This window comes from Phocoena phocoena, chromosome 7 (assembly GCF_963924675.1).
Source record: "Phocoena phocoena chromosome 7, mPhoPho1.1, whole genome shotgun sequence".
NCBI classification, from domain to species: Eukaryota; Metazoa; Chordata; class Mammalia; order Artiodactyla; family Phocoenidae; genus Phocoena; species Phocoena phocoena.
This window is the reverse complement of record NC_089225.1, coordinates 41,862,994-42,007,172: the sequence shown is the minus strand read 5'-3', so window position 1 is coordinate 42,007,172 and position 144,179 is coordinate 41,862,994. Positions and strand designations below refer to the sequence as shown.

The window sequence follows — 144,179 nt, the reverse complement described above, 5'->3', positions numbered from 1 at the left end:
ACCAAAGTGATTCAGTCATACATATACATAAACATTCTTTTTCATATTCTTTTCCATTACGGTTTATCACAGGATATTGAATATAGTTCCCTGTGCTATACAGTAGGACCTTGTTGTTTATTCATTCTCTATATAATGGTTTGCATCTGCTAATCCCAAACTCCCAATCCAACACTCCCCCATCCTCACCCCTGCTTGGAAACCACAAGCCTGTTCTCTATATCTGTGAGTCTCTTTCTGTTTCATAGATAAAGAACATGTGGTATATATATATATACAGTGGAATATGACATCACTTATATGTGGAATCTAAAATATGACACAAATTAAAGATTCTGCTCTTGAAAGTCAGTAGCATGAAAGCAGGAACTTCTAGTGTGGGTCAATCCTGAGGCATATAACTGTTTAGCACATGCAACCATAAATAAGAAACCCTATCTGGGTAGTAATTTGTATCTAGTTTTGTCTTGTTAACAGTAGGCAGGTAGAGTCCCTCTAATCAAAATATTTGTCTTAGCTGTAGTTCTCAAAGTGTGGTCCCCAGACCAGCAGAACCAGCATCACCTGGAAACTTCTTAGAAATGCAGATTTTCAGACCCCGCCTCACTGCTTCTGGATCAGAAACTCTGGAGGCAATCAAGCAATCTGTACTTCAACAAGCCCTCCAGGTGATCCTGACATTAGCGCAAATTAGGGACCCAAGGGGCCAGGTGGTGCTGCACTCAGACCAGACTGCTCATTAGAATCGCCTGGGTAACTTTTAACAAAATACCAATGCTGGAGCCCCCGAAACCAGACTGTGATGTAATTAGAGTGGTGTGGGGCCCTGGCATCAGAACTTTTTCTAAGTTCAGATAATTCCAATGATAGTCACAGTTGAGAACTGTCGCTTTAGAGCAATGTAAGAAGGAGCTCTTTAATTCAGGACTTTGTGATAAATTCAAAAATAATTTATTAAAACAATTTAATGTATTTTACTAGGATGTTAATTTAAGCATGCTTATATAGAATAACCCACAAATAACGTAAGATTTAAGAGGGGGGATCTTGTCTGGTTTTTATTTTTCACTATTGTTATCCTGAGCACCTGGGGCAGTGCTTGGCACATAGTAAGTGCTCAAGTAACTCTGTTGACTAATTGAATTAATCAATTAAAGACTGGAGTTCCAATAGGAACTTGCCTTTACACGGCACAAAGGAACCAGTAAGCGCTCTGAGCCAGAAGAATAGTATCTTTTTCTGGGGCTGGCGTGAGTTCATCTCCTTGTGGTTTTGCGGGTTCTCTGTGAATCCTCTTTGTTCTTGTCCCATGCTGATCTGTACCAGGATGTCACTGCTTTGTATCAGGATTCACATTACATTTGCAGGAACTGGTCTCTGCTTAGGCCCTTAGCCAGAACACCCACCGAGTCGAGTCTCATCACCCAGATGGTTAGAGGCGCGATACCGGCACTGGTTATGTTATCTCCCTTCTTTTCTCTGGGCTGGCTTCTCCACCTCCTCTCCCCCAGACCTCCACCTTTGGACAGGTGCTGCCACCTGGCCTGCCTATATTTTGATCTGCGCACTCTTCCCTGTTGGAGTTCCCTAGAGCTCACGGAGGGGTTCTCTTTGCTTGGTGGGCAAAACTTTCTGAGTGGGGTTTAAGCCAAAACTGGATTTCCCAGCAGGCAGAAACAGGTTCACCATGCTGCTGCTGCTGCTGCTCAAACCCCTGTGGCAATAGCACCTCCAGTGCGTGCCTGTTAAAGATTTCTTGTTCAATGTTGAGTAAGCCACATCACCTAAAAATGAAGTAGCAGATTTGTTTAGAAACTGCCTCTAATTCAGTAGGGCAAATTACTTCCCTGAAACATTTTTGATGGGAGTTCCATACTGGTTAGAGTAATCTAATTAAGATGTGTTGTTAATGCTGTTTTATTTACTGCTTAAGTTTTAAAAAAAACAAACAAAAACTGTAGAACCTCCCACTACCAGCAATTATTCTGAAGTCTTTTTTCCCCTCTTGTTTGCTGTAGCTTCCTTTTAGACTGAAGTTACCTGTGTCTCCAGATAGGAGGGAGGTCAAGATTTTGTACTTAATATTTTGCCCAGTTCTTACTGAAGTTTCACTAAAGCAAAGGGAGGCTGTTACTGAAGTTCATGGTGTTTCCAAACCATTTGCATTTGTATACTCATCTCTTAGAGTGCAATACACACATAAAAATTATCCAAAAATTCTCCATTTCTACATGAAAGCTTCTTGTCCCTTCAACTACACTCAGGTCCAGAGGCTTAAACAAAATCCTTTTCAGATTATTGTTAATGCTGTGCCTGATTCTGCAGCAGCTGCTGCTTTTGAACAGTATGATGCTTTTCCTCCCCCAAGAGGGGTGGAAAAGGCCTCCTCTGCCGCACTCTCAACCTTCGTCAACTCAAGGAGCATAAAACAGACTGAGAGAAGAACCTAGGATTCCTGTTTGGGAATTCAGTGCAGAGCTTAAAGACTATTGAGTTTTGCCACTTCCTGACATTGACTTTCATAGCAACAGTTTAATTTGGAGAAAAGCTGCTACCTCAAATGGCTGAAGGTATTTATGTGGAAAATTTTCCAAATGATTGACTTTACTGTGTTGCTATTTTCTTTCCCCATGAATATGTGAGTATTTGGCTTTCTCCCAGGAGTTTTTCTGCATCACTTCTCTTTAGGCAAAGACATTTTTCTATCCAGACTGGGAAAAGAAAGATGCACCAAGAGCTTCCCCCTTTACAGTGAATTATTATTTGAGTTTAAACGATAACATCTCTAAGAATGAAGAATTTGAGTGTGTCTGTTTCCTGAAATCTTCCCTTGGCCAATCTTCATGGTAGTCAGAGTCATCTTGATCATCACTTTGGAGCCAATGCAACTGTGATCAGCTTCCTCGAGCACTGCCCTGCCTCTCTCCTCCCCGTTGGCATCAGTCTTACTGAAGGGGTTGTCTCTGGTCCCTCTTACTTCCTTATCTCCCGCTAATTCTTCAGCCACCTCTCTAAAGCCGAGGTCGCCGATGGCTCCCTGTTATTTAATCCAATGATTATCTGATATTATAACTGATTTGTAGCATGTGATATTGCTGTTCCCATCTTCCTTTGCTTCTTTGCCACCATTTCTCCTCATTCTCTTAGTTTCCTCCTCTTCTGCCCCTTTCTTAAAGGTTGCTTCCTTGGGTTGTAGCAGAGTGGGGAAATTAAACTGATAATATCCCCCACCTTTTGAAAAGAAATTAAACTTCTAAATAAATGAATAAATATATATGTCTAGAATTGAAACTCTATGAGAGCCGGTTGTTTTGTTTTAATCAGCATGGATCACCCACCCTAGAACGGTGCTTGGCACAGAGTAGGCACCCAGCCAACGAATGAATGAATGATATAAAATTTATAAATACTGAAAATATATATAGAAAAGAAGGGAAAAAAGTTGTTTCCTTGGGAACCAATGCAAGGCCTGCCTCTCTTCTTACTCTACAGTCTCTTCCTGGCTGGTGCCATCTGTCCCTCGGACTCAATCCCATGCCATTGATAAAGATCCCCATCCACTTCTCCAGCCCAGATCTTATGACAGCAGATCTATGTCTAAACTGAACCTGATTCCTTCTCTTCCTGGTTTCTCTAAGTCCCCAGTTTTAGTGAGGGATGCCATTGTTCATCATGCAAGACAGAAACCTTAACTTCCTCTCCCCTCTTCCCATAAAAAACACTAACGATTCCTACTTATTCTATTTTCTACATAAATTTTAAATACATGTCTTCTCCCTAACTCCTACCAGCACCCCTCCCTCTGCCCTAATTCAGGAAACCATCAACTTGCATCTGGGTAATTCTCTCTGGTCTTGCTTCCTTGCAATCCATCTTCCATATTATAGGAGAGAGCTGTCTGATCCCATTGCCCTGATCAAAGCCCTCATGCTTGCAAAGCCCCCGCCGTCTGGCCTCTCTTGCCTCCCCAGCCTCAGCTCTTGGCACTCCTCACCTTACATTTTTCATTTTTGGTCATTCCAAATATATTTCAGTTCTTCAAAAGTACCGTGCTCTTCCACCTTCTGGGCCTTCATATTGCCATTTCTTTTTTTCTACCTAGAACATTCTTTCTATTCTCTCCCCATCTGGAGAATTCCTGCTCCCTTTTTAGATCTGAAATTCAGACCACTTCCTGTTGGATGCTCCCCTGAATGCCCCAAGTCTGGCAAAGGTACCTCTCCCATGACCTCTGCCCCATTGTCCCATCAGAGCAAGAGTCCCCCTGTGTCATAATTGCCTGGGTCTTTGTATCGGCATTATATGGTCACTTCTGTGAGGACAGGAGTGTGTCTCCTGTGTTGAAATCGTATCTCCAGTGCTTAGCACAGTGATGGATGCAGAGAGGTGCTCAAATTTTTGTTGAAGCAATGAGTGAGCCTCAAAGTAAAGCATGAGCCAACTTTCTTTATCACACAGCCTCAAATGCCTCACTCTGCAACCTCTTCCTCACTAGTCAAGCTCCTCCAAATAAAACAACTATTACTTTCCCACAAAGCAGCCAAAACTTCGCTGCAGACAAAGCAACCTATACATCCAGAGGAAGAGAAACTTTTCAAAAGTTCTGAGAATTAACATATGGTAATTGTCAAGTCCCAGGGTGTCTTTTAATTGAACCTTCACAGTAGTTCACTTAGCTTGTACTCAGTGCTTAAACTGAGTAGAACCTCATTAGGGAGGTTGTGTCATGCCTTAGTGAACCTGGAGGGAAAGAGAAATAGAGCTTTCCATGACAGGGAGGCGGCAAAGAAGGGGAGCAATCTGGTCTTCAGATTCTTTAATCCATGTAGCTGACTGTACTGACTCCTGAAATGGGAGATGATGGCGGAGAACAGCCACAGCCATCAAGTGAGGCTAGGATCTTCCTTCCAAACCCCATTCGGGGTTTTGTCCTCGAAAAGCATCTGCTGCCTGCTTCCCTTCTCTCCTTTCCCAGAGCACCTTCTTCAGTGCCAGCCTCAGGAGCAACCTGATTTTAAAGAGGGTTTCCTCCCCAGGAGCAAATCATTGAGGGAACCATGTAACTACCAGGTTCAGTCCTCCAGTGCTTTTCTTGGCCTCTCTGTCACTGCTCATCCACTTTCTCTGTTCTAGCCACCATGAACCCTTTCCTGCTCAGGGCTGTGATGAGGTGGGCAAGTGAGGCCCCCGGGGATGCAAAACTGAAGAAGTCGCCCACTCTTGGATGCCAGCGCTGCACGTGCAGGAGCCTGAATGCGAGTGCCTCCCTGGACTCACCCCCATTCCGGCTCCTGCTCTGTCCCACCTTGGCCACCGTGTCTCCTGGCCTCTGCAAATTCTAGTCCTCCAGACCCAGCTCAGACGCTGCCTCCTCTAAAGAGCTCTTGCTGAAGTTCACCAGTCTCTCTCACAGCCCAGCAAGTAGTCATCGCACCTTCCTCTGAATTCTCAGTAGACCTTATTTATACCTCTCTGAAGACACTGTATACCTTGTTTAGTTCTTGGGCTTGTCTGTGTCTCTGTTAAACTACAAACTGTTTAAGAACAGTCATTTTCTCAGTGTGCTTTCAATATCTAGCACAGGGTTTGGCACACATAAGTCAGTGAGGTGAGTGGGGTTGTCAGGAAGAGAGAAGAGCATAGTGGTTAGTTGCGTGGAGGCGAGAGGGTGAGGAGTAGGCATGGGCCCTGGGGCCAGTCTGCCTGGGTTTGACCTCAGGCTCTGCCATTTACTGGGTGTGAGAGCTTGGACAATTTACGTCACTTGTCTATGCCTCCATTTCTTTATCTTTAAAATGGGATCAATAGTGATACCCTAACGTGGGATCAATAGTGGTACCCCAACATGTGATGTCTAATTGAGCTAAAAGAGGTAAAGCCCTTAGCACAAGACTTGGTGCCTAGTGAACACCTCAGTAAATGTCGGGATTCAGAATAAAAAAGGGTCTAGCGAAGGGATATCCATGGAAAATGCAGGTGTGCGCGCTAAGGGTAAAGCACAGTTGTGACTGATGCCATAGAGGAAGTTAAATCTAAACCGTTAATGATAGAAGACAGAGGCAACGGCCATCTACTCCCTCGAGAACCCAGGTGCCTACTGTTTTTGAAAAGACAAATCTTATCTCTACAAAGAAGATGGTTAGGGAGGCTGCCTGAAAAGGCAGCCGAGGAGACCCAAATGAACCTGGGAGTATTAAAACAGATATTTAAATATGCCGTTTTAATATCTGCTCTTAAGGGGGATGGAAACAGAATGCTAAGGGAAAGTCATGTTTTTGCTGCCATCTACAGTCAAAGTGCAGTTTTCAAAGTTTCTTAATACACACACACACACACACACACACACACACACACACACACATAGTTATGAATAACAGTATAGAGTTTGGTTTAAAGTCTAGTAATTGAGATACTTTGGGCATATTATTCTAGTATTTTATTTACCAGTGTTTCTAAAATTATGTATATTTAATCAGTAATATAGCCTTTTTAACATCTCAAATTGTGTTAGAACTTATCAGAAGACGGCTGGAATAAGAGTGAGGCTTTTATCTGTCGGGTTGGATTAGCTGCAGCTGTGGCAGATGACATTTCATACAAAGATTTTAATGAAGAAAGAGATAGATTTGATTTTACCCCATGTTTTCCTGCCCCATGACCTGCAGTTCTATGATTGTTATTAGAATTATTATAAATTGTATTTTATACAAGCATCCTTTATTGTTTTGATATGAGAAATCAACCAAAAGCAAGTAAAAACAGTATGACAGTGATGTCACTTATGAGTTGCCTTCTGTCCCTATGCACCCATCCACGTAATCTCCATTATCATGATGTTTTCCTAACTTTCCTGTGCATTATTTTTAAAGGGTTAAATATAGACGAGAGTTATTGGAAAAGCGTTTGATGGAGAAAAAAGAAGTGACCCTTCAAGAAGCACTTGAAGAAGCAGAGAGAGAGAAGCGAATAGAAGCCCTGAGGAAACAGGTGCTTTTAATTTGGAAAATTTCATGGGTGGTTTAAAAAAATGTTTCTAAGTGCTCTTAATAACATTATTACTAGGGCTTAGTTCATGACATCTGCTATATAAAATGTAACTTTCCCAAATTGGGACACTGGTCTTCATTGCTGGGAGCAATTAGATTTATGTTGAACCATTTCCAGTTTCTTAGTGTATTAAAAGAATTTTATCAGCACCTTTAAAATAGCTCTCCCAAGATTTAAATGCATCCATATTACCTCTAGTTTATAAGCTGAATAGTATCCATGTACAGCAATGAAACTCTGCATCTAGCCGAAGGATTTTACTCTCCTTGAAAAAATGTGGTGGAGATTGAGCAAAATAATCCTCCCTAGGGTAGGAACCTCTGTTTGGAAACATCCCACAGTCAACAAACAGGTTAAAAACCACTTTATGAAAATACTGTTTTTGTGGAGAAATAAAAGTCTCCCATTGCTTTGGCTCGTAAAAGTAGGCAAAAGTTCCGAAGGTAGTAGTCGGCAAGAGCAAGAATTTAAGACCTTGGGAAATGTAATAAAATTGTTTTACTTGGTAATTTTTCATAGTTTTTAACCTGAAAGTGATTAGCTCAACTCACAAGCTCTAAAGTCTTCATTGACACCATTTCCCAGCTGATAGGAAATGACTGTCTGGTTTCTCTTCTCTGTCAGTGAAGGCAGTATAGAATCTTGGGTAAGAACTTGGCCTCTGGTGTCCTTCAAAACTGGTACAACCTGGTTCACTACTTACTGACAGAGAAAACTTAGGTCTTTTAACCTCCCTAAGCTTCATTTCTTCCTCTGAAAAATGGGAATCATAATAATAGTACCTACTTCACAAGTTTGTAGTAATGTGCATTCACATTACTCTTCTAAATGCTTTTAGCTTTTAGGTTTTACCTCATTTAATCTCTACCACAACCCTATGATGTAGGAATTATTATTATTCCTACTTCATAGAAAACTGAGGAGGCCCAGAGGGTCCCCAAAGTCACATAGCTAGTAAATGTCAAACTGGATTCAAACCAAGGAAGTCTAGTTAAAGGAAATATTTAGTAAAGAGGAAGTGTAAATGCATACAACTATTATATCATCTTTTATAAAATAGATTATAGAAATATATTCCTATACTTTGAATTTAAGTCCTGGTCATCTTAGATTCAACAAAATTTAAATTATTCAATCATTAGCAAATAGTGATATACCATGGTCTTCGGGAGACAAAACTTAATGTCACTCTTACTAAACACATTCTTGTTCAAAATACAATTTTGATAACTAGAGTCCATATGATTAGGATTCTTTCCATCTGTGAGCCCTTTGAAAGAGGAAATATCTGTGCCCGTTATCTGTAATCAGTGTTTAGAACTACAGTAAAAGACATTTTGGCTAGGAAACCTATAATAATTAAAGTATGTTCAACCCCCAGTTATGTCATTACAATTTCTAAATGGCATTAAAAATGCCATTTTCTTAATGCTAATTCTTGACTTTAGGAATTAACAGGCAGGTGTTATTAATGGTGCATATAATTTACAAAATTAGTGGCTTCTTTTCATTAGGATACAGGTTTGAACAATTTCAATTATCATAAAGGACAAGGGCATTTGGGTTGAAACGACTCTGCAGTTTTTCACTGGAAGGGGAAACAATGGTTTTTAACAGTCCCTGGAAATCTAGTTGCCTGGTACAATGAAAACTCACCCGTCTTGCTGAATAATGCCAACACACATGACTTTACCCATAAATGACATGCTCTAGATTCAGCTTAATCAGATTAAACTTTCTAGAAAGCTTCATGGGGTTGTTACCATGGCCGTAGATTGCTAGTGGTTAAAAATTAATGTTTTCTACTTTTGGTTACTTTCAAGGTGGTTGAATATGTGGGTTTTCTATATAAAATTTCCCTTGACTTTGGATGAAAAAGAAATTTTTATCTAAATTTAATCATAACTGTAATTATGTAATCTTTAATAAAATTTCTTAACTTTAATGGACATTATGTTGCCCAGAAGCATTTTGCTTGTATCTTGTTCCAAGTAGCCATGCTTTTTCTTCTTTTAGGTTGCTATTGTTGCTCAATTTGATCCTGTTAGAATGATGTCAGACACAGTGGCATCAAAAGCGAGGATGGGTATTGGAATCGAAGAAGAATTTATTCTTCAAAAGCCACTCTTCACATTGAATACATACAATGAACAGCAGGTAATTATGGAAATTAGCACAACTGATGCAAAAGCCGTGATGATAAGAATTGTAGAAGTGTGTGTTTTGGGTTACAAATTATTTTCAATATTTACATTTAAATACCATCCATATTAGCATAATTTTTATTCCTAAGTGAGAGCACATAATTACTGAATAATTCTTAATATAAAATAGTTGATAGGTGACCATAGAACAAAACACTTTATGTAAAAATGTTATGTCATTGAAAATTATTTTAATCTAAAAAATAATTTTATGAAATTTTAAAGTTTTGTTAATACTGTATTTTGTTTAAATATTTATCATATTCAGAATTTTTTAATGCATAACATAAATCCTATTAAAGAAACAACTAATGATACTGATAAGACAAAGCAGAGGGAAGCTTTCTGAAATTAAAATGAACAGAAAATAATGTATCAGAGCTAATGATGAAACATTTGCTGTGGGAAAAGGTATTAAGAGGTTATTTAACTGTTTCTAGGAACTTCTGAATCATTTTAATCTGTTTCTATAGCTGAGAAAAGATTTTTAAAAGTTTTTTTAGATGGATGGATGGAAGAGAAGGAGCCAGGACATATGAATGAATGGATATCACTGAAGTTAAGGGAGAAAGTAGTTGTTAACTTTACAAACCTAAGAAAAGCTAAATGCTTATTTAATTATTTAAAAAGCAGGAAACTTCATCCATTCACTCACTGACAAATAAATCGAGTGTGCCTCATTTATGCGCTGCATACTTTGCTAGGGAATAAAAAGATGAACAATTCACATATCAATTGGGCAAATATTTATGGAACATATACTGTATCTGGCACTGAGCCTGGTGCCAGGGCTGCATCCTGAGCAAGATAAACTTGTCCTGTGTGGAGGAAGTGAGCAGGGGAGTTGCGTTGGGAAGGAAAGTAGCACGCATGGGAATAACTCCACTAGGGTGAGATTGCCTCCGGCTAAGGGCTGCAGCGTCAAGAGGAAGGGAATGAACGGGCAGCCCTGAATGGGAAGTCAGAGAAATGGAAAAGGGGAAACTAAGCTCCATCTTAGTTGAGGAATTTTGGCAGCAGTGACAGAATTCATTCCAGATAATTTAAGTTAAAAACAAACAACAGCAAAACTGGATTGGGGGGAGGGGTGGGTGTAGGGAGAGGGATTAATTAGAAAATGCACGGGTATCTCCAGAAACCAAAGCAGGGAGGGCAGTTGGGCTTACAAAGAATTGAAGTCAGAAGCTGAAAAGCTTTCAGGTACCTGGGCTGAGGAAATAAGTGCTTCACCAAGCAGAAGAGGGTGACCCTTACCGGTATGTGTTCAGTGTAAGGTACGTGGTAAGGGTGGGTGCTGGGGGATGAGACTGGAGACATAAATTCCGGTCAGACTGTGAAAAGTATAGCAGATCTTACTTGCTAAGACTTTTGACCTTTATCCTGTGAGCAGATGTGAGACTTTGAAGCAGGTGAATTATATAATCAGCTTTATGTTATAGCAATGTGTCCTGAATGGAAAATTGGTGGAGGTGGAGTCAGGTCCTTTGAAGATGGTGGAGCCCTCATAGAAATGGCATGGAGTGAGGGGAGGGTGGCCTGGCAGGGGCATGGATGGCTCTGGCTGAGAAGAGGAGGGGGATAATGAGTGAGGGTGATTCTAAACTAGGCAGTGAGTGATATTGAGAAGAGCCTGCATTTTGGATTGAAATCCACATCCACTATTTACTGGCTGTGTGAACTTGTGTAAGCTATTAACATCTTTATGTCTTGTTTACTTCATCTGTAAAACAATTTGTAAGGTTCTTGTGAGGATTAGTATAATAAATGTCAATTGCCTAGAATATTATCTGGCACCTAGTAGTAATTCAGTAAATTATAATCATTAGGTGGTGCTGTCATTAATCATATAAGAATTCAGAAGGAAAAGCAGACTTAGGGAGAGAGCATTTATTTTGTTCATATCAGGTTTAGGTTGAAGATGTCTAATACACACTTACAGGAAACTGATGGGCTTCATCTGGGTAGGAGAATTGGGGAAATGGAGGTCAGTACGTGAGGGAGATCTTCATTTCACTTGATGCGTATTGAAAAAAACAGAATTATGAAAACATTTTAAAACTCACAGTTCTGGAGCTGGGGGGAAAAAAGATGAATCCTGGAGATAATGAGGATGTCAACAGCACACAGGTGGAGCATGAATCCTTCAAAGTGGATGAGAGTGACCAGGGAGACTCTTTTGGAGCAAAAGAGGAGAAACCTAGGTCTAAGGCTCAAATACGTTGCTTTTCAGACACAAATCTCAGTGTTATTCCTGACTTATATGCATCGTTGCCCCTAGTCCCTGTATTGATCAGTTGCCAAGTTCTATTGATTCTTCCCTCCATAGTGTTTTGGACAGTTCTCTCTTCCTTGCTACCAGCCAATTTTAGGCATTTATTATTTCATGTCTAGACAATTGTAGTCGATTCTGAAGCACTCTCCCTGCCTCCATCTCTTCTTTCTCTGCCACCTTAAATTTATCTTGAACTTGTAATCAGATGCATCTTCTTATGCAACAGCAATGATTATATTAGTTCCATGCTGAAAACAGAAACACAACCTCAGTAGCTCCCCAGACTCCTTGGCATAGCCTTCAAGCCTTTAAAATTCAAGTCCCAGTCTTAGAAGTGTCCTTTTTCAGTGTTCCCCAACGGTACCAAGTACTCTACCCAGATTACCCCAATCCCAACTTAACCTATTTCGTCTCTGATTTTGCATGTGCCTTTCTTTCTTGATCTCTCTTCCTCCCCCAGCCCCATCCCCAGCTTTATAGAAGAGTAAGTTGAACTTTAAAGTTAGCTCAAGTTGTCCTCCTTACCTGAGACCATCCTAGTCTCATTGGCACCAGGAGATGTCTCTCCGTATTCTACTACTCTTGGAGCATCTGTCACATGTTGCCACAGACTGTAGTTATCTGGGTACATTTTTTTACCTCTGTTAGTGTAAGAGCTCCTTGAAGGAGGGGTTGCTTTCAATGGCTTATTATCCCATCCTCTAGGGGGACTTCAAGTTCATGTAAAATGTTTCATTAGCTGAAAGCCATACGTGGCCACCTTCTTATCATTGCAAACAGTGTCTGTTGACATTAATATTCATAGAAGGAGGAATAATGTCCAATCAGCTATAAATGAAAAGGGAAATTGAACTACTCATATGTCTATACCCCTTAGAGTCAGATTGATGGAAGCATTTTCTAGTTCTGCTTGAAATAGAAATCTGGCCTTGGAAGAAAAGTTCTATTGATTTTGTTTTTCAAGTAGTGGCCATGTGTTTGAACTTAATTTACATATTCCCAAATGATGGAGAAATTAAAATGTCTGTTTAAAGACAGATTTACAAGGTTGTGGTTTAGGTTTATTTTAATCAATGGTTGTTTATATTTTATAATTACAGCTAACAATAAATAACAAATCAATGGTCGTACTGAAAGTAAGCTGCTTTTATCCCATCTTTTAATAATTTTAATGTTTTATTTTGACTAATCTAGTATACAATATTCTGTACATCTTGTGTTGGAAACCACTGATATACTGGAAAGTAATAATGTCAAAAGTTTGGATATTTTCAGTAAGTTCAGAATATAGTCACTGTATACACAGAATTTACTGTCATCTAGTCATCTATCCAGTAAAAACAAATTACACGGCTTGGGGAAATACAGAACTAAATGATAAATTTACTTCAATGAAATGCTATTTATTTAAATCATTTTATTTCTACAGATAATTTCTGACCCTAGACTTCGTTTTGAGTTAGCACTTCGAGAAGCTGGACTTCATAAAACATTTTATGCCAAGGAGATATTACCAAAAATCGGTCCTCAAAAGCCTCCAAGAAAGGATACAGAGTCTACTGTATTCAAAATCTAGAGTTCATCCTCAAATCATGTTATACATAAATAAGATTTTTCTTTGAATACATTTATATGGATAACAATACTACTTTCTAAAATTTTTTCAAATATCAGACATAGAAATCATAGCATCTGTTACAAACAACTTTTTCTTTTATGATTCTTAGACTTTTATGCACTATTTCCAATATCTTTGTTATGTTTAATAGTACTAAATTCTCCAAAGACTATGGAACTTAATTATGACACATATGGGACATATATTATCATTTAGTAAATTGAATTTTGGAGGTTGCATTATGCCATAAAAAGAGCTCAAAATAACCATTTGCAAAAATTACAGTTTATGTTGCTACTACCTACTAATGTTCATTTCTGCTTGTTATTTCAGAATTTGAGTTTTTTAATTTGGAAGTTTCATTATCATTAATACTTCTATTATTTCTCGATTATTATAAGAGGAGACTCAACCTTTCTCTAAATTTAGAAGCCAATTTGGTATACCATGTTTACTGCAAACCAATCATCCAAACAACTTCATTTTGCAAATTAACCTGTAAGAATAAATTAGAAATTAGAAATAGCATTTCAAGCATAAGGATATCTGTTTTGGCTTGGAAAAATGTATTTGTATGGTTGTTTGGAAGGAATGTTTTAAAATTCAGAATGCTATCAAAATTTCCATGTTATCTATTAAATATCTAGATGATTTTATAGAAAGGAAGTGTATCAAATAAAACTCTAGCCTAATTTTTTACTATTTCTAAACAATCACACAAATACAAGTAGCTGGTGATACACAGCAGGAGGTAGTGTCACTATTTTGAGAACCATGGAGTTGATACTTGTGGTTATGATGAAAATATTAGTTGAGGTTTGGGCAGCAGCCTAGATGCTGGCTATGCCCAGACTCAGACCTTATTAATTTTCTTTGTTTTTTAAAATAGTATTAATAATAGTTATCATTCATTGAGCACAAACTGTGCTCAGTACCCTATATGTACTTTACATATAATGTCTTACTTGACCATCATAACAACCTTATGAGATTGTCATCCGCATTTTACAGATAAGGAAATAGATTCAGGAAGGTAAAGTAATATGCCCTAGATCAGTTGTTTGTCAAACTGTGGGTCATTAAATCAATCTAGTGAGTCCTGACCAGTATTTTTTAAATGACGCAAAATAAAATAAATCTGAAATCCATGTGTGATTTGGGTTTCATCCCCTCTCAGTTCCACAAGAATTTCTCTTGTTTGGTTACCCTCTTTCTCTCCTATGTCTTCAAGTTCTCCTTCAGCATACATATACGCTCAAATAAATTCCACTTAAAAAATCGATTTCCATTAACCCCACATTTTCCCCTAGCCACCAGGCTATTTCTCTGCTCCTCTTCTTAAGTGAACGTCTTGAAAATGTTGCCTCTAGATATTTGGTTTCTTCTCACTTTCTAGTTACGGTCACTCGTTCTGAGCTAGCTTTGCCCTCACCCTCCACTGACACTGCTCTTAGCAAGGGCACCAGTGAACTCCATACTGACAAATTTGATGACCATTTTCAGTCTTCATCTTACTGACTTCATGGCAGCCTTTAACTCTGTTGACAACCACCCCATCTTGGAACATGTTCTTCTCTTGGCTTCTGTGACACCAGTCTGCTTTACCTCCTGTTTCTTTAGTCACTCCTCAGTCTTCTTGGCTGACGCCTCCATCTCCATTGATCTCTAAGTGATGGAGAGTTCTGGGATTAGACCTTCTAGCTGTCTTTCTTTACTGTTGAATCGCCCAAGGGAAGATCCTTAAACACTATATTTTAGTTTTAGTTATAAAATTATGTCTGAGTGTCTTTTAATCTATAGGCCTCCCCCTCCATCCTTGTTTTTTTCCCTTGAAATGTATTTGTTTGAAAAAACAAGTATATTTACATGTAGAATTTCTTATGTTGGATTTTTTTGATGGTGTCCTCCTGGTGTAGTTTAATATGTTCCTCTGTCCTGTGTTCTTTGTGTGTGCTATAAATTGGTAGTTGAACTTAGAAGCTATATTAGATTTAGGTTCTTTTTTTTTTTTTTCAAGACCACTTAATTTTACTGTTGTGTTCTGCCATCTGAGCTTTTTTTTTTAATGTTAGCTATTACTAATTCTTAATGCCTAGAGCCATTAATTAATTATAGATTACATGCTAGAAATTCTGTAATTCAATCATTCCTTCTTTATTAGTGGAAACCTTATATGAAGAAAAATTTCCCTCTTTGTTTGGTAGAGAAGATAAGAAATGTAAGCTAAGTGTTTGAGCCTTTTTTTTCCCATTAACTTATGAGGTTTGAAAATAATGAATTGGCTTTCTAATATCATCGAAAGGTGATCAGTTTTGTTGTATCTATGACTCTTTATGGAGTCATAGATTTAAAGGAATTTGATGTTTCAATCTGTTGAAGTATTATCCTTATTGCTGCTCAAATTATCTCCTCCTTGCCCAAAGGAAGTCTTTTCAGTTAGGCTCATGGGTTCTTTAAAGACAACTTAATAGACTTGATAACTTCCTTGCTATTCCAGTTATCTATTGCTTTTTAACAAAACTTAGTGGTTCAAAACTACATTTTTTTTTTTTTTACTATCTTTCATGGTTTCGTGGGTTGACTGGGCTTTGCTGTATGATTCTTGCTTGGAAGTTGTATTAACTTTATATCACTGTTGTAACAAATTACCACAAACTTAGTGGTTTGAACAATACAAATTTATTATTGTTCGGAAGGTTGGAAGTCTGATTTGGGTCTCACTGGGCTAAAATCAAGACGTCAACAGGGCTGCGTTCCCATCTGGAGACTCTAGTGGAAAATCTGTTTCTTTGCCTTTTCCAGCTCCTAGAGGCTGCTCACATTCCTTAGCGAAAATGTTAGAAATAGAATATATTACTCATTTACATTATCTCACATTTTATACACAACAAACAGTCTTAGAATAAAATACCAGTATGATAAAAACAAGAACAATAAAAAATTCTATGCACTTTCTATTCTTTTTCCTTTTGTTATAGTTGTACTTTATATTGTCAAAGATTATGTAAATATCATATTCTCTCTTAGCTTTAATTGAATCTTAGTTCTATAAGTAAATATGTATTTACTGATTGCCACCAATCTTTATATCAGTGTCTTTCTTCTCATTTTGGTTGTCTGTTTTCTAGAAAAATCTTCAGAAATTACTCATGGAAACAATATTTTCTGAATTCTTGAATGTTGATAACAGTTTGTCAGAGTTCTTTATAGTTGAAAGTCCGTTTTGCCTGAGTATCAGATACTTTATTTACATTTACTTTCCTTAGCATAAAATGTCAAAAGGCTGGTTATAATCCGATTTTAATTTCCCTGATGATCACTTGATCTTTTGCCTGATTGTACCAACGATATTTTTTTTCTAATCACATAGTAGTTTTTTTAAAATTATATATCTGTTTTTTTTTTTTTAACATCTTTATTGGGGTATAATTGCTTTACAATGGTGTGTTAGTTTCTGCTTTATAACAAAGTGAATCACACATAGTAGTTTTATGGACTTGATTTTTTTATTTTATTTTTTTTGCTGTACGCGGGCCTCTCACTGTTGTGGCCTCTACTGTTACGGAGCACAGGCTCCGGACGCGCAGGCTCAGCGGCCATGGCTCATGGGCCCAGCCGCTCCATGGCATGTGGGATCTTCCCGGACCGGGGCACGAATCTGTGTCCCCTGCATCAGCAGGCGAACTCTCAACCACTGTGCCACCAGGGAAACCCTATGGACTTGATCTTGATGTTGGCCATTCTGGGTCAGTATACCTTTCACAATATAAATTTAATTTTATTTCAGGATATTTTTAAAATTATAATTATTAGTATTATGCTCCCTTTTAATTTTTTCCCTAAGGACCTCTTTTATAGTATTATGCTATGTTGGATCTTCTTTGCTCGTAGTCTTTGTCACTTTCTCTTGAATCCCTTTGATCTCTTTATTTTTCCCAGGTTTTGAAAATCTTTTTGTATAGAATTTCATTCCTTTTTAAGGCTGAATAATATTCCACCGTATTTACATACCACTTTTTAAATTTTTTAATTTAATTTTATTTTTAAAATCATTTATTTATTTATTTTATTTTTGGCTGCATTGGGCCTTCATTGCTGTGCCCGGGCTTTCTCTAGTTGTGGCGAGCAGGGGCTACTCTTTGTTGCAGTGCATTTGCTTCTCATTGAGGTGGCTTCTCTTGTTGCAGAGCATGGGCTCTAGGCATGTGGGCTTCAGTAATTGTGGCTTGTGGGCTCAGTAGTTGTGGCTTGTGGGCTCTAGAGCACAGGCTCAGTAGTTGTGGTGCATGGGCCTAGCTGCTCTGCAGCATGTGGGATCCGCCTGGACCAGGGCTCGAACCTGTGTCCCCTGCACTGTCAGGTGGACTCTTAACCACTGCGCCACCAGGGAAACCCCTATATACCACTTTTTTTAAACCACGTTTTGTTCACATCTCAGTGAACATTTGGTGTGTTTCCACCTTTTGACTATCATGAATAAGGCTTGGGGTATAATAGTTGCATAGCTTTTATTTATTTATTTTAACTACAGGCATACCTCATTTTATTGTGCTTTGCTTTATAGTGCTTCACAGATATTGTGGTTTTTACAAGCTGCAGGTTTGTGGCAGCCCTGCATCGGGCGCTATTTTTACAACATTTGCTTACTTCGTGTTTCTGTTTCACATCTTGGTAATCCTTATAATATTTCAAAATTTTTTATTATTATATTATGGTGCTCTGTGTTCAGTGATCTTTGCTATTACTGTTGTAATTGTGTTGGCACCATGCTCATATAATACGGCAAACTTAATTGGTAAACATTGTGTGTGTTCTGACTGCTCCACCGACTTGCTGTTTCCCCATCTGTCTGCTTCTCCTTGGGCATCCCTATTCCAGGTGACACAACAATATTGAAATTAGGCCAGTTAATAACCCTTAGCCTCTAAACGTTCAAGTGAAAGAAGAGTCGCATATCTCTCACTTTAAATTAAAAACTGGAAGTGATTAAGCTTAGTGAGGAAGGCATGTCAAAAAGCCAAGATAGGCTGAAACCTAGGCCCCTTGTGCCAAACAGTTAGCCAAGTTGTGCTACATGATTCTGCATATTCAAAATGGAGACACAGCATGATCTGAGGGTGGCATTTTCCAGCCCTCTGACATCTGAGCAGGCCCAGTTTTAGGGTCATAGTTCCATCCAGTCCCCAGCCAGCTCACACTGGGCAGGAGCTGACTTCAAATTCCTATAAAACAACTGGGCTGTATGAAGCTAAGAAGGTATGCAGCTTAAGCGAGGAAAAGAGAAAGAAAGAAAAAAAATACTAAAGTGAACTCAATCAATGAAGACAGTTTAAAAGCAAAGGGGTTTTAACAAGGGGATCCCTTATCTGTTCTTCTGTAAGACAAGTTCAAGAATTTCTGTAGTTATCAACTTCTGTTAATTCTGTGGGGCACAGTTTCAGTGGCTACACTAAATAAGAGATTTTCAGTGTAGGTGAAATAGCCTTCTATTAGAAGAATATGCCTTCTAAGACTTTCATAGCTAGAGAGGACAAGTCAATACCTGGCTGACTCTCGTTAGGGGCTAATGCCTCTGGTGACTTTAAGTTGAAGCCAGTGCTCATTTACCATTTTGAAAATTCTAGGACCCTTGGGTTATGCTCAGTCTACTCTGTCTGTACTCTATAAATGGAACAGCAAAGCCTGGACAAACAGCACACCTGTTTACAACATGGTTTACTGAATATTGAAGCCCACTGGTGAGACTTACTGCTTAGGAAAAAAATGATTGCTTTCAAAATATTTCTGCTCATTGACAATGTCCCTGGGCACTTAAGAGTTCTGATGCAGATGTACGATGAGATTCATGTTGTTTTCACGCCTGCTAACACAACATCCATTTTGCAACTCATGGATTTTGTAAGCCTATAGCTGCCATAGATAGTGATTCCTCTGATGGATCTGGACAAAGTAAATTGAAAATCTTCTGGAAAGGATTCACCATTCTAGATGCCGTGAAGAACATTTGTGATTCATGGGAAGGAGTAGGGTTAGGAGTTTGGAGGAAGTTGATTCCAGCCTACATCGATGACTTTGAGGGGTTTAAGACTTCAGTAGTGTAAGTAACTGCAGATGTGGTGGAAATTGCAAGAAGACTAGAATTAGAAGTCGTACCTGAAGATGTATCTGAATCGCTGATAAAACTAACAGATGGAGAGTTGCTTGTTATGGATGAGCAAAGAAAGGGATTTCTTGAGATCGACTCTACTACTGGTAAAGATGCTATGAAGATTGTTGAAATGACGACAAAGGATTTAGAATATTACATAAACTTAGTTAATGAAGCAGCAGCCGGGTTTGAGCAGATTGACTCCCACTTTGAAAGAAGTTGTACTGTGAGTAAAATGCTATCAAACATCATTGCAGACTACAGAGAAATCTTTTGTGAAAGGAAGAGTTCAGTGATACAGCAAACGTCATTGTTGTCCTATTTTAAGAAATTGCCACAGTCACCCCAACCTTCAGCAACCACCACCCTGCTCAGTCATCAGCCATCATCATCGAAGCAAGACCCTCCACCAGCAAAAAGATTATGACTCGCTGAAGGCTCAGATGATGGTTAGCATGTTTTAGCAATGAAGTATTTTATAATTAAGGTACAAACATGTTTTGAACATAATGCTCTTGCATGCATAATAGACTGACTACTACAGTATAGTATAAACATAACTTTTATATACACTGGGAAACCAAAAATTTCGTGTTACTTGCTTTATTGCAATAGGTGCTTTATTGCGGTGTTCTGGAACCAAGCCTCCAATATCTCCGAGGTATGCCTGCATGTCGTATTTTTTCCAGCTAGCTCTGCCAGTGTGTCATCGTCATCATCATCATCTCCTCCTCCTCCTCTTCTCCCTCCTCCTTCTTCTTTTTAAAATTGAGGTATAATTGACATATAACATTCAATTAATTTCAGGTGTACAACGTGTTTTAATATTTGTATATATTATGAAATGATCACCGCAATAAGTCTAGTCAACATCTATTACCATACTTTTAGTATCTCGCTCTCAGAATAGGTGATGCAAGCAAAGGTGCACGGGACTAGCAGAGCTGCAGTGGGTCTTCAGGGAAGCAGTCTCCTAGTGAGGGTTGAGCATCTTCTCTGGCCCTCCCAGAAATTCTAGGAACTACCTAACACCCTTTAATTAATTGCTTTCCTATTTCAACTAGCTTAAGTGGGTTTTGCTGTTTGCTACTATGGATGCACTGATACACTGTTCTTTTTTCAGTTCCTCTAATGTACCAACCACAAAATTTCCTCTTTTTTCAGTCTCATGCCCTCTGTAGATAATCCCTCCATCTCAGTAGTCTGTCCTCCCAATTATCATTTTCTCTTTCTCCAAAAAGTAGGATAAAAAGAACATTTACATGGTGTTTTTGGGTTTTTTTTGAATGTCACATTAGTTGCTGACTGCTGTTTTCCAAAGCATTGTTTTCTACTCTATGAAAGGGCCTACTGAAAATTACTTTCTTCTTAAAAAGTTTAGCCCATTTTCTCATACCCAAAGTCCTATGTAGTATTTTTATTTTTAAAAATCATGAAGAGGGTGAGGCTTCCTACATCTGGCATATATTTAGTTATTCTTTATGGGGACTGCATTTTCTTGGGTTTTATTTTGCCCCCATTAACACAGCTTCATCATCTCCTTAGCTATGCTAGATTTTAAGTGTAGGACACAGAGGTAAAATATTGTCATTCTGAAGGTAAAAGACATTTTTAAGGAAACCTGGGAAAATTGGAGACCTTTTAAGACCAAGACTTTACCTAGAGAAGTTATGAGGAAAATCTAAGATACAGACTTTTAAAGATCTCAGTCAGATCCCAGAAATGATGAAGTTTGATCTAAGGAGAAAAAAAAGGTCTGAGAATTCTACTGTTTCTGACATCTGATCGAGTTGTTTTGGAAAAATCGTTGTATGATGGCTGATACATTTGAGGATGAACACTTGATAGATTACTGATGAGTGCTGGAGAGGTCCTGAGTGGGAAACTTTTCAGGAACTTAAACATTGAACATTTTGAAACACTGAGTATTTCACTTTGAGACTCAGTGTGGGACTGGATTATAATAATAGAATTCACAAACTCCATGACCCCTTATGGAATCAAGTCTCAATCATTAGGGAGGAGTGTGGCATCAAATCTGTCCTGTTCATATTTTAAAAATCTCTAGGAAGATGTTTTCCAACCCCTGCAGTAGTTCTTTTTTTATTCTAACAAGTGACTGTGTTCTTGTTCTTTGCTACCTTCCATAGTATTTGAGTCTGTTTTTTTACTGCTTAACCTGACTCAGGTTTGTTTATTTAAATTATTTAAATTCATGTTTCTAATGTCAATGTAGGCCTTACTAATATTACCAAATACCTTTTTTAAAATTTTTTGTCCCTTAGAGAATTTGTTATTTTATATGTGGGAATGTAATTTTGGGGAAAGAGTAGTTGCCTTATTTTCCTTCTACTTTGCACGTTTTCCTGGACATGTCAATATTACTTAGCACCACATATGCTTAATACTCCTAATATTTATAAACAATTCCAAAAACAATTTGCTTGCATTTCCTTACATTTTATAAATATTGTATTAATCTGAAATAATTACCTTCACATATATTTAAAACAAATGCTGCAAAAAAATTGTCCTGTTACTATTGACATATTATAAGCTTAGTGTGGGAAGATTATTAAAGGTAATATTTATTTTTAAACTTACTAAAATGAAATAAAACTTTACTTGGAAGTAAAAATAATTCACTTGCTAAAGAAAATCCAGCACAATGCAACTTGAAGTCCATGTGGATTGTGACTCTATTATCTGGAAAGAAAAGATCCAGATAACGTGAAGAAAATATTTTCTCATCCATGTTTCATATCAATATAACATTGTTACTTAAAATTGACTTAAAAGACCAGCAGAAGCCTCAGAGCTTCTTTATTTTTATGTTTCTAGACAATCTGCTTTTTTACCCTACTTCCTCTGTCCAAATCTATGGCTTAATTCAATTCAACAAATATTTACTGAAATTATGGCTTAAGAGAAAACAGAGTCTCTGCAGCCATTAAAAAGAATGAGGATTGTGGTGATGAGGATTGATGGTGAATATTCTATGAATATTCTAAAAACCATTGAATTATACACCTTAACTGGGTGAATTATATGGTGTGTGGATTATATCTCAGTAAAGCTGTTACAAAAATATAAAAGCAAGGAGAGTTACATGGACTAATATGAAAAGAGAACCAAGATATATTATATAGGTGAGGCATGGGGAGCAACAACAGAAAAATACATATAGAATGATCTCATTTCTGTAAAAAGAATAATGCACATTTCTGGAAGGATATATAAGAAACTATCAGCAACTGTTGCTTTTGAGTAATTGGAATAGGAAATTTTGATGGAGTGGTGGCCAGGGAAGTTTTGCTTTTTTCTTTATACGCTTTTTACACTGTTTTAATGTTTACCATGAGCCTGTATTACTTTTATAATAATGGTGTTTAAAGCTGGATTATTTTATAGGGTGCTATGTAGCAGATGCTGGGGAATGTAGGAGTTCTAGAACCTGCATAAACCATTCACTGTGATGGGCAACATCTAGCAGGGCTTCAAGGTGAATAGGGGTCAGTCAATAAATGCTTGTTGACTCAGTGAATGGATTGAACTATATGATTTTGCCTTTATATGGGATAGTCAACCAAGGAATAGTTATCTGTAGCTTCTCTGGATAGGATAAATATACATGGTAGAAAGACAAAGTTCAAAACCCCTTGTCTTCCTAAAGCATGCTCAGAATTTGACTGGGGAGATAAAACATCTCACGTATTTAGGAAAAAAATACAAGTAAAAGGCAGTAGATATGAGAGAACTACAGAGCAAGACACGTCGTATCCCGCTTGCTTCCCTAATGTCTGTGGTCCAACTCCTCAGCTTCTTGGGACATTGGAACAACTTATCTCTTCTCCATTCCTTCTCTGCTCTCCTTTTCCACCTTATGCACAGAGATAAGAAAGAGCTAAGAAGTGAAAGGAACAGAAAAGGTAGACAGGGTTGGATGGGTCCAAAGGACTGTGTCAAGGAGGAGAAAGAGTTTTACAGTAGACTTATGGCCTAGCATATAAGTTAAAACATGAAGTTGGGACGCCACTGCAAAGGACTTCTGTGGAGACCATGACCAAGACCACCCTCAGAAAACCTCTGAGGGGAAATGGAAAATCTCCTAGTCCTCTACACACATGTAGATAAAGGAAACTGTATAACCTGTGGTGCAGGCACAGAACAAACGATTGTAGAATATTATGCAACCAGAATATTGAGACCCAGAACTCAAACATCAGGCATGGATAATTACTCGAAGTGTCATGGTTTGTTGAGTGGCTTTACAAGGTAGCAGAAGTTGATATTGGGACCCTTCCAGTAGGGAAGAAAATAAATTTCTGTGAGTCCTTTTGTTCAGACCTGGCAGAATTTTCACTCCTGCAGGCTGCTGACCATCTGTCTGTCCCCATGTCCTTGGTCTGTCCCCATGACAAAGGAAATGATGCACCATTCGGGTATTTCCTTTGTGCTGTTTGTGTACCCACTGAGGCTTGATAAAGCTAGAAATTGGTACCTATTGGTATCTGCGAGTTTCACTTCTGTCATCCTCCAACCTAAGCCCATCCTTCTCTGACACAGGCCTATGGACCCTTGAATAACAACCCAAGGTGTTTGAACTTTATCATGTTGACAGTATAAATAGTTCATGCTTTATTGGATACAGAAACAAAGACAGTGCTTTTGGAAGGTTAATATGAGATCAGGGTACACGTTGGATGGAAGCAGAAAGAAGATTAAGATTGGGGGAACTCTTTATGGTTAGTTAGAATAAATCAGGTGTGAGATGATGTGAAAGTGGGCGTCAGTGGAGTCTGTGATTCTTATCACTTCAGGAGAAAAATTCAGCTCTGAATTCATTAATTCCTTTCCCTCTTGCAAAGTTCCTTTAGATGGGTAGGGGAACAGAGGAAGCCTTGAGCAAGTAGATATGCAAATTAAAATATGCATAACACTCCTGAGCACCAAGGTGTGATAACTGGGCTGGCTCTAGATTTTCTTTTCCTCTTGTCCAAACCAGGTATTTCTGAATCTCAAACAGTACTCTTACTGCTCTTCCAGAATCTGTGATCAATCCTGATCCCAAGCACAGGTGATAAGGAAGCCCCCCTCACTCCGCATCAAGCCCTTGAGGCTGCTTCTGTGGCCCACTTGTCGCTCCAGCACCCAGGGCCTGGTCTCTTGCACCTGTCATCTTGTCTGTGGCTACTTCCCTGTGCTTCCTTGGTGATGGTTTTTCTGCCTATAGTACTGTAGGACCTAGAGGTGGTGTTCTCTGACCAAAACCTGCAGCTGCTCTGATCCCTGCCTTCACACATCTCCTGTTACTAACCAGCTGCCTGGAGTTATGCCCCGTCCCATCCCAGCTTGAATCTCTCTTACTCTCTGTTCATTTCAGTTATTGGTTCTTCTACCATATCTGTCCTTCATTTTGAATGTGCCATACTCTCCATACTCATTTCCACATGCCAACTACGCTAGCTGGCACCAAAGACCACACCCAGTGAGCCAGCTTCCCAGTTGTCAGGCCTTTCTGTAGTTCCTTCCCTCCACATTGAATCTGGGTGGCATTGTGGCTTCTATAATATAACGGACAGAAGTGATGGCTGTGCCAGTTCTGGCCTAACCATTAGAAAAGGCTTGGCATCTTCTGCTTCTGTGTTCTCAGAAGCCAAGTTGCCTGTGAGAAGTCTGACTACCCTGATGAAAGATAGGCCACATGGAGAGCCCTGGAGGATGAGGAGCTCTGTAAAGAGACATGCTATGTGGTGGAGCACTAAAGCACCAGATACAGGAGGGAAGAAGTCATCTGGAACATTCCACTACAGTCAAGCCTCCAAATGACTCCAGCCCCAGCTACCATATGACTACAACCATATGAGAGACCCCCAGTGAGACCAGCAGAAAACCACCCATCTAAGCCCAGTTAACCCACGGAATTATGAGAAAGACAGTAAGTTTGTTGTGTAGAAGCAGATATCTGAATCAAAACCTTCAAGCAAGAGATCCTTGACTATATCCAGTCCTTTGCCTGAACTTCTAATAGTAGTTGGGTTGGCCAAAAAGTTCGTTTAGGTTTTTGTAACATCTTACGGAAAAACCCGAACAAACTTTTTGACCAACCCAATAGTAGTCAACAATTTTTTTTAAATGTATAACTGCGTCACCTTACTGTACAGCAGATATCAACACAACACTGTACAACAACTGTACTTCAACAGCAACAAAAAAACCCTAAAAAAAAACCCCTGTAACTATACATCTCAACCCTAGGTATATATATACACGTACCGGCAAATAAATGAGAAATAGGCTAGATATTAACAATTGTTGTTTTGGGGTAGTAGAACTCTGGGTGACTTTTTTTTTTCCTTCATCTATTTGTCTAACTGGCCCAAGTTTTCTTTAGTGAGGAAATCTATATAATGAAGGTATGGAATTTTAAATTATGTCACAATTGGGAGTAATTTAAGCAAAACTTGCCTAAGTGTACAGAGTGTGGTGGACTAGAAAATCTTTCAAAGTTCAGGTTGCTGTAAAAGGATTGGTTCTAGAACTTGGCATTAGATGGGTGGGTTAGCTCAGGAAGAAAGCATAAGAAGGGGATATGATGGTTGCACACAACCCTTACTGTCATTCAGTGGGTGGTATTTCCAGGTGTCATGTTGACCATAATCCCACGTGAGCTGGGGAACCCCGGTCTTCTTTTCTGCTCAGGGTTAAATATGCCGAGAGAGGGTGGTTCACACAAGTCACCCACAGAACACACCTGTGACTCTCGCAGCTGAATCCAAGTTTTCCTTTTCACCTTTCTGCCCACTTGGCTGGAGCCAGAGGGAAGGGAGGAGGAGGAACACAGGACACGGTCTGTGCTCTACAGCTGATCCACATCCCCTGATCATGCCTCCTGACAGCACACAAACGTCCTCACAGTAAACCTCTGGCAACTGATGATATTTCTTTTCCAAATAAGCTCATTGTTCATGGAAGAGACAGGCTTAAACTTGGGAACAATTATCATCTGTATAGCTCAGTATCATCTTTAACCCAAACTGAGAACTTCCGTGTTGGAATATGCAATGGAACACAGGATATCATCTCTGCTCTCATGGAATTCACAGTTTAGCTGCACTGCTGAGATATTTACATATGAAGAAATTACAATATAGGAAGATTATAGATACTAATTTTTTTAATAGATCTTTATCGGAGTATAATTACTTCACAACACTGTGCTAGTCTCTGTTGCACAACAAAGCGAATCAGCCATATGCACACACATGTCCTCATATCCCCTCCCTCTTGAGCCTCCCTCCCACCTTCCCTATCCCACCCCTCTAGGTCATCGCAAATCACTGAGCTGATTTCCCTGTGCTAGCTGTTGCTTCCCACCAGCCAACTATTTTACATTGTTTAGTTTCCCCAGCACCACTTATTGAAGAGGCTGTCTGTTCTCCATTGTATGTTCTTGCCTCCTTTCTCGGAAATTAGGTGCCCATATGTGCGTGGGTTTATTTCTGGGCATTCTATCTTGTACCGTTGATCTATATTTCTGTTTTTGTGCCAGTACCATACTGTCTTTTTTTTTTTTTTAACATCTTTATTGGAGTATAATTGCTTTACAGTGGTGTGTTAGTTTCTGCTTTATAACAAAGTGAATCAGTTATACATATACATATATCCCCATATCTCTTCCCTCTTCCATCTCCCTCCCTCCCACCCTCCCCATCCCACCCCTCTAGGTGGTCACAAAGCACCGAGCTGATCTCCCTGTGCTATGTGGCTGCTTCCCACTAGCTACCAGTTTTACATTTGGTAGTATATATATGTCCATGCCACTCTCTCACTTACTCCCAGCTTACCCTTCCCCCTCCCCATGTCCTCAAGTCCATTCTCTAGTAGATCTGCATCTTTATTCCCATCCTGCCCCTAGGTTCTTCATGACCACTTTTTTTTTTTTTTTAGATTCCATATATATGTGTTAGCATACAGTATTTGTTTTTCTCTTTCTGACTTACTTCACTCTGTATGGCAGACTCTAGGTCCGTCCACCTCACTACAAATAACTCAGTTTCGTTCCTTTTTATGACTGAGTAATATTCCATTGTATATATGTGCCACATCTTCTTTTTCCATTCATGTGTCGATGGGCACTAAGGTTGCTTCCATGTCCTGGCTATTGTAAATAGTGCTGCAGTGAACATTGTGGTACCTGACCCTTGTTGAATTATGGTTTTCTCAGGGTATATGCCCAGTAGTGGGATTGCTGGGTCATACGGTAGTTCTATTTGTAGTTTTTTAAGGAACCTCCATACTGTTCTCCATAGTGGCTGTATCAATTTACATTCCCACCAACAGTGCAAGAAGGTTCCCTTTTCTCAACACCCTCTCTCCAGCATCTATTGTTTGTAGATTTTTTGTTGATGGCCATTCTGACTGGTGTGAGATAATATCTCATTGTAGTTTTGATTTGCATTTCTCTAATGATGTTGAGCATTCTTTCATGTGTTTGTTGGCAATCTGTATATCTTCTTTGGAGAAATGTCTATTTAGGTCTTCTGCCCATTTTTGGATTGGTTTGGTTTTTTTTTGATATTGAGCTGCATGAGCTGCTTGTAAATTTTGGAGATTAATCCTTTGTCAGTTGCTTCATTTGCAAATATTTTCTCCCATTCTGAGGGTTGTCTTTTTGTCTTATTTATGTTTTCCTTTGCTGTGCAAAAGCTTTTTCGTTTCATTAAGTCCCATTTGTTTATTTTTGTATTTATTTCCATTTCTCTAGGAGGTGGGTCAAAAAGGATCTTGCTGTGATTTATGTCATAGAGTGTTTTTCCTATGTTTTCCTCTAAGAGTTTGATAATGTCTGGCCTTAAATTTAAGTCTTTAATCCATTTTGAGTTTATTTTTGTGTGTGGTGTTAGGGAGTATTCTAATTTCATTCCTTTACATGTAGCTGTCCAGTCTTCCCAGCACCACTTATTGAAGAGGCTGTCTTTTCTCCATTGTATATCCTTGCCTCCTTTGTCATTGATTAGTTGACCATATGTGTGTGGGTTTATCTCTGGGCTTTCTATCCTGTTCCATTGATCTATATTTCTGTTTTTGTGCCAGTACCATACTGTCTTGATTACTGTAGGTTTGTGGTATCATTTGAAGTCAGGGACCCTGATTCCTCCAACTCCATTTTTCTTTCTCAAGATGGCTTTGGCTATTTGGAGTCTTTTGTGTTTCCATACAAATTGTAAAGTTTTTTATTCTAGTACTGTGAAGAATGCCATTGGTAGTTTGATAGGGATTGCATTGAATCTGTAGATTTCTCTGGTAGTAGAGTCATTTTCACAATATTGATTCTTTCAATCCAAGAACATGGTATATTTCTCCATCTGTTTATGTCATCTTTGATTTCTTTCATCAGTGTTTTATAGTTTTCTGAGTACAAGTCTTTCGTCTCCTTAGGCAGGTTTATTCCTAGGTATTTTATTCTATTTGTTGCAATGGTAAATGGGAGTGTTTCCTTAATTTCTCTTTCTGATTTTTCATTGTTGGTATAAGAATGCCAGAGATTTCTGTGCATTAATTCTGTATCCTGCAAACTTACCACATTCACTGATTAGTTCTAGTAGTTTTCTGGTGGCATCTTTAGGATTTTCTATTTATGGTGTCATGTCATTGGCAAATAGTGACAGTGTTACTTCTTCTTCTCCAATTTGTACTCCTTTTATTTCTTTTTCTTCTCTGATTGCCGTGGCTAGGACTTCCATAAGAATGACGAGAGGGGACATCCATGTCCTGTTCCTGATCTTAGTGGAAATGCTTTCAGTTTTTCACCATTGAGTATGATGCTTGCTGTGAGTTTGTCATATATGGCCTTTATTATGTATTATGAGGTAGGTTCCCTCTGTGCCCATTTTCTGGAGAGTTTTTATCATAAATGGGTGTTGAATTTTGTCAAAAAGCTTTCTCTGCATCTATTGAGATGATCATATGGTTTTTATTCCTTAATTTGTTAATGTGGTGTATCACATTGATTGATTTGCGTATATTGAAGAATCTTTGCATCCCTGGAATAAACCCCACTTGATCATGGTGTATGATCCTTTTAATGTGCTGTTGAATTCTGTTTGCTAGTATTTTGTTCAGGATTTTTGTATCTATGTTCATCAGTGATATTGGTCTATAATTTTCTTTTTTGGTGATATCTTTTTCTGGTTTTGGTATAAGGTGATGGCAGCTTCATAGAATGAGCTTGGGAGTGCTTCTCCCTCTGCAATTTTTTGGAAGAGTTTGAGAATTTTCAGTGTTAGCTCTTCTCTGAATGTTTGATGGAATTCGCCTATGAAGCCATCTGGTCCTGAACTTTTGTTTGCTGGAGGATTTTAAATTACAGTTTCCATTTTATTACTTGTGATAGATCTGTTTATATTTTCTAATTCTTCCTGGTTCAGTCTTGGAAAGTTGTACCTTTCCAAGAATTTATCCATTTCTTCATGGTTGTCCATTTTATTGGCACATAGCTGTTTGTAGTAGTCTCTTATAATCCATTGTATTTTATTGATTTGCATCCTCTCCCTTTTTTTCTTGATGAGTCTGGCTAAGGGTTTATCAATTTTCTTTATCTCCTCAAGGAACTAGCTTTCAATTTTATTGATCTTTGCTATTGTTTTCTTCGTTTCTATTTCATTTATTTCTGCTTTCATCTTTATGATTTCTTTCCTTCTACTGACCTTGGGTTTTCTTTGTTCTTCTTTCTCTAGTTGTTTAAGTGTAGGGTTAGATTGTTTATTTGCGATTTTTCTTGTTTCTTGAGGTTTGACTATATTGCTATAAACTTTCCTCTTAGAACTGCTTTTGCTGTGTCCCATAGGTTTTCGGTCATCATGTTTTCATTGTCATTTGTTTCTATGCATTTTTAAAATTTCTTCTTTGATTTCTTCAGTGATCTCTTGGTTATTTAGTAGCGCACTGTTTAGCCTTCATGTATTTGTGTTTTTTACAGTTTTTTTCCTGTAACTGATTTCCAATCTCATAGTGTTGTGGTCAGAAAAGATGCTTTATACGATTTCAGTTTTCTTAAATTTTCCGAGGCTTGATTTGTGATCCAAGATGTGATCTATCCTGAAGAATGTTGCATGTGCACTTGAGAAGAAAGTGTGTTCTGCTACTTTTGGGTGGAATGTTCTATAAATATCAATGAGATCTTTCTGGTCTGTTGTGTCATTTAAAGCTTGTGTTTCCTTATTTATTTTCTGTTCGGATGATCTGTCCACTGGTGTAAGTAGGGTATTAAAGTCCCCTACTATTATTGTGTTACTGTCAACTTCTCCTTTCATTGTTGTTAGCATTTGCCTTATGTATTGAGTTGCTCCTATGTGAGGTGCATAAACATCTATAATTGTTATAACTTCTTCTTGGATTGATCCTTTGATGATTATGTAGTGTCCCTCCTTATCTCCTGTAACAGTCTTTATTTTAAAGTCTATTTTATCTGATACAAGTATTGCTACTCTGGCTTTCTTTTGATTTCCATTTGCATTGAATATCTTTTTCCATCCCTTCACTTTCAGTCTGTATGTGTCCCTAGGTCTGAAGTGGGTCTCTTGTAGACAGCGCATATATGGGTCTTGTTTTTGTATCTGTTCAGCCAGTCTGTCTCTTTTGGTTGGGCATTTAATCCATTTACATTTAAGGTAATTATCGATATGTATGTTCCTATTACCATTTTCTGAATTCTTTTGGGTTTGTTTTTGTGGGTCATTTTCTTCTCTTGTGTTTCCTGCTTAAAGAACTTTCTTTAGCATTTGTAGTAAAGCTGGTTTGGTGGTGCTGAATTCTCTTAGCTTCTGCTTGTCTGAAAAGCTTTTGACTTCATCGTATTTGAATGAGATCCTTGCTGAGTAGAGTAATCTTGGTTGTAGGTTTTTCTCTTTCATCAGTTTAAGTATATCCTGTCACTCCCTTCTTTTTTTAAAAAAATTTATTTTATTTTATTTTTTAAATTATTTTTGGCTGTGTTGGGTCTTTGTTGCTGCACGCGGGCTCTCTCTAGTTGCCGTGAATGGGGTATCCTCTTCATTCTGGTGTGCAGGCTTCTCATTGTGGTGGCTTCTCTTAACGTGGAGCACGGACTCTAGGTGCACAGGTTTCATTAGTTGTGGCTCATGGGCTCTAGAGTGCAGGCTCAGCAGTTGTGGTGCACGGGCCTAGCTGCTCCACGGCACGTGGGATCTTCCTGGACCAGGGCTCAAACCCATGTCCCCTGCATTGGCAGGTGGAATCTCAACCATTGTGCCACCAGGGAAGCCCCACCACTCCCTTCTTGCCTGCAGAGTTTCCACTGAAAAATCAGCTGATGACCTTATGGGGATTCCGTTGTATATTATTTTTTGTTTTTCCCTTGCTGCTTTTAATATTTTTGCTTTGAATTTAATTTTTGTTAGTTTGATTAATATGTGTCTTTGTGTGTTTTTCCTAGGATTTATCCTGTATGGGACTCTCTGTGCTTCCTGGACTTGGGTGACTGTTTCTTTTCCCATGTTAGGGAAGTTTTCAACTATAATCTCTTCAAATATTTTCTCAGACCCTCTCTTTTTCTCTTCTTCTTCTGGGACCCCTATAATTCGAATGTTGCTGCATTTAGTGTTTTCCCAGAGGTTCTTGAGATTGTCTTCAATTCTTTTCATTCTTTTCTCTTTATTCTGCTCCTTGGCAGTTATTTCCACCATTTTGTCTTCCAGCTCACTTATTCCTTCTTCTGCCACAGTTATCCTGTTACTGATTCCTTCTAGTGTATTTTTCATTTCAGTTATTTTATTTTTCATCTCCATTTATTTGTTCTTTCGTTCTTCTAGATCTTTGTTAAACATTTCTTGTATTTTCTCAATCACTGCCTCCATCCTATTTCTGAGATTCTGGATCTTGACTATCTTTACTATCACTTTAGTATCATTACTATCATTACTCTGAATTTTTTCAGGTAGATTGCCTATTTCCTCTTCATTTATTTAGTCTCGTAGGTTTTTACCTTGCTCCTTCATCTGTGACATATTTTTTTGCCATCTCATTTTTTTTTTTTAATGAGTCAGGATTGTATAAGACAGGATTTAATAAGACAGGATTGTGTTCCTGTCTTACTGGTTCTTTGGCCTGAGGCTTCCAGTACTGGGGTTTGTAGCTATTGAGTAGAACTGGGTCTTGGTGCTGAGATGAGGAACTCCGTGAGACCTCACTTCGATGAATATTCCCTAGGGTCTGAGGTTCTCTGTTAGTCCAGAGGTTCGGACACAGAGCTCCCACTGCAGGAGCTTCGTCCCGCCCCTGGGCTCATGATCCAAGATCCCACAAGCTGCCTGAGGTGACAAAAAATATATAAAATAAAGGAAAAAATAAAATTAGACTAGGAAACTGACAGATTTGTTAGAAAGAATATAAAAATAAAAATATAGATGAATCAACAACTGGAAGGTACATCAGTACCACAGTAGTAAAAAAGAGGAAGAGGGAAAAGAAAAAAAAAAGGAGGGGGGAAAGACCTTGGTTGTGGAGAGCAGGGCCTAAGCAAGGGTGAGGTTTGGGTGGTGGTCGGGGCCAATGCTCAGGACCCACAGGGCTGGAAAAGGCCCTAGGGGCTGTGGGGGATGGGACTTAGGCTCAAGGGACAAAAGGGGCCCAGTCGTGCCCCCCACCCCTGGTCTCGGAGGGCAGGGGACTTCACCTGGGAGCCCAGCAGGCTTCCTGGGCTTAAGTAGGCAGGGCAAATGCCCTCCTCTCCTCTCCTGCTCCTCCAGTCTGAGAGGGCCCCTCTCGCCTGCCTCTCCTGATCTCCCTGGCCTCCCTCCTATGCCCTCAAGAACCCACACAGCCTGGATGGGGCTTTGGAGGGGGGTTACCAGCCTGGGAGCTCAGGCGATCACCCTCTGCTCCTCTCCCGCTCTTCCCAGAGAGTTCCTCCTGCCTGCCTCTTCTGATCTCCCCAGCCTCAGGGGCACTGATCCTATCTGGCCTCCACTTCTCCTCCCCACTTAGTCCCCCTGCATCCTACTGGTTCACTTTGGGGTTCCTCCCATCTCCTTGGGTGTCAGAGTCCCTCACCAGCGGCCAGCACGTGCCCTAGTTGTGGGGAAAAACTAACGCTGCATCTTCCCACACTGCCATCTTGATTTCCATATATCAGTCAGCAACTGACTGCTAACTGCATACCAAGGGTATGTTATAGGTGCTTTGCATGTATGAAATAATTAGATATGCAACAACAACCCTGTGAGATATGCACTATTTTTAGCTGTGTTGTGTAATTGGGAAACTAAGGCACAAGAAGGTGACTTACCTTGCCCAATATTACACAGCTCATAAGAACCTAGATTTAAAAACCAGGTAACCTGGCTTCTGAGCCCTGAACTCTACTGCCTCCTAGTCTCAGGATTTGCCAGTCTGGCCATCCTCTGATGTCACAAATATCTAGAACTAGGCTGAGAATCTATAGGAAATGATGCGACATAGTCACAAGTCAGGCATGGGGACTCTTCTTTGGATTTTTACCTGGGTATGAACTCAAATGTATCATAATGGTGTGATTTAAGAAGTGCTGAAAAAGTCCCCTAGGAGCCCCCATTATCTAGAATAGATGCTAAGTTCCTTTCAATAGTTGAAGCACTTATGAAAATGTGAATCCTCCAGGAAGGCTATTCCCTTTAGCCATTGTTTCCAAGGTCTATTCCATAGAACTTTCTTTCCCAAGATCTATTCATGCACCAAATACTGTAGTCCCGGCTAGTGAGTCTAAAAATAAGGCCTCACTTCTTTTTTATATATAAATGGTTTTGCCATAACCACCATCCAGTATTTTTACCTGTTTCTCTTCTACACGTTTTCGGAAATGCCTGCATGTTACACAAATGCGTCCTGGTTGAAGCTCGTCATTGTAGACAGCCCTGTGGCTCCATCCACAGGTCCACTGCTCAGCAGATCATCTTTTGCCATCTCATATCTGGCTTCACTTAGGCAGTTGCTGTTCTTCCTTCAAGCTTTGCTCCAAGCACGCAAACAGAGAATTTCCGTAATTCCACACACTAATAGTCTGTAGCAGTTCACAAGACTTATTGAAGGCTTGGACACTAAAAGGGGATTATGATCAGAGAAATAAGGAATGAATATACTAGTTGTGATCAGAGACCAACTCTTCCACAGGTCTCCCACCAGCCACCATTCTCCTTGGCATTGTGTGCCATGATGTGGTAGTGGCCAGCCAGCCTACATCCAGGAGGGAACCTGTGTGCCTCCTCCACCTAGAGGCCAGCCTCCAACAATCTCAGTCCCCAAGGGATGAAACGATTCCACCCCTTTAGAGTCTTTCCAGGACTACTGATGGGGGTAAGGAAAGAGGGCTGTGGGGAGGTGATGCAGAGAAAAGTGAAAAATCCATCCCTTCCCAATGGGGTTGACTTGCCCCAAGTGCTCACAAAGTACCCATCAGAAGCTAGCACTCAGTGCCTTCTTCAATGAACTATTCATTATTGAACAACACTGTGTTGGGTACACCAAGAATTCACTGCACCAAACCCAACCTGTTACTTTCCAATCTCTTTTCCAGCATGCTGTGAACACTGGTCCAACCCCATACCTTCTGGTCATGGTTCAGTCACTGCCCCAAATCTCCTATAAGCAAATACCTAGGCAAGAACACACAGAGCACTCAGGAACAAGGACAATGTTCAGGCATAGGGTAGTCTAAATGTAGATTTAGAAGAAATAAAAAATAGTTCTTAGTGTTATCATTCTGCTAAAAAATAAATCCAAACACATTACTAAATGAAACTTAATATTTCAATTTGAAGCATCTACATTTAGTTGTTTCTACCGTATTCAGGTCTTCCAAAAAGAACGGTGATGTATGTATATTAAAAAAAAAAAAAAAACCCGCATGCTGTAATATTGTGCATTAAAAGTAGCAGAAAGCAAGCAAGCAAGCTGGGATTAGAGACAAACCACTCCAAACCCATGCAACTTTGTAGCCAGAACACTAACATCAACATAAATGTTACCTGGGGAATTAACTGGGACCACCCAGGAGACTACCATAGTGAACGAAAAAACCCCAGACACAGCAGGGAGGAAATGCTGCTAACACCTCATTTAGAGCACAGGTGGTAGGTGCTGAGAAATGCCCTTGGAAGTGGGCCTCTGAGCTGGCAGTCTGCTTTTGTGGTGGGCCTGGGAGGCAGCATGAGTTCAGGCCATGGCCGCCAAACTGAGTAACCCCAGCTACAGCAGGGCCGCAGGCTGCCAGCTCTCCTCATCCGTACCCTTTGCAAAGAGTCAGATTTTCTCTCACCCTGTCCTTTCACAGAGAGTGAAGTGGTTTCAAGTGTCCTATTTGTGGGGAGTCTCCATTTCACCTCCTTCACTGTGCACAGACTAAAGGCCTGGGCTTTGGTTTCTACACCTGACTCCATGCCTCCTCACTCTTGCCCCCTGGAACAGAGGTCAGCAAACTGTTCTTTAAAGGGCTGGATAGTAAGTATTTTCACCGTTGCCAGTCATATGATGTCTATCGAAACTGCTCAGTTCTGCTGTTGTAGTGCGAAAGGAGCCAGAGACAATACGTAAACACTGGGCCTGCCTGGGTTCCAATAAGACTTGACAAAAACAGGAAAGGCGATTTTGGCTCCCAGACTGTAGTTTTCTGACCCCTGACCCAGAGAAGCACCACTTTCTGTATTGTGTATTCATCTGCTTCTGGGATATGGGCTTACTCTTTGTGTTTTCTCTCTCTTAAGGATTTCCCCTTATTTCTTGTGAGCTTAATGAGATGTTTTAAAGTGTCTTTGTGTGATTTATCCAGATCTGGGTGTTTCAGGGTGGTAGAGGGAGTTTTGTAAAACCTAGTTCTCCATCCTGTTGGAAACAGAAGTCTGGTATGTCTTTTTCTATCTCTTTAATGTTAATCTTCAGTATTATGTTTTAGAAGTTCTCCCATAAATAGGATATAGCTGGATTTTGTTTTACTTTTCAATCTGATAGTCTCTGCCTTTTAACTGATGAGTAAATTAGTTTACATTCACTATGATTACTGGTATCTTTAAATTTATTTTAGTCACTCTATATTATATTTTCTATTTATCATGCTATTTCTAATCTTTCTTTTTCTTCCTCTTTCTTCCTTCTACAACATTAATCAAGGTTTCTTTATTCTATCGTTTCCCCTTCAGTTGTTTGGAAATTCAACATTTAACTACCGTTCTGTGGACAGTAGCCTTTATATTTTAAATATGCACAAGTAACTTAATAAAGTCTAGTGTCATTACAACCTCTACTCTCCTCCCAGTGATGGTGGGCCTGTAGGACCCTCCACTGATCACACTTCAGTTTTCCATTTTAATTTTATCTAGTTCTGGGTTTTAATCCCCCAAATTGCTATTTCAGTCAGTTTTTACCAATTTCATTTCTCACCATTGCTTCTTGCATTCTACACATTCTTCTGAGCTCATTTCCCCTCCGAAATACATCTTTCAATTAGTTGTTCTTGCACTTCCCTGGTGGCGCAGTGGTTGAGAGTCCGCCTGCCGATGCAGGGGACACGGGTTTGTGCCCCAGTCCGGGAAGATCCCACATGCCGCGGAGCGGCTAAGTCCATGAGCCATGGCCGCTGAGCCTGTACGTCTGGAGCCTGTGCTCCGCAATGGGAGAGGCCACAACAGTGAGAGGCCCACGTACCACAAAAAAAAAAAAAAAAAATTAGTTGTTCTTTCAGCAAGTATCTAAGTGTAGGGAATACTCTCCACCTTTGTTTTTTTTTTGTTTTTTACATCTTTATTGGAGTATAATTGCTTTACAATGGTGTGTTAGTTTCTGTTTTATAGCAAAGTGAATCAGTTATACATATACATATGTTCCCATATCTCTTACATCTCCCTCCATTCCACCCTCCCTATCCCACCCCTCTAGGTGGTCACAAAGCACCAAGCTGATCTCCCTGTGCTACGCGGCTGCTTCCCACTATCTCTTTGACATTTGGTAGTGTATATATGTCCATGCCACTCTCTCACTTTGTCACAGCTGACCCTTCCCCCTCCCCATATCCTCAAGTCCATTCTGTAGTAGGTCTGTGTCTTTATTCCTGTCTTACCCCTAGGTTCTTCATGACATTTTTTTTTGTTAAATTCCATATATATGTGTTAGCATACAGTATTTGTCTTTCTCTTTCTGACTTACTTCACTCTGTATGACAGACTCTAGGTCCATCCACCTCATTACAAATAGCTCAATTTCGTTTCTTTTTATGGCTGAGTAATATCCCATTGTATATATGTGCCACATCTTCTTTATCCATTCATCCAATGATGGACACTTAGGTTGTTTCCATCTGCTGGCTATTGTAAATAGAGCTGCAATGAACATTTTGGTACATGACTCTTTTTGAATTATGGTTTTCTCAGGGTATATGCCCAGTAGTGGGATTGCTGGGTCATATGGTAGTTCTATTTGTAGTTTTTTAAGGAACCTCCATACTGTTCTCCATAGTGGCTGTACCAATTCACATTCCCACCGGCAGTGCAAGAGTGTTCCCTTTTCTCCACACCCTCTCCAGCATTTACTGTTTCTAGATTTTTTGATGATGGCCATTTTCTGACTGGTGTGAGATGATATCTCATTGTAGTTTTGATTTGCATTTCTTTAATGATTAATGATCCACCAAGGAACTGTCAACAGCTGCCGGCTTTTCTCTGATACACCTGCTAGTGTTGGAGGGTCTCCTGCAGAGGCAGGAGATGCTGTGGCTCACCGAGGGGATAAGGACACTGGCAGCAGAAGCTCTGGGAAGTACTCCCTGGGGTGAGCCCTCCCAGAGTTCCACCTTTGTTTTTTAAAAAGTTTTTATTTTGGGCTTCCCTGGTGGCGCAGTGGTCGAGAGTCCGCCTGCCAATGCAGGGGACACAGGTTCGTGCCCTGGTCCAGGAGGATCCCACATGCCGCGGAGTGGTTGGGCCCATGAGCCATGGCTGCTGAGCCTGCGCATCTGGAGCCTGTGCTCCGCAACGGGAGAGGCCACAACAGTGAGAGGCCTGCATACCGCAAAAAAAAAAAAAAAAAAGTTTTTATTTTACTATTCATGCCTGAATAATATTCTACCTGGGTGTAAAATTCTGAGTTGACAATATTTTTCTTCATGACTCTAAAGATAAAATGTCCTAGATAATCTAGGATCTTTCAGATTCTGTGGCTGCTATTGAGATGTGTGTTATCAATCAAATTGTTCATTTGTAGAGAACCCCTCTCTTTCCTTTTTTGTTTACTTTTAACATTTTCTCTTAGTTTTCTTAGATAACTTTACTACAATATTCCCATGTGTGATTTGCCTTTATTTATATTGTGCTTCTCGAATATTTATGTCTTTTACCAATTCTGGAAATTTCTTAATCATTATGTTTTTGAATATTGTCTCTTTATTGTTCTGTGTACTCTTTCTTTCTAGAACTTCTTTTAGAAATTTATTAGATCTTCTCATTTTATTCTTACTCTTACTCTTATATTTTCCATATCTATTTCTGTGCTGTATTCTCAGTTGTTTTTTCAGTTCTATTTTAAAGTTCACTAATTCTTTCTTCAGCTGTGCCTAATCTTCTATTTAACTCATCCACTGAACTTTAACAATTACAAGTTTTTTCATTTTTGTAATTTTCCAATTTTGAAATGTTTTGAAATTTTACATTTTATTTGGAAGTAAAATCTGGTTCTTGGTTTAGTATAGTGGTTCAGACCATATATTCTGGTGCTATAGACTGAAAGTTGTGTTCCCCAAATTCATATGTTGAAATCCTAACCCCCAGTGTGATGGTATTGGGAGATGGGGCTTCTGGGAGGTGATTAGGTCATGAAGGTGTAGCCCAAATGAATCAGGTTAATGCCCTTGTAAAAGAGACCCCAGATAGTTCCCTTTCCCTTTTTGCCATGTGAGGTTACAATGAGAAGATGGCCATTTATGAACCAGGAAATGGCTTCTCGCCAGACACTGAATCTGCTGGCACTGAACTTGGTCTTTCCAGCCTCCAGACTGAGAGAACTAAATTTCTGTTGTTTATAAACCACTCAGTTTATGGTATTTTTGTTATAGCAGCCCAAATGGACTAAGACATTTGGAAAGAGAATGTTTTTGTACAAACTTCAGCTCTGTTTCTTATTAGACTTGTGACCTGGAGCAAGTTACTGAATCTCTCTGTGCTCCAGTTTTCTCATCTATAAACTGGTAAAATAATAATACCTCATAACACAATATAACAGTGTCGTTTGAGGATTAAATGAATTAGTATTTGCAAAGCATTTTTAAATTTAAATTGGAATCTATTTTATTTATTTATTTTTAAAATTTGTTTATATTTTTGACCATGCCCCGCAGCCTGCGGGATTTTAGTTCCCCAACCAGGGATCGAACCTGCGTCCTTGGCAGGAGGAAAGCCAGGAGTCCTAACCACTGGCCTGTCAGGAAATGTCCTTGCAAAGCATCTAGAAACGTGGTCAATGCTGTGCTATTATTATCATCATCAACATCATTCAAAGCAGTCTTGACTTTTTCCATTTCTCATTTCTGTGTTTCAATTACTTCTGTTACAGCTTTAATAATTTTAAAGATATTCTCTTTGGTAGTCACTTTCTATATCCCATCTAGTAACTCAAATTCTTGAATATAATCTTCCTGTATTTTATGACCATTTACTGTGCCTCACACAAAAATTGTTACGTACTTATTCTGTGACTTTTTATCATGAGCCTCATATTCAATGAGGCTGAATATTTTGTGAAAATGCCCTGCCACCTGTCTGTGTCTGTTGTACCATGTAGTTTTGCTTTTACTTATGCCAGGAGTGCCAGGGACATCTCTGTTCATAACCTAATTTTCTGTTTGTATTTTGAAATCGGGTTTCCTGGAATGAGATATAAATTTAAACTCCAACCCCAAGTAAGGATCAAGCATGGATTTTGTATCTCTCAGGGAATTACATGTTTCCCCCCACAGGTTGCCTAGACAGAGGCAGACAAGATTTACTAGGGTCTCCTCTGCAGGTGGGCAGATATTTTTCTCTTGAGTCTTAGTCCCAACACCTCACCGAAAATGTCTATGTAAACTTTAATTCCAAGCCTCCAGGCTGTCAGGTCACTACTCTGGCTTTAAGTTTCTTCCTTCCTGTTAGCATCTTTTGATTCTCTTCCAGAAATGTTTTATGCAGCGTTTGCAGGTGTTTCCAGTGCTTTGGGATATGTTAGCTCTCCATCTTGCAGAACCCTCAGTAGACTTCTTTCTTCTCACAACATTATTTCACAACTGTCTTCCTTCCTTACTAGTCCCCTTCCTTCTCAATATTTCATTTTTCATCTTATTATCTTCCCCCACTTCATACCAGTTTCTTTCCTTCCCTGGTAGTATATTTTGATCCTAGAGAGTCCCATATGTGCTATGACAACCTGAAAAGATAAATAGCCTTATTAAATGGTCTTTTACTGTCATTGAGATGCCAAAGTATTTATACCAAGGGCAATGCATAACTGCATTGCAAAACTGTTGCAGGCAGTTTTCATTTTAGCATCACAGACTTTGATCCTATAGGAATATTTCCTGATTTTGCTCTTCTTCTCTTCTCTCTACTGAGTGTTTTAGATTTCATCATTGTTTCTGATAGCTATTGATGTGTTAGTCATATTCTCTTACTGCATTCCTGACCCTGATAAACTGTGCTTTGAAAAATAACCTTGGTTAATTATACTATCTTGAGGAAGAGTGCCCAGACTGGCTGATACAAAGATTCAGGCCTCCTTGGTAGATATATTCCTATATTGAAGATGAGAATATTAGACAAAACAGTCTCTCTACTGGTAATCATAACCATACCCAGCTCCTTGCTCTGATTTCTCACTCACCAAGCAAGCTTCTTAGAGCCAATGTGACTCCTTCTGTAGAACACAGAAGCCCATGTAGATTGCCAACCAGCAGGCATGATTCCATCAGGCCATATCACATGAACTTTCTTTCCAAAAATTAGGAAATTAGAATTTGGTATTATAAAAACCACAATACAGACCTCATTGAGCTTTTACTTTTTTTTTTTTTTTTTTTTTTTTTTGCGGTACGCTGGCCTCTCACCGCTGTGGCCCCGCCCGCTGCGGAGCACAGGCTCCGGACACGCAGGCTCAGCAGCCATGGCTCACGGGCCCAGCCGCTCCGCGGCATGTGGGATCTTCCCAGACCGGGGCACGAACCCGTGTCCCCTGCATGGGCAGGCGGACTCTCAACCACTGCGCCACCAGGGAAGCCCGAGCTTTTACTTTTTATTGTAGTAAAATATACTTATCATAACATTTACCATTTTAACCTTCTTTTGAGTGTACAAATCAGTGGCATTAGATACATTCACATGGTTTTGTAACCATCACCACTATCCATCCCAAACTGAAACTCTGTACCCATTAAACAATAACTCTCCCTTCCTCTTTCCCTCAGCCCCTCATAACCACTTCTTTCTCTTTGAATTTGACTATCTAGATACAATAATTGTCCTTTTGTGTCTGCCTTATTTCACTTAGCATAATGTCCACAAGTTTCATTCATGTTGTAGCATGTGACAGGATTTCATTGAGCCTTTGCTTTTATTTTTAAATTTTATTTATTTATTTTTGTTTGGTTTACTCTAAAAAAATTTAAAAATTTTTAAAGGTTACTTTCCATTTACAGTTATTAAAAAACATTGGCTATATTTCCTGTGTTGTACAATACATCCTTGAGCCTATTTTATACTTAACAGTTTGTACCTCCCATTGCCCCACCCTTATATTGCACCTCCCCCCAACCACCAGTTTATTCTCTACATCTGTGAGTCGAGCCTTTACATATATCCTCTGGGAGATAGAAGATTCTTTATTAGCCACAAAGCCATAAGGAGTTTTATCTAAATAGATACTGAGATCACTGCTGACATCTCTCATTCATCAGCCCTTTAAATGCCACTCTCTCCCACAGCTACTGCTCTGGCTCTGTCATGTTTGAACTTTCCTTAGCCTTTTAGCAAAAGAAAGACTTTGGAAGCACATTATCTTCACATGAGAAGGGAATTTTTATTCTGAAGTACGTAAGCTGTTTAACTTATTAGGTGAAAATTTGAAGGCACAGACCTTCACAGTAGGGGAGCTGCCTAGTCTAACAAGAAAGCAATGTCTTTGACAGCCCCAGCTTATCTTTACTCCATCTCTGCCCTGTGAGATGTGCCCTCCTACTGTGAGAGGGAGCTACTCACGTCCTGGTCACCTACACCAGGTACAGTTTTTTGTTACCAGTAATTATCTCAGCCTTACTCCTCCTTCTTCCTCTTACCCCTTCAGACTGCCAATCAGTCCCGCTCTATGTGTTTCAGCCACTTCCCTTTGCCTGGGAATAAGGTCCAAACTCCTTACTCTGACTTTTAGGGCCTCACATAATAGAACCCCAAATCACCTTTCCAGATCCAGCAAAACAGGATTCTTTACTATTCTTATATATGTCCTGTATTGTCCTCCTTTGTCTTATTTCATGCTTTTTCCTTTGATGACAACACCCACTTTAGAGTTTCTTTCAAAATTATGGCCCTTAAATAAAGTTCATCTCAAATATCCACCTTGTCCAAGGAACCCTTTCAAATTTTTCCATCTCCATTCAATCATTTCTCCTGGTAAGTCCTTAGAACACTTTTATTTCCACCTCTCTTTTCAAGTCTATCAGATTATCCTTGAATTGTAGTTATCCACACATTTGCCTTAGTGCCTCAAACTTAGTAGGCTGGGAATTGTCTAAAGGAGGTGACTGTGTCTTGCTCTCCCACAGCACCTAGCACTGTGACTTGTGCAAAGTAGGTCCTTTATCAGTATATTTGTTCTATCATTTACATGTTAACTTAGAGCATGTCCATGGCACTGCAACCTTGAATCAATCATGGAACCAGTTCTAGAATAAGTGTGACCTCTGGAGACCAAGGGGAAGGAAGGAGAAGGTAGGACCAGGCAGTGTAGGAGGCAGATCTGGCTAGTAGATTCGTGTCCACTGCTGATTATTTACCCAAAGTAAGTGGGACATGGGTAACATTTTGTTTACCCCATCATTGGTTCCTGTTGGTTACAATGTCGGGAGGAAGTGCAAATGCAAAGGACCTTAAACTCAGATGAAGAAATAAAGCTGGGGCTTCCCTGGTGGCACAGTGGTTGGGAGTCTGCCTGCCGATGCAGGGGACGCGGGTTCGTGCCCCGGTCCGGGAGGATCCCACATGCCGCGGGGCGGCTGGGCCCGTGAGCCATGGCCACTGGGCCTGCGCGTCCGGAGCCTGTGCTCCACAGCAGGAGAGGCCACAGCAGTGAGAGGCCCGCGTACCGCACAAAAAAAAAAAAAAAAAAGAAAGTGATATGGAAGTGAAAAGAAGAATCCAGATTTTTAAGGATTTGTACTTCCTTTTTTAAGAGGAGAGAGCAAAATCAGATTACTCAGATGATTTCTGTAACTCTGAAATGTCCCCAGTGCTTCACAATGTTAATGATTAAGTTACTATAGAGAATAACAGATTTTCTAAGAAATTTTAGAAATTTAGAAAATAAATAGACACAATCTTAAATTACTACCTTCTGGAGGGTAATTTTTGACTAATCCTGTACAAACTAGATGATACCGGTTTCTAGATTGTTTGCCTGATGATTTTTTAAACTATGTTATATTTATAAAAATAATGTCCAAATCATATTTAAGGTTTCAGGGGAAAAGGTGATTTAATGGTGGGCTTTTATTCTCAAGTTAAAATTGCTATGCTCAGTTTTTAGAAAAATAAATGTTACGTTGATTCCAGACTGAGCAACACCTATTTAGGAGGAGTGAAAAAGCAAATAAGAAATGAGGAATGGGCTTCCCTGGTGGCGCAGTAGTTGAGAGTCCGCCTGCCGATGCAGGGGGCACGGGTTCGTGCCCCGGTCCGGGAAGATCCCACATGCCACAGAGCGGCTGGGCCCATGAGCCATGGCTGCTGAGCCTGCGCGTCTGGAGCCTGTGCTCCACAATGGGAGAGGCCACAACAGTGAGAGGCCCGCGTACCGATAAAAAAAAAAAAAATAAAGAAATGAGGAAAACCCTTGAGGAGTAAATAATGAAGCAGGTTGCAAATTATAAGTATTTTTAGTTCTTCATCTTAGGAGACATTGGGTGGTAGACCCCCACTGGCCAATATTTTAGAATTCTTCAGAAATAGAGAAAGTCCAGGAGGACTGAGGAAAGAAATGTTTATAGAGTTTCTTTATTTTTTAAAAAGGACAAAGACCCTAATAACTAAGGATTGCATTTACTTAAGCTCTGATCCTGAGATGAAGATTGTAGCTCAAACCCTCAAAAAATCTACTTATGGTATAGACATCTAGAGGCACACAGGATCCTGGAGAGGAACAGGGTGGCTTTATGAAACTCAGTATGTCAGACAATTTTAATTTCCTTCCATGACAGGGTGATGGAACATGTAGCTTGGAGGCAAGCAATAGAGGCCATTTATCTGTCTTTTACTGAAGCTTTCAATTCTATCATACATGGGATGCTCAGCAGCCAGCCAAGAAAGTGTAAGTTGAACACCCTGTTTTTCAAGCTGCAAGTCCTGGAGAGTTCCAGGAGAATTTTAAATACAAGCATACATTCTTGAATAGTGGGTTATATCTTTTTTTAAAGTGCTCTAGCAGTTAAGAAGAAAAATACTAACTTCTGTTTTGCAGTAAAAGAATTATCATTGAAAGATCTGCATATAGGATGACTTTAGCTTCTTACATTTTTCCGAATGGTTTTTTGTCCCCAGATGTATTTTGGAGGCTGTATTAATGGATCCCAGCAGGAACCAGATGGTACAATTAAACTGGGGAACTGAGAGAATTTCCTGAAAGGACTATCCACAAAGGGGTGGGCAGGATTTAGGGAACAACAAAGGGTGGTGTAGCTGGAACAGCTGTTACCAGCCCTGATGTGAGGGGTCTGGAAGGGAGCAATAACCAGAACCTAGAGGACAGCAGTATGACTAGGGCCATCCAGAGGGACTGTGGCCTGTGGTAGGGGACACAGGTATCCTGCCATGACTCAGCACAAGGAAAGTGTGCAAACCCATGAAATTATATGCAAACTCAGGGGTATACATGTGAATGTGCATTTTTCTGCTGAGCAGGTCCATAGATTTTTATCAACAGTCTCCAAAATGAATCCCAAATGTTAAGAGCTATGTTTTTAAAAGAAGGATATAAAATTTAAACTCACTTTGTTGTATTTCTGAAGTTGATAGTTTGTAGTCCTTGTTAAGTACCTACAGGGTGCAAAGCACTAAATAACATTCTATAACTGGATAAAAATGAACCAGGAGAAGTTATTGAGTGTATTTTGGACCAAAGATTGTGTTTTACTAAGATTGTGTTGTGTGTCAATGGTCTAGTGTGTTTGGGAGTGAAACATGGAGCAGAGGAACTGGTCTGGCTATAGCAAATTACACGTAGCAAATTACACTGAATAATATACACATGTTACTTGGAAAGGTTGGTCAACAGATAACATTTGGGCAAAATTAACTTGACAGGTAGTCAGCTATGTATTTGCTTTAACTGGTTGATTGATTGTGGTTTTGTTTGTTTTTTGGGTTTTGTTTATATATGTACACACACACACGTGTAATTCATATCGATGATATATGTGTTAGCTGTGGGTACCATAACAAAATAACAATGACTGAGTGGCTTAAACAACAGAAATTTATTTTCTCACAGTTCTGGAAGCTACAGGTCCCAGACCAAGATTCCAGCTGATTCCATATCGGTTGAGAGCTCTCTTCCTGGTTTGCAGATGGCAACCTTCTCACTGCATCCTCACATGGACTTTTCTCAGTACATGTGTACAGAGAGAGAAAGAGAGTGAGCTCTCTGGTGTCCCTTCTGATAAGGACACTAATTCTATCAGATCAGGGCTCCATCATGTGACCTCATTTAACCTAATTCCTTATAGACCCCTATCTCCAAATATAGCAACACTGAGGGTTAGATCTTCAACATAAGAATTTGGTGAGGGGAACACAAAAATTTAATCCATAACAATATATATAAATATATTAATATGTATAATTAATTCACTTTTACTGTGTCAGGCACTGTGCATGTTGCTGGAGATATAAAATGGTTAAGATATTGTTCCTCTTTTTGGTAAGAATGCTAAAAATCTACTCTTAGCAAATTTCAAGTGTACAGCACAGAGTTAAACTATAGTCACCGTACTGTACATCAGATCCTCAAAACTTATCATCTTATAACTAGAAATTTGTGCCGTTTGACCACTTAGACCAACATCTCCCCATTCCCTGCCCCCAGCCCTTGGTAACCACCATTCTACTCTCTGTTTCTATGAATCTGACTTTTTTTTTGGATTCCACATGTAAGTAATACCATATAGTATTTGTCTTTGTCTGGTTTATTTTACTTGGTATAATGCCCTCCAATTTCATCCATGTTGTCACAAATGGCAGGATTTCCTTTTTTATGGATAAATAATATTCCATTGTGTGTATCTATTTATCTATAGATAGATACAATGCATTGTGTGTATGTGTGTGTATATATATATATATATATATACACACACATACATACACATATATAACGCACACATATATATAACACATTTTCTTTATCCATTCATCAGTCAACAGACACTTATGTTGTTTCCATAGCTTGGCTATTGCATGAAAGGTAACTATGTGAGGTGATGGATGTGTTAATTAACTTGATTGTGGTTATCATTCCACAATGTGTATATATTATCAAGTCATCATATTGTACACTTGAAAATATATACATTTTAGCTGTCAACTATACCTCAGTTAGAGAAAAAAGATACTGTTCTTGTTGAGGAGTAAGAGTCAAGTAAAAGAGCTTGACCTTTATATAACTAGTCCAGTGGAAGCACCATTGAAAGACTTCTAGAAGTTCAGCTGGAGGAGTGCCTGCCAGATTCCCAGACTCTTCATTCTTTTAAATCAGTGCCTTTTGACCCAGGCTGCACATCACCAGGGGAAATTTTTTTAATAGGGTTTCCCAGTCCCACTTCCAGAGTTTCTCATTTAGCTGGTCTGAGATGGGGCCCCAAATGGTGGTTTTTGAAGGCTTCCCTGCTGACCCTAACGTGCAGCAGTGTTGAGAGCCACCTGGAGTAAAGGCACTGACACACACACACCCCTCCCCAACCCCACACCCCACACTCACCACTACACTACACTACACTCTGGCCTCTTGGAATCACGGCTAGTTGTTCTTCTTCTGATGATTAGTTCACATTTTGTCTTAGAGATGCTGTAAAATTTTTCTCTTTATGAAGCAGCTGCTAGGCAGCCCAGAACCAATTCAGCGCCTCCTGTCGGCCGGTGCATGGACTGTATGTGATGCATCTTGGTATTAGCTTCAGGCTTTGTGCCAATGATGCCCCTTCCCTTCCCTTTTCCTTTTTCTTTCCCACTTAGGTCTAATTTGTACTATCTTGATGTGCTTTTATTTATCTTTGTAAACTGTCTCTGATTCTTTTGGGGAAGAGGGAGAGATATGGATTTATAATGAATGAATGAACAAAGAAAAAACACACCAAAAATACATGCAACACCCATACACAGAAATCACCAGAAGAGTTTTTGCAAGCCTGTCTGTTTCTTGAATAGATTTCTAGGAGGGCGAGACTGAATGAGTGGAGAAGGTGGGGTTAGAGGTGAGGTGAAGAGCTGGCTCCCAGACTTAGCGCAGGAACAGGTGAGTAGTGACTGAATGCCTGCATCTGACAGCACTCCATGGCAGTCGAAGGGTAGAAGGAGGGCAGTCGAAGGGAGGCATGAGCCTCCCAAATGAAGACAAGCTGGGCAGCCATTATCCAAGTTCATGAGAAAGGACAAGTGTTCTCAGCATAGCCTACAAACGAGGACACATTGATACCTAACTAGTGCAACCCTAGTTCTAAGGGAACTAGATGTGATGCACTGAGGGGGAATTAAACTTGGAGACCTTCCTGAGGGAGGTGAATCTAGGGTTTGGTTTTGACAGAGGGGAAAGACATGTGCTATAGCAGAAAGCAAGAAGTTCTAGACATCACCATAACTCTACACTGATGGTACAGAGGACTTTCCACCCCGTAATATGAGATGTCCTGGAAGGGACAGCCAAGGAGAGCTGAGATGACAAGGGACTGAATAAGGAAAGGATAAGTCTCGTAAAGACTAGAGGCATTTTAGTGAGAGTTTATGAAGGAAATGTGTGAAGCGGATTCATTCTTCATTTAACAAACATTTACTGAGCACCTAGAATGAGACAGGCGCTGTTTGGGTGCTTGGGGTACAGCAGTAAATAAAACAAATGCAGTCTTTGTCCTCATGAGCCTTATAGCCTAGGCACATTAATTCTATAGACACAAATCATGACATAATTGTAAGCGGTGATGAGTAATTTAAGGAGGCTGCAGAGGGCGTTGTGGGAGGCTGTGGGTGGGGCTGGGAGGAAGCTGGCTTGAGGAGCAGGAGGGCTGTCCACTGGTGGACAGGTTGGAGAGCTATCTAGGAGAATCAACTCACAGGACTTGGCAATTGTTTGGATGTGGGAATGAGGAAGGCAGATTTGTCAAAGAGGTGTCCCAGGTTGCTGGCAGGTGCGTGCGCATACACACACCCTTCCACAGGAGCTGAGGGGAGGACTGACTGCAATTATTTCTTTCTTCTCTCTCTCATAACCTCTCCTCTTCTCTCAATAAAAAGGAAAATAAGATTTTCCAGGAACAGGTAAATAAAAGTTCATATTGAAGGCTTACGGAGAACAGTCTGAAGTAGTTTCCACCTGGTCTAAAAATGTATATGAAACACAGTGAAAACCACACTAATGACCTCAGTGTTATTCTACCTTACTTTTAGTTCTGATGCTGGTATTTGATGGTGAATTACTGGGATACTTTAAAAATTGCACTCCAAGCATATCTATTGCCAAAAACGTTCCCAAACTGATGCTCCTCTCAGGAGATTGTTTATTGTCTTTGATTACAAAGAGAAAAAAGAGGTCTCTCTCATGGTTGGAATTAAATTTTATTTGAGCCACAACAATATAAATATATGTACACAATGTTACATGCTATTCAAGATTGTAAGCTCTCCTCCACCCTTCCGCCATCCATGCTTCCCAACTCTTAAGTGTATCAGCCTTAGAAGAACCCCCCAAGAGGCGTCAACTCATACAGAGCGAGGTGTATTCCCTAAGTGACACCATGCCTGCCAGAGGGTCAAACTGAATAGGGGTACAGGTTGGGTGCAGGAAAGACCTGCTTCAAAGTCACACGAAAGGATGACTTTAACATCTTAAACGCAGGTCTGAATTCACTTGTTATTAATTCCTCAGCCTATGAAGTTAATATTGAAATGAAATTTTAAAAATACAGCCTTGGGCTTCCCTGGTGGCGCAGTGGTTGAGAGTCCGCCTGCTGATGCAGGGGACACGGGTTCGTGCCCGGGTCCGGGAAGATCCCACATGCCGCGGAGCGGCTGGGCCCGTGAGCCATGGCCGCTGAGCCTGCGCATCTGGAGCCTGTGCTCCGCAACGGGAGAGGCCACAACAGTGAGAGGCCCGCAAACCGCAAAAAAAAAAAAAAGAAAAAAGAAAAAAGAAAAGTACAGCCTCTTCAAAATGCATTTTCTTAAAAGAAAAAAAAATTGCTAGAAGGTGATTTAATCATTTGTGATTTCTGAAGAAAAATGAAGATCTTTCTTTGCATTTCCAAGGGTTTTCATTTGAAAATCAATGTGTGATCTAGAGTTGTTACTTTTTGTGATAAAATCACAAACATGGGCAAACCTAAGCCTCCAACCCTATTACGTGGTGCACTGAAATCCTGCAGGGGAAAAAAAAGAAGTATGGTCACATTTCCCTAAGCGTAGCTTTTTCATGTAGACCTACATTACACTGACACTTTTTTTCTGTAAATATTTTGAATATGCATGATCAATTTCTGTCACTTGTCCAACATCTAAAAGTGCCTGACAACGTTCTAACATGAATTTCTGGATTAGTTTCAGAAACAGAGTGACGGGTAACTGTATCCACAAGTGGTTGATCTATTTTGATGTGAACCTAATTAATGCTGCATATGAAACTCCAAATGTCACAGTACAGGAGTTTTACAGTTTTAATTATTAGACTGACTTAGCTAACTCATTCTAAAATGAAATTTGAATTTAATTTAATGTAAGTTATTAAACTTTTACAATAAATTCTTTTTTTAAGAGAAAGCGTTGTATAAAATCATTCAATTATGATTTTAGCATGTGGATGAGAACTATATAAAAATGCCACAAATAATATATGACTTCAACATTATGACTGGAACTACAAACTTGCAGGGAAGGATTGGGCTGGCCAGCTATGATGTCTGGTCACGAAGTCCAAGCCGCTGTTTGATGAATCTGGAGATTAGGAGCTGAGGCCGTTTCTGGTACTCCACCAGAACATCATGGGGAGAGTTGATCTGGTCGCATTCAAGTCTGTTGAGAAGTGTCACACAGACCACAGCAGCTAGAAGAGCAAATAAGACCATTACCAAACAAATGGGTTTATCTTTTGCATAGAAACATTAACCAGACACCCCCGTGTCCCTAGCACATGTACTTTGTGTTGCTTTCCCTTTACATAAATGCAATCTACTGAACCTTCCAGACTTCCGTATGAATTATAATTCATATTTCTGTGGACTCCCACCAAACACTCCACCTAAATAAGTTAATTGAAATAATTTTCAGCACTCTCCCTTCTCCTTTCCCCTATAATTGGCTACATTAAGGCTTAGAAAAGATTTGTGTTCAAGATAAGAATAAGGAGGGATCTTTGCCATCCAAGATACACAAACCTCCAGCTTTCTATCCCATTTCCAATTCTTAGAGCAGGCTTTTCTTTTTCTTTTTCTTTTTTTTAACATCTTTATTGGAGTATAACTGCTTTACAATGGTGTATTAGTTTCTGCTTTATAACAAAGTGAATCAGCTATACATATACATACATCCCCATATCCCCTCCCTCTGCGTCTCCCTCCCATCCTCCCTATCCCACCCCTCTAGGGGGTCACAAAGCACCAAGCTGATCTCTCTGTGCTATGCGGCTGCTTCCCACTAGCTATCTATTTTACATTTGGTAGTGTATATATGTCCATGCCACTCTCTCACTTCATCCCAGCTTACCCTTCCCCCTCCCCGTGTCCTCAAGCCCATTCTCTAGTCAAGCAGATTTTTCTTACTTCAGGATATAACTAGAGAGCTAGCCATTTTTTTCCTGAGATGACATTTTACTCCTTGGTGCAGTGTTTGAGTTTGCCTACTGGAGAGGGAAGTAAATAGAGAAGAGATATGGCCACTAACCTTGGGAAATAGCAATAAAGGCGAGTACTGACTCTTTTGAAATCTGAGGAAAAAAAATGAAATGATATGCTTAAATGAAATGATATGCATAAATGATATGCTTAAGAATCAGCTCCATGAAGGAGCACATTTATTAGCATTTAGTTTCTAAAGAATGAGGACAAAATCTTGTGATAGTTACAAAAGTAGGGGGAAAGAGCAAACATCTTTCTTTTAAAAAAAATGAAATTCTCATTTTTGAAAACACACCATAAAAGCGGTGTCTTTGGTTTGTTCCAGCAAGAACAAGAGAGAGACATTGGGTCCCCTGCAAATTCTTTATCATCAGTTTCACATGAAATCTTTGATCTCAAGGAATGTGGTTATACACGTTGAAATCAGTGACAACCACTTTGAATTGATAGCAGTGTCACAGTCTCTGTGTTCATCTGCATCACTTTAAAAGGATTTCAGTGGATCTGGGATTAGATGCAGCTACAGTCACAAGCTTTGAGGTCATGAAGATAAAGTTGGGTTTGAGTGTGATATTTATTTCTTTGACTTCTGCACTATCTCAGACTTCCGGATTTGAGAAGGCGAAATGGACTGTAATCATAATAGATGCTATCTTTTTTGTTTGGTTTAGCTCTTGCTATATGCTGGGTATTTATGATACCATTTAGACCTCATAGCTGTGCCATGAGCTAGCTCTTATTTTTATCCCCTTTGGACAAATGATGAAATGAGGGCTTAGGGAGGTAAAATGGCCCAGTAGGACACAGCTAGTAAATAACCAGTCAATTCCCAGCTTTATAAACTGCTGAGAAGACACTCTACCTCCCATCCCTCCTCCTCTGCACATGGCGAACCATAAGGCAGACAGATCAGTCAAACTGACCCTCCTGTTCAGTGAACTGAAAAGCAATTGAAAATATCCAACTTGAGCTGAGTCAAGTATTTTCATCACCTAGTACCCTGTTTATTCAAAACTCATTCAGGTGTAAAGCAAGTTGGCCCAACAGGTAAACAAGTAAATGGAAGAGCTAGAAACTTCCTCGGCTTTTCAAGTTAATGATCAGCAAGTCTGTGATGGCTGACATGAGCTGGTGGTAGCAGGGAAAAGATGAAAGTCCTTCTCTAATCCTTCACTTGGCAGAAGGATAAAAGGAAACACGTGCTCTGTACTTGTCAAGGAGCGGGAGCTGACTTGACTTAACATCTTCTCCGGCTATTTCAAGGGTGAGGCCAAAGAGGGACAAGAACAGGTCGTCGCGATCTCAGTGGTGTTTTCTTGATGCTAGAGGACCCATTAACAAGCAGCCTGTAATAATCTTGTCGTCTAAAATTACTATTTCCGCAAGCAATTAAAAGGGACTAATTTACCCAAAACAGTTTGTCAAAGTTAAGCCTGACAGCTTTGGTACCATAATCCTCAGGTTGGGCAGGGAGGATGGCTCCTGCAGAGAGGCATTCAGTGACCTAGCTGTCACCAAGGAGGTTGTCAGCTAACTGACCTCAGGCTGCAATGGGATGGGAACACACCAGTGTTAACGTGAAGCTCAATGTACCCTTGGCCACACCAGGAACTCCCAGTGATTCTAACTCTTTGATTGTTTTTGGTCCCTTTGCAAATCTGATGAAAGTTGTTAACTGCAACCTCTTTTCACAAAAATACACATATGCACATACACACAAAATATTGTATATAATTTCAAGGGTTTCAGGGCTCCTGAAGCCCACCCTGAATTATTAGAAATCTATGGTCCCCCATGGATCCCTGCGATTCAGAATCACCTCTGTGATTCAGAATGGAGTTCCAGGAAGGTTTTCCCATGAATTGTAGGCAAAGGCAGCAATGTGAGGCAGAAACTCCCTGTGCACAGCAGAACCAAACAGGGCTGGGTCTCAGAAAATGGCAAAGCAGCAAAGGTTGGCTTTGGAGTGTCCAGCCTGGCCCTTAGGACTGCCCCTCTCCCACCTCTCCCCGGCCCTTTACAGAGAGCCCTTCACTTCTCAAGGTTTGAGCTTTTTAGGCAGACCCCATCTTTATTCCTCAGGTGCCTGGTATATAAAACACAGAAACCTCAACAACCCCGAACCTTTGTACTTCCTCTGTCTCCTCTGAGACGTCTATCACAGGCTGTTGACTGCTAATCAAAAACCAAGTGGAGAAAATTTATATTCAAAGGATCTGATCAAAGCTAAGGAGCATAGGAACAAGTTGTTCATCTAGAATGGCATTTCTGAAAATGTGCTCCACTGGCCACTTGCGTCAGAACTAGAGCTTGTTAATAATGCAGATTTTTAGGCTTTATTACAGACATACAGAAAAAGGAGTGAGGAATAAGAAAGGGCAGTTAATCTGTACTTAAAACAAGAAACTCAGTTAAATTATTTGCACATTGATATTTGACAGCTATTGCGTTAAAGACTTTAAACTCTATCCTGAATTAAATCAAATTAAAGCAAATGTTCATACCTGCACCCTAGTACTTTAGGTTCCCAGAGAACCAAGATTTAGCATTAACTCTATCAAAAATTGTCCCATATCTTTTTTTTTTTTGTCCCATATCTTTTATAAAAGTATTACTAAAGACACTGTCGATGTAATATAGCTGATAATTTCACTTAAGTTTAACATTTGGATAACGTTTTTATGACAAACCTTAAATGCTTTCTTTATAAGATAATGAGAGCTGTGTAACTCAAAGTGTTTCCATTTTCAACTTGGCCTCTAGGAAACTCAGAACTAAATCTAAGTATTTAGATTTAGTATTGCCCTACCAGGTAGCTCTTTGATATTGAGAACTCCCCATCCACTCCCTTAAATACATGCCTCTTATTCTCTTTACCTTTGCTTAAATTATTTATACATTCATCTTTTATTGAAAGCTGCTGCTAATGCCTTTTAGAAAAAGGAGAAAGTATAAGTAATCTGTCGATAGATAAATATGATACTCTTTTATACCTATGGAATAGTGCCAGGAAAGGGGGTGAGGAGGCAGGAGATAACAGGGCTAGTCCATCTTCATTTTGATCTGGCTGTGTTTCCTTAGACAGGTCACTTTTTACTCTCTGGGTCTTATTTCATTCTCTGAGAAAGGAGCAGGTTGGACCTCAAAGGTCTTGCTCAGCTTCTGTGCCTCACATTATCTTGGTATGAGGACCATGCTGTCATCTCCAGGAGGTCCAGCTGCAAACTTGGGTACTTGTGCTTCTGCTGGGTGCTGGACCTCCAACCAGAGATGTGTCAGGATGGGCAGAGGATGTGCCTGCTGTGCTAGGGGCAGAGGCTCCAACAGGGAGAACCCAGGGAGCCCCACTGAGGTCACAGGTGGGAAGAGGCAGGTCACAGGTAATGCCAACACAAAAAAAGTTGAATCTGTGGCCCCAAATCATTCTCTAACATGTGAGTGTGTTCGTACAGGAAGGCAGGAGTAGGATAGAGGACAGGAGAGTAGAATTAAAATGAATCAAACAAAACTCTAGACACAGACCTTGATTTAAAATATGTAAAAACCAGCAAAGCAAGAAGAAACAGTTTTTTAAAATCCTGTCTTTATAAGCGTAATAAATGAATTACTTACCATTTATGCTTGATTTCCCAGACACACTGACTTATTTTCTTGGTAAAATAATAACTGTGCATACTACTGAATAAGTATCAGTGTAATGCTTTATTTGATTCCAACACTAACCATCTTGGTATGTGGTTAGCCCTTAGGGGGTTTGCTTTCTTTCTAAAGTAGCACAGCTAACTTTTAAAATAGAAAAACCTGCAGGGTTTTTTGTTTGTTTGGTTGGTTGGTTCCTCTGAATAGAGATCTGAACCTTGTGCATCCATGGGAGGCTGCTGGGAAGACTCAGCAGGGCATAGTGCAAAGGGACCTCAAGTCAGACAGAGCTCGGTTCCAATTCCAGTCCAGCTACTTCTTATTTACTGTGAGAACTTGGGAAAGTTATTTAACCTCTCTGAGCCACAGTATCTCTCAGGAGATACTGTGAGGGTGAAGAACTGCAATGGGTTGCCTTTTGCCTTTGTGTAATAATATTTCAAAACCCCAATTTTCCTCATTTTTGAGTTAAGAAACGGTCCAGTTCCAGACTGAGTATAATCTTTAATCCTTGTTGTAATATCTTCTTTACTTTATCAGTGATCATCCTGCAGTTCCCAGAGCCCAATAGCCTTCATTTCTGGGACCAGCAGAAGGATATAAAATGGAATTAAAGTCAGATTCTGCTCCCTTTCACTGAGCTGTAATATTATGAAGACTGAATACATTCCCAAAGTTCCCAGTATCTGTCAAAAGAAATAACACTGAATTCTTCCATTACCCTTAAAGAAAATCCACTGTGAGTGCTGCCAACAACTAAAGACAAAGATTTAAGTGAAACTAATCTTGGATAAATATTATGTTTCGTATATTGTCATGCAAGCAAGCTTGTGTCAAAAGGCAGCAGGCACTGTCTTTTAAAGATGGATAAAAATTGAACGTACTTATCACAAGTTCACAGTGCAAAAGGATTAACATCTTTAATCAGAATGTTAGGGGTTTAATTAAAGTAGATTTTGCTTTAAGAGAGGGACAGATATATGCATATTATAAAACCATAGGTGAATGCATTCATACAGCATTGTACAGTGGGTTTACCTTGTTCTGAAGGTTCAGCCTTTCAAGGTAGAATAATTTTGTGACGGCCACTATTTCCCTCACCCAAGTCCTTCTTAAAGCAACAATGGATTCCCACTATTATTTTTCAGGATAATGAGATCAGGATAACAGTAGTGACTTAGGGGTGTCCGTGGCCCCATTTCAAGCAGTTTGTCCACCTATCAAATATCAGGAGATCCAAGGGCTACAGCTATAGCAGAAGTATTGTATGAAACTTACAGCAAAGGGAGGCTTAACTTTAAGGCTTTGCCTCTTCCTAGTTGGACAATTATGTGGCACTCCGAAGTCCTTTAGAAAATTCCAAGCCATAAATGTAGCTGGGTAATGAAGGAACCAGTTGAATTTGTTATAGCCGTCTTCCACGGTCAGTAGGGGTTGAGTGGTCATTCTGTTCACTCATTTGTTCATTCATTTAGTAAATACTTATTGAATGCCCATAGGGCAGATATTATTCTAAGTGCTAGAGATATAGCAAAAAAAAATGACAAACAAGGTCCCTGTTCTCATGCTACTTATACTGTAATGGAGAAAGATGCTAAATACATACCTCCATGCATTAATACATGTAAAATAATATGTAAGTTAATATATAAAGAAAACAGAAATGTAGTCTGGTATAGTGGTAAATGTGATGCAGAGAAATGAAGTGGAATGAGTGAATGAGTGAGTAAGTAGAATGAATGTGGGTGAGTTTAGTTTAGGTAGTCATGCAAAACTTCTCTGATGAAGTGAGACTTAAGGTGAGATCTTATATTAATCATAAAGATAAGAAGTGGTAATCCATGTGGTCCCAGGTGAATGCAGAAAGATCTGTTTTTGCACCGGTCCGAAGTCAATGACTGACTCCTCTGAGTTAGGACAGTGAGCCTCTAGAAGACTCTTGTTTAAATAAAAAGTTGTTATTTATTAGCCATCATTGCCTTACTATGAAGTCAGATTGGTTATCCAGTCATCTGGTAGTATTAAAGGGACATAAAAAGACCATTAGAGAAGGCTGTCTGGAGAGACTGGGTGGAAAGGGCCATTGCTGACAGTGGGAGAGGGATTGAGGGGGAGGGGCATTAGGCCTGGGAGCCCTGAGCTTTCGGTGCCAGATGAAACACATTTTCCAGTGTCGCTTAGCATTGGTATATAACCTCCCTAATAAGTATGTTAAAACAGCTGCTTGTGAAGTCTCTCTCAGCCCTTCCCCAAAGCAAGCTTTTCTACCTCATACAGAGCTTTTCCAAGCTTCACTGCTTTTGCGGAAGGATATAATGAAGTGGGGATGAAAGATAGGAACATGGTAGCATCATATGCATGGGGTTTGGGTCTGTTTCCTTGGTGGTTGATCTTCCAGGTGTTGATCTTCCCGTACCAGGAGTGCACCTTTGGAAACGGTGGTGTCTGAGGTGGATAAAGAGTCCCTGTCACCATGAAGAAATTTGGACAGAAATACTCCCAAGAACTACAGAATTACAGAGTTACAGATACAACATTTAGTGTGCATGTTGGCAGCCCAGAAAGGGTCTGCTCAATGGAAAGGCTGCAGCAGTGGCCTGGAAGAGAGCTATTGGCAGGCTGAAATCAGCTACCAAGAGCTCCAATAGCAGCAGAAAAAGGGAAGTGCAGCATGGGGCAAGCTACAGAGGACAGAGTCCAGGAAGGTACCTGCAGCTGGCAGAGAAAGCAAGGTCACAAGGATTCATGGCAAGGACAAAAAAATCCCTCATAACAGAATAATGTCGCCGAAGCTTTGGCAACACCCTCAAAGAGAGAAAGACTAGGGTCTGGGGTTCACAAGCCTAGAACTCTCTGGCTGCCTCTTAAGAAAGAACTGATGCTCATCACTAAACTTACATCAGGGCAGCAGTTCGTGACGTGGCATTTTATGTTTGACTAAACTGGTTACTAAATTTTCCTCCATCTGCATATCAGGTGGAGCGATGACGCAAGTGACCGCTTGCTGTTTCCATAAGAAAGAAATGTGAGGAAACATTTCCTGGAGCAGAAATATCTGAATCCAGGTGTTCCTGCAGGTCATGTGCTGGTTAGGCTGCTGCTCAGGAAAGGGCAAGCTGCCCACCGCTGGGGCTCCCACTCCCACCAACTTGTGGAGAGAAAAGCAGATGCTATTGTTTACCTGAAAGGAGGTATTAATGATGACCTAAAGAGGACAAGGATGCACTTGCATCCTTTACTCATATGTTACAAGGATTTGTGTGTACATTCATTCTGAGATGAATTAATTAATCTCTTCTTGTGACCTATAACTCCTTTCTAAAATGTTACCGCATACATTTTGTTTGTAGTTTTGTATATTAAAATTGATTGACAATAAGGACAAGTATTAGAATTAAAGTTCCACTTGTGATCAAATAAGGCATTACTCGGCTGTAATTCTTTACTTCTTTGAAGATTTCTTTGGGGCTGGGACACTAGACTCTCCAGGTGTACTGCCAGTTGCACTGACGACTCTTCCTTAGTTTCTGCTGGATCTCCCTCACCTCCCTGACTTTTTCATCTGTTTCTACACTCAGGCACTTTGTCATCTCACTTGTTACATGGCTGTAAATGCCACCTATATGCTGTCAACTTCCAATTTTACTTCCCCAGTCCAAATTTCTCACCTAAACTCCAGATTCATAAATCCACCTGCTCACTTAGCCTCCATTTGATGTCTACTACAGTACCGCCAAATCCTCACCCAATTTTTTCTATCCCAGCTGTGATAACTCCATCCTTCCAGCTGTTCAGGCCAAAAACCTGGAAATCATTTTTCACTAGCATTTCGCTCCAAATTCCCATCAAATTGTCAACAAATCCTGTTGGATTTGCCTTCAAGATGTATCTAGCATATGACTACTTCTCACCTCCTCCACTGTTGTTGTACTGGTCTATCATCTCTCCCTAGTCTACTATATCAGCCCTCTTACTTCTCTCCCTGCTTCTGCCCTTAACCCCAGTAGGATCTTCCCAGATCAGCAGCCAGTGTGCTCCTGTTCAAACGCAAGCCAGATCCCGTCACCTCTCTATTCAAAGCAATGACTTCTCATATCTCTCAGAGTGAAAGTCACAGTTCTCATAGGGACCACACAGTCCATGCTCCCTCCATCTCCTACCCGCTCCACTGCTGTCACTCCCCTCCAGTCACACTGGTCTCCCTGTTTCTCCGTCACACTCTGAATGCTCCTGCCTGGTAACCTTAGGTTTGCATTTCCTGGACTTCTTTTTCCCAGACACCCACGTGGCATTTTCCTAAATGGCACCTTCTCTGTGTACCTTTCCCTATTTTAATGTATGGTTTCCCTCCCTACCTTGGCTGTCCCTGTGCCCTTTCCTTGCCTTATTTCTCACCATCATGCTCCTCAGCATCTAACATATTACCATATTATTATAGATTGCTCTCTGTTGTTGTTTGTCTCCCCCCTAGACTCCGCAAGGGCAGAGATTCTGTCTGTGTCATCCTCTGCTCTGTCCCTACTGCTTGGGTGCTCAGGCCACTGGTTGATGCACAGAAGTCCTTCTTTCTTTAGGAAGATAATAATTGAGACAAATCTTATCAGCCAAAGATTTGATTTAAAAATCAAGCTTCTTGTATTGTGCTATGCACTCAGTAGGTACACTATAAAACACGTTTGATAGGTGACATATTTTATGGGCTCTTTTCTGAAAAAAAAAAAAACTATGAATTCTAAAAAAAGTTGCTCCAACATTTTCTTAGACATCATTGTTCATATTTGGGGACTGCTTCCCACTCAAAAATAATATTTTAGATGGTGCCATTTTGCTTTAGGTCTGAGGCTTTCATAGCCAATTTAATAAAGAATATTTAATTAACTTTTCAGGTTTACCTCTTCCATCCATAAAACTTGAATTTTTTTTAACATCTTTATTGGAGTATAATTGCTTTACAATGGTGTGTTAGTTTCTGCTTTATAACAAAGTGAATCAGTTATACATATACATATGTTCCCATATCTCTTCCCTCTTGAGTCTCCCTCCCTCCCACCCTCCCTATCCCACCCCTCTAGGTGGTCACAAAGCACCGAGCTGATCTCCCTGTGCTATGCGGCTGCTTCCCACTAGCTATCTATTTTACGTTTGGTAGTGTATATATGTCCATGCCACTCTCTCACTTTGTCACAGCTTACCCTTCCCCCTCCCCATATCCTCAAGTCCATTCTCTAATAGGTCTGTGTCTTTATTCCTGTCTTACCCCTAGGTTCTTCATGGCATTTTTTTTTCTTAGATTCCATATATATGTGTTAGCATATGGTATTTGTCTTTCTCTTTCTGACTTACTTCACTCTGTATGACAGACTCTAGGTCCATCCACCTCACTACAAATAATTCAATTTCGTTTCTTTTTATGGCCGAGTAATATCCCATTGTATATATGTGCCACATCTTCTTTATCCATTCGTCTGTTGATGGACACTTAGGTTGCTTCCATGTCCTGGCTATTGTAAATAGAGCTGCAATGAACATTTTGGTACATGACTCTTTTTGAATTATGGTTTTCTCAGGGTATATGCCCAGTAGTGGGATTGCTGGGTCATATAGTAGTTCTATTTGTAGTTTTTTAAGGAACCTCCATTCTGTTCTCCATAGTGGCTGTATCGATTTACATTCCCACCAGCAGTGCAAGAGTGTTCCCTTTTCTCCACACCCTCTCCAGCATTTACTGTTTGTAGATTTTTTAATCTAGAGGATGACTATGAAAATAATTTAAAATCACAAAGAATAGTTATATTGATTAGTCCTTGTGAAAATTATGTTTTACTTCAGTAGTTTTTCTTGGTGTTGGTCAGAGATAAGTGGTTCTATTGGAATAATTTCGCCAAAAATAAAAATGCATGCCACACACATATTTGGTTTCTTAATGCCACTCTCCACCCAAAGGAAGCAGAGGTTCTTGGAGAAATGGCTGATCCCAGACCTGAGGCAAGGAAAGTGTAAGTGGTACCTAAGAATCCCGTTGTGCCTGAAAGCAAGAAAATTCTCTAGAGTTAAGAGAATTATGTCAGAAGGACAAAAGAGTGCACTAGAAGGGGCTCTTCCTGGCCACATTTGGGATAATTTGAGTATCAAAAAGAATAATGACAGAAACTGCTTATAACACACTGCTTTGAACAAAATCCACCAAACAATAACGACTTCCTGCCACCAAAAAGAAAAAAGAGAGAGAAGAGCGTGAGAAAGAAAGGCTCTTCTTAAAAGAATGCTAGCTAACAAACGTAGGAGGAATGATGGAATTAGAAAATCATCATTTGTATTCCATGCTAAAATCACTGGGAAAAAATGATTGGGTTACAGGATATTCGTTCACACAGTGCCAGATTATCATCCCAGAAGTTACTTGCTACTTTCAGAGAGAAAACATTAATTTTTCAGAGGAGGGAGATGGGCAGTTACCCCTTGAGCCAAGTGATCCAACTTGAAATTACTAACAGTGGAATATCTTCACATTACCTTTCCCTGATGTGGTGCAATGGAAAGTTTACATTACTATGAAGTGTTCTTACCACATAGCTGAATCTAATCAAGCCACTAGACTTTACTTCTGCTTTACAGGAAATAAAGTGAAATCCCACGATGACAAGTACAGACAAATCTAGAACATGGATGTTCTACAAGATAACTGCCTGAACTTTTCAAAAATTCCTCTGTCCTGGGGAAAAAAGAAAAGTAGGGAAACTATTCTAGATGTAAAAGTATAGAGATACAATAACTAAGCAATACAGTGTATAAAGTTAATTCAATATTAGATTAAAATAATCTTTAAAGATATTTTTAGGAAAATCAGAAAATTTAAAAATGGAATGGATGTTAAATGATGTTATGAAATGATTTTTACTTTTCTTAAATATTTTTTTTTTGGTTTGATAATTGTATTGTGGTCATTAGGAGGACATCCTTATTCTTAGGAAATGACGCTAAGTTACAAGAGTTAAGTGACATAATATTTATAATTTATATACAATGATTCAGGAGAAAAAAGCAAATAGGTGTGTTTGTGTACATGTGTGTATATATATGTATGTATATATATACACACACATACACAGTATTTTTTCAATTTTTCTCTATTATTGATTTTTTTTCACAATAAAAAAGTTGGGAAAAGCAAAAATGCATGTAAATTAACTCTAAAAACACACTACTCCACTGATGTTTTGTCCTTTGATGGACTATTTTAGGAATATTTTATTTGTGTCATGTCTCAGTAAATTCAGTTGTAGTGGAAAACAGCTTCCACTACCAGGATGAAGAAAGCAGAACAATCTATCAAGTCTTGGCTATGTAACCCACTAGCTGGTGACCTTGGGCAACTTAACTTTTGACCCTTGAGGCTTGGTTTCCTCATTTGCATAACAAATAATGTCCTGCCCACTCACAAGATATTATGAGATAACCGTGCATTCAACCCAAAGTAATATATAGCTGGATTTCTTTTTCTTCTCCTGGAGAGTGAAAATAACTTCGTGAAAGAGGAGTATTTGACCCTTAGGCATTCATGAAAGTCTTACCTTTTAGACCACAAAGTCTACACATGGCCGCAAACACCGTAGATTCCATTTCGATATTCCTGATGCCGGCATTATATGCTCTTTTCAAGTAATCTAACCCCTTTTCTCTGGAAAAGGAGCACAGCGCTCCATCTAGTCGACCCTGGCCTGAAAGAGAATGGAGAATGTTTACCGACTTGATGTCCCACGGTGGCTGTGGCATCACTAAGAGGCTTGCTGTCAGCGTGCTCTGTGGCTGACTCTAACTCATGGGCCTGCACCCCAGGTAGGATAAATCTGGCCATCTGAATCATCCTATCAAAGGACCTGGGGCAAGGCTGTGCGCAGCTCAAGAGTCTCACACAGGAATCTCCATGGCACTGAGCTCCCCCAGCTCTGGGGCAAGTGACCAATGAATGGCCGCAGCAGCCAGCACTGTGCCCAGAGACAGCAGGACCTGGAGGGTCTCTGGAAGATCTGCCCTTTGAGGAAAGTCTCAGGTTGCACCTGCGACTGGCAGCTGGCCCAGGGACAGGTGCTGGGGAAGAAGAAAAGGCTCCAAGCCCCAGTGATGATCCTAAGCTACTTGAGGATCAGGGTGGTGGTTTGGACATTGCAGCTCCATCTGTGCATCATGACCATGGTAACCATACACAGATGGTCGATTTGTCCGCCTTTTCCCTGCCACACACCTCAGGCTGCACGCCATTCTTTTGCGATCACATTTTCCCTTCTAGGCTGCTCTCGGTGTTTACTTAGCACTTGAATTCCATCTGTACCAACCAGTGGGGCCAGAAGGAGGTGGAGAAAAGCCTGATGCTGTTACTCCTCCTCCACCGTGGCTGCGCTGGGAACAGGCTTCACCGCATCCCACCCCCAAGGGCGTCCTCTTGAAGTAGGGAGGCCAGTAGACTCTGTCACCATCTATATTGCAAAATCCTCTTTTTTATTTTTTATTTTTTTGCGGTATGCGGGCCTCTCACTGTTGTGGCCTCTCCCGTTACGGAGCACAGGCCCCGGACGCGCAGGCTCAGCGGCCATGGCTCACGGGCCCAGCCACTCCGCGGCATGTGGGATCTTCCCGGACCGGGGCACAAACCCGTGCCCCCTGCAGTGGCGGGCGGACTCTCAACCACTGCGTGACGAGGGAAGCCCCTCTTTTTTCCCTTTCCTGTATCTTTCATGCTATTTCCATCCTTGCTGTCTGCTTCTGTTTGTGCCCTCCTTCTTAGGGCTGCCTGCCAACATCTCTAATGCAGTGCTATTTTAGCCGATTCAAACTCAGATGTCCCACAAGTTAAGCAGGTAATGTCAACGAGGTCTGCCTGTTGGAAGGGAGCAGCCTCACCTCACCTTCAGTGAATGTAGCCCCAGATGTGGGCCGAGGCTTGCCAGGGCTGCCATGAATAAATTATTTTATATTTTTAATGTTATGTTATTTCAAGAAGCCAAAAATCTGGATTTTCATATGAAATCTCCAGAAATTATAAATGTTGGCAAAATAATTCATATTCTAAAAAATACTGTGCAGCCCAAAGAAAACATTGACTCCAGTGGGTACCATTTGCAAGTTCTGGCTTAAACCCGTCAGTGACCCTCCCCAAGAAGGGGCCAGTGGCCTGAGACAAAGTCTCAACCCTATCACACCCAAAGTGGCCCCTATTTTATAACACATATGTGGTGACAACACCTTTACTAACCTGAAGTAATGTTTATAGATAATATATCTCCATATATAACTGTTTAGAATTCAATATAATAGTCTAGGTTTGATCCAAAGGGAAAAGAAAAGAAAAATAATTTAAAATGGGGTAATATGTAGTTTGATGAACATACTCAAATGTAGCTACACTGTAAGATTTCTAGAATGCTCTCCAAGGAATGGTACCAACCCTGGTTAGATTCTTTCTTGTGGAATGAGCAAGGTCTGTCCTGGAGGGCGTTTTCTCCTGGCTCCTCCCCGCTTGTGGCAAGAGCTGCTACTTGGGAGTCACCATCAATTTTGTTCCTAAGCTTGATTTGGGGGCATTTTACTCATGGCCAAGAGAAAAAAGAACTGCTGTGAGACTACCCCATCCCTTTGGGATTTCCTCCCCCAAATATCTCTTCCCATTTCCTGGTTCCCACTCTTTCCTGGGTACCAGATCCCTTCCAAGGTACAGGTGACTGAACCTCAAAATGGAAGAAGCATAGAAGCATATCCCCCTTTTCCGATTTAAATTAAAGGCATCAACAGAGATAAGATTTTGCTAACATCACAAATTGCATTTGAGTATCCAATTTGTTCTAGGAGGATTAAACCTACTCTGAAAATAAATTCATTATGTGTGTGTCTCCACCGCTTATTATGTCCTTACGTTCCTATGCTTTAGTAAGTTGAAAAGGCTGTTTCAGTTCCTTTTTTAATCCCCAGCTATGAATTTCTAAAGTGAAGTTTTTAATATAAATTGTGGGTTTGAATAACAAAGTATTGCTGGCAATTTTCTGCTGCTTTCACAGTTTATAAATTCTTCTCACCTTCATAAAAATCATAGGTACACATCGTATGTCCAATGAGGGTTGGGAAGTCAGGAATTTCTTTGCTACAGTTGAATAGTTCCTCAGCCAGTTCTTTGTCAAGTTCAGTACTTCTGGTGACAACATTGTCCAAGATTACCTGTTCAAACCGGGGCTTAAAAAAGGAGTCTACGGCTCTATCTGTTATTACAACGGACCCTGGTGCAATCCCTGCAGTGTGGGAATAAATAGGTGGTTACAGAAGAATGTCACTTAGGTTTACTTTTGACACATAGTATGTAATCTCTTCTGCCAACATTAATTAATGCTAGTTGCTAATGATTCTCCCCATTTTCATCTTTAAAATTATTTTCTTTTCCAAATGCAATTAAATAATAACATTCCGAACAGGCATTTACATTTGCTTTCTTTCCAGATTCACATTTACAATGTGATTGGGTTTAAATTTCAAGACAAACATGACTCTTGGACATGCAAATTAGTACTGGCCTTCAGGTTCAAATCTGAAAAAAGTAGGTCAGGAATAAACTAAATGAGCCTGCCAGAAAGTAGTTTTCATAAAGTGATGTGACTACTTGATATTTAATCTTCTCTGCAAATCCTTGATTACTATAATTTCTTTGTATCTCTGTCCTCTCTTCCTTTTGATTCTCATTACACCCATTCCCTCCTCCCCTCTCCCATCCCATGTAAATTAGGCCTCTTGGCTGACCTTCCATTGCTACAAAGTCTGGCTTGCTCCTGGGACTCAGGAACTCAAGTCTCAGGGACTTGAGAAACGATTTTCTGCCAACTGTTATTCCCCTGGCCTGGTGTGTTCCCTCATCCTCCCACACACACTTTCATCAGACCAAATTCAACTCATTCTTCTGGTGTCAGCTTAAGTCACTTCCTTCAAAAGATCTGAATCCACAGAGGGGGAAAAAATTAAAAGGCAACACAGATACATTACATTCAATTTTCCCAGGTCCAGCTTTTGACCTAGTTTTTGACCCGTTCTGATTCCTGTTTAGAGCCTGGATGAGGGGATATATATTGATAGGGCCCTAGACTCTCTCTCTGTCCTAATATTCATCATATTTTTTGTAATTACTCATTTGTTTGTCTATTGCCCTGATCAAACATAGGCTCTATGAAGGCAAGAGCAGTGTCTGTCCACTGTTGTCTCCCCAGTAGCATTGTGCCTATCACATTATAGGTATTCAATAAAAATTTGTTGAATGAGCGAATGTTTCCATAGGGATGCCATAGACAGAGATCTGCAAACTACAATCCATGGGCCAGATCCAGCCCATCTTTGTAAATAGAGCTTTATTGGAACACAGCCACATTCACTCATTTGCATATTTTCTATGATTGCTTCCACACTCTAATGGCAGAGTTAAGAAGTTGCAACAGAAACCATATGGCCTACAAAGCCTAAAATATTTACTGTCTGACCTTGTATAGAAAAAATTTACCAACCCCTACCATAGCACATAGCCATATCCTTCTGGGTTCTTAATAAATTCCAATATGGATCAACATGGGGTTAATTTAGAAGATCCAGCTAGAGCCCCAAGGTAGGCTCTGATGATAGAGCCTCGGTGAGTCAGATACTTTTTAAAGAAATCAAACAAGGACCTTCTTGAATTATTCACAGTGTCCTAAAAACAGGAAAGTGACTGAGAAGGAAGTTGAAAATGTGGAAATCAAAAGTGAAGTTATTCACATGACATCCTAATATTTAGATGTATTAGAGCATTTATATCCCAGTTAAAGTCTCTTAAAGGCCAAGACACTGTTTATTTGAGTACCTCATCATCATGAAGTTTTGTTGGCTCATCTAAAGAGTGGTAACATCAGCAAAAAAAACAAAAACAAAAACCCAACAAGCTACACCTCCTTCATCTCCAAATCAAAGTTTTTAAGACAAAACAAACACATCTTATTGATAAGCTAAGAGTTCTTAATGAGAACAGAACTTCAAAATGATGGATAATCCACAACAGCACATTGCTTTAATTTCCCACAATGCATAGACCTTCATTGTGCTACATGGGCTATATGTATCATGTTACCATCAAACAAAAGACCTAGAATCCATGACCATGAGCTGGATGGTCAGCAGGTTGCTTTGCCCACGCTGGACACTTGTTAATATCAAGGGGCAACCACAGCAGTCAGGGTGGTACATTGCATGGGCATGGGCTATGCAGACAGATCCTTGTATCCCACAACTCAAGAATTATGAGCAATCTTAATAACAGTGTTATCCATTTCATCCCCAAATGCATCATTCCCTACTGTTGCTTATTTGGGATAATATTGGATAAACAACAGTCCAGAAGGATGCCTGATCTAATAATGATTGCTAACATTCTCCTTCTCTTTCTGGAGGGACATCCACAGATGTCCTTCTTTAATCCATCTGTGAGGGCCTTGGCTGGACTTTATTCCTGTACCACAGCTGTGGAAAGGGCATGATATTTTTGAACATGTTTGTTTCTAGTGAAGCATGACTTAGCCACCTGTGTAATTCTAAGACCAAAATCTCAGCCTTTTTTTTTTTTATAATTCCCATTCAGTCCTGTCACTCTGTCAACCAAACATTTCCAGTTACAGTGCCCTGTCTGTATTTGCATTTGGTGACATAGTAGAATCATCCCCTCACAAGATCTGCTCCTGAAGAAGAGGTTGAAAAAGAAGAAGGTCTCCACAGAACTTTACCTCAGCCCAGGGTGGATGTATAAGCAAGGCTCCTGACTAGCTTCCTGACCAGCCAAGGAAGAAGGGAGGAGAGGAGGCTCTGAGAAAACCTTAGGAAGCATCACCCAACTCTTCCCTAAAAGCCTGGCCTGATCTCTTCTGCTGTGTTGGTGAGGAAAAGACCCAGACAAGAAAAGGGTAGTCACTGACATGAGCTAAAAGCAATATTTTCCTAAGAGCTATTGATGTCTGCTTACTTAGCTGATAAACAAGGCAAATCTTAGTGATTTATTTCTTTTACTTGAAAGCACTTATAAAATTCCTAAGCTTCAAAATCTATTCGAACCCTCAAAACTTACTCTTATCCTCAAAACATATTTCCTAGCAAGTTTCCACTCCTCCCTTTAAGAACACCTAAGTCCATCTGGGCAGTGGGATGTGGGATGTCTCACTCCAGGTTTCCATGCAGGGAAAAAGAGAAAGATTATATACACATACATTTCCTTAAATTTTTAAAATTTTCTTTAAATTTAAATTTCTCAATTGCCTCAAGCCCAGCCCCCTGACACTTTTTAGCCCATCTGGGTTTCTTCTGGGCTCTGAGTACGTTGGTGTATTACCACACCAATAGCTTACCCTGTATGGAACAACCACTTGGATTTAATAGTATATAAATCAATCCATCTCACCTATTCCCCCTGATGTACCAATTCTGATAATGGTAACGTCACAGCACCGGGCATGGTACAGTAATTTAATGAGTTCATGTAGCATAATAGAAATGGAGGGGATGCCCATGCCATGCTGTGGAGAGAAAAGGGAAAGTCATTGTACATCTTGCAGAATGATAACACACACAGGACATATTTACTTCCTTCATTACAAGTTAACAGCCCTCAGGTAGATTTACATAATCATTATGACTTTGCCATAGCTGAGGAAAACGTAAGTCAGCTCTAACCGACGCCCACATGACATGCTGATAGATGGGTCCATCTGTGACGATGAAAGAGAGACATCTCCCTGTCAGTTAAACTGAGTTCAGCCCTCATTGTCAAGAGCAGAAGGTGGGGGTGGCATGGTGTACTGGTGTGTCAGGGCAGTGCCATTTCTCAGTTCCCCACTGGGCTCTTCACAGTGAGTTTTGAAAAAGAGCTCTTTGCAAGATTGACTTGATTTTGAGGAAATATAGATTTGGCTACCATGTATTTTGCCCTTTTCCACTATACTAAGTGAAAGAGTAAATCCATCTCATTACTCTCATGTGTCCTTGTTCATTTGTTGATAATTCTGTTGAGCTCTGAAAGGCACAAGGGTAGAGATGTGGGTTACATCTACACCTAACAATTTGGAGCATATAATGGATACACATTCAGTATATAGATCATGACTGCAACTCTGGTCTTCCTCAGCATTTGGAAGAGTAGAATCAATGTCACAGAATAAGGGTCAACACAGGTTAGAGGATTTGGCCACTCCTGGTGGTTACAATATGTTCTAGTAACACTCCAGAAAGGTCCTCCATGCTGGAATCTGTAGTAGCTGGAGCTAAGTTTAGAATGGGTGTCTATTTCATTCCTAATATAACACGAGAGAGTCAAATGTGGTCTTCAGTATTCTACTCTTGGGCACAAAGACTTTGTGTGCAGAAAAGCACCAGGGGCATCTTGGCAGTTAGGTGATGGCTGACACTAATTCTTCATTAACAAATCTAGAAAACTATTACAGCCATGACCACAATATTTTCATCTGAGTTCCCTTCTTCTCACCATCAAGAATATTAAACTATGGAAACTTTGAACCTCTGGGTTTCCCATTTTTGGTTGCCATGGAACATGTTCTGACTTCCAAATGCATTGTAAGTCTCCTAGAGGCTATCAATCAAACCGATATTAGTTGTATGTCCAAGATTCAGTAACACAATAATACTGCGGGACTTTAACACCTCACTTACACCAATCGACATATCATCCAGACAGAAAATTAATAAGGCAACACAGATTTAAATGACACAATAGACCAGATAGATTTAATTGATATTTCTAGGACATTCCATCTGAAAACAGCAGATTACACTATCTTCTCAAGTGCACAGGTAACATTCTCCAGGATAGATCACATCTTGGGTCACAAATCAAGCCTCGGGAAATTTAAGAAAACTGAAATAATATCAAGCATCTTTTCCGACCACAACACTATGAGATTAGAAATAAATTACAGGGAAAGAAATGCAAAAAACACAAACACGTGGAAGCTAAACAATACGTTACTAAATAACCAAGAGATCACTGAAGAAATCAAAGAGGAAATCAAAAAATACCTAGAGACAAGTGACAATGAAAACACGACAGCCCAAAACCTATGGGGTGCAGTAAAAGCAGCCCTAAGAGGGAAGTTTATAGCAATACAATCCGACCTCAAGAGCCAAGAAAAATCACAAATAAATAATCTAACCTTACACCTGAAAGAACTAGAGAAAGAAAAAAAATAAAACCCAAAGTTAGCAGAGGGAAAGAAATCATAAAGGTCAGAGCAGAAATAAATGAAATAGAAACAAAGAAAACAATAGCAAAGATCAATAAAACTAAAAGCTAGGTCTTTGAGAAGATAAAATTGATAAACCTTTAGCTAGACTCATCAAGAAAAATAGGGAGATGACTTAAATCAATAAAGTTAGCAATGAAAAAGAAGTTAGAATGGACACCGCAGAAATACAAAGCATCATAAGATACTACTACAAGCAACTCTATGCCAATAAAATGGCATGGACAGAAACGGACAAATACTTAGAAAGGTGTAACATTCAAAGACTGAACCAGGAAGAAACAGAAAATATGAACAAACCAATCACAAGTAATCAAATTGAAACTGTGATGAAAAATCTTCCAACAAACAAAAGTCCAGGACCAGATGACTTCACAGGTGAATTCTATCAAACATTTAGAAAAGAGCTAACACCCATCTTTCTCAAACTCTTCCAAGAAATTGCAGAAGAAGGAACACTCCCAAACTCACTCTATGAGGCCACCATCACCCTGATTCCAAAACCAGACAAAGATACTATAAAAAAAGAAAGTTACAGACCAATATCACTGATGAATATAGATGCAAAAATCCTCAACAAAATACTAGCAAACAGAATCCAACAACACATTAAAAGGATCATACATCATGATCAAGTGGCATTTATCCCAGGGATGCAAGGATTCTTCAATATACAAAAAATCAATCAATGTGATACACCATATTAACAAATAGAAGAATAAAAACCATATGATCATCTCAATAGATGCAGAAAAAGCTTTTGACAACATTCAACACCCATTTATGATAAAAAAAACTCTCCAGAAAGTGGGCATAGAGGGAACCTACCTCAACATAATAAAGGTCATATATGACAAACCCACAGCAAACATCATTCTCAATGGTGAAAAACGGAAACCATTTCCTCTAAGATCAGGAAGAAGACAAGGATGTCCACTCTTGCCACTATTATTCAACATAGTTTTGGAAGTTCTAGCCATGGCAATCAGAGAAGAAACAGAAATAACAGGAATACAAATTGGAAAAGAAAAAGTAAAACTGTCACTGCTTGCAGATGACATGATACTGTACATAGATAATCCTCAATATGCCACCAGAAAACTACTAGAGCTAATCGATGAATTTCGTAAAGTTGCAGGATACAAAATTAATGCAAGAAATTTCTTGCATTCCTATGCATTAACAACAAAAGATCAGACAGAGAAATTAAGGAAACAATCTCATTCATCATTGCAACAAAAAGAATAAAATACCTAGAAATAAACTACCTAAGTAGGTAAAAGACCTGTACTCAGAAAACTGTAAGACACTGATGGAAGAAATCAAAGATGACACAAACAGATGGAGAGAGATACCATGTTCCTGGATTGGAAGATTCAATATTGTGAAAATGACTCTACTACCCAAAGCAATCTACAGATTCAATGCAATCCCTATCAAACTACCAATGGCACTTTTTACAGAACTAGAACAAAAAGTCTTAAAATTTATATGGAGACACAAAAGACCCCGAATAGCCAAAGCAATCTTGAGGGAAAAAAATGGTGCTGGAGGAATCAGACTCCCTGACTTCAGACTATACTACAAAGCTTCAGTAATCGAGACAGTATGGTACTGGCACAAAAACAGAAATATAGATCAATGGAACAGGATAGAAAGCCCAGAGATAAACCCACACACATATGGTCAACTAATCAATGACAAAGGAGGCAAGGATATACAATGGAGAAAAGACAGTCTCTTCAATAAGTGGTGCTGGAAAAACTGGACAGCTACATGTAAAAGAATGAAATTAGAACACTCCCTAACACCATACACAAAAATAAACTCCAACTGGATTAAAGACCTAAATATAAGACCAGACACCATAAACCTCTTAGTGGAAAACATAGGAAGAACACTCTTTGACATAAACCATAGCAAGATCTTTTTTGACCCACCTCCTAGAGTAATGGAAATAAAAATAAACAAATGGGCCCTAATGAAACTTAAAAGCTTTTGCAAAGCAAAGGAAACTATAAACAAGACGAAAAGACCACCCTCAGAATGGGGGAAAATATTTGCAAATGAATCAATGGACAAAGGATTAATCTCCAAAATATATAAACAGCTCATGCAGCTCAATATTAAAAAAACAAACCCAATCCAAAAATGGGCAGAAGATCTAAAGAGACATTTCTCCAAAGAAGACATGCAGAGAGCCAAGAGGCACATGAAAATCTGCTCAACATCACTAATTATTAGTGAAATGCAAATCAAAACTACAATGAGGTATCACCTCATACCGGTCAGAATGGCCATCATCAGAAAATCTACAAACAACAAATTCTGGAGAGGGTGTGGAGAAAAGGGAACCCTCTTGCACTGTTAGTGGGAATGTAAATTGATGCAGCCACTATGGAGAATAGCATGGAGGTTCCCTAAAAAACTAAAAATAGAATTACCATATGATCCAGCAATCCCACTACTGGGCATATACCCAGAGAAAACCATAATTCAAAAACAGTCATGTACCAATACGTTCATTGCAGCACTATTTACTATAGCCAGGTCATAGAAGCAACCTAAATGCCCATTGACAGATGAATGGATAAAGATGTGGTACATATATACAATGGGATATTAGCCATTAAAAGGAATGAAATTGGGTCATTTGTAGAGACGTGGATGGATCTAGAGACTGTCATACAGAGTGAACTATGTCAGAAAGAGAAAAACAACTATTGTATATTAATGCATTTATGTGGAATCTAGAAAAATGGTACAGATGAACCGGTTTGCAAGGCAGAAATAGAGACACAGATGTAGAGAACAAACGTATGGACACCAAGGGGGGAAAGCGGCCGGGGGTGGAGGTGGTGGTGGGATGAATTGGGAGATTGGGATTGACATATATACACTAATATGCGTAAAATAGATAACTAATAAGAGCCTGCTGTTTAAAAAAATAAAATTCAAAAAAAAAATGAACAATGCTAAAGGAAAAAAATAAGTAAAAATGATAAACCCCCCAATAAAGACAGCAATTAATCAGTTAAATAAAAGCAACTACAATATCAACAAAGAGAAACAAATAAAACTTATATTCTATCATCCATTGACAAAATAATACCAAAACATTAGAAAAAATGATCTGAATTGATACATGAAATACACACAAAACAGCTGTTATAGCAGACTATTTGAAGAATAGAGAAAATTTGAAGGAAACTCTAGAGAGTTACATACATACATACACACACACATGCATACAAGTATAGATGATAGATGGAAGGAAAAAGAAGGAAAAAGAGAATGAAAGAAAAGAAAGAAAGAAAGAAAAAGGAAGGAAGAGAAAGAGAGAAAGAAAGAAAGAAATCAGATAGATGGGTAGATACATACACAAAAGATGGAAACATGTATATCAGTAATTCTGAATATGGCTACAGTTCCTTATTTGCATTTTTCTGTATTTTTAAAGTTGATCAAAATTAAAAACATTACTTAATCAAAAAAAATGTATGTCCAAGATTAACAAGACTGGACTCTACCACTAATGAGTAAACTCTCTAAATCTCATTTCCTCAATTGTATATTAAGAAAATGAACCATTATTTAATCTATTAGGTTCCTCCTAAATCAGATATTTGATAGGTTTATGATTATCACTTAATATGTGGCATGGTGATAAAATGACAAATGGGCTTGTATGTTTCTGCTAGACTCTCTCTCTTTCTCTCTTTCTCTGTCTCTCTCTCTCTCTCACACACACACACATACACACACACCCCTCAGCAGCTGCTGGAGAGGAAGAATTTTCAAAGAAGTGGTCTCAACTGGAAATCCTCTTTTTGCCTAGTGAGGCTCATTTCTAATTGTCTGACCCCTCTGGACATGATGCATATTTCAGTTCTTTTTCCCTGATGGACAGCAGGATCAGTCTACTGCCGTTTTTATATCTTACTCTGAAGTTTTACTACTTGTTTATGATAGTTTCACATTTTTATAAATTTTACTTTTCTGTCCTTACCCATTTATTGTGCAAAAAAAAGGACAAAGAGTTGTAGTCTAAAAGTCAAGCAAAAGTTAGCAAGACAAAATGTGCCAAGATCTGGGGATACTCAGTTTCTTTCTAATGTAGCTTTCTGTAATTGTTGAATGAACAAATGAACAAATGGATTCTCCCATGTGAGCCCAAAGCAGGTTTCATGTATTTTGTCCCAGAGGGGAGACCAACTTGGCTGTCCCACCGGTGTTGCATAATTTTCCCTTCTTCAGTCTAGGCTTCCAGCCATGATCATCCATCTTTCCATCTCCACGTACTATAGAGCAATTGATAGATAGTTATTCCCCGGTGCGGGAGTCACATATAATCCAGCTCCTTAGAATTATCACATCTCTGCAGTGGATTCTTCCCTTGTCACCTGGCATGCTTAGCTGTGCCCCTTATGAGGGCTGCAGTGTACAGATATGTACAGACTCATAGCTATTATTTCAGAATACAGCCCTGTGGCAGAGAGACCCACTTGGAAGGCAAGCTGGGTGCACACGCATGTACATTCCGCTAAGTGTATGCTATCCTGAGTCCAAGAGGGAAACGGTCTCTGTGTTCCCTAAAATTGCAAGTCATTCCACTTTCATATTGTCTCAGGACACTGTGTGTCCAGAGCTGTTAACATATTCTAAATACAGGAGAGCAGTTTGCAAGAGCTCCATGGAAATGTATTAGCAGCTTTTCAGTGAGCTTATTACAGTGTTAAATGGCACAACTTGGGTAATCCTGAAAATTGGCCCCTGTGTACTAAAAGCCCAACATTCCCAAAGCTGGATAAAGGGTAGAGGAGAAAAAATTGCTGGTGGCTTATTAATCAGTTACAAACTAAAGAGAGGAAGTGTGCTTTGAGGGTTTTTTCTCCTAACTTGCATAGCTAAGTGGTAACTAATAAAGCAAACCAAAGTAGCACTGAATGTTATTTTCTGCCCCTAGGACTTTTTCCAACTATGAATGTCACACCTGGACACTTAATTTATTGTGTGAAAATGCAAAGCAGGAGGGGAAAAAGAACTGTATTTGGAAGTTCCCACTTTCTTTTGCTAGCTTGTGATGACTACGTGACGTGCAGCCATTGAGTACTTACACTGATAGAGAGCACGGGACCAATTTTGTACATACAATATCTGTCAGTCCCGGCGCAGATGTCCTTGACGTCTTCTTCACTGTCTTCCAATCTGAGCTCCTTGTGCATAAACAGTGCAAATGCTTTCATTCTGTTAGGGCTTCCACCAACGCAGACAAACTGTTAATAAAAATAAACAATAACCCGCCTTAGTAACTGGGATAAAAAGCAAGGGTCAGCTTTCAACTTTAATGTTTTTATTTTTCAATTATATTCTTAAGGGTATATGTAGATGTTATGGGTTATGTTCATGAGTTAACTAATTGGCATCATTAACCGGTAAATAGGCAACCAGAAACATAGTTTATGTACATAATTAGTAATGAAAAAGATAATCACAAAATCAAAATAAGTGTTGATTTTGTTCAGGTGGCTGTTTCCTGGTGTTTTTGTCATGGTGAACATCAAGAAGCATCTTAAGTGGACATAGGCAGCTTATTGTTGGGCATTAGCGGGCTATAGGCTTAATGTGTCAATTCCGAGGACATGGAAATACATAACATGAGAACTATAAGTTTAGATGTGTTTTCTGATTCCACATTCCCAATCATACGTTTTTATTATAAAATATACTATGTTAATTTAAAGCTTTAAAGAAAACACATCAAGACTTTCCAACTTCTCATTCAGAAGACATTTTCATGGAACAAGCCTTATCATTGTAGACTAGAAATCTCACTACGGTATTTCTTCATTTCCAACAATTTGGTTTCATTTTTCTCTTATTCACATTTTAACATCTCTGAAATTACAATATGGATTGTAGTCAAGGGTGTCAAATCTAATAAAATATGGTAATAAAATTGTCTGGTGGTTGCTTGTGCAATAGCCTCTTAGGGGTACATCAGTCCCAGGGATGGGAGAGGTGGATGTCAGAGAGAGGATGGACATGGCCTAAGAGCAGCGTGGATGAGCAGCCAGACTGGTGGGGACCAGGGCTCAGCAGTGGGGAGGAGGAGTGGCAGCAGATGTCAGAGACCCGAGGAAGCACAGCCCACAGAAAGGTGCCAGGTGCAAAGTCATTCTGGAATCTGAGCTGAGCAGTGAGGTGCACAGAGTCTGAAGAGGCTCCAAGTCAGAGAGATAAGGCAACACAATGGTTTAAGGACTAACCTTTGAGGTTAAAGAAGCCTGGCTTTGCACCCCAACCCTGTATCTGATTAAGTAGTTTGTTGAGTGTTATACATGTAATCTCTACGTGCCTCAGATTATCACCTCCAAAATAGAAACAAACAAAAAAACCGTAGTATCCTTCAGAGGGTTTTTGTGAGGATAAGATGGGATTGAACATGATGGGGGACAAAGCCAGGCACTTTCTGAGTGGTCAACAAATGGCAACTTCCGTTTTTCATATCATAGAGCAATTTCCTGGCCCTGCTTTTGAGCTTGCTTATTTGTGTCTGTATTTTTGGAATTTAGTGCAAATGAAACTAGTTCAAATCCAGTAAGGAAAAGGCAGCTGGTAGTGCCTGACTGATGTGGGCAGCATTAGGCAGAGCTTCAGAAGGATTGCCAGTGAGGCCCCTCACAAGGATAAAGAGTATCTGCCTAAGGAAATAACTAATTTGAGGTTGTAGAATTAGGTGCCCGATTCACAATTTACTGTGAGTATTGGGTGGTCTCATTACATGATGCATTTTGTTTCCATTTAGCAATAATTCCTATGCCACCCTCATTCTCGATTGTGGGATGTAATTATCCTTTTATCCAGGCCCTCTGCCTCTCTTCTACCCTCATTATTATCTTTTCTGTGTCTTCTTATGAGTTTCTCTGTTGGGGCCTAAAGTTGGTAATGAACTGCTATGAAAGTTAGCCATCAAGGCTGAGTAGCAAAGAGGATAAGACCATGGTCTAAGGTAAGTTTTTAAATTAGCATTGATTATTTGTGAAATATTCCCCTCTGTTCGTATGGATAGTTAAGACTTGGCTCAAGATCCAAGTACAAGGAGGTCATTTTTTGTTGTTGTTGTTTCCTTTTTACAAAATACAGTAGTTTGAAAATAACCTCAGTGTGTGGTGCCAGTAAATGTAAATTACAACTATTCAGATTGACCATAAAACCAAAACAGATGTTGGAATAGCTTGTGGTTTGAATTCTTCTTTGAACTGTAGATATTGCTGTAATCAACAGGAATTTCTGAATGTTTCTGGAAACATAAAGATGACAAGTGTAGACAAAAGCGTTTTTGTTCTTGAGGACTTACTTCTAAATCAGACTTACTAAATATCACCTATTGACACAATTTTCAGTCTGGCTGCTTTGACGAGGAGTAAAATATGGCTGAAGACCACCAACCAACAATGACTTTAAGTGACACTTTCTGTGATTTATGTCCCCCCCAAAAAATTATCATTTGTCCTGGTTTTATCAAAGAAGATAGAAATGTCTTGGGAAGGAGTCTGAAGCATTACAAAACTATGTTAAGGACTTTGCCTAAAGACTGCCAGAATGAACTCACTTTCAAATATGCCTAGTGTCTTGAAAGACTTAGCTTTGCCATGTTGTATTTACCTGGTCCTACTGCAGTATATGTATTTTGTCTGTTAATAAAGGAGTATAGAGACTTAAAATACATATTACATAGTATTGTAAGATAATGCTTTTCCATGTTACTTGAAATTTCTAGGGAGAGATTGGAGGGTACCAGTTAGTGATCTTATAAAAGATATATTTGGAGGTTGAATTTGAGTAGATAACTTCTAAAGATACTCCACTATATTTTTCAACTGATTGATTCAAGTCTATATGACAAAAGACATTAGCTGTTTACCAAAAACTGTTCCCCCTTCTTTCTGGGCACACTACTAAACTCAACTTCCCAGCCTCCTCTTCAGGTAGATGAGACCATATGCCTGAGTTCCAGCTACTAGAATGTGAACAGAAATGGTGTCACTTCCAGTTCTAACACATAGAAATCTCCCATTGGTGATCCTATAGATTGTCTTCTGTTTGTCTGCTGAATGGGTGCTGACACCCAGTGAAACTTTGCAAGGCACTCCTTGAAGATGACAGAGCAACAAGATAGAAGGAGCCTGGGTCCCTAATCACCAGTTGGAAGAAAGCCACTGATTGACCAGGAGCACCCACTTGGTACTCAGTGTGAGTGAGAAACAAACTTATGTTGTGTTAAGCCACTGATATTTTGAAGTAGCAACTAACAAAACCTTTTAAGTACAGTAAGTAAGAAAATGAATAAAATAGGAATGGTTGTCAGAATCGTTAAGATTTAAAATTTTACACACCCGGAGTTCTCCTTTTCTTTGAAGATAGTGCTATTAATAATGATTATCATCTCTGTGAAGACAAGGCTGAGTTTTCAGGTACTGATGGATTATGTCCTCTCTTATTAGCTAGAATTGCTACCCTGGGATTTAAGGGAGTCGAGAAATTGAACCTAGCATGTTCTTATTCAAAGATAAGAACGTAACTGGAAGGAGGCAAGTTTCTGAGAAGAGCATCTATAAATATAAGTCAGGCTTTACCTGTTGCCTCTGAAGAATAGGCTAAACAGCCAATTCTGATCATTTGGAACTACGTTACCTGCTCCCCAATCTACACCCGCCCCCACACACACACACTTTTGCCTCCTATCCATCAAAATGGCCCAATCAATAGAGCTGTTCTCTGGTAGAAAAAAATGGGTTCTAAACCAGAGCATGCCTTTTTATCCAAAAGAGAATCTATTGAAATGGTCCACAGCCAGGTGGATTATGAGCTTATAAGGTTGGATAGTGGTTATGATGAAGTATGAGAATAAGTGCTGATAAAAATCTAGGCAAGTAGAGGAGAGACAGATACCTAGATATGTAAATAAAAGATCACTTTCTATCTCAAAAACATCAGTCTATTTAGTTATTAATTAGATGTTCATGTTAGTTTATTGATTATGATAGGTCATTTAATTAATCAGAATTATCCTTATGTAAGCGTCCTGGAAAAGTCATTGTGAAGCATGAACCTCAAACCCAACATTTGAATTCAGGTAAAGTCCAGTTAATGAGTATCAAAGACAGCCTTGATCAATTTACTCTTGGAGCATAAACATCAGAAACAGCAGTAGGAAAAGATGAAAAGATGAAGCAAAAGATTGAGGGAGGCCATGAAAGAGCAAAGAGCCACTGACTGCAGAGGAGTAGGGAAATGGGCGGGTCACATCAGATCAGCCCACACCATCACACCTGTGCCCTAGGAAAGATGGGAGGGGGAGGGAGCAATGTAGCCCCTACTGTTAATTAATATCATAGACTTATTTCTTCTCCCCACCCCGCCACCCTTCCTTCCTTCTCCTCCTCCTCCTTCTTTGTCTAGCTAACCGCCTCCTCCTATTCCTCCCCTTTCTTCAATGCCCCCTGTCAATTAATGGACTATTCTCAGTTATGATGACTCAAAAAGCCCAGCTAGTGCAGTGGGCAAGAACCCTGGAAATTGGACTTAGAAGAATTTGGTCCAAGTCCTAGCTCTGCCACTATATGGTGTAATTTGTTAACCACCTTTGACCACTCTGAATTCAATTTCCTTGTTTTATGGAGGAAATGAATATCTGCTACACCCACCTAAAAGAGGGAATGTGAAGATTTGAGGTAGTGGGTCTGAGAGCTTTTATTTTTGTTCTTGTAATTGCTAAAGGAGTGAATAAAAGTCAGATGAAACTGCACAATTCTCTAGCGGTGGGACTGTGATTAGGTGTAGGCCTTTTAGAAAACAAAAAAAAATTTTTTAAGTTCATTCCCTTTGACCATTTCTGTAAATCTTAATAGACTTAAATGTAAAAAAAATTATAGGTACAAAAATATCCATTTGAGTGTGTTTATGATAGAAAATACTTCAACATTAAAGTCAATAGTAGACTATGTAATGTATGGCAGAGGCACTTGGCATCCATAAACCATGTGTTTCAAAGAGAACATTATAATATGGGGAAATGTTAATGACATAAAGTTAAGTGAAAAACACAGACTGTAAAGTTATGTAATTCCAACTATTTAAAAATCTATTTGTTAAAAAGAACTGAAAGAAAAGAAAATAGGTTGATGGCATCATTGTTTAGCTGGTAGGGGTTTTTTTAGACGTGTTTTTAAAAATCATTGTTCTAGATTGGTTCAAGATGACAGAGTAGAAGGACATGCACTCACTCCCTCTTGCAAGAGCACTGGAATCACAAGTAACTGCTGAACAATCATTGACAGGAAGACACTGGAACTCACCAGAAGAGATACCCCACATCCAAAGAAAAAGGAGAAGCCACAATAAGATGGCAGGAGGGGTGCAATCACAATAAACTCAAATCCCATAACCACTAGGTGGGTGACTCACAAACTAGAGAACAATTATACCACAGAAGTCCACTCACTGGAGTGAAGGTTCTAAGCCCCACATCAGGCTTCCCAACCTGGGGGTCCAGCAATGGGAGGAGGAATTCCCAGAGAATCAGACTTTGAAGGCTAGTGGGATTTGACTGTAGGACTTTGACAGGACTGGGGGAAACAGAGACTCCACTCTTAGAGGGTACACACAAAGTAGTGTGCACATCAAGACCCAGAGGGAAGGAACAGTGACCCCATAGGAGACTGAACCAGACCTACCTGCTAGTGTAGAGGGTCTCCTGCAGAGGTGGGAGGTGGCTCTGGCTCACTGTGGGGACAAGGACACTGGAAGCAGAAGTTCTGGGAAGTACTTCTTGGCATGAGCCCTCCCGGCATCCACCATTAGCCCCACCAAACAGCCTATAGCCTCCAGTGCTGGGCTGCTTCAGGCCAAACAACCAACAGGGAGGGAACTCAGCCCCACCCATCAGCAGACAAGCAGATTAAAGTTGTACTGAACACTGCCCACCAGAGCAACACCCAGCTCTGCCCACCACCAGTGCTTCCCATCAGGAAGCTTGCACAGGCCTCTTAGATAGCCTCATCCACCAGAGGACAGACAGCAGAAGGAAGAAGAAATACAATCCTGCAGCCTGTGGAACGAAAACCACATTCACAGAATGATAGACAAAATGAAAAGGCAGAGGACTATGTATCAGATGAAGGAAAATGATAAAACCCCAGAAAAACAACTAAATGAAGTGGAGATAGGCAACCTTCCAGAAAAAGAATTCAGAATAATGATAGTGAAGATGATCCAGGACCTTGGAAAAAGAATGGAGGCAAGGATCGAGAAGATGCAAGAAATGCTTAACAAAAACCTAGAAGAATTAAAGAACAAACAAACAGAGATGAACAATACAATAACTTAAATGAAAAATACACTAGAAGGAATCAATAGCAGAATAATTGAGAAGTGACCTGGAAGACAGAGTGGTGGAATTCACTGCTGCAGAACAGAATAAAGAAAAAAGAATGAAAAGAAATGAAGACAGCCTAAGAGACCTCTGGGACAACATTAAACACACCAACATTCACATTATAGGGGTCCCAGAAGGAGAAGAGAGAGAGAAGGGACCCAAGAAAATGTTTGAAGAGATTATAGTCGAAAACTTCCCTACCATGGGAAAGGAAATAGCCACCCAAGTCCAGGAAGTGAAGAGAGTCCCAGGCAGGATAAACCCAAGGAGAAACATGCCAAGACACATAGTAATCAAACTGACAAAAATTAAAGACAAAGAAAAATTATTAAAAGCAACAAGGGAAAAATGACAAATAACATATAAAGGAACTCCCATAAGATTAACAGCTGATTTCTCAGCAGAAATTCTACAAGCCAGAAGGGAGTGGCATGATATATTTAAAGTGATGAAAGGAGAGAACCTACAACCAACATTACTCTACCCAGCAAGGATCTCATTCAGATTTGACGGAGAAATCAAAAGCTTTACAGACAAGCAAAAGCTAAGAGAATTCAGCACCACTGAACCAGCTCTACAACAAATGCTAAAGGAACTTCTCTAAGTGGGAAACACAAGAGAAGAAAAGGACCTACAAAAACAAACCCAAAACAATTAATAAAATGGTAATAGGAACATACATATCGATAATTAACTTAAATGTCACTGGATTAAATGCTCCAACCAAAAGACACAGGCTCGCTGAATGGATACAAAAACAAGACCCATATATATGCTGTCTACAGACAACCACTTCAGACCTAAGGACACATACAGACTGAAAGTGAGGGGATGGAAAAAGATATTCCATGCAAATGGAAATCAAAAGAAAGCTGGGGCTTCCCTGGTGGCGCAGTGGTTGAGAGTCCGCCTGACGATGCAGGGGATGCAGGTTCGTGCCCCAGTCTGGGAGGATCCCACGTGCCGCGGAGCGGCTAGGCCCGTGAGCCATGACTGCTGGGCCTGCATGTCCGGAGCCTGTGCTCTGCAACAGGAGAGACCACAACAGCGAGAGGCCTGCGTACCGCAAAAAAAAAAAAAAAGAAAGCTGGAGTAGCAATACTCATATCAGATAAAGTAGACTTTAAAATAAAGAATGTTGCAAGAGACAAGGGAGGACACTACATAATGATCAAGGGATCAATCCAAGAAGAAGATATAACATTTATAAATATATATGCACCCAACATAGGAGCACGTCAATACATAAGGCAAATGCTAACAGCTGTAAAAGAGGAAATCAACAGTAACACAATAATAGTGGGGCACTTTAACACCTCACTTACACCAATGGACATATCATGCAGACAGAAAATTAATAAGCATGGACTTGAGGACACGGGGAGGGGGAAGGGTAAGCTGGGACGAAGTGAGAGAGGGGCATTGACATATATACACTACCAAGTGTAAAATAGATAGCTAGTGGGAAGCAGCCACATAGCACAGGAGATCAGCTCAGTGCTTTGTGACCCCCTAGAGGGGTGGGATAGGGAGGGTGGGAGGGAGACGCAAGAGGGAGAGGATATGGGGATATATGTGTACGTATAGCTGATTCACTGTTATACAGCAGAAACTAACACAACATTGTGAGGCAATTATACTCCAATAAAGATGTTAAAAAAAAGAAAATAAGGAAACAGAGGCTTTAAAAGACACAAAAGACCAGATTGATTTAATTGATAATTATCAGACATTCCATCCCAAAAGAGCAGATTACACTTTCTTCTCAAGTGCACAGGTAACATTCTCCAGGATAGATCACATCTTGGGTCACAAATCAAGCCTCGGGAAATTTAAGAAAACTGAAATAATATCAAACATCTTTTCCGACCACAATACTATGAGATTAGAAATAAATTACAGGGAAAGAAACGTAAAAAACACAAGCACATGGAAGCTAAACAATACGTTACTAAATAACCAAGAGATCACTGAAGAAATCAAAGAGGAAATCAAAAAATACCTAGAGACAAGTGACAGTGCAAACACGGCGACCCAAAACGTATGGGGTGCAGCAAAAGCAGTCCTAAGAGAGAAGTTTATGGCAATACAATCCTACCTCAAGAAACAAGAAAAATTGCAAATAAATAATCTAACCTAACATCTAAAGGAACTAGAGAAAGAAGAACAAACAAAACCCAAAGTTAGTAGATGGAAAGAAATCATAAAGGTCAAAGCAGAAATAAATGAAGTAGAAACAAAGAAAACAATAGCAAAGATCAATAAAACTAAAAGCTGGTTCTTTGAGAAGATAAACAAAATTGATAAACCTTTAGCTAGACTCATCAAGAAAAATAGGAAGACTTAAATCAATAAAGTTAGCAATGAAAAAGAAGTTACAACGGACACCGCAGAAATACAAAGCATCATAAGAGACTACTACAAGCAACTCTATGCCAATAAAATGGACAACCTGGAAGAAATGGACAAATTCTTAGGAAGGTATAACCTTCCAAGACTGAACCAGGAAGAAACAGAAAATATGAACAAACCAATCACAAGTAATCAAATTGAAACTGTGATGAAAAATCTTCCAACAAACAAAAGTCCAGGACCAGATGACTTCACAGGTGAATTCTATCAAACATTTAGAAAAGAGCTAACACCCATCTTTCTCAAACTCTTCCAAAAAATTGCAGAGGAAGGAATACTCCCAAACTCATTCTACGAGGCCACCATCACCCTGATTCCAAAACCAGACAAAGATACTATAAAAAAAAGAAAGTTACAGACCAATATCACTGATGAATAAAGATGCAAAAATCCTCAACAAAATGCTAGCAAACGGAATCCAACAACACACTAAAAGGATCATGCAGCATGATCAAGTGGGATTTATACCAGGGATGCAAGGATTCTTCAATATACAAAAAATCAATCAGTGTGATACACCATATTAACAAATTGGAGAATTAAAAACCATATGATCATCTCAGTAGATGCAGAAAAAGCTTTTGACAACATTCAACACCCATTTATGATAAAGACTCTCCAGAAAGAGGGCATAGAGGGAACCTACCTCAACACAATAAAGGCCATATACGACAAACCCACAGCAAACATCATTCTCAATGGTGAAAAGCTGAAAGCATTTCCTCTACGATCAGGAACAAGACAAGGATGTCCACTCTTGCCACTGTTATTCAGCATAGGTTTGGAAGTCCTAGCCATGGCAATCAGAGAAGAAAAAGAAATAAAAGGAATACAAATTGGAAAAGAAGTAAAACTGTCAGTGTTTGCAGATGACATGATACTGTACATAGATAATCCTAAGGATGCCACCAGAAAACTACTAGAGGTAATTGATGAACTTGGTAAAGTTGCAGGATACAAAATTAATGCACAGAAGGACTTCTCTGGTGGTGCAGTGGTTAAGAATCTGCCTGCCAATGCAGGGGACATGGGTTCAAGCCCTGATCCAGGAAGATCCCACATGCCGCGGAGCAATTAAGCCCATGTACCACAAATACTGAGCATGCGCTCTAGAGCCTGCAAGCCACAACTACTGAACCCGCATGCCACAACTAGTGAAGCCCACGTGCCTCGAGCCCGTGCTCTGCAACAAGAGAAGCCACCACGATGAGAAGCCCACCCCCCACAGCAAAGAGTAACCCCCACTCGCCACAGCTAGAGAAACCCCATGCAAAGCAACGAAGACCCCATCGTAGCCAAATAAATAAATAAATAAATAAAAATTAATGCACAGAAATCTCTTGCATTCCTATACACTAACAACAAAAGTTCAGACAGAGAAATTAAGGAAACAATCCCATTCACCATTGCAACAAAAAGAATAAAATACCTAGGGAAACAAAAGACCTGTATGCAGGAAACTATAAGACACTAATGAAAGAAATTAAAGATGATACAAACAGATAGAGAGATATACCATGTTCTTGGATTGGAAGAATCAATATTGTGAAAATGACTATACTACCAAAAGCAATCTACAGATTCAGTGCAATCCCTATCAAATTACCAATGGCATTTTTTACAGAACTAGAACAAAAAAATCTTAAAATCTGTGTGGAGACACAAAGACCCCATATAGCCAAAGTAATCTTGAGGGAAAAAAACGGAGCTGGAGGAATCAGACTCCCTGATTTCAGACTATACTACAAAGGTTCAGTAATCAAGACAATATGGTACTGGCACAAAAACAGAAATATAGATCAATGGAACAGGATAGAAAGCCCAGAGATAAACCCACGCACCTATGGTCAACTAATCAATGACAAAGGAGGCAAGGATATACAATGGAGAAAAGACAGTCTCTTCAATAAGTGGTGCTGGGAAAACTGGACAGCTTCATGTAAAAGAATGAAATTAGAACACTCTCTAACACCATACACAAAAATAAACTCAAAATGAATTAAAGACCTAAATGTAAGACTGGACACTATAAAACTCTTAGAGGAAAACATAGGAAGAACACTCTTTGACATAAATCACAGCAAGATCTTTTTTGATCCACCTCCTAGAGTAATGGAAATAAAAACAAAAATAAACAAATGGGACGTAATGAAACTTAAAAGCTTTTGCACAGCAAAGGAAACCATAAACAAGATGAAAAGACAATCCTCAGAATGGTAGAAAATATTTGCCGACAAATCAGTGGACAAAGGATTAATCTCCAAAATATATAAACAGCTCATGCAGCTCAATATTAAAAAAAAGAAACAACCTAATCCACAAATGGGCAGAAGACCTAAAGAGACATTTCTCCAAAGAAGACATACAGATGGCCAAGAGGCACATGAAAATCTGCTCAACATAACTAATTATTAGAGAAATGCAAATCAAAACTACAATGAGGTTATCAACTCACACTAGTTAGAATGGGCATCATCAGAAAATCTACAAACAGCAAATACTGGAGAGGGTGTGGAGAAGGGAACCCTCTTGCCCTGTTGGTGGGAATGTAAATTGATACAGCCACTATGGAGAACAGTGTGGAGGTTCCTTAAAAAACTAAAAACTAGAATTACCATATGACCCAGCAATCCCACTACTGGGCATATATCCAGAGAAAGCCATAATTCAAAAAGACACATGCACCCCAATGTTCATTGTAGCACTATTTACAATAGTCACGTCATGGAAGCAACCTAAATGCCCATTGACAGACGAATGGATAAAGAAGATGTGGTACATATGTACAATGGAATGTTACTCAGCCATAAAAAGGAACAAAATTGGGTCATTTGTAGAGATATGGATGGATCTAGAGACTGTCATACAGAGTGAAGTAAGTCAGAAAGAGAAAAACAAATATCGTATATTAACACATATATGTGGAATCTAGAAAAATGGTACAGATGAACCAGTTTGCAAGGCAGAAATAGAGACACAGATGTAGAGAACAAACGTATGGACACCAAGGGGGGACAGCTGGGGTCGGGGGGGGGTGGTGGTGGTGGGATGAATTGGGAGGTTGAGATTGACATATATACACTAATATATATAAAATAGGTAACTAATAAGAACCTGCTGTATTAAATTTAATTTAAAAAATAAAAATCTTTGTTCTTATTTATATTTTCCCAATTTTAAATAATGAACATGAGTCATTTTTATAATTAGCATATATATTAAGATAAATAATACTGACATAAAATTTTCCTAGTAGCATTCCAGAAACAATGATTTCATAATATTTTTTATGAAATAACAAAAATCTTAATAATATGAAATATCGAATAATGGTTGTTTTCAAGAAGTGGTATAAGATAGTATTTTTAGTTTTGTTGAGTTATTTCATGATTTGATAAAATGAGAATTAGTGAGGTTCATCTATAATTGAAGATGTTAAATAGTGAACTGAATCGTAATGAATTCTGAACACCCAGCAGTATTGTCAGTAAAATTGTATTTATCTTTAGGGACCAGAAGAGTCAAATAACCATGTTTGCATTAGATTTAGTTTGGGAACCTTTATATCTTATTAAGGTGGAAATGACTGTTCATGATGTACACATTCTAAATTGTTTCAGAGAACGAGCACAGCTTTTGTTCCTATTGGGACCTCTGACATTTCTCTAGCCAAAGGTGTAAAGTTTATCTTAGGAAAATAAGGAGAAATATCACCAGAGGAAACTCAATTGTTTTTCCTAAAGTTAGAAATACTTTTACCTTTACATCCCCAAACATTTCTGGTAGGTTGTGTGTTTTCGTTCCTAAATCCAAGTGATAGAGAACATCTTCATCCATAGAGTCCAGGTAAGGATTTTTAACATGAACAAAACCTTTTCTGAAAAAAATAATACAAAGAAGGTGTAAAAGAATTTGGAGGGATACCACACGAAAGGGAAATATCAGTCTACACCTATGATAACCACTAGCCCAAATATTGGACAAAAACCTTCATTTAGGATTAATTGATTTGTAAGGAAGCAATGTGGTATAATAATGAATAAAAATGGCTAATATTTGTTGTGCACTTACTATGTACCAGGCATAGCGTTAAGCATGAAAATTTTACAGTGTCGTGAAAACTGCATATAATAAACACATTACCTCATTTAATCCCATGACCATTCTATTAGGTAAGTAATACTAATAATTCATAAGAAGCCAAGGCTTACAGAAGTTGAGAAACTTGTGCAAGATTACACAACCAGTAGATTACAGAACAGTCATTTCTACCCAATTCTGTCCAGCCCTGGTGGCTATTTTCTTTCTTCGAAAGAGAGGCTGTGTAACATAAGCTACTGGGCTCTGGAATCAGACTGCCTGGATTCCCCTGCCAGTTCAACTATATATATACTAATTGTGCAACCTTGGGTATATTATTTTATCCTTGTTGTTTGGCTTCCTCATCTGTAAGATTGGTATAGTGAAAATAATAACTGCTTTGCAAGATTGCCTAAGGCCTGAATGAGATAATGTTTGTAACACAGCTGATGTACAGTGAACATAGAATAACTAACTCTCATTCTTATACTTCCCAACGTGGAGGACCTGACAGGTACTAGCTTTAGAAAGACTGACATGAAAAAGTAGAGTGTGGCAAAGAATGCAATGTGTTCATCAAACCCCAATCCTTTTTCCTCCTGGGCACATTGCTAGACCACATTCCCAGCTTCTCTTGCAGTAAAGTGAGGTCATATGACTGAGTTCTGGCCATTGGAATGTGGGTGGAAGTGATGTGTCTACTTCTAGGCCTGGCTCCCAAAAAACTAGTATCTCCCTCAAATTTGTTTCTCTTCCTCTCTCTCTCAATGGATGTGCAGAGTAGACACCAGTCCTTTACTCCGTCAGCCTGTTTTGGATTGAGCAAGAAGCCACTGACATTTTAAGCAGTATTAGCCTGCTGACCAATAAGAGGTTCTTTGTTAACATACTATGAAATGATCTTTTTTCATTAGAAGATCTAAATGAGAAGTAAGTGAAGCAGGATGATGGGGTCAAAACAGAAAGCTGAGTAGGATCCTGGAGAGACTGAATGTAGGTATAATAGAAAAAGGAAGAATAAACAGGCACAGAGTTCTAAAGCAACAGGATTTAGAGCTTATAAAAAAGAAATGCTCAAGAAAAAGCATGAAGGAAAAGAAGTGAGACTAAAGAGCTTGGAGAAAGGGGAAGTGATCAAGTCAAAGACCTAATTTTAGTAATCATGCAAAACCATAAGAGTACAAAATTATTGTAATAAGGAAAGTAAGACTTAAAAACAGAAGGTAAGGTAAGAAAGAGGACACTTCAAAGTAGAAACTCTATTTTCCAGCAGCCTCCTTCCACCAGATGCCCAGAAGAGAATGTGGAGATATTACTAAGAAGCCAATGGAAAGACAAGCTTACCAGAAAGAAAGGACTACAACTAGAAGGCCTTAAAGCCATTCTTTTTCAAAAAATTCATTTTATTGTAGTATAGTTGATTTACAATGTTGTGTTAATTTCTGCTGTACAGCAAGGTAATTCATTTATACATATACATACATTCTTTTTCATATTCTTTTCCATTATGGTTTATCCCGGGATCCTGAATATAGTTCCCTGTGCTGTACAGTAGGACCTTGTTGTTTATCCATTCTATATATACTAGTTTGCATCTGCTAATCCCAAACTCATAATCCATCCCTCCCCCGTCCCCTCTCCCCATTGGCAACCACAAATCTGTTCTTTATGTCTGTGAGTCTGTTTCTGTTTCGTAGATAAGTTCATTTGTGTCATATTTTAGATTCCACATATAAGTGGTATCATATGGTAGTTGTCTTAAAGCCATTCTTGATGTCAGCCCATCACTCCATTACCCAGCACAGTTCAGTGGTTATCCGTTCGCTCCCACTCATCTTGGATGTGACATCCCAGTACCACCCTGGCCGTATCAGCCATTCTGGTGATGCCGTGGCTGCCAGCCTTCCTGCCCTTTTCCCCTACTGCATGAACACTGCCTCACACCACAGTGGATCCAGCCATCTTTACCAAGAACCATCTGGAACTTCTCTGCTCTACGGTCCTCCCATTTCCCTCCAAATACCTTAAAACATCTTAACAAAAACCTTGTATGTTTCTGTATCTCCAATGGTCCTCAACCTGACTGTGCATTAAGATCACCAAGGGGTTTCGAAGAAAACACTGTTGCTCAGGCCCCAATTAATTTAGACTCTGAAATTATTTTTTAAATCTTCCTGGATGATCTGATGTGCAGCCAAAGTTAAGAACCCCTGCTTTAGGCCTTTGTTCCTGAAACATCCTTCTCCTTGCCCTCAGTTTTTCACCTATTAGTATCCTACTCATTCTTCAAGGTCAAATTCAAATATCACCTCCTCTGTGAAGGCTTTTCCAAGTATCTTTCCTCTCTGGTCAGTATGAATTCCCCCCCACTGTGCTCCTAAAGCATTTATTTGGCATTTCATATGTTAATTTTCTGCCTTCCCAGAAAGATTTTGAATTCCCTCATGCAAGCTGTCTCATGTATCTTTTAAAATTCCTAAATATTTAAAAATTTTATTTGTTAAATTAACTGTTCAGGAAGTAGAACAGTAATACTATTAATTTCAAAAACATTTAGGACAACAGATTCTTAATTAGTTAGTGGATCATAGCTGGTTTCAAAAAGAAAGCATTCCATGATGCACTTTCCTACATCAGAAAAAGCATCAAAGCCTCAAAGCAGAAGGACACCTTCTTTCTTCTCTTGCTGAGGGGCAAGAAAATATTTACCCACTGTCCCTTGCTAGACAAAGTGTGGTCAATGAACCAGGAGCGTCAGCAGCATCGCCTGGACAGCTTGTTAGAAATGCAAAATCTCAGTCCCTACCCTAGACATACTGAATTACAATCTGAATTTTGACTAACTCTTACGTGATTCCCATGCACATTAAAGTTTGAGAAACACTGCCATACACTTTATCTTCCAGTTTCTATTATGCTTTCAGTTTTACTCTCCCAAAACTGCTTTCACTATCTGGTGAGTTTTCCTTTGGATTCCCAGCTGAATCTATGAATCATCACTCTATGAAAGAGTGTCATTCATCTACTCCAGTGAGTCAAACTCTTAACTACATATCAGAGTCACCCGTGGTGCTTAGTACTGATACCTGGGCCCAACTCCTAGAAATTCTGATTCAGTTGGTCGAGGAGTTCTGGGACTTTGTATTTTTTAAATCACTGATCTACTCCACCTCTCCTATCTTCAAGAAGAAATTCTCAGACTGGGATAACCATTCATTATATTCTCTTGTGTTAATTATAATACTCCTCTTAATTCATTCTTTAGTTTTCTTTGATGTCTGTCCCAATGTCTAATGATCTCTTGGTCCAAAAATTGGGGCAGGGAGACATCTATAGAAGATTTTTATTCCATTAGGCTCATCAAGAAGCACTTCTAAGATGATCACTCTGTCAGTGGCCAAAGGAAGGACCAATTTGGGGTATCATGCCAAATTTAACCCAGTATGAATCAGACAATTGCAATACTTCAATCTTTCCAAGATACATAATTTTTATTAAATAGACTTGCATTTACTGTTTTCTCCTCTATCTTGTTTTTCAGTTTTTCCCAAAAACATAAGCCAAAGATGCAGTTGGGAATAAAGTCTTTTAGCAAACTATGACATGCTACATAGCATGGTCAGTATTAAATATTGGTAACCAAAGTAAAGTGCTGGGTGAGCAGTCTTTCCATTTTACCATTACCTTCATTTTCATAATGTTTCCCTTTCCCTCTCCTTGGCTTCCCTGAAGAAATGAACACAGTGGGAGGCTACCTCTGTTTGGAATGGGTATGTGGAGCATTTTGTGAAATGCTGTCCTGATGGAGCCTTTAAGCCAGACATTTAGAAGGAACTTACAAAAATTCCTTAAGCCTCATGAAGATTAATGCTCTATTATGTTCTGTGAACCTGGGGCAGGAATTGGAGCTAAATTTGCAGACAGCTTTGGCAGATTTATGTCTACCCCTGAGATGAATAACCTACACGGTATTTTAGAAGTGCATTCTATGTAAAGTCCACCACAAAGCACGTGAAATCACTTCATAATAAGCTGCAACACAGTTACATCTCCCTTAGACACTGGGAGGCCCCTTTAATTATTTCTCACATACAGCCCACGGTCCTGGGATTAAAGACTGAACTCCAGGCTGAATTCCAGGCTGAACTGTGAATTCGTTCATTCATGCATGTTTTGTGTGACTTGTTTTGCCCCACTTTCTTTTTTCTTTAATTGAGATGTGATTGACATATTGCCCCACTTTTTTTTTTTTTTTGCGGTACGCAGGCCTCTCACTGTTGTGGCCTCTCCCGTTAAGGAGCATAGGCTCCGGACGCGCAGGCCCAGCAGCCATGGCTCATGGGCCCAGCCGCTCCACGACATGTGGGATCTTCTCGGACCGGGGCACGAACCCGTGTTCCCTGCATCGGCAGGCGGACTCTCAACCACTGGGCCACCAGGGAAGCCCTGCCTCACTTTCTTAGATGAGCTAACCCCTTCCAAGAACTGAGAACTGAAAATGCCATTGAGAAGAAAATTGGCATTGTTTTTATTTCATTTTGTATTCTGAACTGTGTTCCAACTATATGATCTCTAAACTTAAGAAACTTACATAACTGTAGAAATCCATCTTCTGAATATTTAATATAAAATCCAAAGAACCTCCCATTTCATCAAAACCAATAAAAGATCAAAATTACTCACCCAACATATGTATTCCTCTCAGATCTCATGGATGTATTGGAAGCAGGAAAACTCGAAGTCATACTTTGTATTATGAGGATAGTCACTCTTAAGTTGATATCAGGAAAGAAAAATATTGTGATTTACTATTAAATTATAGATCAAATTATGGTAGAATGACAATTTAGAATGCCACTCTCCCTTAAAACTTGTTTTCTTCCGAAATTGCTAATGGAACTTTTCCCTTAGCATTCTAAACTCCCTCACTAATTCAAAAATATTCTCCCTGACATGGCCTTTTAAACTACAGCCCAGCTCTCAGAGCAACACTTCCCCAAGAAGATAGGTTCCCTTTGAAGGTGTGGCATCCTACCTCTTTAATAGGATAGGTTGGTTAGCTTGTTAACTGTTGACCAACACACCTTTCCCTTACATCTGGCCTTGGTCCAGCATGGGTCTGGGGTAACACACAGACTTATTTACTTTTAGACAACTGTATATGGTTGCAAGTCCTCCATTGATTTCCGTAACAAATCCACCAGGTTGTCTCAGAATGTGTCCAGTACACGTGAGAACTTTCAGTTCCCAAACATTTCATTTTCTCACCTCATCCTACCTCTCATCAACTTGTTTTCATTCTTTGTGATCACAAGTGAGAAAAACACACAAAGTCAGGACCTCAGAACACTCCTTCATCTGAACTTTGCCCATTCAAATTCACACAGAAGTTCTGATAATTAAACAAAGCCTGTTTCCCAGGACCTCTTTATTTAGCTAAACCTGAGGCTGCCTGTAAAATCCAATGAAGCAGCTGTCCGAAGTCAACACAGGTAGAATAACAAAATATAGACTAGTGTTTTCAGAAAACAGGGTACCTCTGTTAAGAAATCCATGAATTTACTATGTTTGCTGCTGCTTCTCACTTTATACTTCTGGGGACAGAAAATCTAAAAGACTTTAGAGGAACTTTATCCTGTTTCCCTTTTGGCTCAGCTCTGATGGCAATCAGCTGAAGTTCTATGATGGTGAGAGCATTAGGAATATTAGTCTCATGACTTTCAAGCACATCAGAGCTTAAAATGTCCATAAATGCCCAAACAGCAGCAGATACAAGGCATTTCATAACGTGCATGGATTTCTCTGTAAGAATGTGTGTAACAGTGAAGAATCAAATGCCCATATCTTACTAGGGAGCTCCATCTTAAGAAATACTCCTCTTCCTGGTGATAGTCGTTGTAGACAGACCCCTCGAATTCCATGCTGGCCTCCTTTGGTCCATCGTGGTCAGCTAGCAAAGTTTACAGGTTGAGAAGGAAAGAGAATAAGTAGGGAACCAGTGTAGCAGCCTAAATCTTGCCACTGCCACCACCAAATGGACATTTGTCACTTTGCCCTAGGCATCCAAAAATCGCCAAGGAAACTGATCTTGGTGAAGGTAATGACAACTTTGAGGCAAAATGAGCCTGCACATGTGTGTTGCTTGTAACTTGGGATGGTAGTTCCTGTTTGTAGTTTATAATAATACATATTTTCTCTGACCTCATGACCCACCTCAGAGCGGTGTACCTGCTGCTCTTTCCCAACGCCCACTGAGAGTTTTCAGACTCAGCATGCCCACTTACCACTGCTGGGGCCTTCCCACTTGTATTTGGTATTCCATGCTCTATCTCTCAATTTATTGTTGGGTATAATGAGGACGAACCCCACCCAATTCCAGTCTGGCATTTACCTCTGGATCTGACAGGTGAAAATATTAGCTAATTAGATAAGTGCTAGATGATTAATTACTCCAGCAAATTAATTAGACTAATTAACCTGTTGGTTTCCAATACAAAGTCTGTCAGCCAATGATCTTTTTTTTTTAATTGAAGTATAGTTGATTTACAATGTTGTGTTAGTTTCTGGTGTACAGTAAAGCAATTCAGTTACACATATATATGTATATATTTATATTCTTTCTCATATTCTCTTGGGTTATGGTTTATTACAAGGTTCCTTGTGCTGTACAGTAAGACTTTGTTGTCTATCTATTTTATATACAGTAGTTTGTATCCGCTAATCCCAAACTCCTAATTTATCCTTTCCCACCCCCTTTCTGCTGGGATAACCGTAAGTTTGTTTTCTGTGTCTGTCAGCCAATGATCTTCATCACTGACAGTGCCAGGTAATGCCAGCAAAGATTTATGGACCCCATATAACAGCTCCCCAGGACTTTATGTAAGTGGTCATCATCTGGGTGAAATGCAGAATAGTCTTGTACAATCTATGAAAGCAGAGTATTAATTCATGTTTTCTGAGTAGTCTTCTTTTTCCTAGTTTTCAGTCTTTTTAAGACTCAATCCTACTCTTATGATAGATTGTTCCTCGATAATTTTTTTTAATTATCCATATTGCAAAAGGCTAGTCACCTGAACAGAATGGGAAAAGTTTTCATTTTTAGAAAGCATGCACAAGGCAAACTCACGCCATCACTGGGCATTTTGTGAACAAAGGGCACGTGCCAGGAAGAGCCCATGACTCAGCAGCACAGCTTTGAGATTAGCAGAGGCTGTATCAATTCCACCAGATCCATGCTCCACAGTGTCTGGCCTGGGGCAAAACATTTCACTTCCCACTGTCGTCCTCCATTGTGCCAGCAATTTCTTATTCTCGCTCTCATGAATATTTTCTCTCTGCTTTAATTTTGCCCCTGAACCTCTAATGTTGGAGAAGAGAAATCAGAATCCTGGCGTGCAACTGGGTAGCATTTGGCTGTCTCCCCAGTTGACACATTTTCTGCTGAATCTGTGCTGTTTACTCATGTAGACTTAGGACCATACCCTCCCCCTAAAACAGTGCTCCTATCACGCTGGGGAGGGACATAACTAGGAATTTGGGGCTCTTAGAACCTTGCTGTAAAGCCTGGGTATCTACCGAGTATCAGACACTGAGCCAAATTCTTTTTTTCTTTTTTTTAATAGATTATTTATTCATTCATCCATTCATTTATTTATTTTTGGCTGTGTCAGGTTTTTGTTGCTGCAAGCGGGGGTACTCTTTGTTGCAGTGTATGGGCTTCTCATTGTGGTGGCTTCTTGTTGCGGAGCACGGACTCTAGGCGCGCAGGCTTCAGTAGTTGTGGCTCGCAGGCTCTAGAGCTCAGTCTCAGTAGTTGTGGTGCAGGGACTTAGTTGCTCCGCGGCATGTGGGATCTTCCCGGACCAGGGCTCTAACCCATGTCCCCTGCATTGGCAGGCAGATTCTTAACCACTGTGCCACCAGGGAAGTCCCCACTGAGCCAAATTCTGAGAACACAAAGAGGATGAAATGGATGGGTGTCTTCCCTAAAGGAATTTACACTCTAGTGGGGAAGAGAGAGGGGTGGTAAATATGACGGGTGCTTTGAGAACTCAAAGGAGAGGTCCTGAATCCAGGCCGGAGGAAGGCGGGGTGGGGCGTTTCTAGGAGGATGTGATGCCTAGGCTGAGTCCTGAAGAAAGATGAGGTCCCCAAAAATATTGCTGAAGGTGGAGGTGGGGTGAATATGAGAAGCCTGTGCTCCCTGCCCATGGAACAGTGTGCAAAATGCACAGAAGTGACAGAAAAAGCATCACATTGAGAGATTAGTAACACTGTGTGGCTTTACTTCTGTGTATTTGCACCAGAACATCTCAGACAGGGCCTTTGGTGGCTTTCAGTTTTTGAGATTCTGGTATTTTGAAAAATAGAGAAAGGCCAAAACAGACTTACAGTAATTGTAATATATTTTAAATGTTGACATTGAATGAACTGGCATCTTAACTCTTTTAATAAATGATAGTCAAGTTGTGCTATTCACAAGATATTGCAGAGCTATTAAAACATTTCTTAATTCATCGCACACTATAAGTTTAATGGAACACAGTTTAAGAGTACCTTATGTTCTTCCCTTTCTTTCAGTGTAATCAGTGAATTATGGGTATATGCATATAAAGTCTAATTTTAGACCGAAGGCCCCCCTGGACCCACGGGGCTGGGCCTGCCTCCCAGAGGCCATGCTGTGGTGCCCTGTTCCTTCCTCCCAGACAGTCCCTTCTGCCGTGGCCCAGAATCTCTGCTCTTAGGGAGCCTCTCCACGAGGTACCCATTGAAGATCACATCCATCCACCTGAGGCTGCAGCAAGCACCCTCGCCCAAGAAACAATCTCACATACACACACACACACACACACACACAAACACACACACACACACACACACCAGCACCAACCTCACAGCCTGGTGGAGATAGGGGTGAGAATTCACAGCAAAGTCCCCACATGCACTCCCTTCTTTTTTCCCTCTTTCTGTGCAGGTCTCTCAGGGTGGGGATGGGGTAACAAAGAGTCCCTACCTCTGCCACAGCAGACCCCCAGCTCCACCATATGGCCCATATAGCACCATCGATGGCTTGAAAGAGCTCAAGAATGACTTGTTATCCATTCAGATGCTAAGCAGTTTTCTTCTTTTATTCATTCAGCAAATATTTACTGAGTATACACTCTGCTCCAAGAAGTCTAGGAAGTGCTGGAGATAACGGTGTGAGTAGGACAGTTCTGGCTTCTGTGATTTCTTCCACTCCAAGAAGTCTAGGAAGTGCTGGAGATGAGATAACGGTGTGAGTAGGACAGTTCTGGCTTCTGTGATTTCTTCCACTCCAAGAAGTCTAGGAAGTGCTGGAGATGAGATAACGGTGTGAGTAGGACAGTTCTGGCTTCTGTGATTTCTTCCACTCCAAGAAGTCTAGGAAGTGCTGGAGATAACGGTGTGAGTAGGACAGTTCTGGCTTCTGTGATTTCTTCCACTCCAAGAAGTCTAGGAAGTGCTGGAGATAACGGTGTGAGTAGGACAGTTCTGGCTTCTGTGATTTCTTCCACAAACAGATTGACATTCCATGAATAGAGAAGATGCAAGTCATCACCTGTCTCATACTACCTTTCGATAGTTTGTAACACATGTATTAAGTGTATCTGCATCATTCTGTTCTTTAGACCTAATAACTAAAACTTACTGAATCTTTGGCTCTTTCCTTAGGTGTTTACTTTCTTTTTTTTCGGTACGCAGGCCTCTCACTGTTGTGGCCTCTCCCGTTGCGGAGCACAGGCTCCGGACGCGCAGGCTCACGGGCCCAGCTGCTCCGCGGCATGTGGGATCTTCCCGGACCGGGGCACGAACCCGCATCCCCTGCATTGGCAGGCGGACTCCCAACCACTGCACCACCAGGGAAGCCCATGTGTTTACTTTCTAATACATAGATTGTAATTGCCTCAAATCTTTTTTGGAAGAAAGGAGGTATTAAAAAACACACAACTGTTTCCTTTATAGTGTAGATGTGTTGCCGCTTGATATTTTCACACATATATGCAAAGAAAATGTACCTTATTTTCTATTAGCCATGCAGTCTTTCTCACGGTGCCCACTGTCCTAGAAGCTGGGGCAGAAGGTAGTGATTTTAAACTTGCCAGTCAACGGCGTCTTCACATCTTTGGTTACATCGTCTCATTTATATGACCTGTTCTGTTTGAGAGGCACGCTCTGTCTTTTCGATTTCCTGCCCCTGTCCACTGCTCCTATGTGAAATGACGCCTACTGAATGGAGTGGGTGGGAGGGACTTACTGGATTTCTTGGCAGTGAGGAAGAGGAGGGCTCCCGGAGCCATGAGCTCAGTTCCTTGTCCTTTGGCAGGTGGCAGGTCAGGCAGTCTCCACTGTGTCCTTGTGAGGAATCTGTAGCTACTTGGGTTGGTCTGTGAGTCCCTGAATGAGGCCACTGAGATGCAGCCAGTCCCATCTCATGCTAATGGAACATCATGCAGTCATCTCTGATGTCTGTGGCCTACTATTTGTCTCCAACCCCAAAGCCCCCTTCCCTTGTGGCCTCTCTGTTCAGGCCTCTGGCCTCTGACGGCCCACTAGCATCCAAGAACTTCTATGTCCCTCGAGAGAGACTCAAGAACTTTCAGGACCCTGCCTGCCAGACCTAGGCTTGGGGAGCCACTGGTGTCTCTGGCTGTCTCTCCCGATTCTTCTCTCCCCACCATGGCTGCATTAATTCCCTCACCCCATGGTGGATGTGGGCCCAGGCTGAATGCGGAACTTCTCCTAGAGACTTGCAACCTCCCCTAGGCAACATCAAAGGATGCAGGCCTCTGGCTCCGATGTTCTCAGGCTGACCTGTGCTTAGTTGGATATTTATATAGTACTCTCTCCCTTGAATTTCATCCCCACGGGTGGATGGTCACCAAGGACCCTTGTCTAACCTTCTTGCCCCACTTCTCCTACCCGCTCATTCCCATAACTAGAAAGTAATGTCCTCTTCGGACCTTTTCTCCCTGTCTGATGTGAAATACCCCTGTATACTGAATTGCCCCTGACTTGTAGCAATCTCCGTGTTCAAGATTAGCAGACCTAGTTTTCAGTATGTTAATAGAAACATAAACATTTTTCAAATCCTTGTTTTTTTTCACATTGCCTGACTAGGGACTCAAAACTCCTATTCAAAGCATCAGAATTCCCTACTCCATAGATGAACAACAAGGTCCTACTGTATAGCACAGGGAACTATATTCAATATTTGTAATAAACTATAATGGAAGAGAATCTGAAAAAGAATATATATTCATATATATGTGTATATAACTGAATCACTTTGCTGTATGCCAGAAACTAACACATTGTAAATCTACTATACTTCAATTTAAAAAATGAAAAAAAAAACAAAACAAAACAGAATTTCCAACTCCCATCCCCTGGCAGATAGGTAGGAAAATGGACTATGAAAATGGCCATGTACAAAAAAGGAAAAAGGAGCTTAGTAATATGTTTCAAAAGTACTATCTCCATTATGATTTTTTTTTTTTTTTCTTTTTGCGGTACGCAGGCCTCTCACTGTTGTGGCCTCTCCGGTCGCGGAGCACAGGCTCCGCGGCATGTGGGATCTTCCCGGACCGGAGCGCAAACCCGTGTCCCCTGCATCGGCAGGCAAGTCCTTCAAATGGAAAGGACTTAACTTACAACTGCCCTGCTTGCTTTGGTGGCCTTTCTTACTGGGAATACAACTCCCACAGTGTGATGAAAGCTTACATTTCCTGTTCCCCAATGGCTGATCTTAAAACCAACACCAGTGCCTCAGTGATTTAATAGCCACTCTGAGAAGCCAGCAAAGGTCAGCAGTACACCCCGAGTGGCTTGATCAACAGAGGCGCTTAAGACTGAAACCACTTGACTTCTGAATATACTTGACTTCAATTTTTAGAATGTTTTTGTTCTTAATGATGTTAGAGAAAAGGAAACGTGAGACAGAATACCAAACAAAATTCAAGAAAAGCTCTTTTATTGGAAATGAAGCATGATAGTTTGAATCAATAGCAGACAGGAATAAAGTTTAAATGCTTTCTCTAAGTTCAAAATAATCACTCTTGACTCAGAATGGAAATCTGAGGACAAGGAAAAATAATGCAAAGAATAAGAAGCAGAATGTCTGTAACAATAGTGATTAATTCAGCATTATGCCAGGCCAGACTCTGGACTATCTCTTTCAGTCCTCACAACAAGCCTCTGAAATGGGTCTTATTATTTTTCCAATTTTCAGATGAGGCAGTTGAAGCCCAGAGAGGTTAAATGAGGTGCCTAAGATCCTACAATAAGTAACCTGAGACTGGAATTCACACCTAGGTCTGCCCAACTACAGAGCTGTGAAAACTCTTTCTATTTCACCAGTTTTTAAATTTTGGTGTCCTTTAAAGAAGACAAGCGTCCAAGGAGAATGGCATCAACAAGAGAAGGGAATTTGATGTGCATCTTAAAGGTGGTGTAGGACTGGGATGTGAAGAGCATCTCTGCAATACCTTACCGTGCTGGTCTGAAGGGTTGTTGATTTCATGCATTTCCGGGAAAGGAAGGCATAGCTAAGCCATAGCTGGTGTGAGCTCTGTGGAAAACGCTGAAGTGAAATAGCCCTAGTAAAATGGTAGCCCAGTCCTAACGCAGATTTTAAAAATCATCTCACTGCCAAAATTTAAGTTGACCTTTAAAATGTGCCTCAAACACACTTTAACTTACAGTTTAGCTCATCTCAGGCTTACTACTTCCCATGGTTTTACCCCCAAAGCTGAGTCCAGTTCAACACCCTGCCTGCAGCAAGTTCTGTCTGCTCCTGAGCTGTCCCTGAAAAGGGAATTAAAAGGCACAGAGCTGAGAGACTCCTAATCATTCCAATGACTTTGGACCTTGGAGATTAAAGCCCGTGTTTGTTTCTCAGCACCAGGTGAAAGTGCCCCAAGTGGAAGGTGAAGAATATTTTAAATCAGACTCGCACTTGGAAGGAAGCTCTGTGAGTTTGACAAACCTCACAACATGAGAGGGGGGCTATTTTCCTTGGAACAAAAGGAAGGTTCAGTTCTAACCTCTCACAAAAAACCAAGGTTATTACTGCTGCAGCCCAAAAGGGCTCAGATGGGAAAATAATGCTAATACTTCATGGAGGTGGTGAATTCTAGGCCCAGAAAGTCATGAAATGTCAAAGCTGCCTGATTCTGATTTGGGGTTAGCTGAGGCACAGAGAGCGGCATGTTTTATGGCGCTCTGCTAACACTACTAGTTGTAATACGTTGAGTTAAACATTAATTATCTTGCTGAAGAGGTAGGAAGTCTTGAGTACATAATCATGACTACAGTTAAATTTCTATTAATGCCTCACCTTAGGAATGTCATGACTTTCCAAAAGTGTGATTCCTTTGAACACTTCACCTTAGCTTTGCATTTCATTCTCTGCTGTGATGATTGTTGGTGCTTCTCTGAATATTTTATGTTAATATTCTTTACATTTTAAATTATGAAATATTTCAAACATATAAAAATGTGCAGTTGTAACAGATGACTGTGAAGTTGCCACACACATTTTACAATTTCTAACATTTTGCCATATTTAATACAAAAAAAAATTTTTTTTTTAAATGAATCCATTAGGGCTTCCCTGGTGGCGCAGTGGTTGAGAGTCTGCCTGCCAATACAGGGGACACGGGTTCGTGTCCCGGTCTGGGAAGATCCCACATGCTGCGGAGCGGCTGGGCCCGTGAGCCATGGCCACTGAGCCTGCGCGTCCGGAGCCTGTGCTCCGCAACGGGAGAGGCCACAACAGTGAGAGGCCCACGTACAGCAAAAAAAAAAAAAAAAAAGAAAATGAATCCATTAAAACCCTCTTCTTTCTCCTTGGATTACTTTTGCTTTCTCCCCAGTGGTAACCACTACTCTGAGGTTGATGGATATCTTCCTAGGGCACGTTTCGTAACTTCTACTTGTAAGTGTATATATGTATATATGTGTGTGTATATATATATATATATATATATATGTGCTATACATGCACAGCACGGGCAGATTCAAGGTATATACATAAAACCTGCTCATGTAGTTATAATGTACTTATAAATACATACTTTAAGGTATATATATATATATATATATATATATGGCGAGAGAGAGAGAGACAGGAGAATACCATATATATTCTTTGCAGTTTCCTTTTTATAGGTTGCCTTATACCTTACATTTTTAGGTTGCTTCCAGTTTTTCCCAGTGAGCATCCTTATATATATATATATATCCTTGTGTATGCAATGAGAGTTTCTCTAACGTCTGGACATATATTTGCACGTATTCAATTTTACTAGGTATTATTACACTGCCTTACAAGGTACCAGGTTATACGTATGCCAACAGTGTATAACATGCCTTATTTTCCCATATCCTTGGCAATAAATCTTGTGTTATTAGCTGTTTAATTCTTTTGACAACGTGATGGTCATAAAATGGTATCTCTTTGCTTCATTTTACATTTCCCTGATTATTAGGAAGGTCAAGCATTTTTTGAGTTAAATACATTTACAAATATTTTGATTACTGATGTATTTTTATTCATTTCTTCTATCTTATTTTGTGTTTCTAATTATATAGAGAGATGTAGAGAGCACTTCTTTTCACTTCTTTCCTGCCTTCTATAGAATGATTAGGTTCTCTGTAGACTCCATATCCCTCTGTTGATTTTGAAGTTATATATACTATTTCTGTTCTTCTAATAGTTACCCTTACATTTTAACAAGCATGCTTGACTTAACAAAATTTATGGTTAATTAATGCCTTGACTCTTCTCCCGAATAACACAAGAAACTTGGAATCTTTAACTCTAGCTATTACTTCATGTTTTCCATGTGAAGCAGCTTAATCTACCCTGTTTTCAGGTCCCCCCACCCCCATTAGTCATTATTATGGCTATTGTGGTATTTTCAGTTAATAATAATTTCCATTATCCACATCTGCCAATGTCTTTGATCATTGTTGCTTCTCATATCTTACTCCTTCCTTCTGTGTTTAATTTCTTTCTTTCTAAAGCACATTATGTAATAGTTCTTCAGCATGGGCTTTTGTCTGAAAAATGCCTTTATTTTGCCCTCATTTTGCAGTGATTTTTTAGTATGGTATAGGATTCCAGATTGATGGTTATTTTCCCTCAGTCCCCACAGGATATTAGTTCATTGTCTTATGGTACCTGTTGTTGCTGATGAAGAGTTTGCTTTCATTTACTTATTTATTAGAGTAAGTAATCTGTCTGTTCTTCCTTGTGGCTTTGAAATTTTCTCTTCATATTCTCAAGTTTGCATTTAGGTGTGAGTTTAAAAAATATAAAATTCTTCTCAGGGCTCGTCGTGCTTCCAAATTATGAGAAAATAGGTCTGTTATAAACTCAGGAAAATTCCCACTATTTCTTCCTTGGATATATTGTCTTCTCTGGCACTCCTGTTAGATATATGCCAGGCCATGTCAGTCTGTCCTCCTAATGTCTTAACTTTTTCATATTATCCTATTTCTTTGCTTCTCTGCTACAAACTGAGAAATTTTCTCAAGCTTTTCTTCTTCACTCATTCTCTTTTTAGGTGTGTTTAACCTGCTGTTTCATTCATCTGCAATCTATTGCAGTAACATCTTAAATTCTTCACATCTCCCTGTATCCATACCCTATTCCACATACCTATGCAATGCAATGTCCTCTCACCATGAATGGGAGTGCCTGTCCCCACTCTTGACTCTGGGCTTAATCATTTCACTGTTTTGATCAAGAAAACGAGGCAGAAGTGACAGCGTGTCGGTTGTTTGTGCCCTCGCCCTATCATTGTCATAAGAACATGCTCACTAGTCTGCTGGAGGATGAGAAACATGTAAAACGGAGCCCGGTCACCCCTGTCACCCCAACTGAAGACAGCTTAGATCAGCCAATAGCCAGCTGACCACGCCCCCATAAGTGAGCAAGCCCAGCCAAGGGCAGCAGAGTCACCTAGCCCCAGCTGACCCTAGGAATGTAACGAACAAATGCCTGTTGTTGCACAACTCTCAAGTCCAGGGCAATAACATTACTCTGGCAATAGATAACTGATACACCACCCACTGGGGTTCTTTTCAATGAATGTTTTTCACTTGTAGATATTCTAATTGTTACTTTTTCAAATTTGCCTATTCTTTGTAATTCCTATTGTTTCTATATGTTTCTATTCTGTCTTTTGTCTACTTAATCATTTTAAACATAACCATTTTATAACTTCTTTCAGACTGTTAAATTATCTCAAGTTCTTGGGGTGCTCATCTTTCTGTTTGTTGTGTCCACTGATTTCTCTCATAACGGATTGTTTCCTCATTTTATGTATAATTTTAACTTTTGAGCCCATTTTTTTTTTCCTATGTGTGTTCAGTATAGATAGATTTAGGAAAGTGTTCCAAGGCAGTGGTCTTGTATTTGCTTCTGCTGGGAGCTCCAAGTGTATCCCCAGTCCAGGACCAGATTTACATTAATTTCATGTCCTGAGGATTTCAGCACCAGGTGGCTAGCATAAATTGTTTTTCTATGACCACACATCATACTTTGTTTCAGTTTCTCACTGGAAACTTTTCCTATTCATATCTGCTGACAGAGACAAACTTCCTTTACGTTTCAAGACTGGTCATCTGAACCTTTAATCCTCTTTCATTGAAGGTACAGAATTGCCAAGGTCCCAGCCTAATGCAAGAGTTTCAGGTCCAAGTTCCACCTCCTATGGGTCAGGACAATATGTGTGTGTGTGTCCCATAAAACCCCAGCACCTTGGCATGAGGGTCTACTCCAAGGTAGATCTTCACTGGGCCACGATGACATCAGCTTGTGAGCTGATACTCTTCATTTCTGAAAATCAGGATTAGCTTTGTTCCTTAAAGTTCACCCAATATTGACTTTTACACAGTATTCCTTTTTATTTACTGTAGGAGAAATGTCCGTGTTGCTCAGTTTTCCATGTTGCTTGCACATGCCTTGTTTAGTAAGCACAGACAATTGCTTGTAAAAATTAGACAGAGAATATTTTTGAACTGACCCAGTCCTCAGGCAAAAGAAAAACATGGTTCATTGCAAAGAATATGGCTTAGTTAACAAACTGAAGAATAAAAACCATATGATCATCTCAATAGATGCAGAAAAAGCTTTTGACAAAATTCAACACCCATTTATGATAAAAACTCTCCAGAAAGTGGGCATAGAGGGAACCTACATCAACATAATAAAGGCCATGTACGACAAACCCACAGCAAACATCATTCTCAATGGCGAAAAACTGAAAGTATTTACTCTAAGATCAGGAACAAGACAAGGATGTCCACACTCACCACTATTATTCAACATAGGTTTGGAAGTCCTAGCCACGGCAATCAGAGAAGAAAAAGAAATAAAAGGAATACAAATTGTAAAAGAAGAAGTAAAACTGTCACTGTTTGCAAATGCCATGATACTATACATAGAGAGTCCTAAAGATGCCACTAGAAAACTACTAGAGCTAATCAATGAATGTGGTAAAGTTGCAGGATACAAAGTTAATGCACAAAAACCTCTTGCATTCCTATACACTAATGATGAAAAATCTGAAAGAGAAATTAAGGAAACACTCCCATTTACCATGGAAACCCAAAGAATAGAATACCTAGGAATAAACCTACCTAGGGAAACAAAAGACCTGTATGAAGAAAACTATAAGACAGTGATGAAAGAAATTAAAGACGATACAAACAGATGGAGAGCTATACCATGTTCTTGGATCAGAAGAATCAATATTGTGAAAATGGCTGTACTACCCAAAGCAGCCTAGAGATTCAATGCAATCCCTCTCAAATTACCAGTGGCATTTTTTACAGAACTAGAACAAAAAATCTTAAAATTTGTATGGAGGCACAAAACACCCCGAATAGCCAAGGTAGTCCTGAGGGAAAAAAATGGAGCTGGAGGAGTCAGACTCCCTGACTTCAGACTATACTACAAAGCTTCAGTAATCAAGACAATATGGTACTGGCAAAAAAACAGAAACATAGATCAATGGAACAGGATAGAAAGCCCAGAGATAAACCCACGCGCCTATGGTCAACTAATCTATGACAAAGGAGGCAAGGATATACAGTGGAGAAAAGACAGTCTCTTCAATAAGTGGTGCTGGGAAAACTGGACAGCTACGTGTAAAAGTATGAAATTAGAACACTCCCTAACACCATACACAAAAATAAGCTCAAAATGGATTAAAGACCTAAATGTAAGGCCAGACACTTTCAAACTCTTAGAGGAAAACATAGCCAGAACACTTTATGACATAAATCACAGCAAGATCCTTTTTGACCCACCTCCTAGAGAAATGGAAATAAAAATAAACAAATGGGACCTAATGAAACTTAAAAGCTTTTGCACAGCAAAGGAAACCATAAACAAGACCAAAAGACAACCCTCAGAATGGGAGAAAATATTTGCAAATGAAGCAACTGACAAAGGATTAATCTCCAAGATTTATAAGCAGCTCATGCAGCTCAATAACGAAAAAACAACCCAATCCAAAAATGGGCAGAAGACCTAAATAGACATTTCTCCAAAGAAGATATACAGATTGCCAACAAACACATGAAAGAATGCTCAACATCACTAATCATCAGAGAAATGCAAATCAAAACTACATTGAGGTATCACCTCACACTGTTCAGAATGGCCATCATCAGAAAATCTAGAAACAATAAATGCTGGAGAGGGTGTGGAGAAAAGGGAACCCTCTTGCACTGTTGGTGAGAATGTAAATTGATACAGCCACTATGGAGAACAGTATGGAGGTTCATTAAAAAACTAAAAATAGAACTACCATACGACCCAGCAATCCCACTACTGGGCATATACCCTGAGAAAACCAAAATTCAAAAAGAGTCATGTACCAAAATGTTCATTGCAGCACTCTTTACAATAGCCAGGTCATGGAAACAACCTAAGTGTCCATCATCGGATGAATGGATAAAGAAGATGTGGCACGTATATACAATGGAATATTACTCAGCCATAAAAAGGAATGAAATTGGGTCATTTGTAGAGACGTGGCTGGATCTAAAGACTGTCATACAGAGTGAAGTAAGTCAGAAAGAGAAAAATAAATATCATATATTAATGCATATATGTGGAACCTAGAAAAATGGTACAGATGAACCGGTTTGCAGGGCAGAAATAGAGACACAGATGTAGAGAACAAACATATGGACACCGAGGGGGGGAAGTGGGGGGCGGGGTGGTGGTGTGATGCACTGGGAGATTGGGATTGACATATATACACTAATTTGTATAAAATAGGTAACTAATAAGAACCTGCTGTATAAAAAAATAAAGACAATTCAAATATTCAAAAAAAACCCAAAGAATATGGCTCAGGACAAAAGTTTTTGTTTTCTTTTTTTAAATAGCCTTTATTTTTGTTAAGCACTCAAAATAGCCTCTATCTCTTTTAAGTACTAAAGAATTGACATAAGCAGGTTTTGGACTTATGATAATGTTTTTCCAAGCATCTCTCATAACTCTGTTATATTCTGTGATTTGCTTTATGAGAATATGTCTATTCCTTTTTTTCCTAGTAACACTTGATTCCTATTCTCTAACTCATTTGAGTTGCAACAACACAGCAAATCAACCTTTAGAATAGGACAGAGGCATGACACACCACATTTTTTTTTTTTTTTTTTTTTTTTTGCGTTACGCGGGCCTCTCAATGTTGTGGCCTCTCCCGTTGCAGAGCACAGGCTCCGGACGCGCAGGCTCAGCGGCCAAGGCTCACGGGCCCAGCCGCTCCGCGGCATGTGGGATCCTCCCAGACCGGGGCACGAACCCGTGTCCCCTGCATCGGCAGGCGGACTCTCAACCACTGCGCCACCAGGGAAGCCCCACACCACATTTTTAATAGTAAATTTTATTTGAAAAAAAATTTTAAATGCCTTTAAATGAATACTTTTTAAATGCCATAATGTGTGGTTTTCTAACAAATAACCTGGGTTACTGGGCATCTCCCCTCTCTTTTAGGCAGAGCCTGATCTTTCTCCTTTCTTAGGGTGAAGGAAGGGACTGGGGGACAAGTATATTTTATATATATGAGTGTATATCTGTATATCTGTTAATCCCAAACTTCCAATTTATCCTTTCCCCTCCTTCCCCCTTGGTAACCATAAATTTGTTTTCTATGTCTGAGTCTACTACTGTTCTGTAAATAAGTTCATTTGTATCATTTTTTGGATTCCACATATAAGTCATATCATATGATATTTGTCTTTCTCTGTCTGACTTACTTTACTCAGTAGGATAATTTCTAGGTCCATCCATGTACCTGCAAATGGCATTATTTCATTCTTTTTTATGGCTGAGTAATGTTCCATTTTGTGTGTGTGTGTGTGTGTGTGTGTGTGTGTGTGTATGTATATATATTGTGTGTGTATATAGATATGTATGTATATATATACCACATCTTTTTAAGCAAATTGTTTGTTGATAGGCACTTGGGTTATTTCCATGTATTGGCTATTGTAAATAATGCTGCTATGAAACTAGGGTGCATGTATCTTTTCAAATTAGAGTTTTAATTGTTTCTGGATATGTACCCAGGAACAGGATTGCTGGATCATATGGTAACTCTATTTTTAGTTTTTCAAGGAATCTCTGTACTTTTCTCCACAGTGGCTGCACCAGTTTGCATTCCTACCAACAGTGCAGGAGGGTTCCTTTTTCTCCACACCCACTCCAGCATTTATTATTTGTAGACATTTTGATGATGGCTGTTCTGACTGGTGTGAGGTGATACCTCATTGTAGTTTTGATTTGCATTTCTCTAATAATTAGCAATGTTGAGCATCTTTTCATGTGCTTTTTGGCCATCTATGTCTTCATTGGAGAAGTGTCTATTTAGATCTTCTGCCCAATTTCTTTTTATTTATTTATTTATTTATTTATTTTTGGCTGTGTTGGGTCTTCATTGCTGCACGCGGGCTTTCTCTAGTTGCAGCGAGCAGGAGCTACTCTTCGTTGCAGTGCGCAGGCTTCCCATTGCGGTGGCTTCTCTTATTGTGGAGCATGGGCCTTAGAGTGCATGAGCTTCAGTAGCTGTGGCTCATGGGCTCTAGAACTCAGGCTCAGTAGTTGTGGCACACAGGCTTAGTTGCTCTGCAGCATGTGGGATCTTCCTGGACCAGGGCTAGAACCCATGTCCCCTGCATTGGCAGGTGGATCCTTAACCACTGTGCAACCAGGGAAGTCCCTTCTGCCCATAGTTTGCAAATATTTTCTCCATTCTGTAGGTTGTCTTTTCATTTTGTTTATTGTTTCCCTTGCTGTGCAAAGGCTTTTAAGTTTAATTAGGTCCCACTTGTTTAATTTTGCTTATGTTTCCATTACTCTGGGAGACAGATCCAAAAAAATTTTTCCTGCAATTTATGTCAAAGAGTGTTCTGCCTAAGTTTTCCTCTAGGAGTTTTACAGTATCTGGTCTTACATTTAGGTCCTTAATCCATTTGGAGTTTATTTTTGTGCATGGTGTTAGAGAATGTTCTAATTTCATTCTTTCACATATTGCTGTCTAGTTTTCCCAGCACCACTTATTGAAGAGATTGCTTTTCTCCACTGTATATTCTTTCCTCCTTTGTCACAGATTAATTGACCATAAGTATGTGGGTTTATTTCTGGGCTTTCTATCCTGTTCCATTGGTCTATGTGTCTGTTTTTTGTGCAGGTACTATACTGTTTTGATTACTGTAGCTTTGTAGTATAGTCTGAAGTCAGGGAGAATGATTTCTCCAGCGCTGTTCTTCATTCTCAAGATTGTTTTGGTTATTTGGGGCTTTTGTGTTTCCATACACATTTTAAAACATTTTTTCCCGTCCTGTGAAAAATGCTATTGGTAATTTGATAGAGATTACAATGAATATGTAGATTGCCCTGGGTAGTATGGCCATTTTAACAATATTTATTCTTCCAATCCAAGAACACAGTATATCTTTCCATCTGTTTGTGTCATCTTCAATTACTTTCATCAGCATCTTATAGTTTTTGGAGTATAGGACTTTTGCCTCCTTAAGTAGGTTTAGTCCTAGGTATTTTATTCTTTTTGATGCAATGGTAAATGAGATTGTTTCCCTAATTTCTCTTTCTGCTATTTCACTGTTAGTGTACAGTAATGCAACACATTTCTCCATATTAATTTTTTATACTACAACTTTACCAAATTCATTGATGAGCTCTAATAGTTTTCTGGTGGTGTCTTTGGGATTTTCTATGTAGAGTATCATGTCATCTACAAACAATGAGAGTTTTACTTCTTCCTTTCCTATTTGGATTGCTTTTATTTGTTTTTCTTCTCTGATTGCTATCACTAGGACTTCCAAAACTATGCTGAATAAAATTGGTGAGAGTGGGTGTTCTTGTCTTTTTCCTGATCTTAGAGGGAATGCTTTCAACTTTTTACTGTTGAGTATGATGTTGTTGTTATAAATGTGTATAAATTTTAAAGTTATTCACATTAAATGAAATTTAAATTTGGTTCCTTAGTCACATTAGCCACATTTCCAGTGCTCAGTAACAGTATGTGACTGATGGCTACTGTATTGAAAGGCAAATAAGAAACACTTCCATCATAGCAGAAAGTTCTATTGGACAGCAGTGGTCTGGAGCAGTGAGCAACAAACTTTTTCTCTAAAGAGCCAGATAGTAAATATTTTTGGAGTTGAGAACCAGTTCCCTTCACAACTACTCAGTACTGTATTTGTAGCATGAAAGCAGCCATAGTCCATGTGTAAATAAGCAGGCATGGCCATGTTCCAATAAAACTTTATTTACAAAAAACAGACTTTTGCCTAAGGGCTGGATCTTCTGGCCTAGAAGATCTGAAGATTCCCACATGCTTCAGTGTAGGGACAGGAGCCACTGAAAGATTTGGACTAGTGGAGTCCCAGGATAGGACCAAATTACCTGATTTTGCACCCAAAACAGTGCAGGTCCAGGTGCACTTTAGCAGACCCAACCTACCAAGGACCAGACTTAGCATTGAAGAACAGCACACAAACTTGCACACACAGAGTCAAGGCCATCTTGAGAAGGAGCAGGGAGAGAGGGAAGAAACCCACAAGACCAACCTCAAATAAGCCAAATGATGTAAAAGAGACTGTTTAAGTGGAACAGTGATACCATTTGTTGGCAAATGTAAATGTCATCACCCACTGTCCCAAACCCACCACCTCAGTCTACACTGAAGGAATAGGGTGAAACTCAGGAGGAACTTTAGATCAATTCTAGAAAACAAATAAGCCATAATTTCTTTGCATCTCTGAGTTAGAGTAAATAAAAGGTTAATACTGCTACACAATATTTTCTCACATGCACATGAAACTTAGGAAAGAAAATCTTTGCACTCTTTCTAGGAGCTCTGGTTTGAGCTAATTCATCTCTACAGCCCCTCCAGGGCTTCCCTGTGACTGATGATCTGCACTGAGGCATTGCGTGAAGAGAACACGGGCCTCGGAGAGAGAGAACCTGGGCTCCAGCTGTGCAGCTTCTGCTGAACCTCTTAACCATTCTAGGCCTCAGTGACCTCATCTGCCACACAGGAATGTGAATCAAATGATTCCTAAGTTCTTATGCAGCTCAGATAACAGTTTATGATTCATCTAAAAGACATTTGGCTGGGGTTGTAGCCTGTGATTATAATTAACATGGTGAACAAGGTCACGTGTTAATGAGTAAAGTCTTAGCTTTATTAGTAAGTTTCTATCAGTTCACTGAAACGTTCTGACATTTTATATTTGGTTGATTGTGGGATCATCTTATCATTCAAACTGTATTAGTCTGCTTGGGTGGCCATAACAAAATACCAAACGCCAGGTGGCTTAAACAACAGACGTTTATTTCCTCACAGTTCTGGAGGCTAGAAGTCTGAGATCAGGGTACCAGCATGGTCAGTTCCTGATGAGGACCCTCTTCCTGGTTGCAGATGGCCACCTTCTTGCTGTGTCCTCACATGGCAGAGAGAAATACACAGAGAGAAAGAGAGCTGTCTGGTGTCTCCTCTTATAAGGGCACTTACATCATGAGGTCCCATGCTTATAACCTCATCTAAACCTAATTACCTCCAAAGGCTCCATGTCCAAACACCATCACACTGGAGATTATAGCTTCAACATATGAACTTGGCAGAGGGACTCAATTCAGTCCATAGCACAAACCTTGAAATTACTTTACACTTGGATGCTGAGTTCTTGGAATTTTGCTCTCTGGTTATGTACAAAACCAAAGGAGATGCTCTTCTCATCAGTAGGAAACTTTTGAGGAAGAAGTATCAAATTGAGTCTCACATTTTCTGAGGTTCAAAGCAGAGGTAGGATATGGAAATGACTGCCTTGGTTATCAGCTATTGTGATAGCTAATATTTACTGGGTAGCTTATTTCCACGAAGCACTCTTCAAAGTGTATTATATGAACCATCTCATTTCACCCTACAGCAACCTTATTAGACCTACGTAGAGATGAAGACACTAATATGTGGAAAGCCTAAGGAACTTACATAAGGTCCCATAGCTAATATGAGACTGAGTCTGGATATGAAACCCCACAGACGAGTTCCAGAGCCTGTCCTCCTAATCACCGTGCTCTACAGCCTCAGGCTGGACACAGATTATGGGGAGAGTCCACATACACACACACACACAACCCACAGATGTGCTTGAACAAATTAACATATTAATGCCTATAAGCTATTTATACTTTATGATGGACTTTAATCAACTCAGCAAAATGCTTTTTCTTAACATCTGGCTAAGATCAGAATTTCAGGATATGGGAGTTTTGATGAGTGGTGAAGAGAAAGAAGCTATTATGGTTTGGGGCAGTTGAGGGATGAGAGGCCTGGAAAGAAGGCTGAATTTAGGAGCCATGAACTACTAGGGTATGAGACAAAGATTTAAGTGCTTGAAGAGAGGAAAAGGGTGGGAGAGAAAAAGGAGACCATAATGAGGAGGAGAGTATAGAAAGCTGGGTGCTCACTCTCCAGAGTTCTGTGTGCCAGACACTGTTCTCAGGACATTACAAAGGTATTCTCTAATTTATCCCCACAATAATCTTTGGAAGTAGATTTTACTACTTCCATTTTGTAGCTATTGAATCCTGGGGATATTAAAAACACACCTAAAGTAACATACCTGGTAAATAGACAAACTTTGAACTAAAAAAATCTGTTCTCTGTGTACAGCCTTCCTAGGACATGGTTCATTTACTTCTGCCCTTTGGCCCAACATAGCCAACATCAGCCACTAAAACCTATCTTTGTGCCATCAAAGTGTTGAAGATTGGTCTTGCCTTGCCATCCAGATGTGATATATGGCTTATGTTAAAATGTGACTTCACATGGGGCAACACTCAGGAGAGGCTCAAAAAGTTCAGTGGTCCAGTTCAGTGACAATGGATAAATAGCCAGTTATCCTAACCATCATTTCAAATAGCCTCATAAGCAAAAGGCTGGTAGGCATTCATGTCCAATATGAAGGTGGCTGAGAGTACCAGCTGGATTTGCTGATGGTCAAGTTCACTAAATGGCTAGAGGTAGGAAACAAAGTCTGTAAGTGCAGAGTTTCCTTACCATGTGTTTTCCCATCTTGCTTGGCTTTTTGAAGGGGTCTAAGATCTTACAAGACCCTGAAGTTACAACCAGGTGGATAGTTGTTTTTTGGGGTGGGACAGGAATGGAACACTGCTATCTTTAATCAATTATGGAGGATCTCCTCCATGACTGATAATCAGCAGCTCAGCTAATAGCAAGGTCATTTGCTTTGATGCCTCTTGGTTGACATTGGGACCCTCAGTCCTTGTCCTCTTCACTTATGTCCCTCTACTCATCTCTCTCCTCCTTAACCTCTCTAAACTCTAATCAGGAACTCTTTGCTTAGCCTGGGCAGTTCCCTTCCTCCCTTTTTCATGGGTTTTGTGCCTACAACTCTCTTCTCACTCTCAGCTTTCATTCACTCCCCTTATCCAAAACCCTTTTCATTGCCCAAATATTGGTTTCTAATACCATTCTCCAATAAAAGTAACCAGGGCTCCTTGGAGAATTGACTGATCCTGGGGCAGAAATATACAAAATGAGCCTGGCACATCTTATCTTGTAGTGCCAGAAAATAAGGGAATGCTTAAAAATTTTTGATTGGATTATGTCAAAGGGACACAGGAGTCAACTAAAAGAGTTCCCAATGGCAAAGCTGAAGCAATTTGAGAAACAAAATAAAGTAGTATTGAATTATGATACAAATTAGAAAATAAATATCCATGAGTCCATACTGATATAAATAAATGATTGAATAAATTAATGAATGGCAAGAAGAGACAAATCTCCCATGCAGATAAATTTCAAATAATTTATGTATATACTCCACACTAAAGGAGCAGGAGCATAACTCCCCACTCCTTAGTGGCTGTGCTTAGTGACTTCCTTCCAAAATGTACAGTATGGAAAGGGGAAGAAAGATCAACTTTCCAGTGGAGAAACCTGCTAAACACGACCTCAGCCAGGTGATCAAGGTGAACGTCAACAGTGATAAATCATGCTGATAGTATGCACCCTGGATATTATGCGATGACAGTATCTCTTTACCTCTGTGGATTTTCTACTATGAGTAACACATTATTCTGGTCTTATCATGAGCAAAACATCAGACACATTTCAACAGTGAGGCATCTTACAAAATACCTGACCAGTATTCATCAAAACTCTCAAGGTCATTGAAACCAAGGAAAGTTGAAGAAACTGTCACGGCCAAGAGGAGCCTAAGGAGACTCAATGACTAAACATAATGTGGTATCTTGGATGAAATCTGTTATGGGTTGAATTGTGTCCCCCCAAGAAAAGATATGTTGAAGTCCTAATCCCCAGTATCTTAGAATGTGACTATATTTGGAAATAGGGTCATTGCAATGTAATTAGTTAAGATGAGCACATACTGGAGTAGGGTATGTCCCTAATCCAATACTACTGGCATCCATATAAGAAGATGGCCATATGAAGAGAGAGACACAGGAGAAGGCCACTTGATGACAAAGGCAAGGGTTGGAGTATGCAGCTGCAAGTCAAGGAACATCAAAATTGCCAGAAAACCACTAGAAGCTAGGAAGAGGCAGGGAAGAATTCCTCTTCAGGTTTTAGAGGGAGCATGGCCCTGCTGACACCTTGATTTCAGACTTCTAGCCTCCAGAACTGTGAGACAATAAATTTCTGCTATTTCAAGCCACCCAGTTTGTGGAATTTTCTCATGGCAGCCTTGTGGAACTAATACAGTATCCTGGAACAGAAAAAAAAAAAAGGACAGTAGGTTAAAAACTAAGTCTGAATAAACTGTTAATTATTAGTTAATGTATTGATATTGGTTCATTAATTCTAACAAATATACCATACTATTGTAAGAAGGAGAAACTGATTGTGGATATATGGATTCTCTGTACTATCTTCTCAATTATTCAACAATGGAAAATGTTGAATAATGTCATATAATGGCAGTGTAAAACTCTAAAAATAAAGTATAACTTTAAAAAATCCTTTTCATATTTCAGCAATTGTTGAAATAAGTCCTCTTAATTCCTCCAAGCTTTGGTTTTGAAATCATCTGCTTCTATGCTGTTTGTATCAACTGCTTTCTAATTTTAAAGAATCAGAGATGGCCCCACAGAAAGCTATCTTAAAGGCATCATGCTCCCGAGTTAGTCTTATCTCCTTCTTCTTCTCTCCCCATCCCCAACTGAGGTCTAGTTATCCATCCACCCCTTCATTCTGTGCCAGGACAGGTGCCAGGAACATGGGGTGCCCTTGCCATCCAGGGAAGAAGACAGATACCACAAACATAATCACACAAATAAATGTCACATTGCCCTGTGAGCTTTTAAACTGGGATCATTAACTGTGAGGACAATGTAAATTTTGACATGGGCAGGGAGCTTGCCAGAGAAAGAAACCAACATAGGGGACAGCAGAGGATAGGTCCTGGGACATTATTAGACCCTCAGGAGTTGGTTATGCCTGAACTCACTGCTCTCCTTTGACTTAATAGATATATGGTCATTAAATACCCATTTTAACTTAAAATCACAGCTTTCGTAGGTTCTGTAAAAGAGAAATTCATAGTTTATTAGAGCATTTTTAGAGGGATATCACTTAGTCACGGAAGTCAAGGAAGACAGCTTTGAGGGTGTAAAATCTGAGCTGAGATTTGAAGAATGTGTATTAACTAGGCAAAGAACGAGGGGGTAGGGACTTCCCTGATGGTGCCGTGGTTAAGAATCCACCTGCCAACGCAGGGGACACGGGTTCAATCCCTGGTCCGGGAAGATCCCACGTGCCGTGGAGCAACTAAGCCCGTGCGCCACAACTACTGAGCCCACGCACCACAACTACCAAAGCCCGCTTGCTCTAGGGCCCGTGTGCCACAACAAGAGAAGCCACCACAATGAGAAGCACACTCACGACAACGAAGAGTAGCTCCTGCTCACCACAACTAGAGATTGCCCGCGCACAGCAACAAAGACCCAACACAGCCAAAAATAAATAAAATTTTAAAAAATATATAATAATGAGGGGGTAGGGATCCCCAGTAGAGGGTGGTAGGAGGGAGCGTGTGAAGTACGAGGGACTGAACAATTACCAGTGTTTCTGGAGCCGAGTGAGGGAGGGTGAGTATTGTGGGAAGGTGCTAGAAAGAGAAACAGGGGGGCCAGTCCCCACAGGACCTTGAAACCAAGTCAAGGGTTTTGTCTTTCCCTGATAGCAATGGTAAACTATTAGAGATATTAAGAGTTTGTGGGGAGGAAGACATGACATGATCATCAGATTTGTATTTTTGAAAGATCACTCTGGCTGCAGTGAGGAGAATGGATTGGCAGGGATGGGGTGGATCTAGTATCCTAGTTAGACAGCTACTGCAGAGACCCAGGTGGAGGCTGATGGCAGCACAGACCAGGGTGGTGGTAGAGGTAGAGGAGATGGGGAGGCGTAGATAGACTTGAAAGATATAGAAGATGAAATTAATGGGATTTGATAATTTGGTCAGGAAGCTAAGGAAAAGAAAAAAGTTGAGGATGACTTCTAGATTGCTGGCTTGACCAACTGGATGCATGTCACTCATTGAGACAGAGAACTGAGAAGCCTAGAATAAGACCAGCTATGCCAAACTCCTTTACCACTTCTGAAAGGCACCATGTTATTTCATGCCTCAGTGCCTTCCAACATTCTGTCCTCAGCACATGAAAACCTGGCTTCTCTCTTCCTCTGTTTTGAGGGAGCTGTGTTGTATTTAATAGCACTGGCACTGCAATACGGTATAGGTATAGGAGTCAAGCGTCCAGTCGCTGGGGGCAGACTGCTTGAATTTAAATTCTGGATATCTGTGTGATCATGTGAGTCTTCCCAAACCCCAGTTTCCCCATGTGCAAAGTGAGGATAGTAATAGTACCTGTTCTTTGAGAGTCTGGATTGCACTGAATGAGATGATGTATATAAAATGCTTATCACAGTGGTCAACACACAATAAGCACCCAGTATATGTTAGATTTTATTATAAAAGTCAACTCTTGCCCTTGGGATTTTGATAGTCTATATCTTCCTTACTCATTCCAATCAGGGCTTCTCAAAAGGCAGGTGCACTGAGAGAAAATATTTGCAAAAGACACATCTGGTAAAGGGCTGTTATCCAAAATATACAAAGAACCCTTAAAACTCAACATTAAGAAATTAAACAACCGATTAAGAAATGGACCAAAGACCTTAACAGACACCTTGCCAAAGAAGGTATACAGATGGCAAATATGAAAAGATGTTCCCCATCATATGTCATCAGGGAAATGGAAATTAAAACAACGAGATACCAGTTCACTCCTATTAGAATGGCCAAAATGCAGAATACAGACACTGCCGAATTCTGGCGAGGATGTAGAGCAACAGGAACTCTCCTTCATTGTCGGTGGGAGTGCAAAATGGCACAGGCACTTTGTAAGACAGTTTGGCAGCTTCTTATAAAATGTATTTTCACCATACAATCCAGCAATCATGCTACTTGGCATTTACCCAAAGAAGTTGAAAACTTCTGTCCATTCAAAAACCTGCACACAGGGACTGCCCTGGTGGCACAGTGGTTAAGAATCCGCCTGCCAGTGCAGGGGACACGGGTTCGAGCCCTGGTCCAGGAATATCCCACACACCGCGGAGCAACTAAGCCCGTGCGCCACAACTACTGAGCCTGCGCTCTAGAGCCCGCGAGCCACAACTACTGAGTCTGCGTGCCATAACTACTGAAGCCCATGCACCCTAAAGCCCGTGCTCCACAACAAGAGAAGCCACCGCAATGAGAAGCCCGCGCACCACAACAAAGAGTAGTCCCCGCTCACTGCAACTAGAGAAAGCCTGCATGCAGCAATGAAGACCCAACGCAGCCAAAAATAAATAAATTAAAAATAAATTTAAAAAAAACACCTGCACACAGATGTTTATAGCAGGTTTATTCACAATTGCCAAAACTTAGAAGCAACAAGGATGTCCTTCAGTGGGTGAATGGATAAGTAAACTGGTATATTCAGACAATGGAATATTATTCAGTGCTGAAAAGAAATGAGCTATCAAGCCATGAAAAGACACGGAGGAAACTTAAAAGCATATTACTAAGAGAAAGCAGCCAATCTGAAAAGGCAACATACTGTATGATTCCAACGATGTGACATTCTGGAAAAGGAAAAACTATGCAGACAATAAAAAGATCAGTGGTTGCCAAGGGTTGGAGGGGAGCAGGATAAATAACTGGAGCACAGAGGATTTTTAGGGCAGTGAAAATACTCTGTGATACTGTAATGGTGGATACATGTCAGTATACCATGACATATACATATATATCCAGACTCATGGAATGTACAACAAGAGTGAGTCATAAGGTAAACTATGGACTTTGGGTGATGATGATGTGTCAGTACAGATTCATCAGTTGTAACAAACGTACCACCCTGGTGGGGAATGCTGGTAATGGGGAGGCTGTACATGCGTGAGGGCAGGGGGGATATGAGAGATCTCTACACCTTCCTCTCAGTTTTGCTGTGAACTTAAATTGCTCTAAAAATAGAAAGGCTATTAAAAAAGAAGCGGTTTCCTATTCACCACGTACAACTGGTGCCCTGTCAGAGATAAATTCCTGCTAGTTCACCAGGTCCGGCAGTACCCCTTTCCTTCTTTCCCCATCCTTTCCCCGTGACGATGAGATTTGGGAAGAGATTGGGGAGCCCTGCTTTAAATCAGGGATCAGCATACTACAGCCCTCAGGCCAAATCCAATCCAATACCTCTTTTCGTAAATGAACACCCAGGTTTAAAGCTGATGTCAGCTACCAAATCCTCATATCAGCATGTTCTTCTTGCCACTGACATACAAATTTGAAAAAAGGGCAGGTTTCAACTTATGCTGATGTTAGACGAATGAGTAAACCAGCAGCCACCTACATTTCCAGACTCCCCTCAGGTCATCATGTGGCTTTCCCATTGGCTCAGCAGTCCCACACTCATTTTACAGTGTGGGTCACCTGGCATGGGCTTTACGATTGGTTTCCTTTCAATGAACCTCAGCACCCCTGCTGGGTGAACATGTGGAGAGTCTGACAAAGATGTTTATGAGGTAGGAGGTACACCACAGGACACCTTGAAGTTGCTTTTGGATGGAATGAAACTTGGAATAAATGCAACGTGAGATAGAATTATAAACTGACTTAGACTATTAACCATAACTCTCTCAGATGCACACATAAAGAAAATGATAACTGATTTTCATAATTACAACCAGAGAGACTGCGAAATGCCGAACTCTCTTTCTAATCTTAAAATGAGGATAGTGTGTACTGTGATTTTAGTTTCTGTTTCAATATATTTGGATTCTATGAAAAATCATATTCCACTATAACATATAATGCCAACATTTTATTAACTGTAATGTCAGAGTAATAGAATATGTAAATGAAATGCTGCATAAGAAAGAATTGATGGATCCCTGATTCCCCACAGGGGAAAAGGAGGTGAAATGTACAGAACTCCACAAGCTTATTTATGGTAGTGGAGAAACTCAGTCACAGTTATGTAAGTCTACTGGAGAGACTCAGAGGAAAGAACATGTTGTCAAGATTCAACATTTTTCTACCTTCACAGGGCACTTTTCCCAGTTTTACTTTGGTCATGACTTTAAGCATAGGTGGAAGAGTAAAGAACTGGCTGTTCTATTAATTTATCTACCTCAGACACTTTCCTGGAACTTCCCCAGTGTATGGCTCTGTCTCCTATTTCCTAACGCAGAGGTCAGATCCCAATCCTCACAACCTGGCTCAGAAAACACGATCTAGGCCCAGCAGATTCACTGACTGCAGAGTCCCTGAACTAACACACTGTGTGCAAATCAGACACGTAGCAGTGGGAAATGAAATTGTAGGTAATGATTTAGCGAGCGATTGAAGGGTTGGCTGGGAAGTCATGTGGACCATTTTCAAGTGAGGTTTGAGGGAGTGCAAACTGTGAGCAAGCATTTGCTCTCGTGGTAGGTTTATAAATTCATGTAAACTACAGTCCCACTGTGCAGAGAAGATATAGCTCCTTCATTTGATTTCTGACTCCTTTCATCTTCTTCATGAACCCCCATCCACCGAGTAACAAAAGGAACAAAGCAAAATGAAACAAAATACTTTAGTTCTTAGCTTGAGGTAATAATTTTGGTATTTCTTTTGTATTACTCAATTTTTTAGAATTTTATTGCTTTCCTTCTCTATTTCAATATGGCGCCTGGGTCTGTGGGGTGAGTGGGGCTTAAGTGACCTTGTGATTCTGAATGGAAAGAAGCCTAAAGCCATTCAACATCCTCTGTCTCCTCTAGTCTCCACAGCCATCACCCTTGAACACCTGGTCACAGCTGGCCCTGCTGGCACTCACAACAGCCATTGGCAGGTGGCATCACTTGTGATCTGGTCTCTTGCAGTGTGGACCGTGGCTGGTGGCCCTCCTTGGCTCATGTGGCCTCCCTCTGCTCTTGTTGGAGGTAAAGGGTTATGACTCTCTCCCATTCATCTACTGCTGCATCAAAACACTCTTGCTAAGAAAGAGAGCTCCCCAAACACTCAGTTTCCTCCACGTTGAATCCACATCACCGGAGCACCAAAGGCAAGCCAAAAACAGTAAAACATCAGAACGTTCGTCCTTTCTGCCACACAGCACCTCTAGGTTTACTTTGATGAGGCTGTCGCAGAGGGCTGCAGAGGGCAACATGGGAGTCGTTGCCTTCCGGAGTTCCAGGTGTGAAGTGCAGCAGAGTCTTCATGTTACTTAAGTACCCAAGGTTATCTAGGTGTTCCTAATGCTACCCACTGCCCTTGACCTTCAGCCTTGAGGTGGCAGGAGGAGAGAAGAAGGAGGGAAAACTAGGTGTCTGATGTCTCCTCTCCTCCACCTCTGCCTCCTTCTTCCTCCCACCATCCTTCAGGCTAAAAAGGGTGGGGTTTCCCATCACTTCACCTGCATCATACTATCCTCCCACCATTACTAGTCAAGCCTTGGGGCTTAGCTAGGTTAGATGGAAAAAGGTGTCATCTCCATTCACTGGGAGGAATTCTATGATCTCATCCATCCAGGTTAGTTCCCAGAATGCCAAAGGGATTTAGAAAATCCTCTCTTTCATCCAAGACTGGTTTTCAAACCTGTTACTTTCTCACAAGACAAGGGATTTTATGGCTGAGCAAGCGTCAGAGGTGGAAAGGTACAAAGAATATGACTTGGGACTTCCCTGGTGGCACAGTGGTTAAGAATCCGCCTGCCAATACTGGAGACACGGGTTTGAGCCCTGGTCCGGGAAGATCCCACATACCGTGGAGTAACTAAGCCTGTGTGCCACAACTACTGAGCCTGCGCTGTAGAGCCACCGAGCCACAACTACTGAAGCCCAAGTGCCTAGAGCCCGTGCTCCGCAACACGGGAAGCCACCGCAATGAGAAGCCTGTGCACCACTCGCCACAACTAGAGAAAGCCCATGCGCAGCAACGAAGACCCAACGCAGCCAAAAAAGAAAAAGAAAAAAAAAGAATATGACTTAAGGGGAAAGGTAAAACATATTAGTTTAATATTTTGCAATAGTGTCCCTATTGCACTATAGAGAATAGGAAATATATTTATAAAGGGTGAGGGAGTTGGTCAGAAGTGAGAAAACTGAGATGCAACACATGGAGAAAAATTAAGTCTGTTATTGGTAGAGCAGTAAAATGAAACCCACAGTCATCTTATTAGAGCCATTTGGGTTATAGAAGACTCTCTCCAGCTACTGTCTCCTTGAGGACTCCTTTTGTTCATTTATTTGTTGAGCTTTTCCTGAGTCCCCTTGCTTCTGTACAAATCTTTAATTACTTGATTTAACTTGAGTGCATTTCTGTTCCTTAGAACAAAAATATCTGAAAGAACAAAAGCTTTCGGTTAAGGCTTTCATATTCCACAATGTATACATTGTGCACGTGAGGGTCACCAAGTCTTATTTCATGTTTCCTGGAAAAATCTTTCTAAGCAATCCCTCCACCTTACCCTAGATCCCAGTTGTCACGTTCCCAGATCACCACCATGTCGCCCTAGTTGGCTGGGCTGACTACGGTTTCTCCACTCCCTTATTCTGAAATTCTTGCCCCCATAGTCTTCCTGAATCTCCACCTTCACCACATCCTCTCCTGTTCAGAAACTTACACGTTTGACTTCTCCCTCCTCCCTATCACGTCGACTTGGATTTGCCTCAGTCCAGTTTTCAGGCTCTGCTCTTGTAAACTAATCCAGAACCTCTCCGTGCTCACCATTCCCCTGCTCTAGGCAGGCCGATGTGCAAACTGGCTCAAGAATAGAAACATTGCTGTCTGTGCCTTCTCTCGCTTTTTTTATTTTTGCACGCTTCGAAATGATTTTTGACCCCTCCACGGATAATTTAATTCCAACCTGTTTTTCCAAGCCTATCCCAAATGCAACTTATTTTCCATTTCTCGGAATTGTTAGGTACTCTGGGCCATGCCACACTACTTTAGAGCTTTATTACATTCCCCCTTTGAATAACACATAATATCAATAGCTAATATTTATTGAGTACCTTTTACGGGCTAAGTGCTTCACAGGCATTTAATCTCCACACCAACCCTATGAGGTGGGTACAATGATACGCACATTTGAAGGTGAGGAAACTGGGTCTCCTGGCAATTCAGAAGCTTTCCCAAGCTTATAGAGCTGGTAAATTGTTGGAAACACAATTCGTGCAAAGAAATCAAATGCCAGAGGCTAAACTTTGAGTTAATATGGCATTTTACCCCCAAAGAATTACTCCTAACTTCAAGTGTCTTCATCGTATCTCCCCAATGAGACGACTAGCACCTCTATGGGCAGGATCACGACTTCTGTGCTCTCTGGGTCTTCCTAAGCAAGCACGTAGTAGACCCTTCTTATCTCCCCATTACTGGCCTCTCCCATAGAATCATCATTTTTCAGACAGAGCAACACGACTTTTCCATTCAAGGTGTCCTCAGACTCTGCCGTGTTTATGCACTGCATCTCTCCCCTTTGTTTCCATGAATGCTCTGGGAGCCCCTGCATGGCTAAGGTGACAACCACCAAAGGTAGGCAGCATCTCATGCCCCCGTGGAGACTCCAATTCTCTCCGCCCATCTGCCAGGCATGACTTCTGACATCCCAGGACGCTGGCCACCACCTGACGCCCTTTTGCAGTGCCAGCGTGACCCAGTGTTCCTAAATCCACCTTCCAGACACACCAGTCACAAAGGATTTTATAAACAGGATTGTAGCCTGCAAGAGGTGGTCTCAGGCCAGTCCCCCTGAGGCTGGGCTTTTAGAGCAGAGTTTAAAGGAGACCCCAAAGATCTCTCATGAAAATATTCAGCAGCCCTGGGATTTATTTGGAGAGAAAACAGCTGCCCCAGCGAGAGTGGAGAAGTGTGTGGTTTGCTAACAGATTTTAAACATTAGAGCTTAGTGTTTCAAAGGGGATTTTCCCCAGAGGGTTTCTCTTCCCTCTCCTAAATAAGAAGCTACAAGCATTTAGGACTACCTTAAGGTGCAGAGAAATGAGGCTCTGAGGAAGTCAGCATTTGGTTTGGGTCTTTGTGGACGGGGTGCAGGAGCTTCTGCAAGCCTAGACCTGGCAGGAGGAGGTTCTGCAGCGGCCACTTTGTCGTGAGAGGACTTGGGGTTGGGGAGGGGTGGAAAGCGCTCATTTCCTCAGAAGGCCTCCTCCCAACAGTATGGAGTCTCCCTTCCTCTCCAGCCAGCACAGCAGTCTCTTCAGAGGCCCCGGCCTCTCTCTCCTTCCCCTTCCCACCTGCTGTCCTCCTTGGGAGGAAGAGGAGAACAAAGCACACTCAGAAGGGTCTCCCCAGTTCCTCAGAGCCCAGGCTTGGTCGGACTGTGGGAACGAGCGACAAGGTCAAGGATGACAAGATTTTTTCAGGATCCCCTTAAAAGGCCTGTTGTTTGTTTAAATTTCTGCCCACAGCTGCCTGTTTAGGAAATCTAACAAAAGCACCATGAAATCCTGTTTGATCTCAGCCGTATTCACTGGTAATCCCACAGGATAGGAAAGTGGAGTTTGGTTCAAGGTGGGGGAAGAGTGGCTTTTGTGATGATGACAAACATCAGACACTTCCCCTTCCAGACATGTCAGGGGATGTTACAGGTTATGGGAGGTGCTCAGGAAAAGATGAGCTTGTTCTTTCCTGGCCTGCTTATGTCTTTAATCATCAACTCTTCTTGCCTGCAGAGGATGGAAAAGAACTCCACAGGCCTATATTAGTCAAGGCAGCACGGAAAGGGAGAGGTGCTTCCCGTAAGAATTCACTCTTTCCCTGCAGGTAGGGGACTTACTTCGATGCCTGCTCTACCTGTGCCTACTGCAAAATGGTCTTGGACCTGGTCCCTTGCCTGCAGAGAAAAAAGTGAGACCACATCACTGGCCCCAACTCACCGAAGAAAAGTGGATGTACCCTGCTCTAAGAAAATCTGATTCCTGGAAATCCAGACTTATGAAAGTAAGATTAAGTCAGCGATTAGGTAGGGTTTTCATTTTACTTGAGAAACATCAAAATAGTGTCTCCCATCCAAGGGCATTTGAAACACAATCTGGTTCTTAAAAATTTGATCCCAATCAAATTCTTGGGAATTGCATCATATACAGTTTTCATGGGAGTAGGGGAACTCATTAACTACATCTATGCAGTCCCAAGATTAGGTGGGGAAGCAAAAATTCTCGGGACAGAGAAAGGTTCACTAATCAACTGACCACTTTTGTAATTAGTTCCCACTTAATAACCTCCTATTACGTTGGTGTCGACCCTCAAACAAGCTAGCAAGATCTTTGTTGGACACTCCCATGTGGTCAATAATACAATGCAAATCAAATGCAAATTGATTGCAACAAAGTGAAATTGCATATTCTGCAAAAGATGCAGGCTTTCATCTGACTTGGACGAGGACACAGCTTGAGCTTCATAAAAGAGTGATTTAAATATCAGAGAATTAAAAGACCCTTGGGAGAATAAGTGAAGTTCTTTAATATTTTTGCAAAAAAAAAAAAACATGACCTGTTCAATAATTGTGTAGCAAAAGTCAAATGTGAAGTGAAGTGGCTCTTAAAATTTTGTCAAACTTTCTCACACCATATACAAAAATAAACTCAAAATGTATTAACTTAAATGTAAGACCTGAAACTGTAAAACTTCTATAGGAAAACGTATGCAGTACACCCTTTGACATCGGTCTTAGCAATATTTTTTTGGATCTGTCTCCTCAGGCAAGGGAAACAAAAGCAAAAATAAGCAAATGGGACTACATCAAACTAAAAAGCTTTTTATACAGTGAAGGAAACTATCAACAAAATGAAAAGGCCACCTACTGAATGGGAGAAAATATTTGCAAACAATGTATCTGATAAGGGGTTAATATCCAAAATATACAAAGAACTCATACAATTCAATATCAAAAAAACAAACAACCTGATTTAAAAATGGGCAGAGAACCTGAACAGACATTTTTTTGAAGACATACAGATGGCAATGGGCACATGAAAAGATGCTCAATATCACAAATCATTAGTGAAACACTAATTGAAACAACAATGAGATATCACCTCACACCTGTCAGAATGGCTGTCATCAAAAAGAAACAAATAAGTGTTGGTGAGGATATGGAGAAAAGGGAATCCTCATGCACTTTGCTGGCAATGTAAATTAATGCAGCTGCTATGGAAAATAGTATGGAGGTTCCTCAAATAATTAAAAATAGAACTACCATATTATCCAGCAATTCCACTTCTATTTTTTCTAAGAAAAAAAAAAACCACTAATTCAAAAAGGTATATGCACCCACATGTTCATTGCAGCATTATAGCCAAGATATGGCAGCAACCTAAGTGACCATCAATAGATGAATGGATAAAGAAGATGTGGTATATATAGACAATGGAATACTACTCAGCCATAAAAAAATGAAATCTTGTCATTTGCAACAACATAGATGGACATAGAGGGTATTATGCTAAGTGAAATAAGTCAGAGAAAGACAAATATCATATGTTTTCACTTATGTATGGAATCTAAAAAAGCAAAACAAATGAACAAACATAACAAAACAGAAACAGAGTCATAGATACAGAGAACAAACAGGTGATTGACAGAGAGAAAGGAAGTGGGGGAATGAAAGAAATGGATGAGGGAAATTAAGAGGTACAAGCTTCCAGTCACAAAATAAATAAGTCACAGGATGAAATGTACAGCATGGAGAATATAGTCAATAATATTGTAATAACTTTCCATGGTGGGCAGATGGTAACAAGACCTATCGTAGTGATCGTTTTGTAATGTATAGAAATAGTGAGTCACTATGTTGTGCACCAGGAACTAACATAGTGTTGTAGGTCAATTATACTTCAAAACTAAAAATACTCACAGAAAAAGAGAACAGTTTTGTGATTCCCAGAGGTGCGGGGTAAGGGGGAGGGGGAATTGGATGAAGGTAGCCAAAGGGTACAAACTTTAGTTATAAGATAAATAAGCACTAGGGATGTAATGTACAACAGGATAAATATAATTAACACTGCTGTTATGTTGTATATTGAAAGTTAAGAGAGTAAATCCTAAGAGCTCTCATCATAAAGAAAAAAGTTTTTTTCTTTTTTTTTTATTTTGTATCTAAATAAGATGATGGATATTCACTAAACTTACTGTCGTAATCATTTCATGATTTATATAAGTCAAATCATTATTCTGTACACCTTAAGCTTATACAGTGCTGTCTGTTTGATTATATCTCAATAAAACTGGAAGAAAATTTTATTTTTAATTTAAAAAGTTTGTCAGCCACGTTAAGCCAGAAAATCAACACTTGATTCATTTTCTGATTCTAAAAATTAGCAAATAATTACAATTATAAGATAAGATTCTGGTAAATACAAGATAGACACTAACTTGTTTTGTTTCATTTCTAACAATAAAATTCAATCAATACATTAAAAAATGCCATATATGGTGAAATTCTGGATCTTGTTTTAAGTGATTTCTCCTTTAATTTTTAAAACACCAATTATTAAATATCAATTACCCTTAAGTAACGAGGACACCTGTGGTTCTTTATAATTTCGTCTATATTATTTTATTTAATACTCACAGCCACCCTATCTCTTAGACTGAGTAGCTATTAGCACCATTTTACAGGTAAGAAAATTGAAGCTCTGGGAAGGTGATTTAAATAGCACCACAAAGTTAGTAAATATTAGATTCAATTATGTAGGCAGTGCAAGTATTCTTATTATGTAAATGAGGAAGTTATGTCTCTAAGAAGTTAAAGCCTGGGCCACATGACTAGGAATATTAGTTATATTTGAACCCAGGCCTTCTGACTCCCAGATCAGGCCTTACCCTACTGTATCATCAGAATTTTTTACAGAAAAAAATAGCAAATCATGATATAACCAACATTTTGAGCACTTAGTATCTACCAGGTACCATCCTAAATGTCTTATATGTCCCTCTCATTTAATCCGTACAGTAATCCTGTGAGACAAGTACTGTGCTTTTAGCCTTTATCATTTTACAAATGGGGCAGTCGAGACTCAGGGAGTTTAACTGCCCAGCGTCATACAGCTGGTAAATCACACCAGCTAGAATTAGAATCCATGTGTTTGTGCTCTTAACTGACACACTACTGCTTCTCCTTTCAGGAACAGGTCTATTCCACAGAGTACACTGTGGAAGGGAAAAGATCAGGGTCTTTTCCCTTAACAGTTATGGGACAACCTTGCATTGTGAAATATTCAATACATTATATTGCCAGGAGCGCTCTTTCTTCACCTGGTTTATCGGCACGGCAAGGAGAAGCCTGAAAGGATGGGGCACAGGGTAGTGAAATTTGACTGGAATGCTTTGAGAGCAGAGATGGCAAATAGGCTTCTTCCAAGTGAGATATTGGTACTTTACTACTGATGGGCTTACTGCTGATGGTGTCACTGCTAGAATGCAGCCTGAGGCCAAATCTGGGGTCCTGGGCAAAGAATTGCATGAGCTTTGAACAAAGCTGCCTCTGGAAGGGGGATTGGCCCATGCAGGGGCCATGTATCAACATTTCCTATTTTACCCTAGGGTAGAGTGCCAAGGTATAGGCACTTTAAGATTCAAGGGACTCATGAAGATTATATTCCCTAATATTTCACACCACGCACCATGAGTGCAGAGGCTGCCTGAGATGGCAGGGGGTGGCCAGGGGGAGGTGAACATAAGAAGTGCCAATACTCTAAATTCAAGAAAGAGAGACTGACTGCTCTTTGATCATAATAACAAGTAACTACCAAATTCAGGTTTAAACCCTTGCCAATCAGTTAACAACCTTCAATTGCTAACCATGCTTCTGAAAGTCAGCCAATCAGCAACAACCATACACTTCTGAAAGTCAGCCAGTCAGCAGCAGTCACACTTCAGTGACTGCTCTTTCCATGGCAGCAGGTCAGCCAATACCTGACCACGCCCACTTCTGAAAGGCCACCAATCTGAGCTTGGTGCTTCCCCAAACCCTATTTAAGAGCAGTCATCCTCTTTCTTCAGAGAGTTTGTGTCTTACAAACAGAGCTCTCAGTTACTTAGTGAATAATACATCCGGCTCTTTGTTTCAAATATTAAGTGGTAGCTTCTTCCTTGTCCAGGGGAAAGAGCAGAGAAGGGAAAACATGGAAAAAACCATTGTTATCATATATCTGAAAAAGTGGAAAAGGTGAAAAAGAAATCTCCACCATACATAATGGAAACACAAAAAGCCTCAGAAATTCTCTCTCTCTTTCTAATTTTGCCCTAAAAATGTCAAACAGAAACCTCTAGAGTATTCAGGAAACAAGGATCCGTTGCAATCTCCATTGCTAGGGAGGGATAATCACTGTTAGATTAAAGTATATGTTTAATTCATTTTAGATTGAGTTAAATGGGCATTTCAGTCATGAATACACCAGACTATATTTTTCTTCAGTGACCCATTTGCCAAAAGTACTACAGTGATTAAACACTAAGCAAATACATACATAGGTAAGATAAAAAATAGCACTGAGATGTTGAAAAACTAAATTTACCCAACACATTTAAGCCTAGTGCAGCAAGGTATATGTGGTATCTGTTTTTATTAATGGATTTCTATTTCTGGATTCTTTTTCCCTTCCTGCTTTGGTAACACTAGATGTAGGTACAAAAATCTAGATATTTATTCAGAAATTGGTACTGTACGATTGATGAGTTTATACAAACAATATAACTAGGGCCATTATAATGTTAAGTGAGTTTTGAACAAATAGAGTTAGAAATCCAATTATCTTTCCATAGAAAGCTTTTGTGTAGAGACATTGTTATATAAATGAGGGGAGTGAGTGGAAGCATTAGAACAGCAATTTCTCCTGCCTGCATAAGGACATTGGAGAATTTCATCCTGCACATACATTAATCCGTTCATAATGGCCTCCCCTCTGTGGTCAACCCACAAAGATCTCTTCTGGCTACTGGACGCTTCATTTTGGAAATGGAGCAGAGAGTCAGGAGCGGGTAAGAAATTAAAAGATGAAACACAAATTCTTGCACTGGGCAAATGGCTTAGAACTAACTTCAGGAAAGAAGGCACCCCTCTGCTGGCACCTCAGTCTAGGGCTTTCAGACCTTACCAGAGGTGACAGAAAACAGAAATTCCTTGCAGTGCTTCCAATTTGACTGACCTACAGTCAGCCTTAGATCAGTGCCTCTCAACATTTAATAAGCATCTAGTTAAAAATGCCGGCCCTGATTAATAAATTTGAAGTGGGATCTGAGATTGCAAATTTCCAAAAAGATTGCAGGTGATACCCATGCTGTTAATCCTTGGACTTAGCCTAGGGAGAATCTAAATTAACTTAAGCCTTAATTGGGACACAGAGATTTCCACTTGACTCTCAGCAATGGGCGTTAGAATCACAGTCAGGAGGTAGCTTAGAACTACCTGGTCTTTGAAAATTACTAGCTGTGTGACCTCGGGTAAGTTACTTATCCCCTCTGTGCCTTGTTTTTCATAAAAGTTTGGTTATGGGGATTAAATGAAATAATGCTTACTACATTAGTAAGTAATATCAGTGCCTGATATTCAGTGTTCGCTTTGTAAATATACTAACAAAAGCCATCTGGCTTTACTCCTTCATTTTGCGGAAGTAAAGATAAGTCTTTCTGAGGTGAAGAATCTTGCCCAATGTGACGCAGCTTGCTAGTGCCAGAGATTGAGCGGGAACACTATATCCTGACTTCTAGGCGAAAACGCTCTCTGCCATCTAGTTAAGAGCCCATTGCTAATTGAGAAAGTTGGCCACAGCATGCAGTCAGCCCCCTTCCCTGCCCCAGCCTCACACACCCACAGAGCAACTGTGGCTTAACCCACACACCCAAATATTTTTGCTCTAGCCGGTCCTGACGGCTCAAGTCTTCTACTGTTAATTATGAAGATTACTCAGATAATTGACTTAATTGAGAACAGAGAGTATCTCAGTGCAACCAGCCAAAATGGATTAGATCTTCTCAGTGCAGTATGCAGAACCCTGCAGCTCTCAAGAAAAGGCATTTCATTTCCTCCCTGGGGAAAATTATGAATGCCCCAGTAGAACCTATGGTATAAACTCTACATAACATTAGTCTTGGTGACCTGGTCCACAGGGATAAAGTTAAATCTACTCCAAGTGTTGGGCACCTACAGCCCTCTCTTCTTCCCTTAGCATCTATATAGAAACCCTCAAGAAGAGTTTTTAATGCCCGCACTTGACAGTGATGTCTGTGGGGAGGTCAGAAAGCAGAGAGAGTAAAAATTCTCTCCCTGTGTGGTTTTGCAAATAGGCATTAGCCACAGGCTGTTCCAGCTCAACGGCAAGGCAAACAGTAACACAAACTCTTTCCTTTCTCCGCAGTAAAAGGAATGAAATGACTTCTTTCTACAGTGCTGAGCTATGAATAACTGAACTGGAAAAAATATTAGCTGTCTGTCTAGTGTTGCTACATAATACAAAATATATCATTCCAGCATCTGCCCAGTGAAAATTTACAAACACAGGGGCTTCCCTGGTGGCACAGTGGTTAAGAATCCGCCTGCCAATGCAGGGGACATGGGTTCGAGCCCTGGTCTGGGAAGATCCCACATGCCGCGGTGCAACTAAGCCCGTGCGCCACAACTACTGAGCCCGTGAGCCACAACTACTGAAGTCCCTGTGCCTAGAGCCCATGCTCCACAACAAGAGAAGCCACTGCAACGAGAAGCCTGCGCACCGCAACGAAGAGTAGACCCCGCTCGCCGCAGCTAGAGAATAGCCCACGTGTAGCATTGAAGACCCAAAAACAGCCAATAAATAATAAATTCTTTAAAAAAAAATTTTTAAATTACAAACACACTAGCAAATGCATGACAAAAAGTAGCATCACTTTTGTTGTCCTCATTATTTTTTTTTAATAAATTTATTTATTTATTTATTGTTGGCTGCGTCAGGTCTTCGTTGCTGTGTGCGGGCTTTATCTAGTTGCGGCCAGCAGGGGCTACTCTTCTTTGAGGTGCGCGAGCTTCTCATTGCAGTAGTTTATCTTGTTGTGGAGCATAGGCTCTAGACGCACGGGCTTCAGTAGTTGTGGCATGTGGGCTCAGTAGTCGTGGCACCCAGGCTTAGTTGCTCCGCGGCACGTGGGATCTTCCAGGACCAGGGCTCAAACCCGGTTCTCCTGTATTGGCAGATGGATTCTTAACCACTACGCCACCAGGGAAGCCCTGTTCTCATTATTAGTGCAACCAAAAGGGGGCAATCAATCTAGTTCTTTGAAATCGACTATTTTAGTATCCACTTATCCTAAATACACAACCTTTTCAACAACTCAGCCTCACATCACTTTAACCAATGTGGAATATTTTTTTCTGCTTCTACATGCATTGAAACCATGTCGAAAATCCAGCAGGTAGAACGCCTTGGGGAGAAAAGTCAGCTTAACAAGATACAGAAAGCTGGTGCTATTGATACAAATACTGAACGGTGTGTTCCTGACATCTTCATATTTGGGAAACTAAAACTAAGGTGGTTCTGGACGTTGGTGATGGGTTGTGGAACCTTTATCTTTTAGGTGACTGGTGACATCCTAATCAGAGTTGAGATGGAAAGTAACAGAAACATTTCTATCCTTTGTGGGTACATTATACAATGTCTTCGTTTCTTTCAAAAGCCCCCGTGAACCTGCCATCACAAATCAAACCTATCTGAGACGTTACCTTACATGCTTTGGCAACATTAATTATTTGATAGAGTCTGATCATTTCTCATCCCCTGTTATGGATTGGATTGTGTTCCCACACCCCCAGAAAAAAAAATGTCAAAGTCCTAACCCCAGTACCGGCGAATGTGACCTTATTTGGAAATAGGATAATTGCAGATGTAATTAATTAAGATAAGGTCACACTGGAGTAGGGTGGGCCCCCAAACCAACATAACTGGTATCCTTGTAAAAAGACGGCAGTATGAAGACAGACACAGACAGAACATGTGAAGATGGAAGCAGAGGCTGGAGAGATTGCCAGCCGTCAATCCCTGAAAGTCAACAGAAGCTAGGAGAGAGGTAGTGAACAGATTCTCTCCCAGGACCCTCAGAAGGAACCAACCCTGCTGACACCTTGATTTTGGACCTCTAGCCTTCTCTTCATTCTGTGAGGGAATAAATTTCTGTTGTTTTAAGCTACTCGGTTTGTGATACTTTAGTATAATAGTTCTAAGAAATGAATATATCCCTTTTATAGGGATTGTTACATTTCCATCCTCTATGTCAAGTCATCAGAGGGTTGGCCCTCTGAGATGAGAACGAATCTGAGATTCCAGGGAGCTTGAAGATAGAAAACTTTCCCAGTCCAGTGCAGGCTTTGGACTGAGCCAGTGTTTTGTTGGCGATGTGTCACTTTTTTTTAAAGAACATAGAAATGACCTTGAGTCTCCTTGACTGTCTGGGAGCTGTCAGTGTGAAGCAAAACACATTTGGAAATGTGAAGTTTTCACCGCACCCCTTCCAACGGATCACCACTCTTATTCATTCCATGAAGATTTATCTTCTGCCCGCAGGGACAGGAAACTGACCTGTGGAGTACTTAGAAGTAACTGGTCTTATCTTCATTTGAGTTTCCATGAACATTTATATTCACAGCATCACTGTCACAATCCATAGTTGATTGATTTTGGAGTTGTGTGTTTCTCTAAGCCTTACGAACAGATAAGAACATACGAACGGACAAGAGCTAGCAAAATTCCTGCTCAGGGTCTTTACATAAACCTGCACCACTGGTTATAGTTTATGCTGGAAAATAGCTTTCATCTCACATGGCATACAGTAGGCCAACACTGATGGATTAGTCATGAATGCCAAGGCCGAGAGCTTTGTAGTGAAGTCAATTATAAGACCACCCCTGGACCCAGCAGGAACATGTGATGTCTCTGGTTAGCGCATGGGGGTACAGCAGCAGTGAATGGGCTGAGTATTTCCTCCCCCTGCTCTTCAGACTCAGGTGAAAACACTATGCAAAACACAAAATATAACTTTAATAACAGAATGTGTAACTCTATGAATCTTGGAGAATGTCTTAAGAAGCTCAGCAAGCATTTTCCCCAGGCCTTCTCTAATGATAGTGTATCCTCCTACTACCTAAGCAACTCACATGTCAGCAGCAGCAACTCCAAGTGCTTGGAAACTCTCGGCCAACTGTATGACACAATCTTTGTTCTTCAGGACACATTAATCTAGGTTTATTGTGAAAATCAACTTTCTAGACATCCCCTATCCAAGTAGCTTGTAAGGATAATAGGTGCTAATCAGAGGAAAAGGAGTTTCAACACTTGTGTATTTAAACAAGTGCATCCCATATAAAATAAGAACGTCTCTGAATCAGTCAGTCTCCTCCCTGGGGAATTTCATGCTGGTTTTTATAGTTTGGCAGATCAAATGTCATCAGTCTATGGATTGGTTTCACTTCTTTGGCTGTAAGAAACAGAGACTGTAGGGATGCCAGTGTAGCCTGATTAGCCAGCCTAGGTCACAATCCCACCTCTGTGGTAGTAGGGTGTGGAGCTTGACTGATAACCCTATTAAGATCCTATAAAATGGGGGAAGAGTTCCTCTGATTGGAACTAGCACACCAGGGACGGGAGAGCATCCTGATCAACAACTGTGAATACCAGAGTCCACTTCAAGATCCTGAGCCCCTTAAACTCAGGCACCCCATATTATATCTCTGTGTATCCTCCATAGTTTCTAGCACTGCACTTGAAAATAGCAGTCTTTCAATAAATGCTGATACAACAAAGAGGATGCAGTGAGGTATAGAGCTCTTTTTCATACCTCTGCCTCACCTCTTCTAGAACCTGGTCTGACGCCAAGCCAGAAACTGGGCCCCAATCCAAGCTATAGTGGCTCTAGGGCTTCCAATTTGCACAACTTTATGGGGGTGGAGGGTCACTTTAGTGTAGAATGGAGTCCGCTGGGCTAGACGAACCGTGCCTGGGCTCTTCGCAGTTAGCTCAGTTAAGGCCTCATTCAATCTGAATGAGAAACCTAGGGCTAGTTTGAACAGGTTGCTCCTAGGTGAGGCCAGAGCCGGACTTTACCCTGTGGCAGTGAAATAGGCAGAACGAACTGCTGTCTGGAGCCTCCCGATATCCACCTCGTCAATCACCAGGCATTTCTCAGCCTGGGCTCTATAGCACAGGCTTCCTGGAATCCTCAGGCACATGACAAATCTCAGTCCTTCTCTGCAAGGACGTGGACTGCTATTTCCCCTCCTTGCTCTCGTCTTCGGGAGCTCCCCTACTAAAGGCCCTCTGCTCAGTCACATCCCCTCTGGGGTCTTTGAGTGATAAGCTGGTTTGGAAAAGAGAGCACTTGACTGTCAAGCCAGGCTCCCCACAACATCTTAGAACTTACTGACATCTGCTGGACAGTTTCCCTGTCTCTGGAAAACATCTGAGCCGAAGCCTGTGCTATAGAGCCCAGGCTTGTGATGTGATGGTCCCAGGACATTGGCTTCTGGACTGGGATAGGAATGGAGAACTTGTCACGCCCCGCGGAGTGCTGTGTCTGCTCAGTGAAAACGGGGCCCCTCCCCACAGAGAACAGACTTGAGGCTCTCCAGCCAACTTCAGAGACAAAGGCTGGGATGGTGAAAATGAACGCAAGGCAGAGTTGGGCAAGTTTGGAGGGCTGGAATTGGTGATCATGGTCAAAGTCTGGATTCCCGTGTTTTTTCCTCCGGGAGAGACCAAACATAAAGCTGGGTTCGGAAGCATCAGTTTCAGGGCATAGAGCCTTATCCTGGGCTCTGGGTTTCCAGAGCCGGGTGATGCTGCTTGACGGGGTCTGTGTTGGGCCAGGACGAATGCTGAAGGAAGTAAATGTGGCCCTCGGTACTACCTGCTCTCTCAGTTCAAAGCATTTCGTTGTCTCCGGCTGCCTGCTGCAACCCCTGATGCTTTCAGGGCAGTGCACTCCTCCTGTCAGGGAGGAATGAGCCAGTAGACTAATTTATTCCATCTTGGTGAAATTGCATTTTTAAAGAGAACCTCAGGGTGAGATTTATGCTGAAATCCAGTACCTCCATCCTAATGGTAGCATTTTAAACCTCAGTGTAGGCTAACGTGGGGCTTCTGGGACCCCCTCAGATGAGCCCAAGTGGGGCAGCTGTCGGCAGGCAGCTCCTGTACCGAGCAGAGCAGTTATTACTGCCATCTTGGCCACGGAATCACCCCACAAGGAGACCACCTATTGGACTGCCCACTTCCCAGCTTTCTTCCCCTTCTCACAGGATATGGGAGAAGTGCTAGCTGGCTGCTGGCTGCTGGCTGCTCACAGGCTCACTGGGAGGCCCCTTCTGGAAAAGCTGCCTTCCAGCGCTCCCTGTCTGAACCACCACTCCCATCTGGGGTAGTCTCATCTACCGCATCTCATCTACCCCTGAGTCTCATCTGGGCTTCCCTCCCAAGACGCCAGCTCAGTGCAGAAAGAGGGAGACCAGCTGAGTAGGTGCCCCCGAGGAGGCAGGGAGGCCTGGAGCAGGCCTGCAGCCAGTGCTGAGGAGGGGGGCCTCCCGGAGAGCGGAGCTACACCCTCCCGCCAGGCACACAGCCTGCCCAGGCCAACCTCACAAACCGGGTGCAGGAAATACCAACCTCAAAGCCCCCCCCCCCCCCCCCCCCCCCCGCTTTGGGGCCCCGTCCCAGCTCCAAAATGCTTCAGGCCAAAATCTAGGGAGAGCTCTGAAATTTGACTTCTAATAGCTGGGTGTTGCCTACACTTATTGTTCTAAGTGACCTCTGGACTCTGAGGGTAATTATACAGTGGGCTTTGAGGGTTTAGGGGTGGGTAGGCTCGTACTGGCAAATGCCAAAGGAAGGTACTATTTCCCTTAAAAGCCTGTTAGGGCTACATCCTCCAGTGATGAAAGAGGTCAGAAAAATACCATGATATTACTTGCTGTCTACCCTAGCATTTGGCCTCCCTGAGGTAAGGCACAGAGGCCAGCACTGCCTGTCAGATTTGAAAGGCATCGCTATTTAGCAATCCAAGGACCGGCAGAGGATTTATTCCAACGACCTGTAGTTCAAGAGTTCCCGGGATCTGGTCTTCATAGTGGTCTCTAATATCCTCAAGGAGCCCTCTCCTCACAAACGCTCCTCTCTATCCTAGACGGACTTACTGTGCTGGCACAATCGTTGGTTCACGGTCTCGTTCCTGTAGCCCCAGCTGCACCCCTGGAATCTCCCTCATTGCTTACCTGAGTCCGGGTCACGTTTCAGCACACACCCCACATCCCATGTGCTAATGAAGCCTTCTGCATCTATTCCTTCACTCCCCACCCACACCCTCGTCTGTTTCATGTACATTGTTACTTATGTATTTACTTAGGTGTGTCCTTTCTTGTGGAAGACAGTGGGTGTTTTGTTGTATGTCTTTCCGTATCAGTACTTCAAACACAGAGCCTTTCACTGCAAGTTACCCTGGGAGAAGTCCCTGATACAGCATCCCTGAAAGATGCTCACCTGTCTCTCCATGAACATTTCTGGTGGCAGGATGCTCATGACTTCATCCCTGGCCATTCCAATACCCAATAGCTCTAAGTTTTATTAGGTTCTTCTTTACACAAAGCCAAGACGGGCCATATCTGGTCCCAGTTCTGCATTATGAGCAGTTGCGAGGTCTCAATATTTAAATTTGGATTCTCTTCTCCAGACCAGAGAGCTGCAGTAATTTTGCCTGTTCTTCATTTATTGTAGTTTCCAGATCCTGCATCATCCTGGCAGCTTTCTCCTGGGAACTTCCTGGCTTCCAATATCCCTCATGAAATGTGCTGCCCAGAACTGACTGCAATATTCAGCTGTTGACGCTATGCATTCTGGGTAATGAGCACAAAGTACAGGGGGGAGGCACACAAGGGAGGTGTTTTGATGATTATTGTGATGATAATGATCATGACTGGATGCCAATGATCTTTGCTTAAAACAAGAGGGAGATGCTCTTTAAAGAAAGAAAGCAAATATTTTACCCAACCAAGGGATTCCAGTTTTAAAGAAAACCAAAAGTGTAGGAATTAGAACCACCTGGATTGCGGCAGACGTGGAATCCATTTTCTCAATTTTATCTCATAGCTTTCTGATGGCATCATTGTGGCTCATGTGAGTTCTACAAAGATTATGTAACTGGTTCTCCAGCTATAAATGGGCCAACTCAAAAGGTAAGTAGAGCAAGTTGGAGAATGAAGGGTGTCAAAGCTATAAACCTCCCAACCCGCCACTGGCTGACTCTTCAGATCCTTGTTAGAAAACAGCTGCGTCAACCAAGTAGCCTCAGTGGTCCTGGAGGTGCTCCCACATCCCCAGGTCCCCATTCCTGCACTCCTCACCCATCCCTAAGCCTGCTCCTAGCACCTCACAATCTCTGTGGTTCCTTTAAAGCGCCAAATCGGGAGAACAGAGTCATCGAATTTAAGAGCATGGCCACCAGGAACACATGATTTCCTTTTCCACAAGATGCTCAACATACTAAGTGATATCTTACTTTAGGGCTTGGGAGACCGGATGATTTTCTTTGGTTCTTAAGGGCCTTTTGTGTATCTCTATGGCCTTAAATAAATGGATTTTCCTCCTCTGACCTTCGGTTTACTTCCTACTCCAAAATCTATAAAACCAAAAGTCTACAGCTAATGGAGGAGGGAAGCCTAATTTCCTTTTTTCAGGAAAGCCTAAGAAATCAGACGATTTTCCTAATCACTTTAGCCACACTGACCTTTGTTTCTTTTTACTTCTGAGGTGTTTATTTTCTGTATCATTTATGATACGTTTTCACTGTCTTTTTACTTTTATTTTCATAGAGAAAAGGACTAATCAGCTCTGGAAGGAGACTCTTCTAACTCCCTCAGCAAGTTTAAGGGACTTGCCTAAAGCAGCAGAGCTGGTTAGTACCAGAGCATGCCTTCTCCTCCTGCAACTAGACGGTAAGCTCCCAAGAGGCCGGGATAGACCAGGTCGGCACATTCTTCTTTCCAGATCCACCCAGTGGCTGGCTTTGGAAAAAAGTACCCCAGGCCACCTTAACCCCAAACTGGGTTAGAGCTTGGATCTGTGACTGAGGCTGCTTAGAGATGTGTGATGGAAAGGAAGTGCTCCTGGGTGTTCAGTGTAGCCCTGAGAGACTTTTGGTTGCAGAGACCCTGGTAGTCACCTACTGATCTTTAGAATCTGCTTAATCTTCATCATCTCTTACGCCATGCATGGTGGTATTTTGAAAGACAGCAGCTGGGCTTAGGATAAGGAAGACATAGCTCACAGGCTAATGGCCTGCTCTTTCACCTGGAGTCCTGATACGTTTTCTGCCCAGACAGAAAGCCAGGGGGACCCCTCATTCTCCCAGGCTTAATCCCAGGAGCCTGTCACTCCAAAACTACACAGAACAGAAACCCATATGGTGATTACAACATATGCTTGGATATAAGCTGACCCCCAATACAAAATGATTCCTTATCAAAAAAAAAAGCCAAAGGAAAGTTTTTGGCCAATTTAAAGGTATCAACTTTTAGGGATATGGATGAAATATCCAAGTGTCTACTCATAATATTTAATTTGTTAATTAAATTATATATTGATATTAAAAAGCATGCATTAGATAAAATAATGCTTAATTTAGAATTTTTTCATATTCAGTCATTTGAATATGAGTCATTTGCTCACATTCAATCTCCACCTATATGTCCCATCTTCATTATCTCCTTCAACACAATGGCCAATTTTTTTCTTTTTATCTTTTACTAAGTTTTCCAGAGTACATGCCTTCATGCTTCATTGTTTGACAGACAGCACTTTGAAAAATCACGTCTGATGATGTTGCTGAAAAATGTCTTTCAAACCGTAAGCTTTCATAACAATAGGAGCTTCCATTCATCCTATAGGTTGACAGAACAACCACTTACATTTCTGCTTTTTTAAATGCTTGCAAAATTCAACAACTAAAACTTTGAAGACTACCCCCAGGAATAATTACTAAATCTGCATCAACTTTCTGTGCTTCCTTTTAAAAGGAGTTCCTTTCCATTAGCTGACCTCTATAAAAATGCAAAACTAGCAGTGATTGAATTGTTTCAGGATTTTTTTAAATTATATTTTATCATTAAAATAAAAAGGATCTTGACCTGGAATATGAAAAACTTCATGAGAATTTGAATAATATCTATATTTATATCTGCATCTCCCTCCTTTCTGTGAAATAGCTTTGAAGAGGAAACCTTGCCTAAAAGTAAGGAGGATCCAATTTATAGGTTTTCCTGGGGTAATTATTACTAGTGCCTCCTTTTAGTCTCAAAAGTGTCCCAGTTTGGACAATAAATTATACAGTTATTCTACTTATAACAAGGAGTGTATATTGCTCTATATTGTAATTCTGTGGCTTTGCCAAGGCATCCAACATATTGGCTGTTCAGCAAGTTTCCTGTGAGACTAATATCTGCATGGCTGCCAGACAGAACCAAAGGCACGGTAATTGGAAATTGAAGCAATGCAGCTAATTATCTAAAATGATATTAAAATGTCTAAGATTCTGGTAATTTGACAGTCAACACAGCATCTGCTTCCAAAGGAAACATTCTTATTATTATTTTTTTTTTTTTTTGGCTGTATGCGGGCCTCTCACTGTTGTGGCCTCTCCCGTTGCGGAGCACAGGCTCTGGACGCACAGGCTCAGCGGCCATGGCTCATGGGCCCAGCCGTTTCGCGGCATGTGGGATCTTCCCAGACAGGGGCGTGAACCCGTGTCCCCTGCATCGGCAGGCGGACTCTCAACCACTGTGCCACCAGGGAAGCCCTATTTTTTAAAAATAATTCTTTTTTTAAAAATCTGATTACAATTAGTTAAGAAGGGCTGCTTTGATCTGAGAATAGTGGACAAATCCATGCAAATCCACTCCCACTCATCAGAAAATCACTGTAAGCGCCGCACCCGCCCCACCCCCCACCTTATGGATCAGAAACTTCATCTTCAAACATGAAGTCTACCATTCAAGGTAAAAACCAACAAAGACCCAAAATTTGCTACTTAAAACTAACCTCCTCGTGACTTCCCTGATGACTCAGTGGTTAAGAATCCGCCTGCCAATGCAGGGGACATAGGTTCGATCCCTGGTCCAGGAAGATCCCACATGCCGCAGAGCAACTAAGCCCGTGTGCCACAGCTACTGAGCCTGCAGGCCACAACTGCTGAAGCCCACGTGCCCTAGAACCTGCGTTCTGCAACTGCTGAGCCTGCGTGCTGCAACTACTGAAGCCCACGTGCCTAGAGCCCATGCTCTGCAAAAAGAGAAGCCACCGCAATGAGAAGCCCGCGCACTGCAACGACGAGTAGACCCTGCTCACCGCTACTAGAGAAAGCCCATGTGCAGCAATGAAGACCCACTGCAGCCAAAATAAAAATAAATAAATAAACGTTAAAAACAAAAAACAGGGCTTCCCTGGTTGCGCAGTGGTTAAGAATTCGCCTGCCAATGCAGGGGACCCGGGTTCGAGCCCTGGTCTGGGAAGATCCCACATGCCACACAGCAACTAAGCCTGTGTGCCACAACTACTGAGCCTGTGCTCTAGAGCCCGCGAGCCACAACTACTGAGCCTGCACGCCACAACTACTGAAGCCCGCATGCCTAGAACCTGTGCTCCGAAACAAAGAGAAGCCACCGCAATGAGAAGCCCACGCACTGCAACGGGGAGTAGCCCCCGCTCGCCACAACTAGAGAAAGCCTACGTGCAGCAACAAAGACCCAACGCAGCCAAAAATAAAATAAAATAAAATAATGTATAAAAATAAGTAAAATTTTAAAAATAACCCAAAAAACAAAAAACTAACCTCCTCTGTTTCTCCATTCCTGCCTCTGAGTTGACTGCCTGGGTGTAATAAATCAGTCCAGGTCAGTGAGACATGTACCCCAAAGATAAGACATTTATCATACTGGGTGTGGGATAGTTTTAATTTAAGGGGCCATTAAATAAACCACTTGCCTTTATATCACCTACTGTATTGTACTTTAAACATGGCCCAGCAGTCTCACGAAAGCTGGCAAGATCTGAGCTCTTTCTCTGTGCCTAGCTTTGAGCAGCCCATCTCCCTGGATCCATGGATAATGTAATGGAAGAGGGTCTTGCCAGGGGAGTGTCTCTTAGGTATCCCCTCTCCTCAGCCATGTAAGGGTCTCCTCCGGCTGCCTAGCAGCACAGGAAAAGTTCTCTTGGGCTACAGTCCTGGGGACACACTTGCTCTGTGTAGAGAACCTCTATTCTCTCTGCCAGAGCTCTTGTCTGATTTCCCCTGAACCAAAGGACAGCTGTCCCTCAAAACAACCAGGACCTTGAGGCTTTGCCCTGGCCCCAGGCTGTGAGGATAAGAGAAAAGAGAAAGATTTCTTTTACCTCCTGTACTCTCCAAACTTCTAAGACAATGGCCTCCTCACCTCTTTCTCTTTGAAAGAGTTTTCTTCCTCCTTCCATTTCCTGACCAAGGGCACAATGGGAGAAACAAGGAAAAGTGAGGGTAGGATGTGAAGCCAACTTTCCCCTGTGCCCTTAGAAAGTAAGGATGTGATTTCTTTTTCCCTCTACACCCCCCTCCCCCCAGTAACCTCCTTAGACACATTGTTTCTACATTGAAATGTGTCAGCCACATTATCAGTGTCAGGCTCTGGCCAGCAGCTGCTCCCTGCGCTGTATACAGATGTGTACCTATACGGCCCAAAGACCACTGAGTAACCAGCAACACTGTCCCCTGCCCTCTCTGCTGGCCTGAGGCCTTTGCTGTCTTTTGCAGCCTGTGCCTGTGGAATGGTGCCTTGACCTCACTGTATGCCCAACCACTGGCCTCTCTGTCCCTGAGGTCCCAGGACCCCAGTGACCTTGACAATGGCTTGGCCTTCCAGTGGTCCAAGGCTGTGCTGCTCAGCTTGAAGTTGTGCTGTGGTGACCTTCAAGGCCTCTTCTCTCTGCTCTCATCCCACTGGCTTCCTCACATGCCACTGCCTCTCCTGGGGAGCTGAGTGGAATGGCTGGGAGAAAGGCTCAGGTCCACACTAGCCACGCTACAGCTTGGCTCTTATTTTCGGTTCAGGACAGCCCTGGTATTATGTTTATCCAGAGCCTTTTTCTTCTTTCTTTCTCCCTCCCTCCCTCCCTCCCTTCTTCCCTCCCTTCCTTCCTTCCTTCCTTCCTTCCTCTCTCTCTCCTTCTCCCTCTCTTTCATTTTCTGATACTGACTACAAACCAATAAAAAGGAAATTTTTACCAGATGATGTATTTTTTAATGACCAAATTGCATCTGCTAGTTCTCCAAAAAACCAACTTCTCGGAAAGCTTTCAAGACACTTTCTTTGAGTGACATTTTTCATTTTGCAAAGACCACAGCCTTTTCTCAAACTGATTTTTATCTTTTTTCTGGGGTCTGATGTGGAAATCTCACTAAATTCCTCCATCTAGAGTATGTCAGTATTTGACTGAAATGCGAGTTTGAAGGCTCGC

The 144,179-nt window shown here is 40.5% G+C and overlaps 2 protein-coding genes across 2 annotated transcripts in view; one reads left to right on the top strand and one right to left on the bottom strand.

Annotated features, from left to right (window-relative positions):
• The window catches only part of CCDC148 (coiled-coil domain containing 148), a 262,676-nt gene extending 249,577 nt beyond the window's left edge, over nt 1-13,099 (top strand). The window contains exons 13-15 of the mRNA XM_065880879.1: nt 6,870-6,987; nt 9,064-9,204; nt 12,953-13,099. Coding sequence (XP_065736951.1) covers nt 6,870-6,987; nt 9,064-9,204; nt 12,953-13,099 — 406 coding nt within the window. The remainder of the gene's footprint in view (nt 1-6,869; nt 6,988-9,063; nt 9,205-12,952) is intronic.
• Nucleotides 13,100-50,712: 37,613 nt separating this feature from the next.
• On the bottom strand, nt 50,713-93,275 carry UPP2 (uridine phosphorylase 2). Its single transcript, XM_065881023.1, has 7 exons — nt 93,208-93,275; nt 88,204-88,321; nt 75,710-75,868; nt 68,738-68,852; nt 65,361-65,570; nt 62,865-63,011; nt 50,713-50,864 (listed from the first exon to the last, which is right to left on the bottom strand). The coding sequence occupies exons 1-7, from the start codon at nt 93,267-93,269 to the stop codon at nt 50,713-50,715; spliced, it is 963 nt and encodes a 320-aa protein (XP_065737095.1). The 5' UTR covers nt 93,270-93,275.
• Nucleotides 93,276-144,179: the final 50,904 nt, after the last annotated feature.

What these genes read in the sequence shown, in the direction of transcription:
- UPP2 (XM_065881023.1), bottom strand. Translation starts at nt 93,269, where the DNA reads ATGACTTCGAGTTTTCCTGCTTCCAATACATCCATGAGATCTGAGAGG. An exon ending in GTCCCGTGCTCTCTATCAGT is followed by an intron (nt 68,853 to 75,709) that starts GTAAGTACTCAA and finishes TTCTCTCCACAG; the next exon opens with CATGGCATGGGCATCCCCTC. An exon ending in TAGACTTTGTGGTCTAAAAG is followed by an intron (nt 50,865 to 62,864) that starts GTAAGACTTTCA and finishes TTGCTCTTCTAG; the next exon opens with CTGCTGTGGTCTGTGTGACA.